This window comes from Lonchura striata, chromosome 17 (genome assembly GCF_050655825.1).
Source record: "Lonchura striata isolate lonStrDom1 chromosome 17, ASM5065582v1, whole genome shotgun sequence".
Lineage (NCBI taxonomy): Eukaryota > Metazoa > Chordata > Aves > Passeriformes > Estrildidae > Lonchura > Lonchura striata.
Genome location: NC_140719.1, coordinates 13,670,029 through 13,808,624, shown reverse-complemented (window position 1 = coordinate 13,808,624; position 138,596 = coordinate 13,670,029). Strand labels below are relative to the sequence as shown.

General features: G+C 48.2%; 8 protein-coding genes across 48 annotated transcripts in view; 4 read left to right on the top strand and 4 right to left on the bottom strand.

Annotated features, from left to right (window-relative positions):
* Positions 1-26,781, top strand: part of MAPKAP1 (MAPK associated protein 1) — an 80,129-nt gene extending 53,348 nt beyond the window's left edge. For 7 of the 12 annotated variants that reach the window (XM_085556410.1, XM_021543721.3, XM_085556407.1 and 4 more), the window contains 5 exons: positions 4,928-5,035; positions 9,439-9,579; positions 14,006-14,143; positions 23,034-23,131; positions 24,892-26,781. In XM_085556410.1, coding sequence (XP_085412536.1) covers positions 4,928-5,035; positions 9,439-9,579; positions 14,006-14,143; positions 23,034-23,131; positions 24,892-25,017 — 611 coding nt within the window. In that variant the 3' untranslated portion in view covers positions 25,018-26,781. The remainder of the gene's footprint in view (positions 1-4,927; positions 5,036-9,438; positions 9,580-14,005; positions 14,144-23,033; positions 23,132-24,891) is intronic. The other 5 variants (XM_085556412.1, XM_021543727.3, XM_085556409.1 and 2 more) reach the window with 2 other exon arrangements.
* A 14,263-nt stretch (positions 26,782-41,044) lies between these two features.
* GAPVD1 (GTPase activating protein and VPS9 domains 1) lies at positions 41,045-67,907 on the bottom strand. Of its 12 annotated transcripts, none has more exons than XM_021543710.4 (29): positions 67,890-67,907; positions 67,178-67,226; positions 61,819-61,861; positions 61,151-61,348; positions 59,982-60,825; positions 58,715-58,801; positions 57,455-57,589; positions 57,164-57,353; positions 56,204-56,284; positions 55,231-55,391; positions 54,308-54,437; positions 53,430-53,555; positions 52,429-52,602; positions 51,981-52,121; positions 51,249-51,383; positions 50,564-50,683; positions 50,037-50,114; positions 49,530-49,903; positions 48,957-49,044; positions 48,500-48,580; positions 47,717-47,839; positions 47,134-47,263; positions 46,645-46,754; positions 45,862-46,021; positions 45,395-45,582; positions 44,527-44,740; positions 43,915-43,987; positions 43,339-43,536; positions 41,045-42,656 (listed from the first exon to the last, which is right to left on the bottom strand). In XM_021543710.4, exons 4-29 carry the CDS (start codon positions 61,333-61,335, stop codon positions 42,516-42,518), a joined length of 4,467 nt encoding a protein of 1,488 aa, XP_021399385.1. In that variant the 5' UTR covers positions 61,336-61,348; positions 61,819-61,861; positions 67,178-67,226; positions 67,890-67,907; the 3' UTR covers positions 41,045-42,515. The 12 variants fall into 12 exon arrangements, with proteins under 12 accessions (XP_021399385.1, XP_021399384.1, XP_021399386.1 ...); XM_021543709.3 differs by lacking the exon at positions 67,890-67,907 and adding an exon at positions 67,351-67,411; XM_021543711.3 differs by lacking the exon at positions 67,890-67,907 and adding an exon at positions 67,351-67,411 and having other exon boundaries at positions 61,819-61,858.
* Positions 67,908-68,107: 200 nt separating this feature from the next.
* HSPA5 (heat shock protein family A (Hsp70) member 5) lies at positions 68,108-71,944 on the top strand. The gene is made up of 9 exons (XM_021543704.3): positions 68,108-68,134; positions 68,319-68,447; positions 68,594-68,825; positions 69,050-69,187; positions 69,458-69,570; positions 69,649-70,039; positions 70,304-70,541; positions 70,717-70,884; positions 71,070-71,944. Exons 2-9 carry the CDS (start codon positions 68,332-68,334, stop codon positions 71,627-71,629), a joined length of 1,956 nt encoding a protein of 651 aa, XP_021399379.2. The 5' UTR covers positions 68,108-68,134; positions 68,319-68,331; the 3' UTR covers positions 71,630-71,944.
* A 484-nt stretch (positions 71,945-72,428) lies between these two features.
* Positions 72,429-74,588, bottom strand: RABEPK (Rab9 effector protein with kelch motifs). Of its 2 annotated transcripts, XM_021543706.4 has the most exons (7): positions 74,504-74,588; positions 74,244-74,380; positions 74,021-74,173; positions 73,768-73,929; positions 73,417-73,566; positions 73,090-73,239; positions 72,429-72,941 (listed from the first exon to the last, which is right to left on the bottom strand). In XM_021543706.4, exons 1-7 carry the CDS (start codon positions 74,560-74,562, stop codon positions 72,670-72,672), a joined length of 1,083 nt encoding a protein of 360 aa, XP_021399381.2. In that variant the 5' UTR covers positions 74,563-74,588; the 3' UTR covers positions 72,429-72,669. The 2 variants fall into 2 exon arrangements, with proteins under 2 accessions (XP_021399381.2, XP_085412531.1); XM_085556405.1 differs by lacking the exon at positions 73,090-73,239.
* Positions 74,589-74,655: 67 nt separating this feature from the next.
* PPP6C (protein phosphatase 6 catalytic subunit) lies at positions 74,656-77,724 on the top strand. The gene is made up of 7 exons (XM_021543707.4): positions 74,656-74,760; positions 74,892-74,987; positions 75,078-75,143; positions 75,460-75,601; positions 75,954-76,033; positions 76,147-76,356; positions 77,018-77,724. The coding sequence occupies exons 1-7, from the start codon at positions 74,686-74,688 to the stop codon at positions 77,264-77,266; spliced, it is 918 nt and encodes a 305-aa protein (XP_021399382.1). The 5' UTR covers positions 74,656-74,685; the 3' UTR covers positions 77,267-77,724.
* A 170-nt stretch (positions 77,725-77,894) lies between these two features.
* Positions 77,895-80,952, top strand: ARPC5L (actin related protein 2/3 complex subunit 5 like). The gene is made up of 4 exons (XM_085556406.1): positions 77,895-78,051; positions 78,160-78,232; positions 78,562-78,738; positions 80,404-80,952. Exons 1-4 carry the CDS (start codon positions 77,912-77,914, stop codon positions 80,464-80,466), a joined length of 453 nt encoding a protein of 150 aa, XP_085412532.1. The 5' UTR covers positions 77,895-77,911; the 3' UTR covers positions 80,467-80,952.
* A 660-nt stretch (positions 80,953-81,612) lies between these two features.
* GOLGA1 (golgin A1) lies at positions 81,613-97,603 on the bottom strand. Of its 6 annotated transcripts, none has more exons than XM_021543701.3 (23): positions 97,478-97,603; positions 96,842-97,141; positions 95,219-95,309; positions 93,846-93,920; positions 93,259-93,356; positions 92,707-92,739; positions 92,052-92,180; positions 91,590-91,759; positions 91,107-91,218; positions 90,888-90,983; positions 90,537-90,662; positions 89,600-89,695; positions 89,271-89,366; positions 88,859-89,011; positions 88,546-88,641; positions 87,768-87,857; positions 86,917-87,019; positions 86,511-86,668; positions 86,177-86,338; positions 85,628-85,687; positions 84,930-85,094; positions 84,669-84,755; positions 81,613-83,850 (listed from the first exon to the last, which is right to left on the bottom strand). In XM_021543701.3, the coding sequence occupies exons 2-23, from the start codon at positions 96,974-96,976 to the stop codon at positions 83,770-83,772; spliced, it is 2,412 nt and encodes an 803-aa protein (XP_021399376.3). In that variant the 5' UTR covers positions 96,977-97,141; positions 97,478-97,603; the 3' UTR covers positions 81,613-83,769. The 6 variants fall into 6 exon arrangements, with proteins under 6 accessions (XP_021399376.3, XP_021399377.3, XP_085412528.1 ...); XM_021543702.3 differs by having other exon boundaries at positions 86,550-86,668; XM_085556402.1 differs by having other exon boundaries at positions 96,897-97,141.
* Positions 97,604-98,102: 499 nt separating this feature from the next.
* SCAI (suppressor of cancer cell invasion) lies at positions 98,103-136,715 on the bottom strand. Of its 13 annotated transcripts, XM_085556389.1 has the most exons (18): positions 135,572-135,637; positions 135,394-135,438; positions 126,440-126,537; positions 124,649-124,780; positions 118,687-118,782; positions 117,996-118,082; positions 117,354-117,452; positions 116,599-116,695; positions 115,748-115,846; positions 114,986-115,138; positions 114,060-114,161; positions 113,419-113,520; positions 112,716-112,794; positions 110,583-110,682; positions 110,040-110,121; positions 105,607-105,679; positions 104,898-105,071; positions 103,441-104,816 (listed from the first exon to the last, which is right to left on the bottom strand). In XM_085556389.1, the coding sequence occupies exons 4-18, from the start codon at positions 124,753-124,755 to the stop codon at positions 104,518-104,520; spliced, it is 1,749 nt and encodes a 582-aa protein (XP_085412515.1). In that variant the 5' UTR covers positions 124,756-124,780; positions 126,440-126,537; positions 135,394-135,438; positions 135,572-135,637; the 3' UTR covers positions 103,441-104,517. The 13 variants fall into 13 exon arrangements, 11 of the variants coding, with proteins under 11 accessions (XP_085412509.1, XP_085412510.1, XP_085412515.1 ...); XM_085556383.1 differs by lacking the exons at positions 126,440-126,537; positions 135,394-135,438; positions 135,572-135,637 and adding an exon at positions 136,055-136,714 and having other exon boundaries at positions 98,103-103,662; positions 104,716-104,816; XM_085556384.1 differs by lacking the exons at positions 126,440-126,537; positions 135,394-135,438; positions 135,572-135,637 and adding an exon at positions 136,055-136,714 and having other exon boundaries at positions 98,103-103,659; positions 104,716-104,816.
* Between the last annotated feature and the right edge of the window lie 1,881 nt (positions 136,716-138,596).

Sequence of the window (138,596 nt, the reverse complement as noted above, 5' to 3'; positions counted from 1 at the left end):
GAAGGGGCTGGATGAGGTTCCCTTCTGCCCTGAGCCTCCTGTGATCCCGAGGGGCTCTGGGAGGTGCAGGGGTTGGTGCAAGGGGTTCAAGGACAGACAGGTTTGCCTGGGCTTTCTCACCAGGCAAACTGTGAAATTGTAACAGGAACCCCTAGCAAAGAGCAGGATTAATGCATGGCATGAGAGCAAATGCAGCACACAGGGGCAAGGCTTTGAAGGGGCAGGCTGTGCTCCAGCAGGCTGAGAGGGAGCCAGAGACCATCTGAAAGGGATGGTGTGTTTGCCATGGCATGCTTAGATTTCCAAAAAAGATTTGACAAAGGCTCATAAAGCAATTAAGCTGTCACAGGATGAGAAGGAGGATCCTCACATGGATTAATAATTGATTAAAAGACAGGAAACAAAGAATAGGAATAATGGCCCTTGGTGATTAGTAACTAGGTTACTGGTGGAGCTCCAGTGGAACTGGTGGAACCTGCATTGTTCGTTAATGTGGGGCATGGAAAGGATGTGAATGCTGATGTGACAAAATGTGCTGTTGATACAAAAGAGGTAAGAATAGTGCAAATAAAAGCTGTCTGTGAAGCACTGCAGAGGTATCCACAGTGCTGAGTGACAGGACAATAAAATGAGAGAGGGAATTCAGTGTCAATGGGTACAAAATAATATACATGGTGAAAAGCAACTGTAACTATATGTGTACAATGATGGGCTCTAATTACCTTCCATCAGTCAGGAAAAGTATCCAGCACCATCACGGGTAGTTCTCTGAACACTTCAGCTCCATGCAGGAGCAGGCAGAAAGGCAAATGGAACATCAGGAACTGAGTCCATAAATCCCAGTGTACCCACATCTTAATTGCTGTATTTTGTCTCAAAAAAGAGAAGTCAAGAGATGCAGAAAGGGACGAGTGTGGACATGGATCAGGCACATGAAATGAGGAGATTCTGAGGAGGGAAGAGCTTTTCTGGTGTGGAAAAGACAAAACTGGGTACGAGAGCTGTCTGTGAAGTGTAGGTGGTGGGGACAGTGAACTGGGAAGGTTTTGTGAGGTAGTTCAGAGACAGGAGGTGCTCACCCCAAACACTGGGGTGGCAATGGCTCATTGGAACAAGAGGAACACCTTTCCTTATGCAGTGTAATAAATTCAGGATGTAAATGTCATGGAAATGGGAAATTCAAAAGTGTTTTGGACAAATGCATGGACTGTGAAGGGAACAGAAACAGCTGATATAGCACAGGTGGAACTGGGGTGTTGGTGAGGATTTTGGGAGCTCTTGAAGGTGAAGAGAGGGATATATAGGCATAGGGATGTGTTTTGTTGCAGAGACTAAGGCTGTAAAATATGGCCTCAGTTTTCAACAGTTTGGGTTGTTTTGTTGATACTGGTCTTTTTTGTTTAGGTTTGACAACTCCACAAACATTAAATATTCTTTCTATAATCCTTATTTCACCCTAGTAACTAGTTTGGAGACGGAGAGGGGTTTAGTTGGGGTTTTGTTTAAAGCCTGGTTCCCTGTTGCAGTGTTAGTATTGTTTATTGTGCAGATTCACCCCTGACCGTGGCATTCTTCATTGCTATTGAAAGTTAATGGGGGAAAAATTGCATTCCAAACATTTGAACCCGTAGTAGCCATGGCTGAACTTAGTTGATCTCTGGTGATCGGTTCAATTTAGTTACGATTTTTAGCCATTAGGCTGGGGCTGAATGATGGTGATTTGGTTGAGGCCAAATGTCTGCAGAAAATTGGCTGTTTGATAAGAGCCCTGTTATCAGAGGGGGATACTTTCTCATTTACATTTAGATGAGTATTGATTATTTATTTACTCAGAGAAGTGAGATTCGTTCCCAATCTTATCTCTCTAGTCTCTGCTTGTCAGCAGAAAGAGAGAGAGAGCTCCTGACAACAGCCCAAGATAACAGCACTTTGTAGTGGAGATAAAAGTTGGAATGGGCCTTTTTCTAGTCTTGACTGAAAGGATAAGTTTTAAAAATTAGAACTGATGGGTCGTGCTTTCAAAAGCCCTTTCTGAAAGCTTTGCAGCTTAAATGGCAACAGAATTGGTTTGTTGGTATGTGGGTGGCTGTTCCCTTCTGCAGGGGGGACCCTTAATTTGATTATAGGGTGGGATTCTTCCCAGGCACCTTTGTGTGCTCCTAGGGAAGCCGTGGGTCTTGAGGTCTGTTTCCTTGTTTTTAATTCCTGATGAACATTCCTGTCTCTAAAGGGCTGTTTTGAAACAGCCAAGAGGGTCTGTGTGGACAGAATCCATGGTGAGAGTGGCTCAACAGGGATTCAGATGGAAGGGCTGTGTGTGATGGAGGATCACCCCCAGGAGGGGTGAGGAGCCCTGGGGAGCTGCCAGCAGCAGGAGAGCTTGGCTTGGCACACTGGCCAGGACAGCCCGTGCCAGGATTTTAAAGGTTTATCTTACAACTGCATTGAACATTTGCATGAGATTACAGAAATCCATAAAATCCATCTTTGGTATTGCCACTTGAAAATTTGTTGAAATTCACAAAGCAGGATTCCATTAGGAGACCATTAAATTATCTAATATTCCTACTACAGTGACATCATTTGAACTTGTGAGAGAAGCCTGATAGTAAAACTCCTCCACAGACTCAGCCTAACATTCTTCATCTGTTGGGAAGCAGAGGTCATGTAAATGTGGACAGATATTTAAAGTGTAATTGAAGAGCAGATACTCTCTGAAAATCCGTTTGCACTTTTTTATTAATTTCTCAGCATTTGCTTTTTTATGAATTTCCCAGTATTTTCTGGTTTTAAGGAATTATCCATAAGGCAGGCTGACCTGGTTCCTGCTCTGGAGCTCTATTTCCCTGCTTCATTAGCAGAGTTAATACAGGCTTGACACACACTGGGTAAAACAATTTACCTGATCGTGGAGTTCTCAAGCTGCTCCAGATACAAGTGACCCTGAGCCAGTGCAGGGTGTGTTGAGGGTGATCCCTGGTGGCTCTCCTCGGGGTTCAGCAGCGTGGGGACTGTTTCTGATGAGGGTGCTGTTCTTTGGGGTGCATCAGCTGCTGGAATGGGATCCTCACAGAGGGAGCACCAGCCCTGCCTACACTGAACCCTTCACTGTGCCAGGGTTTGCCCCCCTGAGCAGGGCTTTGGGACTGGCTACCAGCAGCACAGATGTTCAGGTCTGTGCCAGCAGTTCCCTTGGATGGAGCTTGGGAATCTCTGGAAGGTGCTTGGGATGAACAGACAAAGCCATTGGGTTCTGCTGTCGCTGGTCCTGTTCTTAAACCCACGCCAGATTTTAAATCCAAATTGATTTACTGCTTTGAGATTTGTTTCAATTCAGTATATTTTGCTTCTGCCTAACAAGCAGGCCTCTGTTTATCTGATTTATTTTAAATTTAAATAGTTAATCACATTTCCAGTAGCTGGAGAGGAGCAGGGTTGGTGCTGGGTCTGTTTGCCTTTCTCTGTGCTGCGTGGTTTGCACTGAGATGCTTTGGCAGCCCCTGGTGCCACCACTGGCCGTGCTGGGCAGGGGGAGCCTCCTGTGTCCTGCAGAAAGGCTGGCACTGCCTCTGCTGAGTGGCACTGGGAGTGAGGAGAGTCCACAAGGCTCCACCCAGGGAGGGAGCGCGCCGCCCGAGCAGTGAGTGCCTCACGTGGCTGTGGGGAGATGGAATGAGAAGCTGTAATTGGAATTCTGCTGTAGTAAATTTAAAATTAATTGGCTAACAAATTCCATTCCATAGGCATGCCATCTGAGGCTGAAAGACTTAATTTTTTTATATATTTTAAATATTTCATCATATACGCTCGTAATTCAAAGTCAGCAAACAGTCAGAAATCTTTTAAGTAGTGGTGAAGAGGGAATAGATTTTGTTATTTCAGTTCTAAGTTTTTTGTTACTTTGAGACCTGGTTAAAGAGGCTTTGAATCACTTAAGATTTTTCAGCTATCTGTTCAGGTTATTTTACTGGATTGTGGGAAATTATGGAAAATGATTGTTTGTGGAAAATACACAGCGGAGAGCTTGGTGTGCACTTCAGCTCCAGGTGTGAGCAGGAGTGGAGCTTTGGCCCCACCAGCTCCTGCCCTTGGCTTTTCTTCTTTGGGGTCCCCCCTGGAACTTGGTGCACTGGGATCTCCCCCCACCCTGCCAGGGCCTCTCCCAGCCACTGTCAGCACAGCAGGGCTGGAGCTGGCTCACGGGGCTTCACCTGGGATTGGAGCAGTGTCCTGCTTTTGTTCCAGATAAGGCATGTAGTTTAAGGATCCGTTCAACCAGAAGATTTTTTTAATGGCCTAGTTTTTGTAAAAACAATTTTTTAAACGTTTTCTGTAGTTGTAAAACAGCTTTTAAAGTGGTATTATCCTTACTTTGGGGATTTGGTTGGGAAGAAAAAAGTTGGCACCTGAACCTTCAGGATCTACTGTCAAAATGTGAAAATAATTCATTCAAAGCAGCAGCATCTGTCCCTCTGTGTGATGCAGCCCATAAGGAAGGGCTGATTTCCTTCCCAGGTGCTTCCCAGTTCTCTGTGCAGGAAAGAGGGATGGGAGCAGCAGGGAGCAAGCACTGGGAGCTTCTTCACCCAGGAAAAATGCCCCAAAAATGCCCCCAGGGCATCCAGCGAGGTCTGAGGGGTGGTTCCCACTCCAGGCAGGGGCTTGGTGCACCTCACCTGGTATAGGGACAAGGTGGGAGTGTTGGAAGGGGTTTGGCAGGTCAGGGGACAGCTGGAGACAGCAGGAATGTGCTGTTTCCTTCCACACCATCCTCCAGCTGCTGACAGGGCCCTTCCTTGGCACAGGGCTGAGGCACCAACACCCACCTGCTGTGCTCCTGGGCTGCGAGTAACCTCATGTTAGCTGAACGTGCTAAGCCATCCTGTGTTAGAAAACAGATGATTTTACAAGTTACTTTATGTTTCAGGTCCTCAGTATCGGCTGGAGAAGCAGAATGAACCTAATGTCCCAGTAGATTTAGACTGTACCTTGGAGAGCCAGAGCACTTTGGAATTCTGCCTTGTCCGGGAGAACAGTATGTTTCCCCTTTTCACTTTTGCTCTTGTAAACTGCTTAAACTCACATAAGTTATGTATTTTGGAACACAAGCTGTACTGTCTGGGCAAGTACATTTTGACGAGACTCTCTGTCCCGAGGCACTTCTCCATGGTGCCAAAACAATATTCCAGAGGGAAATGATGGATTTCATACCTTTAGTAAATAGTCTGCATCCTGTTTATCACTTCATGATTAATCTTTTGCTGTTAAACTGCTCTGTAAAGTTATGACCAACCCTGAAAAACACGAAATATGAACCTGTCTGTGCTGCAGACATTGCTCAGTGAGTCGAGGGGTTGGTCTGCAGGGTGTTGTGCTGTGTCAGTGTGGCTGTCAGAGGCACTGGGCTTTTCTAATACAATTTAAAGAAATTAGCCATGCAGAAATAACTACAGCAGTTTGATGATTTTTGAAGTGCCAGACAAATAATCATCTCTCCAGCACTATTTTAATGATCCTAATATTTATTTCCTGATTTATTTCTTTACTTGAAACAATATAAAACTTTAAAAATAAACATTTAACATTGATTTGTGTTTGTTCCCCATGGCATTTTGATCCATTTTTCATTCTTTACAACAGCCACGCTCTCAGGTTTGGTGTTCTTTCATTACATTTTGTGTAAAAATGTTGATTGTACGAATGAGTAAAACCAGTGACAGTCCTGCCCTCAGCCAAGAACACTGCACACACTGCACACAGCCATAGTGAGAGCCTGCTTCAAGTAGAGGAAGAATTTGTTCCTTCTGTGCAAAGGTTAAACCTTTCAATTGGTGCTTTTTGGCCACAGCAACTACATCTTAGCCAGATTGGCAGCAGAGCATCCCCAAAGCAGCCCTGGCTGCAGCAGTGAGCAGCAGTGAGAGGCATCAGCACGAGCTCCCAGTGCTGCTGGGCTGGGACTGGCCTCACAGCCTTGGCTGCTGCTCTCTGTGTGGTGGGACTTGCTCCCAAAATACTCCCCCTGCTCCTGGTTCATTTCTGCATAAAATGGTTCTGAGGAACTGTAGAGAGACCTTGGCAAGAGGGAGCAGGGGGGCTGTGCTGAGGAAATGGAGCAATTCTGACCTCCCTAATCGAGTTGTGCTCTTCCACAAGCCAGAATTCCCCGACGTCTGCATCCCACCTATTATTTTTGTATTGATTTTTAATCTATGAAATGATGCTCACTAGTCATACTTCCATGGGTTTTGCTTGTGATTTAAAATAACATTTTTTTTAAACCCAGGCTCCGTAATTAAAAGAATACTGTAGCTACTGCATTTTTAATGTATTTTCATCATCTTTGGAGGAATCCAGGCTGTGGCCTGCAGCTGTATCTCCTGCTCAGGTTGCACCAAACTCCCCAAGCTGGAGCACTCCTGCCCCGGGTCAGAGTGGTGGTGCCCATCCAGGAGCACGCCCTGGAGCCCTGCTGGGGTGGGACTCCCCAGGCAGGGTGACCCTGCCCTGTCCCAGCTGGGGCACAGAGGGGCTCCAGGACAGTGCAGCTTGTGAGATCACTCACAGTCCCTGCCTCCTGCAGAGCCTGGCTCCCCCCTGCACCGTCAGAAAATGGATTTTGGGGTGCTTAGGAGCTGTCTTTTGGCATGGAAATATTGACAGTTTCGCACTATTAATAAAATAATGGCTTGACAATCCTATCAGCAAACTGAAACATTCACTTTGGGCATTCTGTCTTGATTTGAAATACTTTTAGCTTTGATATGCCAGTTAGAAAAAACTGTTGTAACAGCTATTACTTGTAAATGTGCTCTTCATAGTCTCATAGTCATTTATAAATATATATATGGATGATGCCAAGCATCTCCTGGGAGAAGAGCAGGCACATTCCTTTGGGCAAAGAGAAAGTTTATATTTCAGGGTATTAAATGAAACAAAAACTTTCCATTATTAAGAAATATGTATGGAGAAATCCCCTTTCCAGGCAGCATTTACTAATAGCATTCAAGCTAATAAACTGCTTCCAGTGTGCAGAACTTTTAACTTGCACAAAGATTTATCTTTAAACTGAAAGCTGCACTTTGTAATGTGAAATGCCTTTATGTGTGGTAGGAAGACGCTCATGGCTAATTTAGTTTTATTCTTGCCATCTTACTTCTGGAAAGTTCCTCTTTCTCATTTTATCATTAGATAGTAATTAGTATTCAAGGGAAATTGGTCTTAATATATTAAAATTGGTTTAGTGCCTTTAGACCTATAGCAAAGCCAATGTCTTATTGGAAAATGTAATTGGGGACTCTGTGTATGTAATTAATTGTATTGCAATTAAGAACTTTCATTAAGCAATATTCTAGTACATTAAAGTAATAAGGGACATTTTTGCAGTGCAGTTAACTTTGTGTTTTGTTGTTTTATCGAGGAAATGCAGGTTCACTTCTCTCCAAGAGGCTGCATGTGACATTTCAGAGCTGTAGTGCTCCCAACGAGCCATTTTTGTCTGTGCTGGGTGCTGGCAGGGGTCCCTGTCACAGGAGGCTCCTGGTTTAGCTGGGTCCCCGTGGGAGGAGCTGCTGCTTTGGCTGCTGCCTGGCTTCCAGCTCGTGGAGCTGGTGTTCTTTTTCCATTGCTGCTGCTCTCGTTTGAAACTCGGGGTTTCAGTGAGGAGATGGACCCGAGTGCCCGATCCTGCTCTGTTCCACGGGGACTCAGCTCTGAGCTGGGGCTGTGTGGGCAGCCAGGTGCAGGGGTCAGTTCTGCCATGTCACAGCTCCTGTGCCAGCACAGGGGCCACTGTGACACACAGGGAGGGGACAGGGTTGTGGGGACAGGAGGAGGGTCCCGGCTGGCAGGGCAGCAGTGCCACTGCCACCCTCCTGCCTCGCTGCCAGGCACTGCCACACCGCAGCTCTCCAGATGCTTTTAAGTGCACCAAAAAGTTTGACATATCTCAGTGTATCTTTGGAGTAGTGCAGCATGAGGGTTTGACATGATACATTATGATAATCCATGGTATAGAGACATTAACACAGGGGTCTGTGACAAAATGCATTGTAATGTCTCGGAAGGAGCCATTACAATTTATCTTGTCATTCTGGAGCATGGAGTGGTTGCAGTGTTAAGATGGCTCTGCATAAATTCACATGGAGACTGTTTAATTTGATTTTTGGAATCCTTTCAAGTCGAATGGCACAGCCCAATTTGTAGCTTAACCCTTCGGTGTCCCCCTTCCCCAAAGGCCCAGGGTGTGTGAGAAGGGCAGTGCTGGGAAAGCTGTGGTGAAATTCTGTGACTTGGGAATCTCCTGCTTTATGCTCCCCATGTGGTTTTGGACTCATTTAACAGCAGATGCTCACAGTGGTGTAGTGCTGGGGATGCTCCAACAGTACAAGTCTCAAGCAAAATTAATACTGAAAAATCTGACAAGTTGGTACCTGCTTTGCTGGAGCTTTAAGATCTGTACTAAAACTCCATCATCTCATCTTCCCATTATTAAAATTTCAGCAAAATATAAAGTTTTCATTAATCTCCTGCAGCAAATTTAGTTCTCTGAAATGGCAGTTCGTTCAGCTTTTAGGACTACATTAGCCAGGATATTAAACAAAACGTGTCATCCTCAGGATCTCCTGTAAGAAGCTAAATCAGTTTTCAAACATATTTATGCCACTTTATCTACCAGCATCTGAATGATCATTTCGAGCTGAGGTGCTTTATTAGCAGCTGGCATTGAAATTACTCTGTGCAATTATATATCGCATTATAGTAATGTTGAAATTGGTGTTAATCCAACGTCATAAAATGTAAAAAATCTTTAAAGTGTGTTATATTTTTTCAGTAATTGGCATTTTGGCTTAATGAGTTGTTGCCTTTTATAAAGGCAGTACCTGCAGTGGTAATGAGAATACTAATCAGTAAATGAAGTGCAGCTTCACATCAGCGTGCCCGAGGTGCTGCTGGCACGTGGGAGGTCTGTGCTGGCATCGAGGGGGCACCTCTGGGGACAGACAGCTGTGGGGACAGACAGCTGTGGGGACAGACAGCTGTGGGGACAGACAGCCCTGAGGACAGACAGCTGTGGGGACAGACAGCTGTGGGGACAGACACCCCTGGGGACAGACACCCCTGGGGACAGGCACCTCTGGGGGGACTTCTGGGCAGCTCTGGCCTCCTTCCTGGGTGGCAGGGGCGGGTGGCCGCAGGGTCCCCTCTCATCCCTGCTCAAGCCCCGGTCAGGGCTGCCCGTGCCACCAGCACGGTGTGGCCACAGGGGTCTGCCAGCGTGGGCTCGGTGCCTGGTGGCTGGCCCGGGTGAGGGTGGCGTGTCCTCGTCCCAGGGCAGGGCCCGCGCACTCGGAGTCCCTGGGCAGCCCCGCGGTGCCGCCGCGCCGGCCGGGCACGCCCCATCCAAGCTCCCCTCAGCACCCCGGCCGTGTCTTGCAGGTTCCAGAGGAGAAGAGGTCTCAGAGGAGGATCCCCAGATCGACATTGCCACGGTGCAGGACATGCTCAGCAGCCACCACTACAAGTCCTTCAAAGTCAGCATGATCCACCGGCTGCGGTTCACCACGGACGTGCAGCTAGGTAATGCGCAGCCAGAGCTGTGCCTGGCAGCTGCCGCTCCGCAGCAATCATTATCACCTCGGGCCGTTTTCTCATGGAGCATGTCAAAGTGTTGCTGGCATTTCAGCAGTTAAAAATATTGCTTTCCCTTGAAAATACTTCAGTATTTTTATTATCCCCAATCAGTTGCACATGTTGCCTCTGAACGAAGGCCATTATTTAATGACCTCGTCTCTTTTTTCCAGTCTAGGCTTCCTAATGGAAAGCTTCTTGCCAACTGTTTTGTTATTTTTAAATGAGGCTTTGCAAAATTGGGAGTTATTGGGTTTTTCCTTTTCTGAGACTGAAAGATTTTTAACGACCTAATGGAAATTTGAGGTGGAACAAAATAAATGAGCATTCTCTAAAGGTTTTATATTGTCCTTATTGGCTTGCTGAATGCTTTTGAAAACCTGAAGGCCAAGGGCTGACAGAATCCTGAATTATAAAAGCCCCATTACTGTTTTAAAATGATTGAATGGCTTTTTATCTTTGTGTTTAAATTGTGAAAATTTGATTAATGATGCATTGGTAGGTGACCTGTGACATTCCTGCAAATACTTCCATAAAGAAATGATTCAGCAGTAAGATATTAAGTGCCATAATGTTTACAAAATACATTTATACTGTAGAATTCAGAATTGTTAAACTATAGCGACTCCTGTATTATTGTCACTACTGTCTCTTCATTCTTCCATCCTGAAGCAGATGGGAGAGTACTTGTGTGTAAAATTCTCACAGAAGAGGCTTTTTAGGTTTATTTTGAGCTGTCTAGTTGAGGCAGGATTTATCTGCTGGTGCTGGAGCAGGGCAGTGCTGGGCATGTTCGCTGCCTTGAGCAAACTCTCGGGGTGTGATAGTTTGCTTCCAGTGAAGTTTGACTCACTGTATCTGGGAAGTGTCAGAAATGAGAGCTTGAAAAGGTCATGACAGATCACTAAAGATAAATGGTTAAGGGAGAAGAGCTGTTAAATGAAACAAATGGCTTAACTTGAACAGCAGTGGAGGAGCTGACCCTGCCCAGTGCTGTAAGGACCATAAAATTTCCCTTTTATAACAATCTGTGAACTTGTGTGATTTTGATGGCAGTGCACTGACAATAGGGCTTTATAATCTAATTTTTTTTTTTAATCAAAGAAAACCCCAGCAGGGTGTTCAAACCTTGGGCAAATGTAGAACACCAAAATCTTTCTATAACATCTGAGTAAGTTGATGGGCTTCCTCCTGAATTTTTAAAAGATATTAGAAGATCAAGACTGGCAAAACAAGGACTGAGGCGCTGTTTGGGTTTGGGCTGATGAGTGTTACATGTTTATATGAGTGACAGACTGCTTCTTCCTCCCTGAGTCGTGGTGACTGGTCTGGGGGCTGCTCTCCAGCAGTTTGGTGGTGGCCAGTTGCAAAGACTTTTCTTTGCAGCTTTTTTGTGCCATCAGTTCTGGGCAGCAGCCTTAAATCCTCTGTCATGCCCTGGCTCCTTGTTGGCAGAGCAGTGGTGTCAGTGGCTGTGCAGGAGTGGATTGCACTTTTTGAAATATTTTAGTGTTTTGAGGCCTGATCATTGAATTTGAGACAAGGTTTATGAAAAACATTGGAGTAAATTTGATTTTTGTACGTTGTGCAGTATGTACAGTACTATCTGTAGTAAAAGGTGATATGTGGATGGCCATGGGAGGAGTGCCCAGCTCTGAGTGATGGGGTTATTGCATTTAAGGTGGCAGTTTCAGGTCTGGGGTTTGTGTTTCAGCCCATATCACAGGGTAATGCACACACAGCAGCACTCTCAGCAGTTTTACAAAGGCTCTATCGTGTTGTGGAGGAATAAGACACATTCGCTTGTGTATTACATTAGCACAACTAACAGGAGCTTATTGTCTGGGAAAACAACTGCTGGCCAGTATTTCAGAAAGGGGAGGGGGCAATTGCAGACCCCAACAAAGGGAGCAAGAACACAACACTGCTACTGGACCCATACATTGATGGCATGCCTTTTGACAAAATGAATGAATTTAAAAAATAGGAGAAGGAGCATTTTTACTTGGGTTTTTTGTATGAGTGATTTGTGCTGCAAGACAGAGACTGCAGAAGCCACAGACACAATACTGTTTTGATTTTAGGTTTCAACACATCCAGATTATAAGAACAATAACACAAAAAAGACAACATTCTTTGTCAATGTACTCTCTGGATGTGGGTGAGCTTCAGCCAGCGATGTTGAGATACAGAAATAATGGATGAAGTATACAGCAACAATTTGCAGATAAAAATAATAGAAGTTAAAGTGTATTTTACATGATAAAAAAAAGATGAAAGAGGAGGAAGTCTGTTCCATCTGAGATGGTTACAAAATGGTGAAGTAGCCTCTGCTGAGAAGATTGATGCAATGGGGAGTGACCTTGGCTTGGAGCAGGAGCTGGTGATGTATGTATGAGCATCTCGCTGCTAAATGGACCCAGATTTGTAGCACTAATATACATGGAAGCCCAGAACCAAACTCAGGATGGCAATAAATCAACAGCCACTTTGGGTGTCATTTCTGGTTTATATTCCACTATTGTTCTATCACTTTAATTCATGTCACTATCATCTGTTCATCTGGAACAGTTTTATATAATTTTCCAGTGGAGTTACCTGACAAATCCTATCAAATTAACAAGGTGCATTAACAGTATTGACTGAGTGTGAATTCTGAAGTTTCAGGACCAAACAGTGACATTTTTTGGAGGATATTTATAGGGGTGATGCTCTTAGAGGAAGGGATGGGGAACAGCCCTCACACACCAAGAATTTGCACCTTTATTTTTAGAACTTCCCCTGACTTTTTTTTTGTGAGAAAATGAGACTTTGTATCATCAACTTCCATATTTTCCTTAAACTCCAGCAAATACCATTTGGAATAATGAACCATTACAGTGAAATACCAACACTGATTTTACATAATCTGTCCAAAATTAAATCACAAACCAAAATGGGCTCCAGATACAGCCTCAGCCTACTCAAATTAGTGAGTTCCAGAAGCCTGGGTGTTAATTGGACTCTTGATACAATGCTTAATTGCAATGTGATCTCTGTGATGTGAGGTGTGTTTAATGCATTGTTGGGTTAGTGGGGTGCTCCCATAACCCACAGCGTGGGCAAGGCTGGCCTGGTCTCAGGCCAGGGGCTGCAGCCAGACCCCCCCCCCCCCAGGCTCCTGCCTCATCAGAACCCTCAGGAGGGAGAAAGTTTTCTGCTTTTTTTCCAGAGATGCGAGAGTTAAATTATATTTAAATAGTTTTTTTTCCTATATTGCTTCCTTTTGTTGATGTCTCACGAGCTTCACCCTGTAACTCATGCCTGAAGACACATCATTGCTTTAAAGGCTCTGCACACCTAGATGTAAAAAGCTGCCTGGAAGTTTGCTCAGCTCTGTTCAGTTCCTGAACTGGTTCCAGCAGGATCCTCCTTGCCCTCTGCACTGGTGTGGCCCCACCTTGGTTATTGTGTGCAGTTCTGGGCACCACAATGTGAAAAGGACATGAAGCCATTAGAGAGCACCCAGAGGAGGCCACGAGGGTGGGGAAGGGCCTGGAGGGGAAGTCTCATGAGGAGCAAGTGAGGCTGCTTTGTGTGGAGGAGGCTGAGGTCAGACCTGCTGTGAGCTTTAGATCCTCACGAGGGGAAGCAGAGGGGCAGGGGCCAACCTCTGCCCTGGTGACCCTGACAGGACCCAAGGGGGCAGCTGAAGCTCAGTCAGGGCGCATTTAGGTATGGATATCACATTTAGGTATGGATATCACATTTAGGTTGGATATCAGGAAGAGGATTTTCACCCAGAGCAGGGCTGGGCTCTGGAACAGGCTTCCCCAGAGAGTGATTCCAGCATCAGCCCTGCCTGGGTCCAAGAGGTGTTTGACAGTGCTCAGGCCCAGGTGGGGTTTTTGGGGTGCCCTGTGCAGGGCCAGCTTTGGGCTCAGTGATCCTGATGGCTCCCTTCCAGCTCAGCACATTCTGAACCTCTGGTTCTGTTATTGTGTGATTGTATGTCTGCTGTGCAGCAGATGGAGTGGGGTGGGTGGAGATAGTGTCTGTTACACAGAGCAGTGGTGACTGCAAAACCAGCACTATCTCCTATAAATCTCACTGCTCGTGCAGCTACTGCTTCCAGGAGAGCTCTGTATGCTTTTAGAAGAATCTTTTCTGTGATATTTCTTTTCTTTTGGTATGCATTTGCAGGAGAATAAAATGCAGATTATCAGTGCAGTTTGATAACCATTTGCTTCTGGTTTCAAAAGCTCCCCTGCTTTCAGAAAGCCCAGAAGGGCAATATACCTTCAGCCCATTTAAGATTTATAAAGTGTGTCAAACGGCTGATATGAAATCGGTTAAACAGATCACTCTTGTGGCTCTCTATTCTTTCTCATCTCAGGTATTTCTGGAGACAAGGTAGAGATAGACCCTGTTACTAATCAGAAGGCCAGCACTAAGTTTTGGATTAAGCAGAAACCCATTTCAATCGATTCTGAACTCCTCTGTGCCTGTGACCTTGCGGAAGAAAAAAGCCCAAGTGAGTAGTCCTTTTTATTTATGTTCTCTCTTCTCTGCCTCCCTGGATGTGCTCCATGTCCAAAGAATTATTGCTACCATGTCCTTTTCTTTCTATAGGTGTGTTTTTTTCATTACAGGATGTTTTTAATCTGACTCAGTTCTGTTACAGAGAACACAGCATAAACAGACACACATTTTACGAGTGTCCTTTGATGCTGCTCTCAGCTAATGGCATCACTCAGTGTTTCTTGCCCACTGTGACACCGAGGGAACTCTGGCTCTGCCCAGCTGTCTCCAGCCCTGCAGCACAGCCAGCAAATCCATGTTTCAACATAATTGCAATTTTTTGTCACTTTTTAACTTCCAGACTGGTTTTAAATGTCTTTGGTGCAACTGAAGATCTGGGGCGTAGAGTGGGTGTCAACTCAGTCTGGATTTGCAGGGTCACTGGGATTAAAGGTGCCACTCTGGGCATTCTGTTCTGTGCTGGTGACTGGGCCAGGACAGCAGGGACAGCCAGGTCTGGGGACAGGCTGGACATCCCAGCTCAGTCATTGCTGGCTCTGTGGAGTGCAACTCCAAAATCAAGGGCTTCTGCTTGTTGTGTCAGTAGAGGAATGAGGGTCTCTGTCTGGGAAAGTTGTTTTAAAAAGCACAGGATGGGCCCTGGGAGGATTGCGCAATGGCTCCCAGTGGGGCCAAAATGGAACTGTCTACTTTCAAAAAGTGACTGCAGTTCAAAAGCTCAGATGGATTTTATTGCACTTGTGCCTCTGCAGGGTAGTGAGATGCTGGTATTAAGTACTTATCTGCAAGGTGACAGAGAGGGAGAATTATGTGATACATATTTACAGAGGTAATGATCTGTTGAATTCTCTTGGAAGAGTAAATTTATGGCTGCCACAGATTTTATCAGCAATTATTGAACTATATCCTTCTCCCCTTCATTACCCCTTCCTACTCCATGTTCTTGGTTTAGTCATTGTCTTCCTTTTCTGTCTCTCCATCAAGATTTCATGGTCCTTGGGTAGGCACAATCCCAAGGAGAAGCTTCCCCAATGACCTGGCAGTCTGAAACACGTGAGGATTTTGTGTACAGTGCAAGGAAGGGCCAGTTTGTGCTGGTGAATCCTGTCACACCTCTGCTTTGTGTCCACATTTCACTGCAAATGCAAACATTGAGGGGATAAAACAGTGCCCACAAAACAAGGCTGTATTTGAAGAGTCCAATGGAAACCTGAGGTTTCCACTGCTGTCAACACACCAGGGCACAATCCCTGGGCACCTTGGACCTCGTCCTGCCAGGATGGGGCAGGATGGGGGATCCTGCCAGGACCTCGTCCTGCCAGGATGGGGCTCTCCAGCCCCAGAGGCATCTGCTGCTGTGGGGAATTATGTTTGTACCCAAATCCTGCCAACCCAGGAGTTCCAATCCCAAACAGAGCCCAGGGGCAGGAGGACAGTACCTGCACATGGGAACCATTGAGTGAAGAATCACAGGGGCTTTGGAGAGGACACTGACAGGTTGCAACCAAGGCAACCATGACAGTACTGAAAGGCTTATTTTCTCATTTTTGTGTGAAAATCTTAAACTTTTCCTACTAAATAATGGTTCAGCACAGTTCCAAAAGGAGAAAATACTACTTCCTTCTGAAACTGCTGACCTTTTCCCAACTCACTAAAGATGTTCCAAAAGTCATTATTTTAGGCCAGCAGAAAAGACTTTTAGTGTGACATCTCAGAATGATGCATTTTGGGGAACTGAACAGCAGATCAGTATCTTTTGAATTTTAAATGGAAAAAAGTTATTTTAGTAGCATAAAGGAATGAAACTCACTGTATTTCACAAGTTTTGTCTGTGATTTTTATCAGTACGGTGATGTATGTTTGTAGCAGAGTTTACATCAAAAATTATTCCCAGATCTTTCTTGAATGAATTATTGCAAAGAGAGGCTGAGTACAGATAAGGTCTTTGAGTTCTGCAATATATTTTGTTTTCATGTTTTTATCTCTTGTAACACAAACCTGCTCCATCTCCTCTTTCAGAAGTGCTCGTGCTTGTCCCGTTGTGTCGGGCTCTGGGTTTGGGGCTGCCTTCCCTCCCCAGGCACCTCAGAGGGGTCAGAACCAGCTGGGCTGGGCTGGGCTGGGCTGGGCTGGGATGAGCTCTGCCCTGGTGACTCTGAAGAGGTGAAGGGTTTGGAGCAGCCTCCTACATTTTAGTAAGGGCAAGGGGCATTGGGAATGGAGGCTGAGTGCTGGGGCAGCGTGAGGCTGCAGTGAGATCTCGTGCAGGTGTTCTTTGCTCCCCTCTGCACTGGGTCCTGCAGAGAAGCGTTGGTGGCACCTGAGTGTGTGAAAGGGCTCAGCAGCTTCAGAGCTGTCGTGGTGGGAACACTGATGGACAGCTCAGAGCTGTTTTGGACAGGCTGAGTTTTCCTGTGCTGAGAGTTCACAGAGCTCAGAGCTGCCTTCAGTGAGGGCAGAAAATGAAAACAGAAAGCTCTGGCATCTCATTTGCCATTAGTGGGGGGACTGTGGGCAGGGATGGCTGATGATTTTTGTTTGCCCTTGTAGTAGCCCTGGGTCAGAATTTGAAGTTTTATTTGTAAATTAAATCAGACTCCCTGGGTTTGGACTGAGGGGAGAGTTAATGGCCCTGCTGGCTTGCTTCGATGCCATTAGAACCTGACAACACCGGGCACGAACATCTTCTTTAAATCAGGTTCAGCCTGATTATCACGAGAGATTCTGAATGTTTTGAGTCTTGAAAGGAAGCATCCTATCATGGAGAAATAAGATTTAAGCCTTAATAAAGTAGTTGTCATTTTTATAGCTGAAAAGAGCTTTGTATCTCAATTAAGTGTACATAATATAAAGTCTTAAGGAAGCAACATAATACATTTAATAGAATTATATCCCTTTGCAATAGTGTAATTTAAAGGAAATCTGATTCTGGTAATGTCTCTTACATTACTTGGACAGGGGAGAAACTTCAGTGTCACTGCCCACTGCCGTGTGCAGTGCTCTGTGCCCGAGTGGCTGTGATGGATGTCCAGGGCTGCTGGGCACGGCGGAGCTGGGCAGGGAGTGCAGAGCCCCTGTGCCACCACACCTGACCAGCTGTGCTTTACACGAGCTGCAGAAATTGGATTTATTTGATAATTTACTTGAAACACTGAAGCAACATTCTCTGTGATCCTTTATCTGCCTTTTTTTTTTGTTTTCATGAAGCAGAGACATCTCAGTTGCTTTGTCAAAATACCCTCGGTATGAAGGTAAGTCTAAGCAAAGGTGTTCCGTAGGTCATGGAGTACATGGGTAACTTCAGTTTGTAATTTAATTGCCCGCTTTGCACCCTGCAGCTGAAGATTTCCTTTAAATTCTGATTCCATTGTTGCACTGGGGCTTAACAGAGTGTTAACCTGGTAATAGGCACAGGGCCTCCCCATTATATGTCTCGCTATCGAGCGGTTCTGCATGACTAGTTAAAAAAGATGGCAAGAAGATTAATGAAAGCTGCGAGTGCAGAAGGGGGGCAGGTACCTCGGTAAGACTTCCAGCGAGGAGATATTAGAGCTGAACCAGAGCTTGGCTTTTTCTTTATCCCGTGACCTTTGAACCTGCCTTACTGTCGAGAGCTGCCAGCCCAGCCGACGTTTTGATTGATGTTGCTACACGAGTCAGTCTTTCCCATTGAATTCCACATCTGCACGAAAATAGCTTTTCCAGCAGTATTCACCCTGGCTGCAAGTGATAGCCACAGCGATGCCTGAACCCCCTTTATGTAGTTTTAATTTAAAGCTAAAGGTATTTGATGTTTTAGTTCAGCGTCCAGTTCATCCCGATTATGCACATTGGGTAATCCTAATTTAATGACTTCGTTGTTGGGATGTGGAAGGGCTGAAAATGCCCAGGAAATGTTGGGAAGGCGTTGGGTTCCTGCTGCTCTGGGAGCTCAAACAGAGCTGTTGCAGGTTTGCTCAGAGCCTGCAGTGGGGCCAGAGCAGAGGTAGTGTGTGCTCTGCAATTGATGCATCAAATATCAAGTGCTGGTTCCTGATATCCCCACTCCCACAGCAGAGCAAGAAATAACACAGTAAAATTCCTGCTCAACAGGAGACTAGTCACAGGTTCTGGCCAAAAGGTAAAAACCAGGTTCAGCAGAGAGAATGTTCCCAAACTTCAGCTTGGAGTGGAAGGAGCATCCAAGTGTGGAACAGAAGGAAGAGGCAGGGCAGCCGCGCAGGCAGGGTGCCGGGGCGGCGGCGGGCACAGATGGCTCGGTGTGCCCGGCGGGCAGCTCGGCAGGACGTGTCCCTGCAGAGAAGGGCTGGCAGCGGGGCTGCCCTGGCCTGGCAGCGCCAGCAGCAGCCGGGCACGGGAGCGCTCGGTGCTGATTAACTGCGGCCCCTCCGCCAGCCGCTCGTAAAAGTTCTCCTGAGCGCAATCAGGAGCGCGCATTGCCTCATCCTTTTAACAAATCTGTTTTGTAGCCCTATTAAAAGGGGTCTTCATCTATCCTGTCAAAGCTATTCTGCTGGGGTTTTTTAGTTTAATTACACTATCCAATTAAAACTCCTCGCTGCATTTTGATTCGCCTCTCCTCGGGCCTGAGTGGATGTGACATTTACAAGGCTCGCCTCTCCGGCAGACAATGCGTGATTGATGAGGTGCAGACGCAGTGGAGGAGCCGATTGCCATGTGGAAACACTGCATTTTGATTTATTTATCTTTTTTCCCCAAACAAGGTTGCTGGTAAAGAGGTTTTGGGCAACCCCGAGTTGCACCTCAATTTTCAGCATTTTTGCAAAAATCTTCGTTAGTATTCTGCCTCTGATAATAATTTAAAGAAGAAGCAAAAGGCTTTGGGGGAAAAGAATCCAGATGTGTGAGTAGTTACCGCAGTTTGCCACAAAAGTGGGTGTGTGCTGCACTTTAATTGCAGCTCTGTTTTCAGGACATCTGGACACATGGCACCCTCTACTAGCAATGCTGAGTACCAAGCCTACAGTGGAATATGAAGGATTGGAGGAAAAGAGATCATGGAATATGCTGCTGCCTGAGAGAATGGGGCAAGCCAGCTGGACCATAGCTGCTATTTTTTTCCTTAACAGTCTTATCATTTGTTCCCACTTAAGTACTGCCCTGGTTTGAGGAGATCCACCCCTGGGCTCAGGCTGCCCACCATGGACCCACCAGTGACTCCACTGGCATCAGAGCTGCCTGCCCTCACTGCCTCTAACTTATGTACCTCTGGGACAAATATCCCTTGCATGAAATGGGATTAACCCCACCTGTACACGCAGGTCCACATCCCTGTTCTGTCTGTCCCTAGCTGAGCTTGGTGCCACGTCTGGATAATCCAACTGCAGCCATGCTGCAACTTGTGACCTCCCCTGTGAAGTGTTTTTTATTACCACAGGATGTCAGGTAGGGTGTTGGATGTTTTTTAACCCTAACACAATTCTTGCAGCTTTGTAGTCCCTTCAGGCCTTCCTCCAGGGTCACAGCATCATTTCTGGGGTATCACACGTGGATTTCAGACAGCTGAGCCCCTCTCCAGTGCTTTGGGCTGCAGAGCAGAGGCTCCCCCATCTCATGCAGGGGTTGGGGGAAATGTGTCTTTGTGCAAAAGCATTGCTGATATGAAATTTGCTATCCTCATTCCTTGCCTTTTACTGGTGTGTTTCTAATCCTTTTGCATCCTTTCTGGGCCCATGAGAAGAGATTTCAAGGTCTGAGCCTGTTGAGGTCACAGTTTCTGAAGCAGTGATGGCAAAGGATGTCCATAAGTGCTTTGTTCTTCAGAGAGTCTTTCTCCAGCTATTTATTCCACTAATAACTCTTAATTGTTGACTTCTGCCTTATGGCCCTATAATGACAAAGCAATCATCAAGGTATATTGAAAAATTAACATAAATTTGCATTTCTAGTGTTTGTTTGTTTTCTGCTTTGTCCAATTCATGAATATTCTTTTCATCCTCCATATAATTAGGGATTTAATTCTGTTCTGTTTACTGAGTTGGCAAGAAGAGGGTTTGGATGAGGGCTGAATTGTGGGGTGGGAGGAAAATAAGAAAAACTTTCTAGTCTTGGCAGATTCAGTAAAAAAAATTACATTTTCTTGTGCAAATTCATAGCCTTGTTTTCCAAGCAAAAAATGTATCTTTTGGACTTTGATTAAAAGAGTTGATTACTTAGATTAGAGTGATTATTTTTCTACCTGTGTCAGGTGCAGTGTGGGGCCCACCAAGGGTTTGGATGTCTTGCCAAGATTGCAGGAATTAGCACCAGATTTACTGTTGCCTGTAGAAGCACATTATGGCCGGTAGCTGTGGGGCTGTAATTGCTCAGGGTTTCTCAGGGCTGTGGGGATGTGGAGGAGCTGGGGGGATGTGGAGGAGCTGTGGGGATGTGGAGGAGCCGGGGGCTGCAGGCTGGAGGCTGCACAGGAGCTGCAGCAGCCCCCGGCAGTGCAGCGCCGCAGGGCCTCTTCCCTCGCCTCGTTGGCAGTGCAGTGGTGCTAAAAATCAGGAGATGGGGTGAGCAGCTGAACGTGAGACGTGGTGCTGAAGGAGTAAATGAGCTCTCCTTGGTGAATTCCCAGTGAATTAGCATCCTGCCCTTCCCTCGGCTGTAGGCTCCTCTCCAGGAGTAACCACACAGGAGCCATTAGTGGTGGGGCTGGGGACATTTATCAGCGCTCCGAGCCGGGCCAAGGGCAGCAGTGGGGAGGTGCTGCTCTGCTGCGGGGCCCTGGCATGGCTGGGGGCTCAGGGGGCACCAGGGGCATTGCCACGAGACCCCCTGGCTGTGCTGAGCTCACCGTGGGCTGTGCCTGCCCCGTGGCAAAAGCTGCTGAGTTTCTGTCATTCCATCTGCTTTCCATAACTGTTCTAACAGACGAACGTGGTCAGGAATAACGTGGATTTTCTGTTGTTGTGCAGCTGATTAATCCTGATTGCAGGGCACTGAGGTTCCTGCAAACACCCAGCCCCTGTTGGTGTGGAGGGATGGTAGAAGCTGCTTGTGCAGCATCTGCATTTGCTTTAAATCCCCCATCACGTGGAGCAGGAGCCACTCGAGTTGCTGCTGTTTGTTACCATCCTTTCACACGGAAACATCAAACCATGGAGGCTCCTATTGATCTCAGAATTGTCAGGGGTGGTGCTCTATTGGAAACAGGTACATCACATATTTAAGCACTCTTGGAAATGGAAATCAATCTCACAATTCATAAATTCCATCTGGCTAGAAGAGTAGCAGAGCAAAGTGCCAGTTAGGATTTCAGTGCACTCATATTTCATGCTGTAAGTAGTGTGTTGTGGACTTGGAGCCCATAAACATGATGCTGTAATGGGGCTTTCTAAGGAAAAGTCTTCTTGGCTTCTTTCCACGGAGTCACCAGTGTCAGCAGGATGGGGCTGGGCTCTGCACGGCCCCGGGTTTGGCATCGGTGCCATGGCCCCGGGAGCCCTGCAGGAGCCACGCTTGGCCAGTGCCCTGCTGGGCAGGCAGGCCCAGAGCAGCCCCTGCCCGTGGGAGCAGGAACACTGCCCTGGGCAGTGCTGCCCTGGGCAGGGCAGTGCCCTGGGGACACGTGGTGCCACCGCAGCACGAGGCAGGGCTGGGCTCCCGGGAGCAGGGAGCACCTGAAGAGGTTTTGTCTTGATCCACAGCAAGAATTGCCCAGTGACTTTCCAAAACCCGAAATTCAGCAGCTCATGGGGATCCTCTGACCCTGTTTTGTACCAGTTTCATTTCTGATAACCAGTGCGGAATGTTCAGTGTCCAAGGAAAATGGTGGGAGCTGGTGGAGCACGGTGCTGTGTCCCATCCCCAGGAGTGGTGCACTGGCACTTTTGGAATCATTAAGATGCTGTGTTCCAGGCAAAGCTGCATGCATTAACATGCTGATGAGCTCCCAGCTTGGAATTCCGCATTTTTAGTACCACTGAGGCATCATTTGTCAAATGATTTAAAGGGTTGGGTTTTTATTATTATTATTAGCCAATTTTTCAATACAGAATTTATATTCCAGATTAGTGCATCATAATGGTGTTTAATTAACATGCCACAATAAAATACTTGCATCTGAAATTTCCTGGCCACCAATCTGAGCATATATCAGTCACTTTTTGGAAATCTGGAGAATTAGATAATGTAAATAAGATTTCCAATTAGCTTTCCTGCAGGAAAGACCTGGATTTACAGTAATGTGGCTGTTACTTTATGGATTGCTAACTTTGACTGTTGAACTGAATAAATTAGAAAACCGTTGGAAAAGTATCATGTATAGAATACATTTAATTTTAATTTTGAAGCCATCAGCATCCATACAAGTGAAGGATATTTTGCCTTCCTTCGTGTTCCTCGTTAGCCCTTTGTGTCCGAGTCCTTCCTCCTGGCACCGCGTGTCCCCGGGCAGCCACGGGCCAGCACCGTGTGCCACAGGGCCAGCAGCTGGAACCTCCATTTGGGACCCGAGCACCAGGAAGGGGCCAGCTGGAGTTTAATGTGCTTTTCCTTGGTGTGGGAGGATTTTGGGAGGAGGGTTTGGAGTGCTGGCTCTGGGGTTCATTGCCATTTTCTGTTCGGTACGAGCCTCCTCCTGCAGCGCCGTCGTGGCCGAGCAGAGCTAACCAGCCTTTTGATGGATTTTTGCATTTCCTGCAGTGGGGATGTGATGGGAAAAGGAACTTTATTGACTGGAGTTCAGCTGCTCCTGCAAGCCACCACTTGCCTTAAATTGAAATGACATGAGAAGCCTGTCAGCATTTCATTGCTTCCTTCTGTCGTGCTGATGGTACACTGAGATCACCATCTGTGGTTTTCTTCTGTCAGGCAACGAGCTCTGCTCAAACTTTACAGGAATATTCTAAGCAGTTTTTTTCTTATCTTTGCAGGTCATGCAATATTTAAACTTACATATCTAAGCAATCATGACTACAAACACCTTTACTTCGAATCAGATGCTGCTACTGTCAATGAAATTGTACTGAAGGTGAGTATTAAATTTTAACGTGACCCAAAATCCTGGTGTTTTACCACTTGTTAGACATGTGAGTGTTCAGGGGCTCTGGAAACACATGAGGGTGCAGTGCCTGAGGACCACTGGGGTGTGTTTCACCTGTCAGGATGGCAGCTCCATGCCTGTTGTTTTATTCATCCTTCCAACAGCCACACAGCCACTGCCTGTCTGTATGTGGCATTTCCTTTTGTGCTTTTTTAATAGAGACACCATTTTCTGCAGAATTTTATGGGAAACTGCCAAATTTTATTGTGTCTGGGTAGTTTCCACCTCTGGACACGTGGTCAGCAGCCCCGTGCCATGCAGGGTTGGGTGCTCCTGCCCCTCACACCTCCCACTCAGGTGTCTCTGCACAGCACACTGGGGCTTCTCCCCCCTGATCCTTCTCAGGACTGTTTGCTTTCCCTGGGGCCCTGTACAGACACAAACTCCCTTGCTTTGGGAAACAAATTTTTGTTACACTCTTGAAAAATTAAATGGAATTTTCCACAAGTTCATCTTTCATAGCAAGTCAAAATTCAAAAGCAGTAATTCTGGCGAACCATCTGTTATGTTTGCTTTTACTGGCTGTGTGGAGTTTAGAGGATTGTTAAACGACTGACGTGCGATAAAGTAACTTTTATTCATCACACAGGAGGTCAGTGTGTTTGAGGGGTTTCTGATTTGTGAGCTGTTAGGCCAATTCTTCTGTTCCCACTCTATCTTAGATCAGCTATTGCAGTCCCAAACACTCAGAATCATAGAATCACAGAGTCATTAAGGCTAGAGAAGACCTCCAAGATCATCAAGTCCAACTTTTACCCAAGTACCCCCATGCCACATCTCCTTGGGTTTTGAGCACTTCCAGGGCTGGTGACTCCACACATCTGAGACTGGTCATAAACAAAGGCTAAAAAAAGGTTTACTGTCAATAGCATGAATATTCAAGAGAGGAATAATATTGAGCAGTACTTTTTTTCCAAAGTTGCAGTTTATTTATATAGAACATTATCTAGTTTCATGCACAAGTCACTGGTTTGTTTTCAATTCCATCAGCATTAGAGAGCACAGAAAAATCAGACTTTTCAAATTAGGCTTTTTAGATGATCAAGTGAGAAGGACTGAGACTTTATTGACCATGAAAATTCCCTATATTTTTATGCCTTAAGCTGTAATATGCAATGAAAGTGAAACACTCTACAGTGCATAAAATTGTGCAAGTTTTAAGCCACAGCATATTAGCCAGCTAATGACAGACCAAAGGGCATTTTTATCTTTTTGATTCTTGCATTAACCTTCCATTAAAATTATCTCTGAGATTATCACAAAGCATTGGAGATAATAAATTTAGGGAGTAGCAGGCTTGTTAAATATCATTTTAAAATGCTTTCATCAAGTAAAATGTGCCAAAACACAGGGAAACTCTGAGATTAGCTGAGTATGCAAACATCATAATGGAAGAATTCTTTTTACTGAGGCTGATAAGGTCCTTTATTGATGCTCATTGCTGGATTATCCCAGCACTGGGGGGTCTGCACAGCTCGCTGCCTTCCCCAGAGGTTTGGGTGACCCAAAATGGGACCAGGGACACAGGAGGACAGGCCAGGGCTCTGCTGGCACTCTGGGCTCTCTCTGCCATCATCGTGCTGGGACCAGTTAGACCAGAGCCCTGCTGAGGGGTGGGCTGGGGGTCCCTGCCCAGCCCGGGCTGTCCCCCACCTCGGGTGACATTAACTCCACCTCGTGTCTTGCAGGTTAACTATATTCTAGAGTCGCGAGCGAGCACAGCCAGAGCAGAGTATTTTGCTCAGAAACAAAGGAAACTGAGCAGGAGAACAAGCTTTAGCTTCCAGAAGGAGAAGAAGTCGGGCCAGCAGTGAGGCCGAGCCTCGAGCAGAGCCGCGAGCTGCGCCCGGGGCCGCCGCGCCCGCCCGGGCCGGGGCTGCTGCACTGCTGCGCTGCTGCACTGCTGCGCTGCTGCACTGCTGCACTGCTGTACTGCTGTGCTGCTGCGCTGCTGCGCTGCTGCGCTGCTGTGCTGCTGCACTGCTGCACTGCTGTACTGCTGCACTGCTGCACTGCTGTACTGCTGTGCTGCTGCGCTGCTGCACTGCTGCGCTGCTGTGCTGCTGCACTGCTGCACTGCTGTGCTGCTGCGCTGCTGCACTGCTGTACTGCTGTGCTGCTGTGCTGCTGCACTGCTGCGCTGCTGCACTGCTGCGCTGCTGTGCTGCTGCACTGCTGCACTGCTGTGCTGCTGTGCTGCTGTGCTGCTGCACTGCTGTGCTGCTGTGCTGCTGCACTGCTGTGCTGCCCGCGGCGCAGCGGCCGGCCGGGAATCCGAGCTGCCCTCCTCGGGACGGGAGGTCTCCCCTGTGACAGAAATAAAGAGCCATATCAGCCGGGAAGAAGACTGTTACGCTTCAGGTTCCTTTGATTAGAAATAAGAGAATGACGTAGACTGGCATCATTTAATTACTGTATTATGTACAATCACGAGAAGAGATGTGATTACATATTATTTCACAGCCTGGTTAAAATAAATTATATACATCTGTAATCCACCCACGTACACGCAGGTATTGCTTGTGACATGATCAAATTTCTAAAAACAAAATGTAGGACAAATGTATCCATTTTTGCTATTAATAAACAGATGTAATCTTTTTCAAGGTCCATATGATGCACAGTTCTTTTGGGGGGAGGCTGCAGTCCCAGATGGTTTCACTTCTGTTGCTGAAGTGCAGGAGGCATCCGTGAGCCAGGAACAGCAGCCGTGGTAGGGGAGCGCTTAGCGAGGGAGCACTGAGACAGTCGAGTCTGTTGTGTTTGTTTTGTTCAAAAATATTTTTATTTAACTGTGCTTTTCAGCTTTGCAAATGCTTTATTGGAAGTTCCTTGCTGAAGGCAGCACAGTGGTTGGAAATCCACATCTTGTAGGTGGGGAGGAGAGTCCTCCTGCCCGGGACCCTCAGCTGCTGCCACCCTGGAGCTGGCACATCCCCTGGGGCACCTTGCCCCTGGGGACTGAGAAATGCCTTCACCTTCTCTCAATATTATTCTTTAACAATAAAAATTAAGACCTACTTTGTACTATTTGTAACTACCTTGGCCTTGTTCATCCTTAATCCATCAGGGAACACAGGAATGGATGCTGGCACCCAGAGCCGCATTTTTGGTTGAATTCACCAGAGGTGTCTTTCCTGCATCTCTCCAGGTTCCTGGAGCTCTGCACACACTGTCACAGAACTGCCCTGGTTCCCCACAGGGCTGGGGGCAGCTCCCTGGGGCACTGCCCACCCTCTGCCAGCCTCCCACCTTGCTTTTGTACAGAGAAAACTTCCTGAGCCTTAACACAGCGTGGGGAGCAGCCCCTGGGCAGAGGGCGGGCCTGGGTCTCACCTGTTGTGTTTGTTCTGGGTTTCAGCAGCCTGGCCCTGCTCCGAGGCCAAGCCTCGCTGTACAGTCTTCCATGATATCTGCAAAACAAGAGAAACGCTATTTTATAGTATTCTATTAATTTTTTAAATATTTTCTATGTGCAAATGCAGCACAGATACAACGGGAAAAGCCCCTTTGATGTAAATGACTCTTTTAACCGACTCTGTGAAATATTTAACATTAAAGTTGCTCTGTGAATGTTCTTTGGCCACACAGTTTCAATTTTTTTTAACTGAACTGAAAAATTTCCTATTTGGTGCCAGAAACTGCAGCAATCTCCTGTTTCCATGGCCATAGTTCTGTTGCCACCCCCTCACGTGTATTTATTATCAGCAGGGATTCAGCATGTGCAGGTTTGCTCTCAGGAGAGACTGAAAAACTCAACTAATGACATCTCTGCTGTCTGTGACATTTGTGGTACCGTCCCTTGCCCAGACCAGCAGTGTTCACACCCTCCTGGTGTGGGTGTCCTGGGAGCCAGGCAGAGATGGAGAGGCAGAAGCTGCTCCTGGAGGCTGCTCCGAGGGCTGGGTGAGGAGCGGGGAGCTTTGGACCCCAAAGTGGGTTTATTTGCTCCAAAAGAGCCACTAACAGCCAAAAGCGCAGTTTGTTTCCAAAGATCAGGTTCAGTTTGATATATGGCCCGTCCTTAAATCCTGGCAAGATCCAGCATTCCGGGAGCTGCGTCCCTCCCCAGCCCAGGCGTTTCTGCCGCTCGGCGCTCCTGAAGGAGTTAAATGAGCGCTCGTGGCTGCAGTGTGTGCACAGCTGAGCACGGAGCCAGCACGGGCTGGTCTTTCCCCGGTAGCTGTAGATGTAATTGAGTCAGATGGGCATTCAACTGGGTCAGCAAGGCAAGCTGTTCCTCCATCCCCGCTACCGGGCAGAGCAGAGCGTGGCTCCGGCCTGCCGCACGCAGGCAGCTGCTGGAGGCAGCAGAGATCCCCCGAATTCTCTCTGGCTCCTGCTGTCAGAGGAGTCCTGTCCACAGGGACAATTCCCCTCCACCTCCTTGGCTTCATCAGAGATTAGGAGAGCACCAGAGTGACCTTTGAGCAGGGCACACCCTGGCACACACTGGCACCCAAGGCCAGAGCGCTTGATGCTCTCGCTGGGCTCAGCAGGGGTTTGCCACGAGCTCCCAGAGCACCAAATCCAGCCAGAGGCACCTTTTGTTTTGGGCTGGCAGGAGTCTGGTGCATCCCAGGGGTTTTGCAGCTGCCTCTCAGGCAGGGCTGAGACCTGGCACCGGGACAAGCGAGCGAAACCCATCGCACAGCCGTGGGTGCAGCCCTGAGATTAATGGGGGGAGTTATTTATGGAGACATGTTTGTAATGGGCCCATGAATTCATGGAAATGCGCTGCTGTGGTGGCGGGTGGGGCTGGGTGCTGCTGCTGCAGCTGAAATTAATGCCCCTTAAATCACATCCCAGCACAGCCACCCCTGTGCAGTGCTGGGACAAGGACGGCGACGAGGACGGGGACGTGCGGGCACAGTGGGCACACGGCCAGCTGGGCCAGCAGGAGCGTGCCCTGGCCAGGTGCTGCTCCCTGGCATCGCTGCCGTCACCGTGGGAGATCTCGGGGTCACCAAAAAGCCGGGGCACGGGGAGGGCACAGCTGGGCACAGCTCCATGCCGCTGCTCCACTGCATGAAGGGTTAAGCACTGTCATGTTTTATTCTCCCCACACACCTCTGCTTAAATGCAAAAAGAGAAAAAAAATCTCAACAGGGTGTTGTTCACTCTAAAAACCCTAAGCATGATTTGTGAACTCTCACAGCCTGGGTAATCTCATCAGAGTAATGGGATTATATTTCAAATCACCATGGCCTGTTCATTACACATTTAAACTCCTTTGACAGAGGAAAAGTTAAATAAAATGTGTGCGTCAGCCCTGGTTGACTTTCCCAGTTCTCTTTCTTGATTAGACAAACAGATGCTGAGCTCCAAAATGAAAAAATAATGTGCTCATTTATTCATTTTTCTGACAAGTCACAATAGATTTTTAACTACAAATGAGCCCCCTCCCCAGGTGGGAGTGCGGGGTCGGTGTGTGCTGTTAAGGCTGGGAGCCGGTGGCAGGGCTGGAACGGGACACAAGTGGTCATTTCCAGGCTGTGAGCGTGGGGACACGGCCACAATTCCCCTGCCACCCCACTGCCATCACTGCCGGGAGGATTTCTGCCAGGGGCTGGAATTCCACTCCATTCCACTACTCGCAACCGCACAGCCCCGCAGCCACACAGCACCGCAGCCCTGCAGCCCTGGCCCAGCCCCAGCACCCACCCAGGCTTCTGGCACCTCCTCTTGGCTCTGCTCACCCAGGCTGGAACACAGCCATGGGGCAGTGCCAGGGCTGCTGGGGCCACAGGGACGGCTGTGGTGTGGCCATGGGTGTGGCCGTGGTGTGGCATTGAGGATGGATGTGGTGTGGCCATGGGGACAGCTGTGGTGTGGTCATGGGGATGGCCATGGTGTGGCATTGGGGACAGCTGTGGTGTGGTCATGGGGATGGCCATGGTGTGGCATTGGGGACAGCTGTGGTGTGGTCATGGGTGTGGCCATGGTGTGGCATTGGGGACAGCTGTGGTGTGGTCACGCTGAGCTCTGCCAGCCACGGGCACGTACCTGCTTGGTGCACTGGAGGTCCCAGCTCCTCTCCCGTTGTCACTGCTCCCAAACCGGCCTCAGCACGAGCACCAGGTGTGCCACGGGGATGTGGGAGAGTCCAGCCCAGGCGTGGAGGGTCTCGGTGTCCCCGGGTCCTGCGTGGGGCCTCACCAGGGCGCTCCAGCCCTTCCCAGGAGCTGCAGATGAAGGAGCAGGCAGGCTGCTGCAGGCGTCGGGGTTGAGCAGGCTGGGCTGCTCCTGCTGGAGAGCAAGGGCTCATCAGGGAGCACCGGGACTCTATTAGGGAGCTGAAATGCCAGATAATTAGAAATACACCAGCAAACCCCATTATTGTCAGGAGGCTGCAACTGCGTACAGTAATGAAGCAATTATTAATGAGCAACTGCAAGGCTGTCATTAATTTCAGCTTTTCAGGATCACAGACTACGACAAGTTAAATGTTACAGCAGAGCCGGGCTGTGCTGAGCGGGGCTGGTCCCCACCCCAGCTGGGCGTAGCAGGGTGTTTTGGCACCCCCCATCCCCGGTGGGACCCGCCCTGTGCCCACGGTGCCAATGCCCGGCCCGTTCTCTCCTCCTTTCCCTTCGCCCCTTTGGGCGCCCAGGCCGTGGCGCTGACAGGGATGGGGCCGAGAAGGGGAACAGGGCCGGGGACGGGGCAGGGACGGGGCCAGGCGCGGTGCCGGTGGCTCCGGGTGTGCCCGGGGCCCCGCAGCCGGGATCCGCTCCCGCACCAGCGCAGCCCCGCGCCGCAATCTGTCACGGCGGCTGGGGCTCGGCGGCTCTGCAATATGTACCTCATGTCTGGGCTGTCATCGGACATAATTCCTCCCGGCTGGCATATTGCTGATTTGTGCATAAGTGATGCGTGCAATCCACCTGAGCCGGGAGTCAGGGGTGCCTCGATCCGGGGCTGTCAGGGCAGAGTGTTTTAGTGCCTCCTGCGATTAGCTGGAATTGACAGGCCCTGAGAGCCGGGAATTGCACAACAGGGGAATTAACAGCCAGGGCTGGAGTGGAGTGTGGCACTCGTTTAATCTGCAATTTATCAGTTTGCGTGGCTCCTTGTCGCAGGCAGAAGATTACGCTCCAAAAAAAAGACGACTCTGTTTTTCTGTAGCGCCGGCAGACAGGGAGAGGGCAGAGCAGCGCCTGGGGACAGCGGCGTCACGGGAAGGGCACCCTGGAGCGGGGTGTGGGCACTGTCCCCTCGGGCCGGGCTCCCCCACAGGTCTCACAGGTGCCCCTGGCCAAGGTGCCGCCCCAGCGCTCACAGCGGCTCCCTGGGCCACGCAGGTCCCACGGCCCCTGCTCGGCACAGCACCCACGGGACCCGTGCTCCGGAGGAGGATCCACGGAGGATCCCGTCCCGCTGCTCCCAAGGGCCCTCACCGGACTGGCGGCAGCGGGGAGGAACCCTCGGCCCCCACCGCGCCACGATTTTGATAATATCATTAGAGGCTGATAATGGTTTCCAGGAACTCTGCAGCCTCCCTGCGAGGTGACAGCCTGTAAAGGCAGCGTGCAGATAATGTATTCTGCTAGGGCACAGAAATGTGGCTCTGAGCGCGTTAAATCCTTTAACGTGGGTGGCACTCACCTTCCTGCTGGCACACGCTGCCCCCCGAGCCCCGCGGGCCTTGCCCCGCTCCCGCCGCTCCGCAGCCCCCGGGGCTCCGCCAGCCCCGCTCCCCCTTCCCTGCCGCGGGGACATCAAACCACGGGATGCAGGCGCTCCCACTGGGTACAGATGATCTCCTTGGCCTTCCTTGGTGTCCTGCTCTGATACCGGAACCTTTATGCAACCTCACGGTATCAAAGATTATTTATAATGAATTAAATACGTTTTCAGCAGCTTCTTTCCACACTTACTGCCACACTTCCACTGCCACTTCAACTTAATTAGGGAGAGTTCGCTAAAGAGATGGGAATAAATGCATCTATAGAAATATATCTATGTATAAATGAAGAAAGCCGCCACCGCAGGTCAGACCAGTCCTTTCAATTTATTGCCCTGGTACATTCATTTGTAAATAGCTTTGCCTTGCTGGTTTCTAAGTGCAAGGCTAATGTTGGAGTGCTTAAATTAATAGTGACGCACACCTTTCATTATTGCTATTAAATTAGGTGCTGGGCTTTGATGGATTCACTTGTTGCTGAACTAAAAGCCTCGTGGATGTGGGTGTGCGTATCCATTTGGTTTTACAGCAAGTTTAGGTCTCGGTGTCAAGGCAGGCAGAGCCGAGCGGTTCCTCCTCAGCACACGCCAATTAGCAGGAGGGCACCTCCCGCAGCCAGCGGGGCTCACGGCGGGCGGGAGCCGGGCAGGAGGACACCGCACACCCACGAGGGGCTCTGGGCTGCGTTCCAGATCTGCATCCCTGTCCCTGCACACGGGAGAGGGAGCTGGGAACGCCAGCATCATACCTGGCACCGAGGGGCCGGGTGGATCCATGCCATCGTCTCCGGTGGGCACCAGCCCCTCACTGCATCCGCCTTCCCGTGCCTGGAAAAGCACACAGAAACGTGACAGTCACCCCCAAAATCCCTGGAGACGCGGGTGTTTGACCCATACCGTCAGCCCGGTCCCCCGTGAGCTGTGACCGGCGCGGCCCCGGGGGTTCCTGCGGGTCCCGCTGCCCCGCGCTGGCCGGGGGCTGTGGCTGCCCCAAGACCCCCGATCCTGCCACCGCCGTGCCCCCGACTTCTGCACCAGCGCCGGGATCCTTGCCAGGATGGATCCTGGCCGGTGGCACCGGGACCCTCCTGTTCTGTCCAGGGACTTGAGGCTCTGGGCTGGGCTGGGGGCTCTGAGCCGTGCTGGAGGCTCTGAGCTGAGCTGTGAGCTGGGCTGGGGGCTCGGGGCTGGGGGCTCTGAGCCGGGGCTCCGTGCTGGGGGCTGTGATCTGGGGGCTCTGCGCCGGGCTGGGGGCTCGGGGCTGTGCTGTGAGCCGGGCTGGGGGCTCGGGGCTGTGCTGGGGGCTCTGAGCCGTGCTGTGAGCCGTGCCGGGGGCTGTGATCTGGGGGCTCTGAGCCGGGCTGGGGGCTCTGAGCCGTGCTGTGAGCCGGGCTGGGGGCTCTGAGCCGTGCTGTGAGCCGTGCCGGGGGCTGTGATCTGGGGGCTCTGAGCCGGGCTGGGGGCTCTGAGCCGTGCTGTGAGCCGGGCTGGGGGCTCGGGGCTGGGCTGGGGGCTCTGAGCCGTGCTGTGAGCCGTGCCGGGGGCTGTGATCTGGGGGCTCTGAGCCGGGCTGGGGGCTCTGAGCCGTGCTGTGAGCCGGGCTGGGGGCTCGGGGCTGGGCTGGGGGCTCTGAGCCGTGCTGTGAGCCGGGCTGGGGGCTCGGGGCTCGGGGCTGGGCTGGGGGCTCTGAGCCGTGCTGTGAGCCGGGCTGGGGGCTCGGGGCTGGGCTGTGAGCCGGGCTGGGGGCTCGGGGCTGTGCTGGGGGCTCTGAGCCGTGCTGTGAGCCGTGCCGGGGGCTGTGATCTGGGGGCTCCGTGCCGTGCCTTTGTTCTCCGCGCTGTTCCCATTCTTACGGTGCCACCTTGAGGCCGCCGCTCGCAGCCTCCGGCGCGGCTCCGGCGCCACCGCCGCCGTGGGCTGTCCCTGTCCCCTTCCCTGTCCTTGTTCCTGCCCCTGCTCCTGTCCGGAGGGCCAGTGACCCCCTCGGCCGTCCCTTGCACTTCACCGATCCAGGACATGAGGCTGTCTGACCCTGGGAATCTGGTCAGGTTATGGGGTTTTGCCCCAGAGAAACAGCTCGGGTCATTCCTTTGGGGTCAAGTTTCTTATTCCTGGAGAAAGTCCCCAGATTCCCTGTGCTGGCCCCGGCAGTGACTCTGGGATGCGCTGGTGGCATTTTCTGCCCCGTGCCACACGGCTGGCAAGGACCAGCGCCGCAGCCCTGCCCGCAGCCACCGAGGGGCCGCGACCCCCGGCAGGGCTGCCACGCAGGAGGCACAGCATCATCCATCCGCGGGCTCTCCGAGCAGCTGGCACCGACAACCAGGTCACCGTCTAGCCTGAGGGGCCAACATCCCTGTGTCCAGAGCTGGGGCACAGACATCTGCTCAGTGCGGCTTCCCTGCGGACACAGGGGAGGGCTGGGACGGAGCTGACCCCTCGGCTGACCCTGCCAGCAGCACTGGGGACACAGGTGCGGAGCTGGTGACCGTGACAGGTCACGCTGGTCACTCCGTGTCCCTCTGGCACGGGCAGTGCTGGACACACAAACTGCCTTTCTCTTGCTCTTTGACATTTCAGGGATAATAAATTCCTAACCATCCCAAATTCCCCCTTGGTGCCCTCTGCAGAAATGCTCTAATATTATATATAAACCCAAGCTCCCATATTAATTATAAACCGCAAATACTGACCAGCTTCCATGTCCTCCGCCAGCGCTGACAATCATTAACTGGAATATCAAATTTATAATGTTGGGATGCAGAACCTGGTGAGATGAACTGCTCTGCTTTTTAATCAGCTTTATGGGATGATAGAAAGCATTGATCGACAAAGACAAGACACAGCCCATGTTCCTGTGTCTGTAGCTGTGCAACCTTATTAATTTAGATTTACAAAGGGTTGGTTGTGCTGGAGGGAGCAGAGCTGGGCAAGTCGCCTTGTGCTGGTTGGCCCGGGGCAGGAGCGGTGGCTCTCCAGGCAAGGGGCTCGCCAGCAGCCTGGCTCACCTGCTCTGGGCAGGGGTCCCCAAAGCTCAGCCACGGTGGCACAGGGACCCAAAGTGCCCCGAGCACCCCCAGGACCCTGCGGGCCGGTCCCGGGCCGGTGCCGTCCCAGCGAGCCGGCACGGGCAGCGTGTGCCCGCCCGCTCGCACCGCCCGAGCCTGCCCTGCCCTGCCCTGCCCTGCCCTGCCCTCCTCCTCCTCCTCCTCCCCGAGGGCAGCTGGGCCGGCACCGCCTGCCCGGCCGGACAGCTGGGCACCACCTCGGCGCGCCTGGCGCTGTCATCTCGCATTTGCACGCCCGTCCCCGCTCCGAGCCCGGGCGGCGTTTCCAGGTCAGAGGCGGCATCCAGCGCAGGAGGAAAATTCCCATTTCCCCACCAAGACTTTAACTGTGAAGTTACCCGGCAGCCAGCCCTGCCCTGGCACGTCCAGCCCTATGCCCAGCCTCGCCGGGCACACTCCCCGCTCCGGCCACACTCGCCCCCGGCCGTGTCCATCCCGGGAAGGGCCGAGGGGCTGGAACGGCTGCAGGCGGGAGCAAAGGGGGCTGAAACCACAGCCGGGAGCACGGCTGGATGGGAAGCTGGGCTTGCCAAAAAATTTGGTTTCATTCCTTGAATTAAAAAGTTTACCTAATAAAGGTAACTGAGGAGCAGTGGTGTGCTTTGGCTTCTGTTCGGCATTTGATTTAATAGCACATGACGTTTTGATTAAAAAATTAGCTGTATATAATATCAATAGAGCTCACATTAGAAAGATTAAGAATTGGCTGACTGACAGGTCTCAAAAAGTGGTTGTCAATGGGGAATCATCATCGGATGATGATGTTCAACATGTTCATCCACGATTTGGAGGTAAATATCAAATCAGTGCTGATAGGATTTGGGATGACAAGGAATAGTGGGAAGGTGGGAACGCTGCCAAGGGGGAGCTGAGGGGAGCTGATGATGCCCTGCACAAGCAGGGCCCCACGCTGCCGCCAAGGGGAGCTGAGCCCTGCGACCACCAGTGCCACTGCAAAGGGTCCCGAGTGAGCCTCGAGCCCTCATGAGCCGCAGCACATCAGAGCCATCACCCCCCGGGTACCTGGAGCTCCAGCAGCCCTGGCATGGCTGGGTGCCACACTCCTCAGGGTGCTGAGGCGATGAAGGGCTGACCCTGAGGTGGCACTGGCTGCTCCCAGCATGGGCAGGGCACTGCAGCTGCTCCTCCTGCTGCCCTCAGCAGCCACGGACTTCTGGAAGTCAAATCCCTGTTAGTGCAGGTACGGTGCCTAACCCAGAAGAATTCCCAACTGTGAGCACTTCCAATAAGTGGCCACAGGCACTCAGCCCTTGGATGTGCTCATTAGTGACATGGCCCCACCGCAAAGTGACAAGTGACAAACCTGTCTGAGCCTCAGAGGTGGCACAGCTCCTACGTTAGCCCTGGACAGGGGTTCCCAGGTGCCTGCAGCCGGGGATGGGCTCCCACCATGGGGCATAGGGAGCCCACAGGGGCCAGGGGCAGCGGAGTCCCGGGGGCACCTTCCAGCTGGGGCCTGGCACAGTGCCTGCAGGTGAAGGAGCCTCCCCTGTCCCAGCTCAGCACATCCACCAGCAGTAGAGGCACCCACAGAGCCCCTGGCTCCTGTAAATCCCACTGAGCAGGTATCCCTGAGCCACCTGCAGAGAGACCTGGCAGTAGAAGGACACCTCCTGTCCCCCACCATAGGCAGGTGAGTAAAATCACGGGGACTTCAGTGCTTCTGTAGGACACCAGCTCAGGGCACCGGCCTGGGGGACACATCCCAGCACTGCCCGAGCTGGGCCCTGGTAGGGATGGGCATCACTGCCCTCAGTGCCCAGGTCCATGAGCCTCCAGCTCTGAGCACCCACAGCAGCTGGTAAAGGCATCATGCTGCTGCAGGGCTCAACTGGCCCAGTAAAAGATCATCAGCTGAAGAAAACAAGAAGTGAGTGATGCCACGATGCCCTGTTGGATGGGAATTGTGTGAGAAAAGTGGTTTTCTCAGGGAGATTTATTTCCTCTGGTGGCTGCAGGCAGCCAGCCCAGAGAAGGGAAGGAGCCTCTGGCACCAAGGCCACTGCTCCCTCCTGGTCCCAGCATACGGCTTTTATCCCATTGCTGAGGGAATCAGAGTAAATACAAGCAGGTATTCACCCACTGCAAAGCATGGGAGCACAGGCTCCAGTTCTGCTCCCCAGGACCTTGTTCTCCTCCCAGCCTACACCTCGGCCCCAGAATCCCACCTGTAACCCACAGCCCCACCCAGAAAGGCCATCCCGTGCCAGTGGGGACAGTTCCCACCCTGGGCCTGGACATCAGCTGTGACAGTGCCCCGACACTCTGGGACATCTCTGGCCTCTGCCAGGGAGGATGGCAGCAGAGCCAGCTCCTGCCCTGACACCCGGCACCCGGGGTGACAAAATCTCCTCTGGCCAGCACGATCCTCCCACAGACAGCACGGCAGAGACAGAGCCTGGCCCCGCTCACCAGCACCACTCCTGCCACAGCTTCATCTGAGCCACCGTCCCTCCAGGGCCCAGGCACCTGCGGGGAGGCACAGCACAGGAGCCCAGGAATGGGAAATGCTGCAAAGCACTGGAGTCAGCACTATCGCTGAATTTTGCTTTCAACATCTGCAGCCCAATAAATCTTTATCTCCTTCCAGTGAACTGTGCTCCTCTCAGTCTCCAACTTACATCCCTCAGCACCATCCCGGAGCAGCACAGGCCCCGGGGGTCCCACTGCCAGCCTGGGTCATCACCCATGGGGCCAAGGGGAGAGCGAGGGACCCACCCTGGGCAGCCCCGGCCCCGCCAGCCCCGAGGGGCCGCAGCTCCTCGGGCCTGGTGACCACCAGCACCGCTCTGTGCCAAAACCCTTCCTCTCACCAGACCTTCACTGGGCTTTTTTTTGTTTTAATTGTTTTCAAAACAGATTTCATGTGGTCCCAAAATGAGACCATGATTGTAAATTAAAGTGCAATTAGCCTTTACGCTTTTATATTCATTAACTCTTCTCTGTTAATGATGCAGAGGCTGGAGCACAAACCCAGCATTATGAAACCACATCCAGGAAATAAAATAGTGATTTAGATAATGGCCAGAATGTATTGCTGCTTACACATAATTAAACAAATGCTCAATTTACACTTGGAAACATGAATGAATGTTGATTAACCCCAGCCCGGCGAGGCTGCTGGCTCGGTGCGGGGCTGGCAGCGCCGGGCAGGGCGGGCGGTGCCCCGCTCCCGCACCTGCCCGGCCCAGGTGCCGCAGCGCAGCCGGAGCCGCGGCCGGTGCCCGGGCGGCCCCGGAGCCGGGCACGGGACGCTGCCGGGCGGCGCCGGGTCCCCGCGGAGCAGCGGCACGGCCCGGGCTGGCAGCGCCCTGGTCCCGGGGCCGCCGCTCCCGCTCGGGCTTTGTCTCGGTCCCTCCGAACGTGCCAGTTCCTACGGAGACTTCTCCCGCTCCGCGCAGGGGGAGCCGGAGCCCCGGCTCCGCTCTCCGGCCGGGGCCCCGCGGCGCTGGGGACCCGGCAGGGACAATCGGTGCCGGCCCGCGGCTCCTGTGCCCCGTGAGCGGGGCTGGGGCCGGGCTGGGGCCGGGCTGGGGCCGGGCTGGGCTGCTGCACCCAGCGCCCAGCAGGGCTCTGCTGTTTCCTGGCGAGGATGGCTGTCCTGCTGCCGCAGGGAATCCCTGCGCAGGCACCAGGGCAGCAGGAGCTGGGGACATCCCTGGGGCCCAGCAGAGCCTTTCCCCACCTCAGCCCGGCTCCAGGCTGCCCTGGCAGCATCCCCAGTGCTGCCCCCAGCCCTCCCTGCCCCCTCACCTCGTGCTGTGTCCGAGCTCGGCTCCCAGGGACGTTCATGGATCGCTGCCTCAACAGGCCATAATGGCTCCATCTCTCGGGGTCAATACGGGCGCCTTTGACACATGATAGACAATAATTGCTCTTTCTTAGAGACTTTTTAGTTCACGGATCATTGACCTGATGGGCTGTAACAGCTCCGACAGAGGCTGCACACCCCTGTGCTTAACGACCCTCAGGAGCAGGCAGCTCATGGGGCCACGTGGAACACAAGTCTGTCCAAATCCATGTCCCAGTGCAGGTTACCAAGGGCCCTGGGGCCACTGGAAGCCCTTCTGGTAGCGTGGCCATGGAGGAGAGGCCGTGGCAGGAGGCACAGGAGCACAGGGAAAAGGCCAGCACACCCCAGCATCCCTCGAATACCATGGGACAGAACCAGGATGCACAGGAGCAGGTCACCTCCCAAGCTCTGCAGGCTGGAGATCCCCACTCTGACAGCAACTTCCAGGTATATGATTTAATGAAAGCCACAATAAGAAGTGAAACAATTAGAATTTCTGCCTCATTATCATGGTAATCTTATCAGTCGGATAATGAGGTATTAATGGAGATTTAATGTGCCTCTCATAACAGAATCCCTTGGAGAAAACACATAAGGAAATTGCTGTAAATCCACTTAATGATGGAAAGGTCCCCAAACACCATATTCCAGAGGATGAAAAATGCTGGATGCAAATGAGAGAGAATCAAGGTCAATAACGCTGCGGGGACCGAGCTCACGGCGGCACCGGCCCAGCAGCGGGGCCTGTGGGTGCACGGCAGCTGAAGAAATTCTCCCGTCTCGGCAGGAAAAATGAACGTTTCCTAAGAAAAAAAACCCCAAACATAATACTTTTGGACTTCACCATTCTCAACAAGGCACCAAACAGCCACCAGCAGAGGGATGGGCACAGCCCTGCTGCAGGCAGAGCTATTTCTTTCCTCTCAAGCTACTGGAACAGCCAAGCTGCAGATTCAAAATAAAAACTGAAGAGATCTGTGTTAAGCAGTCAGCGCAGCGGAGTTTCCTCTCCCCTTTACTGGATTTTGGCTCTTTTTTGCCAATGTCCCCTCCCTGTGTGGTGTGAGGACGGAGCAGAGCAGCAATGCCCAAGGCAAACCACACAGAGTTAGTGGAAGTGCTCACACTGGCCCGGCCATCCCAGCACAACTGCTGATGGCACTGGAACAAGGCAGAAACGTCAAAGCCAGGCGGTTAAACTGCTCTCCTTTTAATCAGTTTTTACAGAATAATACATTAATAATCACGTTAAGAGACAAGATGGGGTTCCTGTATACAAGATTGTGCAAGCTCGTTAATTTAGATTTAGAAAGGCTTTACCAAAGAGGAGAGGCAGTACAAAGTTTTTCAATAGAGGTAAAGCACAATTAAAAGGTACAGAACACACACTACTAACTCAGCAGAGGTTAATTCTCAAGTAGTACAGGCTCAACCACGTCCCCAGCTGTACCCAGAGCGAGCAACCTTCCCCCTGTCCCCACTGCCTTCTGCTGCTCCAGCTCTCCAGGCACACGGACTCACTCGTGCCAACACACAGCTCTGCTGCCAGCAGCTCTGCCCCCTCCTACCCCCTTCCCCCACCCCATTCCCACGGCAGTGAGTTCTCCAGCTCTCTGAGAATTTGGCTTAACAGAACAAGAACATTTTCAAGCAATACAAACCAACACTGTGCTCACCAGACTCACCCACAGGAAACAGCATCATGTTTGTGGCTTTTTTTTCCTGAAGTTTATGGCAGTTACATTCAGCATTTGGTAGTAAAAGGTCTTAAAAAAAAAAAACTTTTAAACTCAAATCCTTGATAGGCCAGACACATTCTGACTCTCCTTAAAGGGGATTTTAAAAAGGTTTAAAGAGAAATCTCACTTAGGAGCACAAAGGAATCTCCTAGAGATGAAACCCCCAGCCCTTTCCTTCCCCTCCTCTACCCAAAAAGGAAACTAGCACCTCTGTAGCATTCCCAGGCACAGACATGCCATTGCTTAACGTGGCAGCTCCTCAGAACGTGCCAAGATGGGCACTGAGACAACGGCCAAGCCTGAAGCCCACACTGTGACCTGGTACCAAGGACCTCCCTGCTCCAATTTGCCCAAAATGTTCCATTCCTCCTCCAGTGGCTGAAGTCATTTAATTCACAGAAAGCACCGGGATTACAGCAACAGGCCCGTGGCTGACACCTTTTGGCAGCAGTTCTGGTACTTTTGGTCCTTTATGCAGTGTCTTTTCACCTTGGCTATTGCACATCAAACCTAACAACATCACTTCCTAGACACGGAATTTAGCATTTTAAAACAAAACATTACGGGACATTGGGGAAAACGGTAAAAGGACATTACAGGCAGGTTTTTAATTCTTTGGAAAGCCTAATTCTCTAACTACACCTATCAAGACTATATAAAGGACCTTCAGAGTAGGCTGGAAAAAAGAAGCAAAGGACCATCTTGCTACAAAAACTCTCAGCTCACCTGGGGCTCACTGAAACACCTACTGGTTTTAAAATAACTAAGTAACATTTAAAAAAAGACTCCAGTTCTTGTAAGTATTTTTTCTATGCAGAGAAACCAAGTGATAAAAGCTGTGAAGGAAATGGTTCTTGCCCCTTCCACAAAGGAGAGTGAAGCTGAAAGCCCTGATGGTGCTGACCAAACCCTGTGAGCCAGGCCAGCACAGAGGGGCAACACAGAGGGTGACCACCACCCCCTGTGTCCTTGTGCCTTCTTCAGGGATCCTACAAATACTCTCCTCAGCCAACACCCAAACTGCAGAACTTTCACACATCAGTCTTAACATCCCGCATATTCAAGTAATAATTACATATTACAGGACACTTCAATAGAAATGAATTTATATTGCTTTTTGATATGATCTGGCCATATCTTCAAGGGCATGTTTGTGCTTTGCTGCAGGGCTGTGCTTGCAATATTGAATTACATGTTCAGCACCAAAAACCCATCAAGGCTAAATAACCAGAATATTGCAATGCTACACAGACTGAGACACCAAGTAAGGCAGATCAGAAGAATTCTGTTTTGACTGAGTATTGCTCCTCCACACAATCAAGTCTCTAATAGAGGAGAAAGACTATAAAGGAAAGGTTACCATCCCACCTTCTCACCTGTGATTAGTTTGGCAAGACTGCTCGATTGAGTTATATTTGAGAGCCCTAAAAACTAAGTTTCCTGATTATGCCTTGACAAGTAGCACAGCCAAATCAAGCACTCAATACTTTACATAAATTGCTCTAATTCAAATTGATCACATGATTTTCCCAAGTACTAGTTGCCTACAGGTTTTAATCATTAAAATGCACACACACACAAAATGAACCAATTGTGTTTTCAAAAGAATGTGAGAAAAAATTTGTTTTCTTTACCACTCACAGACACCAAATCTTACCACATCCCTCTGTCAGAAGTGCAATGAACACTCTGGAAAGAGCAAGAAATAATACTGACATGAAAAAGTTCAGTGCTCGCTGTCCTTTTTCACTGTATTGAAGCTGAAAAAGAGCAGAGAGTGCTTATATACAGCCAACACCCACTGGCCATGCCCCAGAGCACTTCACTCATGAAAAACCCATGTGGGGTTGTGCATAAAAACCTCTTTAAATTGATAACTGTCAGTTTAAGGGGAAGGCGGGGTGAGAAATCTATAAAACACCCTGAACTGATGTCATGATATGTTTCATAAAGAACAGTGTTATATTATTTTAAAATATTTTTTATGAACAGTAAAACTTGCACTGCTGCATAGCAGACAACACAAAGAACATTTAGTAAAAACATTCACTGAACCCCCTGGCATATGTATTTAATGTCACTAATCAAAATATATATTACAGCCCAAGGTTCTGTTAAGGATCTCTGTTTGGGGTTTGTACAGTATACACAATAGCTCAGAAAAAATATTACAGTAAGGTATTTTATTTCTCCTTTTTATATTAGACTTTTCTATTGTAACTTACAGTCCCTCTCTATATATCCAAACCTCTGTAACACCCTAATGCCCTAGCCAAGAAGTGTTTAGCTAGCTAATAAGCACTATTATAAATTCCAGTTTTAGAAATTTCAGTAATTACATCTTAATAAATAGTTCAGTTTGCCCTTTTTAAATCTTAGCCTTTTGAGGAAGTCCTTTTGTCACCAAAACATGGTAGGTCACAACCTGTTAGAGGTCAGAGAGGCTTCTGCTTGTTTATTCAAAGGATAGTAAGTCCAAAGATACTTGCAATGCATTAAATATAGTTATATAATATTTACACTGTCCTCTCAGATTTTAAATTTAGGTGAAATACAACCAACAACTGATGTCAGCTACTACAAATTTTCAGTGTGGCTGGTGTTTTCTTAATAAAAGGTGTACTCAACTAGAAAGTTTACTAAGTGGCTGCCCTGTTTCCTCGTTTCAGTTTTCTGTTAGAAACTAAATGAAGTGAATTATTCATGTGAATAAGAATTCAGGAAGAGGGGTGGTGGAGAAAGCATGAAGAATTTTCTGAATGTTTTGAGATTCCAAAATACCTGAAAACTGTGGTCCCTTTTGCAGTGCCAGTATCTAGAGGGGAGAAAAACGCAACCCAAAGAGAAGAGGAAAATCTGTTAAATTAATTAGATTAGTAAAGGTGTGTTTTAAAATGCCTCAATTCTGTACAGTATTTTACAAGGAAAGTCTTTTCTTCAGCTTTTGCAGCTGTTGTACATTCTCAGAAACTCCTCTGCTGCTCAGTCTGCCCGTGCTGTGTGAGCTACTTGCGATCATCGATGGTTTTGATGAACTCCACGGCTGCCGTGAACTGCATCCACCAGTAGGACTCCTCTCCAGACAAGCAGTTGGCATAGAAACTGCTGATGTACTGCACAGTGGACAGCAGGCAAGGGGGGTTTGCCTGGGGTGGGAGAAGAGAGATACAGCTTGTTTGCAAAGCCCAACATCAACAAACACCGCCCGATACAGAACAGAAACACAATTCCCTTTGTGCAGTGATCCTCATCCTAGGAGTACATAACCTGCCTGCAGGGCAGGGACTGTTTATCCTCTCCAGCCCCACTTCACACACTCAGAAGGCATCAGGTTTGATGAAAGGAACATTTTTCCAACAAGAAAAAATGACTAGCAGGCCAGGAGAAAGAAGGGGAATGCTGCCACAATCTGTGAAGCTCATCAGGACCTCAATACATGTAAAGCCTGTTGTTTCAGCATCTTACACGTCAGACCATTCTCCACTCACGTCAAAAAAGAGCAGCAACACAACCCAAGTCAGTCCTGGTCTGGATCTTGGTCCTGAGGACAGCATGAAGAAGGCATGGATGACAGATGCTGGTGGACATACCTCAGACAAACTCTACTCCACACACAGCATCTGCACACTAATTCTCTTGGTTCCAAGTGCAAAGTTTGCTTGCATTCAAAAACCATAACTCTGACATTCCTACTCAAACGCTGCTGAATCAGATCTGGGTTTGAGCCTGGCCAGCTCCCCATGACCCACAGGCATTATCTCTGCTCCTAAATTTTCCTGCTTATTACAGGAATTAACTGGGGTTTGTGATCTCTGCAAAAGAACTCACCTTTATGAGAACAAAGACCAGAACAGGAATAAAATCATCTGCCCCAGGTACGGAATCCTCGTTGGCCAGACTGAGCAGGTTCATGATGGTGGAGCACATCCTCAGGATACACTGCACCTTGTCCCGGGGGGTTTTGTAAGCGCTGATGGTGCGGATCTCGGACTGCGCCGACGGCCAGGGCGCCTCCCGGAGATACACCTGGGGAAAAACCAGCCCCTCCTCTTGCCTCTGCTGCTGGGGAGCAGAGGAGCTCGGGGACCAGAGCCTCACAGCTTTTGGGGAAATGGGAAGCTTTAAGGCAAGGGGAATTCAAACTGAAAGAGGGGAGATTTAAGTTACACATACGGAAGGAATTTTTCCCTGTGAGGATGGTGAGGCCCTGGCACACGTTGCCCAGAGAAGCTGCAGCTGGGTACAGCCACAGCATGGGTACATTGTGTTTTTGCTGAAGGATATTTCAGCTGTCACAGGCAGCAAAGCAACCCTTCTAAGTGTAAAACAGAACAATCCTCTCCCCATCCCAATCCTGGTCCAAACCCCAACACACATACAGAAGGAAAGGAAAAGAGTTGTTACCTCAGGTATCTGAAGTGCCTTGTGGTTTGCAGTCACTACTTTGGACAACCTCTGTATGTGCTCGTGAAGGACCCTGAAACACAAAAAACAAGAGTGAAAAGTAAGCAGCAGCCAGCCAGCTGAGGAAACTTGCTTCATGTTTGAAGGACAAGAAAGATCTTCAGGAATGTGGCCCTACAGATGATGGACACCAGGTCAGTGAAGAAGCAGAGGATTGTTCTGTACAGCCAAGAACAACCACACATCCTCTAGAGCATCCCAACAGCATCTGTTCTAAACCACAGGCCCCAAATGCATGGAAAATACTGAGTGAATCCAGAAAATGGACCAGGTCGAGTCCTGAACCAGGTTTTGATCATTCTCTCAGCACACACACTTGAAGACCTGACAGTCTGTACCCCAAATTATCACACAACTTTTTTTTTTTTTCTGTTCTAGCAGTTAGTTACAAACGCATTTATTTGCACATGATGCTAAAGCCCTTCCTCGTTCTTTTACAAAATATTCTGAACGAAAACATGAATTTGTGTGGCTGACTCAGACGAGTCTATGGCAGGAGGGCTGCACCAAGTGCAAAAGTGAAAACAAGTCCTTTGCATCCCATTAACTTACTGGTCACGCAGAATGTCTCCATCCTGATTGGGGTAGAAGGCCAGTTTGAAAATGCGATTCATCACACTGCGCTCGATGGCTAATTGTGCATCCTGGAGCTGCTCCTCGCTGGCATTCTGCCAGATGGCATCCTGAGCCATGGCCCCGTACAGGAACTGCAGAAAATCCTCCACTTGCGCCGTCTTATCATCTGCTGCCGTCAGTTTCTGGAAATCTGATAAAAAGGAGGAAGAGAAAGAACATTCTCTTAAGTAAAAAAATATTATTTCTGATAGGTTTTTCAGGCACATTTAATGTGCAGCACTATATGCTCCAGGAGCAAGAGCTGACTCCAAATTCCTTATGTGCTTCATTTAGTCAGAGATGTGCACAGTTTGGTATAAGGGGCTGTTTTGAGTTTCCTGGTGCCACTCTTATACTGCGATATTTTTGAATCCTTGATTCACCTGATTCACACTATTAGTATCCCCTATATCTTCTAAGGTGCAGCCATAAGTTCTGGACTAAGAACTGAATGCTGCAACTTAATGTATCATGTATCAGTAGATAAAAAATAATTAATAACATTCATGCTTCTGCCATGGGGCAGATAATGTGATTTAGCGTAACTTTTTCGGCCAAGTAACGTCAAATTACCTTCATTCCCTCAGCCCATGAAAAATGCAGACAATTACCATAGCTTAGCTGCCACAACATACTGTAAAGTCACAGTAATCTGTCTGTTTAGACATTAAGTCACCATCTGAAATTAAAATCATTTTAGGAATCTGCTCCTCAGATCAAAAGACATATTTTAAAACATTAACCCAAGTCAGCATCTAAATGCAGAGTAAAGGAACATAAAAACTTTGGTCTGCATTGATCTTACCTTGAATGAACTCCCTTATTTTCTTTTCCTTGCTCTCCAGCAGTAACCTCACACAGACTGTGGTGAAGTATCTGTTGGCCACTTCTTTATCTCGCAGGACTCTCTGCAAGAGCCTCTCCAGGTGCGCCTGTGTCGTCTGCAGGCCTTGGCGACAGCGCGTTAAATAAGCAATATATGGAGCTCTTTTCCTAAAGCAAAGAGCTCTGCATCAGATCCCAATAAAGACAGAGGCTAACAGCTTCACAAACTGCTGAGTGGTGGTGCAAAGAATTCTTCCACTTTTGCTTTTAAAACAAAACAACGCCTGAATTCGGCAGTTTGCTCACACGGGCGAGACAATTGCATCCTTTTGTGGGAGAAGCAGAGATGCAATAACCCGGTTTGCTAAAGCACAATTTAAACCACAAGGGGTCTGCCCCATGTGCTGGTGAAGAAGGCCACGAGCCTGGGAGCCCGCTGGCAGGTACCTGTAGTCCTCCGCGATGGAGGCCAGCAGCTTGCGGCAGGTGCGGTTGTCGAAGCGGCTGACGCAGCGCATCGTCTCCTGCAGCTGCGCCATCAGGTTCTTGTCCTGCAGGTTGATGGCTTCAGCCAGCTGAACTTTCAAGAAGCACACGATTTCATTATCTAAAAAGAACAAAGGAAAAATATTAAGGAAAAGAAACGTAGGCATGATGAAAATAAACTACCTTTGAATATGGAAAACATATTAATGGTTTAAAACAAAACTTCTGTACATTAGGGAATAAATGTTATTTTAGAACAATTTAATAAGCCTTTTTGAATTTTCCAGCTATCACAGGATAAGCTTCCATATCACTATCTTATCTAGTATTTAGAACCATTCTGAAATGTGAAGAGGACCACATAAGGTGACATATTCACCTGTCTGCAAATAAACCCAGAGTGAATGAAAGGATACAACACAACACATTTATACTAAGTCAACATAAAGACCCAGTAAATCATTCAAGTGGCACAACTCCCAACAGCACATATATTTTCAGAGTCTGCTCCATAGCTCCAGGCTCTACCTGCATTGTATCTGCGATACTTCATTACAAAAAAAAAAAAAAATCTTAGAGCAGGCTGAGATGGCAGTCTGTGGAGTAAGAATGAAAACATTCTGGGGGCAAAAGGCAGCCTGTGCCCTCAATATTTATGGCAAAGAGAAGGGACCATAAATGGTGCAGTACAAGTGCCATTACATGGGGACAAGCAGAGACACACACAGTGAAAAGAGCCTGTACCTTCAGGGTCTGTGTGGTCTGGGAGACCATTCCTTGTTGAATGGGTCAGCATCGGGAGGGCAACAGAATCTGCTGAACAAAGAGCCAATCTCAATTTCTTCTTTGCATCCCTTAAAGAAGAAAAATATTTTCTTAACACGGTTGATGAGAGGTCTGCTTCTTTGATAAGAAGTCTTTACTTCCTTTTTTATTTAATACTGCCTAGAAGTTATTTAACATCATTTTAATAGACAACATTATCAAGACTTTAGAGTATCAGTTCTTTTGATACAGCATGATTTTCAAAGGGATTTTCTTAAACACTGAATTATTCTGTCCTCTCTGGTTGCAACACCCTCCCTCCTCAGTGGATATATGACAGTTTGAGATGCTTAAAACTAAAAACACATAAAAGTTTACAGTGAGTCTATATTAAGATTCTTGTGGGAACCAGTCCCACAGCTTTTAATTCTACTTTGTGGGTAAGATGAAACCTGCAAATGCATTTACCTATAGGAGAAAGCAGAACCTTGTGGCTGTGCTACTTGACTTGCAGAGTCTGGGAGGTCGTCTGCAGACATGTTCTGCAAAGCCTCATCCCGTGGGGAGTCGTGCATGCTCTCACCATCCCCAATTGCCTCTGGAAACAAAAAACACATCACACTTCAAGGGAGGAATCAGAAGAAGAAACCAGATTAATTTTCTGCTTGTCATTCTAAGGTCAGGGAGAGAATGGAGACAGCAAATAAACCAGCTTGTTCTGGATATATGAAAAAATGCACATTAAAGCATATAACCTAGAAGCTCCCAAGAACAAATTGCAAAAGTTCTGGAAGGCACTTCTTCAGTGCCATTTAAAAGAAAACAAAAAACTGGGAGGAGATGTGCTATCAACGCCCAGCTCCCTCAATGGCAATATGAAAGAGTTGTCTTTGGGAATACTGATTTAATTCCCAGCCTCTGAGGGACTGTCCCAGATTATTTGACAAAACATTCCTTGTTCAGAGCTCACATCGGTCTAGAATACCCAAGTGTTTTTATCTTTAAGGAGCAGAAACCATGTAGGTGGTGATTACAAAAGCCAGGTTCTCACCTGCACTGTCGTAGTTGACGATGGCTCCTTCACTGGGACTCGTTCTCTTGATTGCATTCCTGTATTTGTCCAGAATGTCCTCAGCAGCTTGTGCCTGTGCACTGAGCCTTGGGCTGGGATCATCTGAAAGGACCATAAAAAACAACAGGAGTTACCCTGGTGTTGGGCCATCTGAAAGCAAATACAAAAACTTAAGCCTACACATTTGGACTCTGTTTTTAGCCAGATCAAACAAAGAGGTACTTGTGTCCCGTGCAGCCCAAATTCAAATGCATTAATAAAGTCTGAAGCAAATCAGAAAACAAACAGTACAATCAAAGTGAACAAATGAAGCCAGATCCTGAGCAGATCCTCAGCACATTTATACTGTACACACAAATGGTTCTTGGGTATTTGAAGACTTCAAGAAAGGATCAGGCAAACAGAAAACAAAACACCCAGGCTCAAGCCATGTTTAATTTAACACTTAAGTAACTATTACAGGACTGTGTGTACAGCTATCCTTACAGCTCAGCTGTGACAAGGACAGGAGCTCTATAATGAGGGCAGGGGAAAAGCGAGGACTTGAGTTGAGAATCCACTACATGCACAGACAGACATGTGACAACTTAAAAACAGCCTTCAAGTCAGGAAATCTTTATTCATTTTCTTATTCAAAATGTCAGTTCTGAACACGAACTACAACAGCATGTACCTGTCTGTCAATAGCTACCTGGTGGGCACTCTGGAGCTCCAGGAGGCACACTCTGAGAGAAAATTACTATGATGATGTTATTCACATACCTTGAAGCATTGCATATCTGTCAGGCACCATGTCATCTTTGTCTTTTTCTTGTTTTTCTTTCTTCCTAAATGGAATAGGAGCTGAAAATGCAATGTACCTCATCAAAGACTACTCTGAGATAATGGCCAAATAACAGAAACTTTAAGGAAGGAGCTAATGCAGAAAATTTTCATCAAATCATCAATTTCCATAAAAGCATCAGCTTATCCATGGGGTAGAGCAGAACTGTACTGTCATCACCTATAGCCAGCTCCACCTTTAACAGACATGAGGTCAGGCAGAACAGTTTTGCCTTTTGGGTCCAGCACACTAGGGAGCTACTAGCCAAGGGAGTCAGGTAACTTCCCATTTTTATTTACATATTTATTTATACTTTAACCATAAAGGTGACTAAAGGATAATAAAGGCAGTGTGAACTCTGACTGAAGTATCAAACCCAGAGAGACATGAGCCTACCTTTGGGCATGGCAGACACAAAGCGTTTCCTCCACCAGGGCTTGTTCCTGTCAGACTTCTCATCATCACTGTCCTTCCGTTCCTCAATCTGCAGAAGGGCAGAGCATTTACCAAACCAAGTGTAAAGAGAAAATTTCTCCTTCACATCAGATTTTGCTACACTGACTGGAAAAACAGAACTACAGCAGAGCACAAAGAGCACATTAAGTCAGAAATAGCCCTCCTAAAGAAGACATCAAGCAAATGCAAACCTACAGCCACAAAGAACCCTAGATTTCACTTTTTTTTTTTTTAAGAAAATTAATTTTCAGGCTGCTGCATCAATTTAACACGGCAATGAATCTGTTTCTGAAGTACCACCAGTAAACCTCATCCAGTAAATTTAAGAAAAGCCAGATCCATTTAAGCCACGCTGAACATCTGCACCTTTATCTTATAAAACATTACCGGACAATATTTAAAGGATAACAAAAGTGTGTTGTAATTCCTTAGCTGAAGACATCTAATTCCAACTCTCTGGCATTAGATAGTGGGCATGGGAGACAAAAATATAGAGATACATAGAAGCCTCACCTCTCCCCTGGAGGAGTCCTTGCTGGGAGATGAAGATGACGACTGAGAGGCGGCCGCCAGCACCGCTGCCCCGGCGCTGCCGGAGGCCATGGGCAGCTCCCTGTCCTCATTGCCAGCACGTCTGTTCCAGCCAGGATCGCTCATGGGCCTCCGCACCGAGGACACGATGTCGGAGCTCCTGCTGCGGACCAGCCTCTCCGGGTAGGAATGTCTCTGCTTGAAGGCTTCCAGGTCCGTCGGGATCAAAGCGTGGCACCCGAAGTTTGGCAGCCGGGCCTCGTTGCCTCCCACGGCTCCTTCCAGGATGGGTGGATCTGGAGGTGGATGAGAGGGTCTTGCATAGTGCACTTTAGGCCTCACTACAGCTGATACACCTGTGGTCGCAAGCAGAAAAAAAGCCACACACATTTCTTTTAATGTTATTCCAAATTACCTCATTACCTGGTACTGTCATAGAAGCATTGAAAATGCCTATTTTTAAAACAAAGCTTAATCTTTATAACTCACCCTCATTTGAGGACAGAGGGTCAAACAATGCAAGCAAAGAATCTGTCTGAGAAGGAGGAGATGTTAACTGACTGGCTCCTGAAACAGAGAAAGAACAAAGTTAGAGCCGTACCAAAACTGCCTCTGACATGAGAGACACTGGAAAAACAGACTTCAGCAACAGAAGTTTACAAAACTTAGCTGCAAAGAATTTGTAAAAATATTCCTGTGTGGAAAGATCTCTATAGTATCTGGATATGATCAAAGAGTTATGTAACAAAAAATGGGGAGTTCTTGAGGAGCAGCCCAGTCCCAAAATGCAAGAGGACAGTCAATGTAATCAAACTGAATTAGGGATCTGAGATCAAGTACTCAAGCTCTAGTACTGCAAAGCACTGGAGCCTCTCTGCCAAACAAATACAGTACTGGCAAATAAGGAAAACATTAAGCTTAGTTACTAGCACTTTGAAACTGGGGAGAAATTGTAAAATTTAAGGATTTTACAAATGTCACTTGTTTTTATCAGAGATTCCAGATAAGTAACTTACCATGGGCTGTTTCATCCATGTCAGGACTTGTTACAGAATCTTTTCCCCCAAAGTCAGAGCTACATTCGGACCTAAGATCCTCAATCTTGTTAGGAATATCTTCAGATGTTGCACTAATACCTTACACATAACAAAAAAAGCATCTGTAATAGCCTTTCAAAGATCAAGGAAGCAAAATCCTGAGGCAGTTAAAATGTTTGGTGGACAGTGATAGTCAAGTTCCAACTCACAGTAGCACCTACAGACACTACAAATGTCTATACTCCTAAAATCACGATTTATTTTTGCTCTACATCTTCAAGAGTTACCATAGCCATGAATACACTGAAAAGAGGCATTAGAAAGACACTCCACCTTTACATACTTTGCAGAAAATGAAGAACTAGAGCTGATTTATTTAAATAAAACAAGTTATTTTAAATGCAAGAAAGTTTGGAGTTTCTTCCAAAGCAACACTCCTCTGCTCACCACTGCTACTGCAGCACAGGACATCCACCTCTCTGCTGCCTTTTTTATTTCTTCTGTGAGGTGAACAAAGAATCACAGCTTTGTAATTCTTTGAATCACAGAACGAGTGCAGGGAATTGTTGTATGAGTGAAGTGATGTACAAATAAAGCACGTGCAGCAAAGTGAGTGCTGGCCATGCTGTGATGGAGCAGCACTGGCAGAGACAGTTGCACACACCTGACACAACGCTCAGGCCGGGCGTGCTGGGCCGAGAGCTGACCTCCCTCACATCTGTGTCATCAGACGTGCTACCCAGCCCAGAGCAGCTCTCCAGCTCCTGGAGTCTTTCCTCCTGTTTTAAATCTGGAGCTTCTATGAAAGGGAGACAATGGACAGCAGAGAGAGAAAGTATCATTACTCAATGCCATGCTCCCTAAACATTCACAAGCAGAAGGAAGGGGTGGGGGGTGATTTAGTGTATCAAGTTTTAAGGGAACTCAACCACTTCAGCAAGAGTTTTCTTATATCCTTTGGTACAGAAGGCAGGACTCTGCACAGACAGCAATGCTCTGTCTGCACAGGAGTGTTTACTGTTTTAATTGTTGTATGTCTTAGACAACAGAATACAGTCACATCTTCACTAACCCAAGTAAACTGTGGCCCTGGATAGCTCCTACCACAGGGAAGGAACACAAACACAAGTTTGCTTTGAAAACCCTTCTCTTCCCGTTCAGACCTTAAGAATTTCTTAAGTAACAGAAGTGTCTCCCAATGCTTTCCATTTTCCCATCTTCTTTCTGCCTAGGAGGATTTTGTCCTTTTAATCCTGGAAGCATTCACAAAAACTAACTTAAGCCTAGGATAGTAATTTCTTGAAGAAAGAGGAAGAGGCTGTGTTTTGCATTCTATACCTCTGGAAGAGTCTTAGAATCATGCTAAAGAAATACGCAAAAACTGCCCGATTCTGACCTGAATCACTTGGTAATACTTCCACACTCCACGCCTCACTTGTGGTTTCTGATATGGTTGAACCTGTGCAGGGATCAAGCAACACGGATCCTGAACCTGGCAAACACAGCAAGCTGCCTAGCATGTTCTCTGCAGCTGCACCTGCAAAAGTAAAGCCGGAGCATATGGCTAGAGCTGGGCTTGGGGAGTCAGCTCTAGAGAGAAAAGTCAGAACACATCTTAAGTGTCCTTGATAAAGCAATCAGGAAACACAAGGTTGAAAAGAAACGAGTAACTAAGTACAGTCCAGCTCATGCACACAAAAATCCTCCTAGAGCAAATCTCCAGTTGAATCTGTGGAAATGCCCCTGTTGAGGAAAGGAGGAGGAGGAGGAGGAGGAGGAGGAGGAGGGCTCTGCAGTCTCAGGTTCCAGAGCAGCACAGGACCTACCCAGAGCACACCCGTTACCTGCAATTTCCTGCAGTCGGTCCTCATCGATGTTGGGGTCGAAGTCGCTTCCCAAGACATCTGTGCTCCAGGTTTCACTCACAGTTTCTGAAATGTCTCTGTCATCAGTCAAACCCATCATGTCACGGATTTCAAACTTCCGGAGCTTGTCATCCAGGTTATCCTGAGTTGTGGCTGTGGAAAAATAAACAGTTCTTGATTTTCTGGAAGGCTTCTCCAATTATTTCAGATTGAAAGCCTGTAAGAGTACATTAGGAAAAAAAATCCCAAACAAACAGGTCCCTAATTCTGCTAGGTAAGGCAGTGGTTTAAAGGAAGGCCTGTAAAACACCATTACACTATTCAGGAAATGCTGCCTGAAAAAACATTTGAGACGTAAGAAGAAAAATCTGGAAGTACACATGGTAATCTATCTACCAAATTGACAGAAAAAATAAATGAAAGGTAGTGCTACAAAGACACTGATACAATTCCTGTAGAGGAACAGGATCACAGAAAACCCGAGGCCTCCAGGGATCATTCCAGGCCAAACTCCCTGCCCTGGTCAAGGACACCAGGCTGCTCATGATTGTGTCCAGTCATATTTTGAGTATCTCTAGGCTGGAGACACCACCACCTCCGAGAAACCTGTTCAGTGTTTGACAAACAGACAGTAAACAGAAAATTGTCCAGATACTGCCAGTCTACTCCAATCCAGATCACTCTATTCCTGAAGGGAAGAGCTTGATATCAAGCAAACTTTACCATTTCCTATAAAGGACTTAAGTCTCAAAATTCCAGGTGATTTCCTTTTCCTAACAACAGACTACAAACAATATTTATTGGGGGGAAAAAAAACCACCAGACCAAACCAAAACCACCATTAAATACAAGAGCAATTGCACAAGGAAAACGTCTACTTTTTTTTCCTTGAATTTGTCAAATTTGCAACCTCTTTCCACAAAGACTTTGGCTTTAGCATCTCCAGCAACTCAGGCACTTGTGAGAGAAGTGGCACCTGCCTTGCTCGTGCTCCAGCAGCTGCAGAGCCTCAACGCCGTTGCTGCCGGAGGGGCCCGCGCCCAGCTCCGACACCGACTCCCCCTCCAGATCCAGGGAGGACACGGAGTTGGAGCGATTGGAAGGGCCTGCAAAAACACATTTTGCTTTAAAACTCATTTGAATAACAGTTCCTAAAGATACAGCATTAACAATTCAGGACACAAAAACCCACTAGAAAAATTACAAGAAGTGAAGTAGCAGTTCCAACACAAACTATTGAATCTCACTGCTACTGTGCTTAGCTGCAACTTAAAAGCCAATAAAGTCTTTGTCTTTAATTTATTTACTTGCTCATTTGTTTATTTTGTTTTCTTATTTTGAGCAGACAGAGAGCAAAAATGAAGTTATGGAAGTTATACAAAATAATGCAAAATTTATGTGTCTGAACCGCTTCCATCCCACAGACATCTGTGCTTTGTTATGTCTGAGGTTCATATAAAGGAGTTGTACAGAAACTATTCTGACACTAGTTAGAACAGGATGAAAAACAAGTCTGAGAAGTTCAAGTTCAGAATTAAGTTAGATTATCTTAATAACTAGTACTGCACTTAAGTTTAAAACAAAGCCACAAAAAAACTCTCTATTTTCTCTTTCTAAACACACTTAGTCTTTTTTTCCCTAACTCTCAGATTCAGTTATGCCTTTGTAGGTCAAAATTTAGCTCCAGGCTTTATTCTCTGAACAACTAAGAAAGAAGACAGGCTCTCAGAGTGAAACAGCACAGTCTTCAAAACAGCAAAGTCAAGATGCTGTATTTAGCACACCTTCCTTTTACAGTTAAGGGGGGAAAAAACCAACAGAGCAACACAACTTCTTTAAGACTTAGGCAGCCCTTCACCTTCAGATATTCCTTCCAGATTATCACTGCAGAGGGAAAAGCGCAAGGTTTTATCAGGTTTGCCATGGAGTTTGTTCTCGTCGATGGGAACATCTCCTTGCCCACCATCTGCAAGCTGCATATTTAACACCTGGAGGGTGGGAGAAAGAAACAAGAGTTCATTAAAATCATCTGTTTTTCAGAGAATTAAAAAGCAAATAAAACATTGGAGACATGTTTTTGTATTGTTAATGGAACAATAAATTTCTAATATTCTGTTACAGAAAGGACAGCAACTTCCCAAGTCAGAGCCTGGGGAGAAAGCAAGGAACCACCCCATGGACATTAGGAATGTCCTGATAACAAGGGAGCCCATGGACATTAGGAATGTCCTGATAACAAGGGAGCCACGCCCCAGAGCAGAGCAGGATGGAAAGGATCTGCACCAGGCTGCCAGAGGAGATAACCCCAAGTACCAGGCAGGGAGCAAAGCTGGAAGTAGCAGCTGTGCTACAGCTGGAGAAAGAAAAGGCTGGAACACCAGCCCTGCCCCAGGAACAGTCTGCAAGCACTGCTGGCACTGTGAGCTCAGCTCTGCCCGCACAAGAACCTGGGCCTGTGCCCTTCCTGAGCTGCCAAAAGCATTAGGATCAGTGCTCCAGTTCTGCCATTCACCTGTGTCCCTGCATCCAAAGGACAGGGCATGCAGAGACACAGCAGTTTCTTAATGCTCACAAACAAGAGCTCAGGTTTGCTCTTAAGCTTCTTAAGTGAGGGAACAAACCCTCCCAACAAAGGCCGGTTTGAAAGCTACAACCTCCAAGCTCAGGAACAGAGTAAGGATTTTAATTCCCATTCCAGCTCTGCATCCTCACTGCTGTGCTGTTGGAGAAGACAGAGGCTGCATGGTTCAAAACATCTGAGAGGTCATCATTTCTGGATACCTCATTTTCTGACATCATTCCTGGAGTAATCTGTGGACCTGTCCCCAGAGAAATCACCAGCACTTCTTCTGGCTGAACTTCTGGAATAGTCTCCTGGGAGGATCCTTCATGATCTCCGTGCTGGTCCATTAGCATGTTTGATCTACTTCTGCTTCGAGTGGCTAAGAAAATATTTCAAAATATCCACATTAGAAATTTTTTCCTCCTTGTTTAAGGAGGAGAAAAAGACAATACAATGGAAATACAGAACTGTAGTGTCTTAACTAGCAGTACACACTAAGTAAATTTTCAAAATCAAAGTCTTACTAAACTTTTGAGAAATGGAACTGGTGTTTAAACTTGAGTATTGCCCTGTGGAAAAGGAAACTTTCAACATAAAAGTTGAGAAGCAGAAAACAAGGTACACTGTGACCTGTTCGCCTACAGCAATTTATCCTATTCCAACCACAGAAAGACTTTTTATACATTATGTGAGAAAATTAAGTTTGTTACTAAAAAAAGGTCTAGGTTTCTGTGGTTTAAAACTCTAATTAATTTGCTTAAAAGGCTTTTCTCCTAAGAAGTAGGAAATCCTATTCTAACAGGTGTTTCAAACCAGACACACAATGCAACATCAGGTGGTTTACTCTGATTACTTTGGCACTCTGATGTCCCTTTTTCAACTGGCCTCAGATTCCCACATGTGGCTCCACGGAAGTAAAAACACCCACATGAAATGAAGGTTTCTAAGAATGGCAGCATGACACCAATTGCTACTTTATTTGACCCAAGAAAACAAGGCAAGTGTGCAGAAGTGGCAGCCAAACTCTGATTATCTCACAGAGGGGTTTTTGAATCCCACATGTACACAAAATGAGTTCACACACTGCAGAAATCTGCCAAGGGAACTGGCTGCCAGGTGGCCCAAAGGCATGCTGAGTTATGTGACACGAGTCAAAGTTTCACAGAAGAATGGAAAGAGGGCATTACCCACCAAAAGGGGTTACTAGAGTTATGTGAGCTGACAGATTGGTAGCAGAGGTATCCCAGGCAGTAATCGCTGCCAACTGCTGTCCTGGAGTTCGAAAGCATTAAAATGAAACAAAAGAAACAAAAAACTTGAGCAAAAGCTATTTTATACCATAAAATACATACTGCAAAGTGCCACCACTTTAGAGCTGTAAGACCAGAACCATTCAAATGCAGAGTTAAACCAACATGGGACACATTTGTTTTGGGGGTGTTTTTTGCCGCTTATTGGCCTCTGTATATTTTCATCCTTTTACACACCAACACCACATCTCAAACAAAAATATCCCATGTGGACATATTCACATAAATATACACTGAAGAAGAGTACCACACTTCCTGTTTCAAAAGGAAGTATTATTAATATGGAAAAAAATCTAGACCCAGAAATCCTATTGAAAAAAAAGCAAAAATTGCATTCCAGAATACTGACAGTTGGAATTAGAGCAGGCAAGGAATGAAGAAAGGACAAACCTTCTCTTCTCAGCACATACTCTTAAAGTCCTGCTCCTGCTTGCTCACCCTCCTGTTCATTTGTTCTCTAACAAAAATGTTAAACTTATTCTATCCCACTAATTAAATGCCTCTGCTTCCAACTTACAACTTTCCTAAGCAATTTTCCCCCAGATCTGCTTCCCACCTTCAAACCTTCCCTTTACTGTCACTGCCAACCACCACCATTACGACTACCAACCACTCCAGAAATTTTCTCCAGTTCAGGCTGGAGTGATGAAGGTCATTCACCACACTTGCATTAGACACTAAGGAAGCTAGCTGGTTTTAAGAAAAATTCTTCACCATCTATACAGAAAAAGTAGGAATTGAAGATGTAGGTGAAGAGTAAGCCCAAGAGATGACTGAGGAAATGGCAGAGAAATGCCCAAGGTGTCAGAAATCACATGGGAGCTCCCCTCGCTCTCCTTACCTATGGGCAGTCGGTTCTTTTTGTTAGCTGGAGTAGTTGCAGGAGAAAGCTGGGGGGTGTTATATGGAGTCATTTCAAGGCTGCTGCTTTTCCCTGGTTTGTTCTGGGGTAAATTTGCCAGCAAGTTTTCCAAAGCCATCCGATCTTCCTTAAGTTGATCGCTTGACATCACGTTCCGCATGAAGCCAACCTAAACACGGACAATGGTTGGGGTGAGAGCTGCAGTGCACACCAGCCTGCTTTGGCAGGGTGGAACTGGAGGGAACAGGCTGACAGGAGCAGAGGCATTACCAGGGCAGTGAGCTGGCTGTAGGTCATGTACACCACGGTGCGGCTCAGCCCCTCCAGCAGGTTCACGGCCGACATCGGGGGAGTCTCGACCGCGCGCCCGTCGATCACCACGTCCAGGAAAGCAGCAACACAGCTCTGAGAGACACAGACAGCGTGAACCACACACCATCCCCCGAGCCTGGAATGAAACCTAGGACAGGAGTTCAGTGGCTTACAGAATCATTTAAGTTTCGCTTCCTACTTCTGAAATCTTGGGATAAAATGGCAGATATTTTAAGGTCACCGAAGAGCAAGCAAGGAAAGTGTGCAGCTACTTTCAGCATTTCCTTCGTTCCTTTCCTGCGTTCCAAACTGTTACTCACTTAAGTGGCCTCTTACAATTTAAGGGAACAAAAGTAATGGCAATAAACTGGCCCTTCCTCAAGAATCTGCTGAGGCAAGACTGAAAATGAAACAAAGAAGCAACGACACCACTTTCAAATCTGAGTGCAAATGTTACTTGTACAATAAATGTGTAGCTTTGTGTGGTGACTGTGTAACAACTAGAATTACCAAAACCTGGGCAGATACAAGGCTACCAAGGATGCCAACAGCTTTTTAAACACTTGACAATCTATCAAAGGCCATCAGCTTCACTGTTGCTCTGATGAAGGCAACTGCTCGATGGCTAGGAATGATCCATACTAACAGCAAAAGCTGAAGAAAAAAAGAAAAACTATGCAAAAAAGAAAGAGAAGTTGCTGGCACTAAGCAATTACTTGGTATTAAAACAGACATTATACTAAGGCCGTTTTCAGACCAAAGTGTTTTGTTAGGTTCAGTTGAAAAACCACAGACAGTAATTCAGTATTTCACAGAATCACAGAGTGGTTTGGGTTGGAAGAACCTTAAAGACCATCCAGTGCCAACCCCCTGTCATGAGCAGGGACACTTTCCACTAGACCAGGTTATGCCAAGCCCTGTCCAACCTGACCTTGAACACTTACAGTGCTCAGTTGAAAATACCATTTAATTTAATTTTAAAAAATATTCTCTTTTAAGAAGTATTAGGTCAGAGTAGAAGCAAGAATCCCCAACCCTTAATTCTAGTATTCAAGATTTTGTTTTTCCCAGCTTTGTGCAGGATTTAATCTGCTTTTGACTGCATGTAACTTGGAAATTAAACACTTAGTAAGTCCTTTGCAAAGTCTGAGAAAGGAGGCTGCAGAAGGATGATGACGTATTCACCAAGCCTTGGATTTTTTCAGCCTGGATTCTTACTTTGTCAAATTTAGCCAGGTTGCTCTTCATACGTGGATCTCCCTCCTCAGAGCCTGTCATTGCCAGCTGCTGCAGAAGTCTCCCAACCTGAAATGAAAAAGAAGTACACAGAGTAAGCTTTACATACCATGATGGACCTGATGATAAAAAAATATTCAAAAAACCTCTTGCATTCTAAACCCTTTTTCATGTAATACTCCAAAGAATACTTCTGATTCAGTGGACAGAGATTTGTGCTTGCTTTCAGGGAAGACAAAAATGCAAGAAGCTTTAGGAAAAAAAGCAGTCATTGCCTTTAACAAGAAAATGTGCACACACAGTAGGCTGTGACCATCCATACTTCCCCCTCCCAGGAACAAAGCACGTTTTGTTTTTGCAACACGTCAGAATTGAGAGTTGAATCTAGGTCATCTAAACCTAGAGATTTTCAAAGGCTGCATATATTTTACTCAGGAGAAATAGCAGGAGGGCTAACTCTTATTTCAGAGCACATAACCCTTATTCATCTCCAACTGCAAAGCAACCCTCAATTTAAAGAGCTGCCAACTGCTCTGCTACAGCACGTGAGCAGTGACACAGGAGAGGATTGCTGCTGGATTTTAGAGAAACACTGGGCAAAACTCAGCAGCGTGACTGCACTGTAAGAATCACTCCCTGCCCACTTTATAGACAACAGTAAAAAGCAGGTTTTGTTCCTCACGTGGAGGAACATCCTCAGTCAGACAAGTGTTGCTCAACACCTTCAGATGACTCCTCCATGGAACATCATTAAATTGTCTGAGTGTTTGCATAATGACACAAACTGGTCATGAGGGCTGGGGAATGCTCCAAGTAGAGCACTGGACATTACTGCCAGACAACAAGGGGTTTTCAGCAAAGTATTTCATTATTTTTTGCAATACCTTGTATAATATTTAACATCAGCAAGAACAGCATAACATTCTTTTTCACACATTCCAGAATTCATCTTCTAGTCATTTTCATGCCTTAGCTTCCAGCCCTTAAAAACAGCTGTTATAAAGGATATTTTCAATTCTTCTAAGGGATACAGGAATACATGCTGTCAATTTTTTCAAGCCAGTATTTTAAGCAAACAGACAAACTTTGGAGCCTGCCTTTTCAGGAACAATTAACACAAATATTTCATTAGTATTTATTTCATAAGTAGGACAGACAGTACCTTCACTTTTACTGTAGTAGCATCAGTTCTAGAGGGAAGAAAAAAGTCATTTATGTATTTTTAAGAGTGCCTTACTGTGAATCATACCTGCATCAGATTAAACCTTGCCACCTCGTTGATGGGAGCATCAGAAATGATGCCGTACTGCTCGGGGTTGACGATGGCAGGGCAGATGAAACAGGCCAGAAGGAGATCTGTGCACATGGCCCTGACCTCGCCCACCTCCAGCCTGTCCACACACGACAGCGTTTTGTACATCTGCGACACAATCCACCTCAGGCTGTGAGGAAAGCAGTACGTGTTTTGTTTGAGATAGCCAATGAATTTGTTGACCAGAGTCACCAGCTTGGCCTCGTTGGAGTCAACCATCTCTTGGACTCTCTGCTTGAACTTTTCCGTGCCTTTCTCTCCAAATAACTTTTCCTGCTGTACTGGGGAGAATCTCTCAATCAACTTGTTTGCATCGGTTTCCAGGTGGTCTTCATCTTCAACCAGAAGCTGCATGATTGGTTCATGTAAGGTAGCAGTAAGAAAAAGTTTTGCAGAAAAGAGTCCTTCAGAGAAAAGCTTGAACAAGATGCTGAAGGCACAGGTGCCTCGCCTCAGCAGCCGCCTGGGGTTGTCGCTTTCCTTCAGTTCAAACTCGATCAGGTAGCGGAGCACCTGCAGCAGGTAACTCTCGTCCTCCTGCATGATGCAGTTGCCATAGATGGAGGTGAAGACGGTGTGAATGACACCCTGGGTGTTGTCCTGGTTGAGCTTCTCTCCGGCAACCAGGCAGGACGCAATAAGCCTGGGGTTCTCCCTCAGTCTGTTCAGGAATTCTCCGTAAGCAGTCTCCTGGAATCCCAACTGCTTGTACCCGTCCACAAACTGGGTGTCCTCCAAGATTTTTGCGTGCTGGCAACATTCAGCAGGAGAAGCTTCAGCACTTTAAAGAAAAACATTGAAACACTTTAAGTAACTCTTAAGTAAACAAACTTGCTAAGAGATGCCGCGTGATCTATTAACCAGGCTGCCAGAGGAAAAACGTCTTTCCAGAGAGTTACTACAAATTATTCACAAATTCTGGATAGTTTGCTCTCATGAACAGAAGCAGAACAAACACAGGTATTACAAAAATAGTTGTTTCAATGGCCAGCGAGTAAGTTTCGGTGTGAGATTCCGCAGCCGAGGTCTGGTTTGCAGCCTCGCTGTTCCTCTGGCCAGCACAGCAGAGGCTGCAGGCTGTGAGGAGCAGGGCGGGTGTGCAGTACCTGGTGATGATGAGCCTGTCGAGGTTGATGCGCTGCTGCTTGGAGATCCAGGCCGTGCGGTACAGCCGCTCCGCCGTCTTCAGCACGTCGGCGTTGAGCCGCTGGATCAGCTGCTTCTCCGAGCTGACGTACAGCCGCTCCTGCTTCAGGTGGTGGGCCAGCGTGTGGATGTCCAGCTTCACCATGGTGCCACCGGCCCTGGCACACGGAACGGGGAGATCAGCCCCAGCAGGGAGGGAAGGAGCCCTGCCAGCCCGCGGCTGGGCACGGGCTGAGCCCGGCAGGGAACGCTGCCGTGCCCCTCCCCAAACCCCCACCCTGCGCCGAGGCACGTCCATGCAACCTTTCCAGTGCCACTTCACTTTCTGCCACACCTCAGGGACTCTGGCAGAGACGCAGATGGCATTTTCAGCTCACCTGGTGAGCAGGAACAGGAGCACAGCCCTGCCACACCTCAGGTACACGAGGTGGGAACCTGGCCTCACCTGGGACACGTGGCCCTGCTACAGCTCAGGTGACACAAGGTCAAGGAGATGAAGACCAGCCCCCATTCCCACACACTGTTTGGGGAACAGGCACCACTCCTCCATCCTAAAGCCCATCCACATAACCCAGCACTACCCAAGGATCTGGCTGCTGGAATCTCTCTGGCCTGTTGCCTCTCTCACCTGTGCACCAGAAGCACCAAGCTCCCAATGCTGCTCTTTTCTGCTAAAAAAAATAATAGTAACAAAATTACTAATTAAGCAAAAAACCCACCAAACCACAAACCAAGGTGTATCAACACCCAGATAAGGCAGTAGTTGGAAATACTCTTAGAGACTCTGCTCAACAGTAGAATTTATTCAGAAAACATTCCTCAAATATTTCAATTCAGAAGAATATTTCTTTGGGCCATGATCCAAAAATGTTGTTTTATAGTGAGAAAAACTGAAACAACCATAGGCTTTGATAGCATGTCAGGGGCTAAAATCTACACAAACTACTGTTCTGTATGAATGTAATATCAGTTTTAACTTCACAACTACAAAACATCTCAGTAGAGTACTGCACCACACAAGACATATTCCAGGAGAAAATTCATGTAAAAATTGTTTGGGAGGAGAAAGCCCCATCAAGTGAATTAATATTGACAAAGGAAGAAGTACAATCATGCAAATCATGGAATTGATGGTTAACTGCTTCATGTTCCCCACCAGAACTAACAGCCACACCAGCTAATTTGGGCAGGACAAGGGTTTGATGTAGATACCATCTGAAACAGATCTTAATGTACTTGTCGTGTGCATCAGTAATGGAGACGTCAGAGGGCTCTGGTGAGGAACCCTTCAAAGCAATACTCCAGTCAATATAAAAACTTACTTCCCACAACCTGCAGTGGCTCTGGACAAGCCTTGTTTCACAAACCCACTTAGACCATGCTTGAGAAACTACAAATAATGTGCTAGAATACCACGTGCTGGCCCAGTGCTCTCCCCTGCCAGTGTTTTAAAGACCTGTGTTTCACTGCTCAGCAGAGCAGGAGGTGATCCTCACTGAAGAATACAGATTAGCTCCCTAATTAGGCACAGGTTGCCCATTTGTTGGGTTTTTGCAGCCTGACAACCAGGTGCACTGACAACCATCACTGCTCCTTGTGTAATTAAGTCCTTTCATCTATAGTTTTAACCTCACAGTCAGAAGCCAGGCAGATATGAACAGAGAAGCTGTCACCATGCATAAAAAAAATTCAATTTTATTACACCCAAAGGTTTAAAGGCCATTCCTAGTAAACACAGAAAACTGGGTATAAAGCTCTTTTAAAAAAAACCTCCAAACTCAAAAAATACCCCAAACCAAATTCAGCAACCCTAACCAGAGGCTACAGCTGATACATCCAAAAATGAGATTACAACAGGAACTTGAAGGATGTGCTAATTCAGATGTTTTTAACTAGGACAGTCTCAGAGAAATGATTAGAAGAAGAAACATTGCTGTTACTGCCAAAGTTCTTTGTGAAACAAATAATAACTTCTTGCAACAAATTTATTTTTAGTCTCAGAATTTAAGAGCTTGCAAAAAAAAAAAAAACAAAAAACAAAAAAAACCAACCAACCAAACAAAAAAAACAGCAGTAAACTTGCTACTGCCTGCAACCATAGTAGTAACCAGCTTTTAGGCTGTCAGCTAGTGCTATCAGCCAGGAAAAAGAAGTTGAATCCATAAAAACACACACAAACAAGAGCTGCAGAGCTGCCTTCTGCCTTTTCAGAGCTTTTCACTGTAGGGCTGTGTTCAAGAGCTGCTCATACTTTATCAAATCTGAACAGCTTTAGCTGGCATTTTCCACTTTCAGGTGTCAACCCACAGTCTCCACTTTCCTGGACAGAAAGTCAGTCCAAGTGGATCTCCTGCTCCTAAGCAAGTTTGGGAAGGAAGGGGAGGCCCACATGGAGTACCCCTAGGAACAGCCTGGTGCCTCTGCCTACAGTCCTATGCCTTTGTTTTGCCAAATTTCAAAGCAAGTCTCTATTTTTGTGTAACAACCCCATTTAAGAGCAGACAAGTTGATTAAACAGCTCCTGAGCTGCTCCCTACACTTACAAGCAATTTCTCTCAGTTTCACTCAGGGCCTTTTTCTAACTTCTTTTTATTAGAGATGTTTCCAGCATCAAGAATGGGCAAAGCCCCCTAAGAAGCCTCTGAGGAAGACACTCTGCTCCTTCCTCCCTTGCCCATGGGTCAGAGCAAGCTCCAAAAGCCCCATCTGCAAAAGCCCACGCAGCCCCACCCAGTCCAGAGTCCTGTTACACATGCATTAATCCACCTGCCCAGCAAAAAGAGGCCAGACTCCTGCATTGTACCACTTGTGATGTCACCTGAAAAAGACTGAGAGCAGAAACCTCAGCCCTGCTTGGAAGGTGAGGTGAGCACCAAAGGAGGAACAACTCGGGCACCTCCTGACGAAGAGCAGACACTGAGGCCCTGAGAAGCTGTGGGAAGTTGCCAACTGCTGTGCATTCTGATTTCTCCTTTTCAGCTCATTGCCTCTCTGAACTCCAGGCCCAAAACAAGGCTCCAAAAAGCACCCTTAGCTGCATCTGTGCTGCTAAATATACTGGTCCTGTGACTACCTGATAACACCCCATCAGCTGGCCACTACCCACGTGTGTGTCTTATCTGCCTCTGCTGCAGAGCACCAGAAACAACGAAAGTGAGAGGAGAACTGATCCAGAACTGAGCCACAGCAGGTTACTGTGTGCCACTGCTTTGCCAAGAGCTGTGAAAATCCACAGGATTTTCCTCTCAGTCCACAGGACAACTGTACGACAGCAGCTTGCACCTTATGTACAAGAAAACAGGATCAGCAGCTTCCCCAGCTTGGTAACCTTCATAAAAATCACAGTGGCTCAACTGCAAGGATTATTGCTGAGATCCGGCTCCATGGAGAGGAACACCTCATCACTGCCTTCCACCACTTTTTGAATTAATTACTCTGAAGCCACGCACACACAGCAAGCAAGAGCACAAACAACTCTGTCTTCACCTGAGGTCCCTGACAGACACCTGAGAACAGCAGAGATGTAAAGCAGCACTTTAACACACAATGCACTTCAGCAAGGCTCAGTGAAGAAAACCCAAAAAACCCAGTGGGGCAAGACGCACAGGCTATCCCTCTCTTCAGACACTGGTATTACCAACACAGCTTGTCCTGAAAGAAAAAGCTATTGTACCACTAACACACCTACCTCACACACTGCTCCTCCCCAAAACCCCTTCCCTTTACAGCAGTACAAAAAGACAGCAGCTGCATCCTCTGACCAGGTTCCACAAGGTGCACTCCAGAGCACTTGGGCCAAAGCTTCAGCAGCACTTGGCCACAGCCAACACTTACTGACACGCCATGGAACAGCTCTGGAACAGTGCCCCTGCTGATTCCTCCTTTATCAGCTGCTCACAAACGAAAAAGTGCCTGTAATTATCCAGCAATCTGGTTTGTGACTGCAAAGCAGGTATCTGTACACAGCTGTATAAAGAAGTCACTTTAGGATACTTAGATACCCAACAGCCTGCTATGGCTGAAGGAACAACAGATATGCAAGACAGTGCTATGTGCAGATTACTTTTCAATCCTGGAATTTCACGTTGATATGGAAACATTTCCATTTTCTGTCAGTCATTTCAAGACTGCTCAGGAACCAACAAGTAACTGTGCCACAGTAAGAGCAGCTTAGCACAACAGCTCAGACAATTTCCCTTCATGATGCTCCACATATCAACAACAAAGACTGCATGACCTGACAGCATCCGAGATGCCTTGCCCTGCTGGCAGCACACATTTGTTCAGAACCCAAGGCAGATTCTCCTTTGAAGGACACAGGACACAGATGGCTTCCCACTCCTAAAAGTGCTGGAGAGCACGACATTAAATCTTCAGGTGCTGAACTCCACCTGCCAATGTCTGTGGCTTTGTCCTGTGGCATGCAGGAACGAGCCACATCTCCTTACATATTTCTGTGATTCAGTGACAGAAGAGAGATTAAGTAAAGTGGTAAATGCTGCTGGTACACCAGCTCCTTCTTCCTCCTCCCGTGTTTCCTGCTCAGGGTTACTTGCTCCTCCTGAGTCTCGCTAAGCAAGACTCAACTTCCAGAGCAAGTTTGGGCACATCTAACATAGGCAGGGCAGGGCAAGGCAAAATCTCTCCATCCTGCTGAAAAATAACTCCTAAGCAAGCCTGAATGGCTTCCAAGCTAATTAAGCCCTGATGAAGTACCTCTTTCCTCATTAGCATTTATAGTAGCCTCTCACAAAGCTTATTTTTACACAAGCTAACTGCCCATCTCCCACAGCTGAGCTAGAAGAGCCCTTTTTCAGCAGGATGCTTCACCATGACCTAGGGCTCACTGCTGCACCCTCACGTTACAGCACCCACCAGCTCAAACACACCTGTAACACACAAAATTCAGGTCCACTGTGTAATTGTCATTAATAAGAAACTCATCCCTCACGTTTGTTTCTGCCCAGAGGCTGCTCTCAGCTAGCCCTGGACATACTGCCCATATCCACGTGTGAGGAGAGCCTTGTTTCTCGTGCCCCACAGCAGAACTCATCAGTAAAGCACAGGTTCAGCTGGCTACTAAATTATCTATTATGGCATTGCCATGTTGCATAAAATCAACAAGAGCACATAACCAGGCTAAAATCTATTCCAGTTGCTTGTGATGACAGAAAGTGGAGTTCCCTTTAGCATCACACTAATAAACTTTTAGCCAGAACAAGTGCAGAACTTGAAGCTGCTCAAACTGACAAAACCAACCTGTTCTCCTGAAAGCAGCTCCCTTCCCATCCACCAGGAAGGGCAGCTGCTACTGAGGAGAGCATATTATCCATTATCTGACAAATGTCACATCAAAATCCGTGTGCTGAGCATCTTTAACATTTTGGAACCTTCCTCAGCAGCAGCAGCTGAAAAGTGTTTCCTGAAGCCAGCATCCTGCTGCTTTTTCAGAGCATTTCAGATTTCACATGCTGCCCGTGCCATTTCCCCTCCATCCTCTTCAAACTGCAGCTTCTACTCGTGAGTCAACTGCATCGTCCACCAAAATAGCACTTCACCTATCAGTAAGTGTAGTGTCACATGCTCGCTCCGAGAGCTCCATCCCAACGCTCTCCGGAGCGCGGTATCATGACTTTGCAAGAAAAAAGCCCGATAGTGCCCGCATCGGCTTCTCCAGCGTCAGGGGTCTGCGAGTGAGCAAAAAGGGAAGTCCCCGCGCTGGTCCAGTTTCAAGTTTTAAACCTGCAGGACACAAAAGCCATGACGGGAGGCGGCAGGAGCGGCTCCCGGAGCCGCGAGGGCCCCGCTCCGGGGGCTCCGCTCTCCCGGTGCCCCGCACGGGCAGCGCGGTGCCCGGGGCGGGCAGGGCTGCCCGGGGAGAGCGGCACGGCCGGGGCCCCCGCCAGCCGCACCGGAACTCGTGCCGCCGGCCCGCAGCGCTGCCCCGCCGCCCGGGCGCTCTGTCGCGATAAGCCCACCCGACATACCCTGCTCGGCTCCGCGTCCGCTCGGCTGCCCGCCTTCCCGCTCGCTTCCCTGGAAAAACCAAAGGGTTTGTCAGGCCCCGGGCCTTCCCCCGCCTCCCACCGCTCCCTGCTCCTCCTCCGGCTGCTCGCGGGGAGGAAGCCGAGCGCTGTCGCGGATCCCAGCGCGTCCCTACCCGGCCAGCGCCCCGGCGGCTGCCGCTGCGGCCCGGGCGGGCGCGGCACTGCGCAGGCGGCGGCGGCGGCGCTCCTGGGACTTGTAGTCCCGGGGCCGGACGGGCGGCGGGGCCGGGCGAGGCGGAGCCGGGGCCGCTCCGGGAGCGTCGCTCCGCCGTCAGCCCCGGCTCCGCCCGGCCCCGGCCTGTGCGTGCGGGGCCGGGTGTCGCGCCATGGCGGGGCAGCGGCGGGGCGGGACGGGTCCCGGTGCCGCCTCGGGCGCGGGGCACACGCGGGTCACCTCAGCCCCGACGGGGCGGGACGGGGCTCTGCCCGCACAGCCCGGCCGTGGTGCCGCCGGGCTCCAGCGTCCCCGCACGTCCCTCCCGGCACTGCCCCGGTACCGCCCGTACCCCCGGTGCCCCCGGGAGCGGCGGGATTCCCCCCCCCCACCTACGGGCTATCCCCCGGGCCGGTAACCATGGAAACTTCCAGAAGTGCCCCCCCACCCCGCGGCCGTGGTCCCGCCCAGCCAATGGGGACGCTCCGCTTGGCTCACGCTTCTCTGTGGCCGCGGCCGGCGGGTGCAACCAATGGGGCGGCGCGAGGGGGGCGCGCCGGGCGCGGCGGAGCGGGCGCGCGGCGCTCGCCAATCGCGGGAGGCCAGCTTGGTCGCAGCCGGCCAATGGAGAGGCTCCAGCGAGGGCGCGGCAGCCAATGGGGAGGCTCCACGAAGGGGTAACGGAAGGTATAAAAGGGCGGGCGGCGCGGCCTGGCGGCGGTCGGGGCGCGGCGCTTTGAACGGTGAGGGCCGGGCGCGGCCGGGGCCGAGCGGGGCTGGGCCCGTGAGGGGGGATGGCGGCGAGGGGCACGGAAAGAGCGGGCGGGGACGGGGGGTGACTCCGCACGGCGGGGGCTGGGGGGCTGCGGCGCGGGGGGCGGCCGAGCACGTGGCGCCTCCGTTGTGTAACCGGCGGGCTCTCGGTAGGTGAGCGGTCGGTATGAGGCTTCTGCTGCTGACGCTGCTGGCGCTGGGCGCCGTCCGGGCGGACGACGAGGAGAAGAAGGAGGACGTGGGCACGGTGGTGGGCATCGACCTGGGCACCACCTACTCCTGGTACGGGGCAGGCCGGGCTGGCGGGCAGCGCTCGGGCCCGGCCGGGGCGGCGGGGGGCGCGGGGAGGAGCGGAACGGGCGGCGGGGTGCGGGGGATGTGTGCAGGCCGCGGCCCCGCCTGACCGTTCCGCTCCCCCCCCAACCCAGCGTGGGCGTGTTCAAGAACGGGCGCGTGGAAATCATCGCCAATGACCAGGGGAACCGCATCACGCCGTCCTATGTGGCCTTCACCCCCGAGGGGGAGCGCCTGATCGGAGATGCTGCCAAGAACCAGCTCACATCCAACCCTGAGAACACCGTGTTCGATGCCAAGCGGCTCATCGGCCGCACCTGGAACGACCCCTCGGTGCAGCAGGACATCAAGTACCTGCCCTTCAAGGTGGGCCCCGAGTGCACAGGTCGGGGGGCTGGAGGGGGAGGACCTGCGGTTTTGGGCAGAAGAGGCATCTCCTCATAATCCCCCCCAGGAGAATTGGTGTGTAAACAGCTCCTGCTGTTAGCTGCACTCAGATTATGCCTCTCATAGAGGTTTTGCTTGATATTTAGAAAGAACCATGGGAACAAGTTGGAATAGTTGAATAGTACAGTATCTTTTGTTTTCAGGTGGTTGAGAAGAAAGCTAAGCCTCATATTCAGGTTGATGTTGGAGGTGGACAGACAAAAACATTTGCTCCTGAAGAAATTTCTGCAATGGTTCTGACAAAGATGAAGGAAACCGCAGAGGCTTACTTGGGGAAGAAAGTAAGTGTACAGGAAACACTGGGAACAAGTTTGAGAGGCAGCTTTAGGAGATGGGAGAAGGGAAGGCTGCTCCAGGACTGACCTGGCTATCCCAAACCGCAGTCAGTGCTGCAGACCCCATCAGCAGCCCTGCTCGATGGGCTAAGCTGCTGCTGGCTCTTCACCTCTAAAGATGGGCTGCTCGTTCCCAGCACTGCTCAGAGTGGCTGGTACTGCTTACAGACTGTTTTTTCTGTCATTTCTCTAACCAAGCTGTCCCTCCCTGCTCAGGTGACCCATGCTGTTGTCACGGTGCCAGCCTACTTCAATGATGCCCAGCGCCAGGCCACCAAGGACGCCGGCACCATCGCGGGGCTCAACGTGATGCGGATCATCAACGAGCCGTGAGTACCTCACCCCGTCCTGCCCCAGGGGAGCTGTGGGCTGGCACCCCCAGCCCTGACAGCCTCTTCCCTGTACAGAACAGCTGCTGCCATTGCTTATGGACTGGACAAGAGAGAGGGAGAGAAGAACATCCTTGTATTCGACCTGGGCGGTGGAACTTTTGATGTGTCCCTCCTCACAATTGACAACGGAGTCTTTGAAGTGGTGGCTACTAATGGGGACACTCACCTGGGTGGAGAAGACTTTGACCAGCGTGTTATGGAGCATTTCATCAAGCTCTACAAGAAGAAGACTGGCAAAGATGTTAGGAAGGATAACAGAGCTGTGCAGAAGCTGAGGCGGGAGGTGGAGAAGGCCAAGCGAGCTTTGTCATCTCAGCACCAGGCCAGGATTGAAATAGAGTCCTTCTTTGAAGGAGAAGATTTTTCAGAGACACTCACTCGAGCCAAGTTTGAGGAGCTGAACATGGTAAGTTCAGAAAGGTAAAGTTACACAGGCTCAGCTCTGGATTGGGACTGGGGAATGTGCAGCATCTCATGCTGCAACATTGCACTTTGGAGTATAAATAACTCTGTAAGCAGGCAGCTGTTGCCTGCCAGGGAGCTGGGCCTCAGGCAGTTTGACATCTCTGCTCTGTAGTGGTTACTTTACTCTGTGGTGTATGTTGTACCTTTGGGGCTGCAGAATAAGGCGTGCTACAGTCTCACAACCCTTGGGGTTTTGTCTTTGTAGGACCTGTTTCGTTCCACTATGAAGCCTGTTCAGAAAGTTCTGGAGGATTCTGACCTGAAGAAGTCTGACATTGACGAGATTGTCCTGGTTGGTGGATCGACTCGCATCCCCAAAATCCAGCAGCTCGTTAAAGAGTTCTTCAATGGGAAGGAGCCTTCTCGTGGCATTAACCCAGATGAGGCTGTGGCCTATGGTGCAGCTGTCCAGGCCGGGGTGCTCTCTGGGGACCAGGATACAGGTAATGACACCTTCACTGACTCAACACTGGCTGTTGGGCATTGACCAGCAAATGCAGACAAACTTGGATCTTTCCCAGTCCTTGGAGCTCTGTGCCTCTGAGGCCTCAGGATGCTGTCTGCAGTGTTGTGTTTGGTGTTGAAGTTGCGTCACGTCTTGCCTTTGATCTGTTCCAGGTGACTTGGTGTTGCTCGATGTCTGTCCCCTGACTCTTGGCATTGAGACCGTTGGAGGTGTCATGACCAAGCTGATCCCAAGAAACACCGTTGTTCCCACAAAGAAGTCTCAGATCTTCTCAACAGCCTCTGACAACCAGCCAACTGTGACCATCAAGGTCTATGAAGGTGGGTGTCAACTGTGCTGGCCCGTGTGACAGCTGCAGTCTGTCTGCTGTAGGGTTTTCATTCTTGTTTGTGATTGTCACAAAGGCTGTAAGTACTTTGCTCAGGAACTGTGTCACTCACGGTTTCACAAAGTACAGGCCACAGCTGGGAAGGAAAGTATAACCCTGTCTCATTGTTTCTCACAGGTGAACGTCCCCTGACCAAGGACAACCATCTCCTGGGCACCTTTGATCTCACGGGAATCCCCCCTGCCCCCCGTGGCGTCCCCCAGATCGAGGTCACCTTTGAAATAGATGTGAACGGGATCCTCCGTGTCACGGCCGAGGACAAGGGCACCGGCAACAAGAACAAGATCACGATCACCAACGATCAGAACCGGCTGACCCCAGAGGAGATTGAGAGGATGGTGAACGATGCTGAGAAGTTTGCTGAGGAAGACAAGAAGCTGAAGGAACGCATCGATGCCCGGAATGAGCTGGAAAGCTACGCCTATTCCCTGAAGAATCAGATCGGGGACAAGGAGAAGCTGGGTGGGAAGCTCTCCTCTGAGGACAAGGAAACAATAGAGAAAGCAGTGGAGGAAAAGATTGAGTGGCTGGAAAGCCATCAGGATGGGGACATAGAAGATTTCAAAGCACAGAAGAAGGAGCTGGAGGAGGTGGTTCAGCCCATCGTTAGCAAGCTGTACGGCAGCGCCGGCCCCCCGCCCGGCGAGGAGGAGGCAGCAGAGAAGGATGAGTTGTAGATACCGGCGTCTCCGAATGTGGTGTGTGTATATATTGGACTCAGGAACACTTGTTTAAAATATTGAACTCTTAATTTGGAATGTAACTTTGAATCTTCACTCGTGAGTGGAGCTGGAACCGCTAGCCCGACGTGGCTGTATCCTGCTTTTCGTTAGCAGTTGCTCGATGTCTGGGATGGGGAGTGGGGTGGGAATGTAAATGTGGGTTTAGAAGTATTGGCAGTGGAACATTCTATTTAACAACCTGGTCATGTGAACTTGGTGTAGAGCTTTTCTACCTGGAGTGACCACAATAAATTTGTTATTTACACTGGACTCTGTTCTGGTTGTGTGATCTCCATTCCCCAGCTCCAGCCAGGATCTGGACTAACCCTAAAGAAGGATAGAGTCCAGCTCACCCTCTCAAGTCACCTTTCATGGGCTCGTGGACAGTGGGAGGTTTGAAAGCAGGAGCTGGGCCTCTGCTGCCTTGGGGTGAGCTGGGATTCAGTTTCTGCAGGTGGACTTAGACCTCACTGCAGTTCTACAACACATCCTGATAAGGAAGGGGAATCAAGCCCGAGCTGCCTGAAGGGGCAGCTTTTATTGAGCTGGGAGAGGGAGGTTATCCACCAGAACCCATTGCCTGTAGTAGTGGTGGTGCCCAGCACCGAGAGAGGAGCTTGGCTTAATTATGTTTTCCTGCAGTATTAAAGCTTCAGAGCTATTAATAAAGTGTCATATGAAACAGACCAGTTTTCTGAAGACTGAATAGTAATTTACACCTAATAAAGGTTCTTAGAAAAAAAAGAAGCCTAACTGAAATTTGGTCTCTTTATTTAACTGATCCTTATCCAATCCATGGGATTAGTTAAGTTCACAATGACCTTTTCTGGTGCCAGCTCCAGCAGTGCCTTTAAAACACCTTGGCTGCTGCCATGTTCCCTGGCTGGGGCTGCAGCAGGACTGTGTTCAGGCAGAGCCCCTGTCCCTCAGGAGTGCCAGCACCATGCCAGGGTGACAGAATGAACCCCGGGGCCCAAGGCTGGTGCTGTGGGGAATTACTCGATGAGTGTGACCAGGCACTCCCTGTGAATCTGCCCCTGAGTGTCCATGCCCCCAAACACGAACAGCAGATGGACAGAGCTGCCAGCACAGTCCTCTCGCAGGCCCTGAGCTCTGTCCCCTGCTGCCACAGGTGCCTCTGTCCCAGCTGGGCTGTCTCCTGTGTCCCCTTGTGCCCCAGCCTGCCAGGGAATGACACACATGGCATGGTCCAGCCTCCCGCTGGGCAGGGGAGATTCAAACTGCAGGAGTGTCCAGTGCTGCCTTCCTGCAGTGCAAAGATACAGTCACAGCTTTAAACATCACACAGCAGACAGTGACACCATGAATTAAAACAGTTCTGAGCATTCAGTCCTGCAGCAGTGTAACTCCAGTGCCTGGCACCTACCCTGGCACCGCTGAGAGCAGCCTCCTACCTGTGTGATACTTGTACGTGGTGTCCAGTGGCCCATCTGGACCTATTCCACCAAAAATGTACAAGTGCTCCTGGAACGCTGCCGAGGAGTGGGATGCCCGTCCTCCCGGGACATCCCCGGTGGCCGGGATCTTCTCCCATCTCAAGTCAGCTGATGCAGAAAACAACACCTCTGCAGTTATGCATTACACAAACCCCACACATTTCCTTGATTTAAACAAAGAAGGTAATACTTAAAGCACTTAAGAACTAGTATTTCAGGAAAAAATGTCCCCCCAAATCAAAGCACTTCGCTCACAGGTGCTGCAGTACCTCCATCCACACTTACTGGTATCAATGCAGAACAGGTCATTGTAAAAAACATCTCCAGCTAAACCCCCGTGGATGAAGAGTTTGGTCCCAACTGCAACCACGGCGTGTCCGTGCCGAGGAGAAGGGGGATCACCACGAGTCTCAGGCTGGGACCAGCTCAGGGTGGCTAAAAATGGGAGTGCATGTGCATCAGGAAGAAAACTCCGGAAATTCTACAGACCAGCAAGCGGGTCTGAATTCCCAGTGAGCACACAAACATAAGGGCCTGTCAAAGGAAGAACAGCCACCATCCCGTGGGACTCGCCCCCAGACAACAATCGCAGCCCCCTGACACAGCCCAGAGCTCCATCCCGCAGGTGGGAGGTACCTGTGTCGAACACGTGCAGCCGCTGGTCTTTCACCGGCTCTGCCCCCTTGTCTCCACCGCCGAACACGAACAGCCGCGCCCCGACGGCCGCCGAGGACGAGTGGAATGTGCGAGGTTGTGGCTGCTCCCCCCTCACTGCAGGGCTCTCCCACGTTCCTGTTTCTAGTGAAGACATTCGATTAACCGAGCAACCAGCGCGGGAGCAGAGGCCCAGCCCGTCCGGCAGCCCCGCTCCGGGCTCCGGGGCACTCACCGGGGTCCAGCGCCTGAACGCAGCTGCGGTTCCCGGCGGGGTGGGCTCCGCCGAACACCCAGAGGCGCGGGGCGCGGCCGGCGGGCAGGAACGTGGCGTGCTCGTAGCGCGGCCTCAGCCCGCGCCAGCCGGCGGGGACCCAGCGCAGCGGGGCTGTGGAGGGGACAGGCGATCGGTCCCGGTCCCGGTCTCCGTTCCAGCCCCGGCCCGGCCCGGCCCTCACCCAGCTCCAGGAAGTGCGCGTCCGCGAAGGCGCCGGCGGGGTCGGCACCGGCCAGCAGCAGGACGCGGCCGGGGAGGAGGAGGCAGCCGAGTCCCACGCGGCCGCGGGGCCGCTCCCCGCAAGGGCTTAGCCGGTACCTGCGGGGCGAGGGCGGCGCTCAGCGCGGGCTGGGCCGGCCCGGGGCCCGCCGGTTCCCCCGGCCGCTCAGCGCCGTGCCCCCGCCGCGCCCCCAGCACCCCCGCCGTGCCCGCCGCGCTCACCACCGTCCCGGGCGCGGCCGCCGCCCCGGCTGCAGCAGCGGCAGCGCCCACGGCGCCATGGCCGCTGCCGGGCCCGGCCGGAAGTGCTGCCGGAAGTGCCCCGCGCTTCCGCCCGCGCCCGCGGCGCGCTCCGCCGGCCGGAAGTGGCGGGCGGGGCCCGCCGTGCCCGAGCCCGAGCCAAGATGGCGCCGCTGGACCTGGACAAGTACGTGGAGATCGCGCGGCTCTGCAAGTACCTGCCCGAGAACGACCTCAAGGTGCGGCCGCGGCGGCGGGCCGGGGCCAGCCGGGGCGGGCTGGGGCCGGGGTGGGCGCTGCCGGGCGGGCCGGAGCGGGCGGTGCCGGTGGTCCCGGCGCTGACCCCGACCCTGCCCCGCTCCTCCCGTAGCGCCTCTGTGACTATGTTTGTGACCTGCTGCTGGAGGAGTCCAACGTCCAGCCCGTCTCTACGCCCGTCACCGTCTGCGGGGACATCCACGGGCAGGTAAGGCCGGGCCGGGCCGCTCCCGGTGCAGCCCCGGGCCGGGGCCGGTGCCGGTGCCCGGTGCCCCCTCACGCCGCTCTCCCCCCGCAGTTCTATGACCTGTGCGAGCTGTTCCGGACCGGCGGGCAGGTTCCCGACACCAACTATATCTTCATGGTAGGTGCGGCCGGGCCGCGCCGGGTTTGACAGGGCTGGGGGGAAGTCCCGAGGGGCTCCCGAGTCCTGGGCCGCTGCTGGCTCCTGCCGCCGGTTGTGCTGCCGGGAGCCCAGGGGTGAGGCAGAGCATCCCGCCCTGCCAGGCTGTCCCGGGTCAGCTCAGGACAGCGGTGAGGGGAGGAGAGCCCCGCGGGTCCCGCAGATCCCCTGCCCTGCAGCGCCGGGTTCTTGTGGCACTGAGGAGCTGGGGGCGGATCTGTCACCGGGCACTTTCCCGTGTGACTGTCGCTCCAAGTGCCGCCGTCTCTGCCTCCAGGGGGACTTTGTAGACCGAGGGTATTACAGCCTCGAGACGTTCACATACCTGCTTGCACTAAAAGCCAAGTGGCCTGACCGCATCACGCTGCTGCGAGGCAACCACGAGAGCCGGCAGATCACCCAGGTGTACGGGTTCTACGGTGAGTCCTGCCCGGGAAGCACGCTGGCACCGACACGGGGCCGGGGCTCTCGGGGCTGGCTGGGACACGGGCTGCAGCTTGTTACTGGTGACAAGGTCACGGTGCTTCTGAAATGGAACGTGTCTGAGGCAGATCTCGCTGCTCTTTTCCTCTGGCACGTGGGGTTTCTGCTTGTGTTGTGCCACGTTCAGTGGCACAGGCAGAGCGTGAGGTTCTTGCTCCCTGCTGCTGGTGTTGGTTCTGGGCAGCAGCAGGACCCAGCACAGAGCTCATGTGACACAGCTGAGCATGCAGGTTCTGCCGTCAGTGTTTCCCCGAGATTCAAGAGGAACAAACCCGTTCTCTCCAACAGATGAGTGCCAAACCAAATACGGGAACGCCAACGCCTGGAGGTACTGCACCAAAGTTTTCGACATGCTCACGATAGCAGCTGTAAGTGCAGAGGCCAGGCTGGCAGCGGTGGGGTCCTGGCAGGCGCTGCAGGCTGAGCTGCAGCTCCCCGGCAGTGCTGCTGAGGGCTCTGTGCACGTGTCACCTCCCTGCAGCTAATAGACGAGCAGATCCTGTGCGTGCACGGAGGCCTCTCCCCAGACATCAAGACCCTGGACCAGATCCGGACCATTGAGCGGAACCAGGAAATCCCTCACAAAGGCGCCTTCTGCGACCTGGTGTGGTCGGACCCGGAGGACGTGGACACGTGGGCCATCAGCCCACGCGGGGCGGGCTGGCTCTTCGGGGCCAAGGTCACCAACGAGGTAACGCTGCTGCTCAGGGCCACGCAGCCCGGGGTGGGGATGGGGGAGCCACGGGCTCAGCTCAGGGTGGTGCTGAGTGCAGCCAGGGCACTGCAGGACACCAAACTCCCCCGTCACGCCTCTGCCAGTAACTCGTGGCTTGTGCCAGATGGAAAAAATGAGCCACTTCAACCTAAAAGCACAAATGTAACTGCCAGATGTACTAATGCCTATCTTGCTTTTGAAAAGTCTGATGTGGTGGGACTCACTTGTGTTCCTGGGCTGTCTATGGAATGGTTTCCTAAGGATCTAGGAGAAGAATACCATTTTTTAAGCAATTTTTGAGTTAATTTTGTTGTGTCTGTGCTGAGCAGATTCCTCAGGGCTCTACACACTGGCCTTGGCAGGCTCTGACCTGGCCACATTCAACTGCGTTGTCGTGTGGCCCTGGCACAGCATGTTAGGAAGGCTTGAGCCTGGGGACAGCACAGCCCCGGGACTCATGCTGTTCCTCAGAGCTCGGGTGTCGCCAGCCGTGTTTTACAGGGGTTTCACAGGGGTTTCTCAGTGCTCTCACTCCTCCTGTTGTGTTCTCCGTGCTGCTGTGTGCGGTCAGGCCAGGAGCAGACATGGTGTGGGCAGCAGCCGCTCGGGCCACGCTGATTTTCCCCTTCCCTTGCAGTTTGTTCACATCAACAACCTGAAGCTGATCTGCAGAGCGCACCAGCTCGTCCACGAAGGATACAAATTCATGTTTGATGAGAAGTTGGTAACGGTATGGTCAGCTCCCAACTACTGCTACCGCTGCGGGAACATCGCCTCCATCATGGTCTTTAAAGATGTAAATACAAGAGAACCAAAGTTATTCCGCGCAGTTCCAGACTCAGAGCGTGTCATTCCTCCCAGGACAACCACGCCGTACTTCCTCTGAGCCCTCGCCCGCCTGCTCTCACCTCTCCCTGTCCTGCCCCTTTTCAATATACTTTTTATTGAGCACTTTGCTGCTGAAATGCTGCCTCTTGCCTTTTTTATTTTTAAATTATCTAAATTTATTGTGTATTATGGTGTCTGTAGCAAGTTTTTTTTTCCCTCGCCCCTAGATTAATTTCAGAGTATTTGTAATATGTCCTTGAGATTTGTACTACTGCATGTAGTCCTCGCCTAGTCCTGGGTTAGATGAACCGATTCCTTTAACCACCACGCTCCGGGAGCCGCTCGGGCCCGTCTCTTGTTCACTTTTTGTTTTTGCTAAGTTTTAAGAAATTTCAGCAGCAAAGTCAGCGCGCGGCGTGCGGCGGGGCCGGGGCTGCCCGTGCTGCGTTCACGGCGCAGGACCGAGCCAGCGTTTTCCGAGTGTTACGTGGATCCCAATAAAGCGCTCCAAGGGCTGTTCCGCGTTCCCGGTCTGTCCGTTCTGCGCGGGATCCCGGCCGGAGCCGCGAGCGCTGCAGCGGCGGGACGCGTACATTAAAGGCTGGTTGGGATTTTCCCGGGCTGCGCTGTTTTTCCGGGCGGGGCGGGGCGGCGCCGCGCGTTCCGGTTCCGCCGCCGCTTCCGCCGGGGCCGGGCGGCGGCGATGGCGCGGAGCACGCTCTCGTCCCGCTTCCGCCGCCTCGACATCGACCAGTACGACGAGAACCGCTTCGTGGAGGAGCCCGAGGAGGCGGCGGCGGCCGAGCCCGATGCCGGCCCCGAGGTGGAGGCGCTGCTCAGGCAATATCCTTTGGGCCGGGGGTCCCGGGGGTCCCGGGGAGCGGCCGGGGCGGAGCCGCGCTGCGGTCCCGCGCACGCAGGTCCCGTTTGAGTCCTTGACCGCCGCCGCACGGGCGAGGCGCTCCGCGCCTTCCACGCCGCCATCCGCAGCTCCCCGGGCAGCAGCCGGAGCCAGGCCGTGAAGGTACGGGCCGGGGGGGACAGCGGCGCCCCGCCGGTCTGAGCGGCGCCCCGCCGGTCTGAGCGGCGCCCCGCCGGTCTGAGCGGCGCCCCGCCGGTCTGAGCGGCGCCCCGCCGGTCTGAGCGGCGCGCCGCTGCTGCCGGCACAGCCCTGAGCGTGCTGGCACGGGCATCCCGCCGTGTTCACCCTTCCTCCGCTAACCCCAGGTCTGCTCACCGCGCTCACCCAGACAACCCAGCCTGGAGCGTGGCCACCTCTTGCCAAACACGAGTCTTGGGATCGTTTCCAGCTGTTCTCGTCCTCACATTTCTCTCTTTGCCTTGTCTTCCCAGGAGCAGGCGCAGGGAACGATGCTTAAAGTCCTCACATCTTTTAAAAGCAGTGAAATAGAACAAGCGGTGAATTCCTTAGACAGAAACGGTGTTGATTTGTTAATGAAGTACATTTATAAAGGATTTGAAAAGCCAACAGAAAACAGCAGTGCAATATTACTCCAGTGGCATGAAAAGGTACGTGTTGGGGGCACTCTTGGCTCGCTCGCAGGGTCCTGGCCAGTGGTGGTTTCAGGAGAGCCCCTGAAGAGAAGCAGGTGGGGCAGGGCCTCATCCCTAGGAGGAATGTTTCCTTTTACCTTTGCTCACTGTTTCCTTTTACCTTTGCTCTCTCTGAGCCTGCATTCACAAAGCCTTTGCCTGTATTTCAAACCTTACCCTCTGCCATGGGAAGAGGAAACTTGCAGCAGGGAGTTCTCCTTGTGCTGCCTTTGGCCCCCAGGGCAGGCAGGGGCTCCAGCAAGGAGAAGGGTGGGAGTGGAGATGTGATGGGATGGACGGGGCAGCTGCAGCTTCCTCTGGGGCCGAGCTCAGGGAGTCAGGCTGGCAGTTTGCATCAGCTGAGTCACAGGGTTTAGCAAACCTGTTTGGTTTGCCCAGGAGAGGATTTTGAGGTCTCCAAAGATTCCAATGGGGACCAGCAGGGGCCTCTTTCGTTCCTCTGGAATGTCAGCTGTGAAACAGGGAGTGTGGGATGTGTTCAGAAGCTGATACTGCAACTTTCTTCCCTGTGTGTGATGGGCCCAGGCACATTCTGGGTTGAGGCACAGCCCTGAAGCAGCTGCTGGGTGCCCCTGCCCCTGGGCAGGAATCCAAGTGAAGTCTTCCCCCCCTGCAGGGGCTTTGGCTGAAGCCCAGGCTGTCAGTGCTCCTAGGAAAACTGATCCCTGGGCACACTGCAGCTCCCTGTGCAGGGCAGCTGCTGTGAATGCCACTGTCCTTTCCCGAGGTGCAGAGCTTTTTCCTGCTGTACATAAAGCTGGTGTAGCGTGACTCCAGCTATTGGCTGCTGTCACCAGCTTTGCCAGGCCTTGACAAGGGAGGAGAGAATTTCTCGGGACAGCAAGGAACATGTTTCTGCTTGGTTTTTTTTCTTTTTTTCCTGTTGTTTCCACTGAGGTGCTTTCAGGTAAGCGTGGGTGGTGCTCCCAGCGTGGGAGGTGACACACCACCACCCTGACTGATACTCAGAGCGTGCAGGGACATGAAAGGCATCTCATGCTCTCTGTTGTGAAAGGAACAAGGCAGGTCTGAGTAGGCAGGGTTTAAAGCCTGGTGTCCTGCTTTGTGGCAGTACTGGTAGGACGTGTGGCTTGCTCAGATCATAGTCAGCTCAGTGGTAGTACCAGTCTGTCCTCTGGAAAAGGCCTGTGGCAGGTCTGGTAGCTCAGGAGCTTTCACCTGCCAGTCCTGCTCCAGGTGGGTGCTTTGCATTTGTCTAGTCATGTTTCCCAGCTCCACGTCTCTTCTGCTCTGGTACTCTGTAGAGCAATCTACTGGATTGTGGTTGCAAAGTAAACACCCCACTTCCAGCAGTCATCTTAAAAATTTATTTTCTTCATAATCACCTCCATCTTCTAGACTTCAGAAGGAAACACTGTTCATATTGAGGGACACAAATTCAACTGAAGTGAGCCCTTCCTCCTCCTCCTCAGGGATACGGGAGGCGAGACATTCTGCTCTGTCAGTGACTTGCAACACTGGAGATGCAAAAGATAGTTAGATTGTGGAGAATTACAGTTTCTAGTTTTGGAGAAGAGCCATAGTCCCTTCTGTGCTAAACTCTTTGATGTTTGTTCTGTGTGGGACGTGGTGACTCTTAACCTCTCTCCTTTCCCACAGGCACTGGCAGTAGGAGGCCTGGGCTCCATTATAAGAGTTCTCACAGCAAGAAAGACTGTCTAAAGACTGTTAACTTGGACAGAGGTGACGGTCAGGTTTGGACTCAGAAGAAGGAATAAGCTGAAATTACACTGGTCCATCTTTATTAGAGATTGCAATCTACTGAAATCCTACAGTAACCTCCTCTTGGAATGCTTTTAACCTTTAAGGTGGGGGAAGAGTAAAGGTATTCCTGCATATTCCGACTATCACACACAGGAGCCAAGACATTCTCCTGCTCCCTTCTGTAACAGGCAGAGAGAAGGCACACTCCTGCCTCCTACTGCTGTAAGTGAACAGGTATTTCAGATGCTGCTTTAGCCAGGTGTGGTGGTACAAGCTCCGTGTGTCCTGCTTAGTCCCAAGGTAGCTGTGTCCAGGCTGGGATCCTGCAGCTGAGGGTGGGACAAGGGCTCTTAGAACGTGTGGGTGAAGGACGCTTGGACTCTGGTGTTGGCTTAATGTAAAGTGAAGTGCCTGCTGCATCAATAAAGCTCTTGGATCACGTGAGTTACATTTATTTACAGCTAAATTGTAAGTCTGACACTTATTCCAAAGCAGGCCTGCAAAAACCCAGTCTAACCCAGTGTCCACCTTTGTAGGACTGCTCCTAACTCCAGCTACTTAGAGAATTTGTCCTCAAATCCAACTCTGTCCTGGATGCAGGCATGAGTTCAGCTGTAACAATCACGACTTTTAAGATGCAGTGAATAGAACACATAGTAAGCAACCTGAGTTTGATTTTTATGTTCTTATCCATGCTAGAAAGTCGAGCAGATACTCGAATCAGAACTTGTGATTTAAGTACTGGTGTGTCCTCTGCCCAGGCAGGGCACGACTCCTGGATCCATGGCTGTCTCCTTGTCCCTCTGGCTCAGGCAGGGGACACGGACCCTGCCCTTTGGCATTGAGGAGCAGCTGCCTGGAGAGCCCCAGCTCCTCCCAGCCCTTGCTTCCATCAGCTGCTCAAAGTGCAGCAGCAGCTGGTCCTGGTGGGAGGTGATTGTGCAGTGGCACAACTCCCTGTGAGAGGCTTTGGTGGCACAGCTGGCACACCCATCCTCACCCTGGGCAAAGGTGGGGTTTGGGTCATGGTTTAAAAGTCAATTTAAAATTGCTTAAAGCATCCCAGGGGAGATAACCAGAACTATAAAAAGACAGAAATCAAAATTACCGGTTTGATCCAAAATGTATTGCACCACAAATTTCATAGTGTTTCATCATACAGTCCATATTTACAGCACAGAAGGAAAGAAATCCAATGGTGATAGAAAGGATTATGTATAACCACTGTTCTGAGAAAGTGCATTAGCTTTTTAATACATGTATACACACCAGTCTTGCTCTGATACCTAACGAAAATTCAACACTTAAGAACTAGTTTACGGTAAGTTGATCCTTTTTGAGCTTTGGGATCTGAAACTGAAGTTGTTAGTGATTATATAACCTAAGATTTTACTTTGTCACTCCAATCCAGGCTGCCTGTCCTGCCTTCCTTACTGTTCAGCAGTAACCTTTGAAGCCAGGATCAGCATAAACCCAACAGTCATTCAGCAGGGAGCAGTGGGAGTGAGGGAGTCCTGATCCCTGGTCCCACAGAAACAGGGCAGAGCAAAAGGTCATTAGAAAGGAAAATATCTCAGAGAATAAAATCTTCCCACAACCAACAGGGTTATTCCACCCCACTGTATCTCAGTAGAGAAACAAATAATGTACTTTTTGATTGCCTATTTTCACAGTAGAGCAGGGCTGAACCCTCCCATGCTCTATCCTGTCTGCAAGTGCCATGAATCTGGTTACTAAAGACTGTTTGGACAAGCTTTAGTTGGTTTTCTTACCTTCAGCCAAATCCAACCTGGCTCTAACTGAGGAGCAGCACCTGTGCCCAGTAACAGCTCCTGGGAGTACCTTTGTCTGGGGTGGGGCTGGCTGGGAGACCAGCAGGGTCTGGATCAGCACATTCACCTCCTGCTGGATCTCCATTGGAGAAAGCTTGAATTATCCTGAATATATTTAACAGAAGTATGAACTTCCTTGTAAGAGAAGTCCCAGAACTGCAGCATGCTCACTGAATTCCATACATGTGTAGATTTTTGGAAATAGCTCCCAGTTTTCAGAAGTCAGACTTAGTGCTGCTTCCCATTTGGATCCAGATTTTGCAGTGGTGTTAATAAGTCTGGGCAAAATTGTGCTCCCAGGGAAGAAGTGCCACCTTGGTCCCCTCTCCTTACTGTATTAGGAAAACAAGCTGCTGGAACCACAACTTGTTCACTAAGAGTTGAATTTTGCCCTCAAAGCCCTCATGAGCAGCATTTCTTTTACCCTTATAGTCAGGACACAATTAACATATTCATAACAGCTTTTAAGCATCAGTATTTGAAGTACAGAAAACCACAACCAAAGAGGCAGATCCTGGTTATAAGTACTTGTTGCTAGCAGATTTCAAAGAAAAAAAAAAAATCAAAATGTTTAGTACCAGCATTCTCCACCCTTTGTAACTAGATTTTTATTTTTTTAAAATAAAAGGTATTTTTTAGTGTGGATTTACAATACCTGGAACTCAGCTTTAAAAATTTAAAATGGCTTCCTACCCCTTTTCCCACTGCTAACAACCCATGGAACAGGCTAACGGATTAGTTTTAAAGGCGACTGAGGATTAGGTACTATAATTAAGACCATTTTAAATATTATTTTTCTTTAAGAAAAGTAAAATCAGACAACTCTAAAGTTGTGCTCTCAAATTAAATAATCATCAACATGCAGCCTTGAGGGCTGCAGGCCAGGATAAATGCACCTTAAATTACACAGTGATATGAAAAAATGCCAACCATTAGTTAATGTCAGTATTAGAAGGCAAGGCAGAGTTCTTTTTTGGTTAAAGCTCCTGCTCCTGTCCTGTGAAAGGCTTTGCAAACCATCCCACTCTCAACACTGTTCTGCCAACACATTTTTCATTGCTGGCTTCCCACAGCCAGACAAGCAGCTTTGCTGTGCCCCGAGTCTCTGGAACAGCAGCTGGAATCACCATCCCACAGAGACTGGACTGGCAGCGAGGGCTCAGAACCCTGTGGGGCAGGAGCCCAGCAGTGATGAGCACAAGGAGCTGCTCCCATCACAGACACCGAGGAGGTCCCCGACTGCAGCCCAGAGCTGTTCCAGTCTGTAGTGAAAATGTCTCCTTGCACAGTATTCGTTTTGTAAACAGAGCCAGAAGTTCTTGTACAAAATACTGCAATGACAGTGATTAAGACACACCTGGAGCAGTGTGTTCAGCATTCTTTTCACAGAAAGAAGTGCCTGGATACTGCCTGCCACCTTCAGGTTCCCTTAAGGCCACAGAGTCCTTGGGCTGGAGATAGATGGCCGGATGCTGCCTTTGGGAGATGGCTTTGACCCAAACCAGGACATCTAGGACACAACAGCACAGCACACATCACACAGGGGTCACACTTCAGGTGTGAAAAAGAAGCCATATGGTACACAGCCATGTTCTCATCGTTTGAGGGAAGGACCTATTTATGAATCAGATTGCTGCAGACTCCAGACTGAAGTGGAGGCAGCTTCACACAACCAGATCTGGAAGGAGCAGCACCCACTTCCCATAGGTGAAAATGACTGAAGATTATACTTATATATATTCATTTAAAATAATTTCAGATTAGAACTCTACAGTCATTCAAACACGGTGCCTTTAGTCAATGCAGCATTCATGTTCCCTGAACCAGACAGTGAGCAAATCTCTTCATCTGCAGACTGAACATCCCATCTCCCTGGGTGGGCAGGGATGATGCAGGACCTGGAGCTAAGGCAGCACTCACTGTTGAACATTCCCTAACCACCACACAGCCAGGGCCAACAGATCTCAGCTAAGCCCATGGAAAGGACACAAAGATCTTGGTATCCGAGCCCAATGTCAAAAGGACAAACCCAGAATTAGGCTCCTGCTGTTAAACACTAACTGTTCGGGCAAGGAGCTTTCAGCTTCTCCCCACAGATCAAGTCCACTGGGCAAAGCTGTCCTCCAACTCCTCTGAGCACCAGAAAGCTGCTATTTCCCTCACCGAAAGGGACAATTCCTGGCACGCAGGCAGTCAGCTAAAGTTTTAATAATAAATCACACTTATTATTGTGGCTAACATTTGGGAAAAAGACACTTTTCCTAATCTCCCAGCATCTAGAAATTTTCATTGTCTCATTAGAGACTACATATGGCACAGAACCCTTACCTTGTACTCCAGAGTTTCTTTAAGCATGTTTTCTTCCTCTTGTGAAAAATTCAGTAACACAGACACAGCTTTAATGAGATGGAATGCCTGAAAGAAACCACAGAGCTGTGTTCCAAACACATTGCTGTCAGCTATTTTGTTTTATTGTCCCCACTGTACACTTTTTAATTGCAAAATTATGGAATTGGCATAAAGCATCCTTAGGAGTTGAGAGGTGGCAATTTCTAATGACAGATGTAGGAAGAGAAGTGGCAGCTTTACCTCAGATTCCCTGCAGGACATGAACTTCAGTACAACATGTTTAAGGTACTCGAAGTTTATCTCTCTTGAGTCATTCAAGTCAGAGTTGTTGGTGACAGTCACAGTAGCATTAGGCACTTCAGAATTTGCACGTAGCTCAGGTACCTCACTGTCAGGCCTTATTTTCTACAAAAAAAACCCAACCAGCAGAAGAAAAAGAGAAGCACATTGCAGATGCTGTTAGCTTGACACTGGGAGGGGTCTGGTTTCAGGATATTTAAAGAGGGCTGTACCCACAGGTGGGTACAAACTGAGCATCAACAGCCCCTCATCCTTCATGGGTCACAGCAGAGAAGTGTCTCCAGCTCTCCCTAAACTCAAGGACAGGAGGTGGTTGATGTCAGTGTTCTGTGTACATTACCCAAACCAGCATGGAAGTAGCTCCATGTGGAAACTATCCCTTGGTAATTTTCTCCTACCACTAACCTGCTTTGAGCCTTTCAAACGTGGGCTTTCTTCAGAATAATTTTCAACATCAGAACAAAAATAACAATTTTAAAACTTCTGTTAATTTTCTTTTAAATAGACTTTTTTTGTCTTGGAGAGATAAACTATTGCAGAGGGATGCAATAGGAGTTAGCAGTCAAGCTTTTGGAATAACAGTGCAAGTACCTGCCAGCAAGTGCCACCTGAAGAGATTGAAAACACACAACCCTTACCAGCTCTTTCTGGAGAGTTTTCTTGAGTTCTGTCATTCTTTGCTGAAGTTGCTTTATCACCTGTAAGCACAGCAAAGGAGAGTTTAACACAGTATTCATTGTCAGGACCTGCAGGTATCTGGAAAAACCCATGACAGACGAGCACTGAATGAAATAATAATTAACCAACACTGCCAGCTGTGAAGAAGCAACCTGAAAGCCTTGCCTTGCCAGCTGCACACAGCAGCAGGCATGTGACAGGACACTTGGGCTTTCATGTGACAGCGCCATGGAACGGAACCGAATGCACTCAGAAGGGCTCTGCAGGAAAGCTGTAAATAGCATCATTTGGTGCATCTTTCTACCAAAATAGATCAGGATTCATGCAGCTCTTGCTGCAGCTTTTATTCATGGTTGGTGGATACTTGTGCAATCCAGAGAAAAGCAGTTACTCACAGCATACTGGATTCAAATGGAAGAGGCCTGTCCTTTTAACGCTGCAGCATGGGCAGCCCCAATTACTTGGCTTCCTAATTAAAAGGGGAAAGACTACCAGCTGTTTCTGTTCACCTTGTTTTTCTCAGCAATTTGCTGTTCCAGCTCTCTATTATCTTTCTGAAGTTGAACAACATCTGCAGCTGCCACCTCTCCATTCTGCTCCACCACAGAGTTTTCTGGAGAAGGCAAATGTTCATTGTTCAAGGCCCTCGTTGATTCCTCCAGTTCCAAAACCTATAAAAATAAACATTGGAGAGATATCATGACATTTACAGCCCAAGAACACTCCCCAGGGAGAAAACCAGACTTCTTTTTGGTTGTCCAGGCAGGACAGAACTGGAGGGCTCCTGCACACCTCCCTCTTTTCCCAGGAAGTCTGAGAGAATGGATTTGCAACTGCACTCACATTTTTCTCATTCTCTCTGGCCAACAGGCACTCCTGTACCTGCAGCTTCAGCTCATCAATTTCTTTTCTTGCTGTTTCCTCTATCTCCACTGCTTGGCTCTGACGTGCTTCTATGTCCATCTGTAACTGATGCACCTGCAGCAAGACAGCTTCATGGTCTGGGAAAGGAGAGACCTGCTTAGTATCAGTGTTGCACACCAGATGGGAATTTCTAATCCATTTGGTCTGTCATGATGACAGAAAGCCAGGGGAGAGACAGAAAGACAGAAGAGAGACTGTCCAATTGTTAGTGAACAATAAGCCATTTTGAAAATGCTAAATGATTAAATATGGAAGAGAAATCTAGAAAAATCTAGAGACTCTACTTAAAAGTTGTCTGGGATATAGTAGACTCATTTGGTCTAACCTTGACTGAGTTGGTTCAGTTCTTCCTTCTGTTTTAGCAGCAGATCACATTTTTCATCAATCAGGTGGTCCTTCTCCTTTATTAGGGTATTCAGATGTGAAACCTTCAAAGGAGAAAAACAATGAACAGAAGTCATTAAAGATATAAAACAGGAAGAGGGTGTTGAAAGATCCAACATCCTTCAGAATCTCAGCAGGCATCACCTCCACAATGCTGCCCTCAGTAACAAGCACTGAAGTTATTACTGGAAGAGCTAAACCCCACTTGGCTTCTGTGCCACCATCAGATTGTCATAGCCAGCATGTGGCAGCTGCAAAAGCTCCTGAGCAAAGCAGGAGATGGCCTTAAACCTCTTCTACACAGATCTGCCCAGCAAGCACAGATCTACAGCAGTCCCAGAAGAATAAAGAAACCAAAAGATGGGACTAACTCCAGTCAAACTTGCTCAGTTGACAGTTCCTACTTTAAGCAAACACAAGCTCACATTACCCACTATTTTTTATACAGGAAGAGCAAATCAAGACTACCTAGAATTGACAATTGGTACTGGATACAAGCTCCTCCCTATGAGGAAATGTACAATTTTACAACTGCTCTGCTCCAGAGGAACCCAGTGACAAGCACCGAAAGGAACTAAGCAGAACAAACAGGTTTCTTCCAAAGAAGCAGCCAGACTGCAGGGCTCTGAAACACTCTCAGGTTCACTGAGGCAACCACTGCTCTCTCACATGCTGTGGATATGACTCTGACCAAGGGTCTTGAATGTTAGGATAAACAAATCCAAACCTAGTCTGCTCTTTGAAAGGTTGGGACGTCTCAAATACATTTTCAAACAGTCATTATTAACCAACCTGCTGTTGTAATTCCTCTCTCTGTTTCCGTGTTTCTTCCAATGCTTTGGCAATTTCCACACTGACAGTTTCTCTGCTGCTCATCTCATTCTGTAAACCAGAAGTAATTGAGAGGTTATGTGAGAGAACTAAACCAAATCAGTCTCTCATCTTTAACCCCAAATCTATTGGGACTACAATTATGAGTGTTCTGACACACTACAATTTCCAAATCAGTTAGGTTTGTTTTACTGACTGCTGCTCTCTGCATATGCAAGAGTAACACAAAACTGATGTAAGAACCCAAACAGACCCAATGCTTACAAGATCTTTTAGCCTGAAGTCTCTATTACAAGGAAGTAGCTCTTGCTACAACAAATTGTGAATCCAGGAATAGCTATGAAAAAAATTTCAACCATCTAAAATCACAGTCAAAATTGGATAAACTGTAAACACCCAACTAATTTAATTTTACACTGTTTGGTTTGGAGTGGAATCTGATATTGAACCATTCTGTATTCACCACTGCTAACAGGATTTCCAAGCTCCTCACATCCCTGACAATATGGGAATATATTATTTCTGCCAGATTTAGACATTTTGGGTCAGAAAAGCATCAGCCCTTTGTAATGCTTCTCAAACACATTTCTGCTGAGTACCAGAGATGATTTACAGTTCCAAGTACCTGCAACTGAACCTAACAGGTCTCCAAGCATTGAATGTAACCCACTGTGCTGTTTGCTGTTCCTCAGCCTCAGCTCTGTCCCAAGACAATGCCAGTACCCTATCCAGCCCTTACCTTCAGCCTGTTCAGCTCAGACTCTTGTTGTTTTAATGAACTCTCATACCCTTCTTTGCTTCCCTTGAGGTTTTCATTTTCCTTTTCCAATTGGCTCTGTATAATAAAGTGTATAAATACACAGTACGATTATTCTAACGCTTTGTTTAAACAATTAAACACATCTAATGCTTTGCTCATATTTAGTGCCTCAAAGTATGATATCTTCTATTACAATGCCAGGAGCACTGAATAAGAACGTTAAGACAACTCTACAAGCTGTGTTAAAATCATTGTGTGAAAACTCTCACAACCCACCAGTTTCTGTACTTACAATCCTGTGCTGAGTTGTTGCTTTATCCAATTCCCAAGCTTTTTCAAGAGCAGCAATCTGAGACTCCAGCCCAGTAACTTTCTGATCATACTCCTGTTTTTCACTTAAAATCTGTTGCTGCAGTTGTTTTCTTTCATTTTCTAGATCAGCTTGCTTAAGAGAAATAAAGAAAACCACATCAATGGAATGGTATTTTGACATCATTCTGACAAAGATCAGACACCATTCCATGAGACACTCTCAAACTGACAACATTATTCCTTTGGCAGCAGTGTCATGTACTCACAGAGCAGAGTTCAGGAGACAAACAGCAAGAAAACAAACACTTGAATAACAAAACAGAGAAGTGATTGTCTCTGGGGATGCTGAAGACTGATCTGTTACTGGTCAGTGAAACATGCAGGATACTCACCAGCTTCTGGAGCTTCAGATCCTGGTCAGCAGCTGCTTCTTGGCTCTTTTTCAATGTTTCTGTTGCAATCCGTAGTTTCTCTTCCAGTTCTTTATTCTAAAATTACACCATTAATTAAATTCCTTATCCACTGGCATCTATGCTATTAAAAAAGTTTGCATAATACAGAGTGGCCCAGGAGGGGAAGGTAAACATTAAATCCCTGAAACCACAGAGATGGAGAAGCTGCTATTTCACACATGTGGTTTCAGATATTCTTCTGCCCCAGCAGTGGAGGGCATAGAGGATGAAAAGAGGGGGAATCTGTGGTGAAATGAAAAGCTGCTCACCTGTGTTTCCAACCTGTTCAGAGCCTCTCCGTGCTGTGTCCTGTCTGTCAGGACCTGCTGCCTGCTCTCCTCCAGCCTCTGCTCAAGAGCAGCTTTCTGAAGATTACATTGAGGTGAAGAACATGAGCAAGGATGGACAAAGACATAAGTCAGGAGAGTAATAAAAATTTTCCTTTTTATTTCATTTATAAGGTCAAACTAAAATGGGACAGAATGTTTTAATATCTCTAGGTAACTTTAAACTGCCTTGAGTTTACCAAGCCAAGTCCTTTTGTCACAGCAACATCGAGGTAACGTGAGTGTAGGCACCCTGACCAGGGAAAAGCAAACATCCCCTTGTCTTCCCAGGACCCAGCTGGGGAAACATTGCTCCAGGCTGATTCTGAGCAGGAGCATCAGCGCTTGAGAAAGAGATCAAGGAGCAATGAGGAAAAAAAGGGATTAAGCACAGCTAAGTTTCTGTTTCCAGCTGTTGTTTAGCACTTCTGAGGCTGAGGTTTTGAGCATACAACATTCTGTTTGCACATCTATGTGCAAATAGTTCCCCTCCCTGCCCCACTGCCTTGTCAAAGAACAAGGAAAAGCATTCACTGTTCTTTTGAGGATTAATTAGAAAAGCTCCCAAATTTTGCCACCTCCTGTGGAGGTAGAAAGCTGCTCTCTTCCTTCTAAGCAGTCAGATGCAGTGCCCAGACAGACAATGCAGAAAGGCCAGCACAGACATCTGTGCAGAGCCTACACAAACAGGCTCAGTGCAGCCACCCACATGTTCTGCCCAGCACAGACAGTGTGCCAAAACACACTGACAGGACAAATGTGGCTGTGTGACATCAGCAGCTTTCTTTCAATGGGTGAGAGGAAATGTATGACCTAAAAAACCCAAAACAAACAACTCACTAATATTGTACTTCTAAGAAGCCTTTAACTGTGTAATTACCTCTTTGAGCAGCTCCTGCACATGTTCATCTCCTGAGAGATTTCTTTCTAGCTTTTTTTCCAGGGAAGACACCTTTTCCTGCAGCTGTTCAGTAAGTTTATCTCTCTCAGCAAGTTCAAAAGTCATCTGTGAGAATAAGAAATCACAGAATCTTTTTTGTAATTAAGCTTTCAGCTGAACTGTTGTGGTTTGACTTTTGAAAATGCTAACAGAAAGGAAAGTTCTATTTGAAAAGACAATATGATCCTAGAACACTTTCTGGGCACCAAACCTCCAACTACACAAAGGTGTACATTACCCAGATGTGCACCTTTACACCACCAACAGCACATGCATCTGAAAGCACCTCACCTTTTGCTTCTGCTGCTCATATTCCACCTTCAGAGATTCATGCTCCACTTGTAACATTTCCAGTCTCTTCTCACAACCAGAACCAGCCACTCGAGACTAAACATTTTGAGAAATTACTTACTTTGAAACTTAAATTTCCAGCACCACATAACTGATATCTAATCTAACTTCTGCAGACATGCAGCTCTTTGAATTAAATCTCACTTGGCTCAAACTTACATTTTGCAAGTCTACAGAAAGCTGCTGAATGACAGTTTGTAGCTCCTGTTCTCTTAACTCCAGAGCAGTGATCTTATTTTCTGCATTTGTCTCAGCTGTCATTAGTTCATCTCTTCACAGAAAGAGAATAAAAACAAGTGACATACCATTCCAGAAAAATAATCTTTAGTAGGCAATTCTGCTACTTATTCAAATGGACATTAATAAAATTTTCTTGCCCTAAAACCAGCCACCATCATAAATCACTGGTTGATTATACATTTTCAAAAAAAAGTAAGAGTTAAGCATTCAAACCACGAAAAAAGGAAATAATTTACAAAAAAAGTAAATGGTTTGGCATTTACATCCCCACGGCCATAGCAGAGGCAAAAATTCAGTCAACTCACTACATACATAAACTCTTCCAAAGAGACAGAAGTGAGAACAAGGTAAAAACACAGGGAAAAAACACCCACTGCCTGTGTGAAAGCCCCAGCTGCTTACCTCCGAGCCTGCAGCTCCAGCAGCTGCTGCTGCAGGCCCTGGAGGTCCCTCCTCAGGCCCCAGGACTCGCCCCTTGCCTCCTGCAGCTCCGCTCTGGCCCGGCTCAGCTCCTGGGCGCGCGCCTCCAGCTCCTGCTCTGCCCTGCTCAGAGATTCTTCCTTCTTCAAAAGCTGCATATGGAAGGATTATCTTTGGCATTACAGACAACCAGTAACACTGATAAACCTTTCCACTGAAACCTGCCTGTTTCACTAATTTGTGGTCTGAATTAAGTGAGATAATAAACTACGTAATATTGTGTTCAGTACCTACTGAGCACAATATTACATAGTGTATTGGTGTTAGTTTTGGTTGGTGTCAAAATCCTGTTAGGATAAAGGCTCAAAAAATGAATGCTGGGCTACCACTAACTTAATATCCTAGTAAAAACTTTAGGAAACAAAAAGTTTAAAATATTCTTACCATGTGTTTAACTTTGGCCATTTCCTGCTGCTGAAAGCCCTCCAGTTCATCGATTTCATCTCGTTTTTGGAAAAGGTTCAAACTCTGCTCCCTCATTTCTTGTAATTCTGTTTGAAGCATTTTCTTTTCCTGATAAATGAACAGAACCAAAGGATATCAAAGGATCTCTGTATGCTTATGTCAAGTTAATGGGAGTACAGGTAAACTGTCTGGGAAAGAAATCTTGTCTTGTAGCTGTATAGCTCCTGATGGTGGTCCATACAGAACTAGAAATCCTTTCAGATTCATGTGACAGTGAAAATTACCAAACTTCAAAAAAAGATAAAAAGAAATCTGAATTCATTGTAATGCCACCAATGACCATCTAAGCTGAACTCTTAAAAATGGACAATGTTCCACCTTACAGAAGGACAATTTTCCCATCACAACCCATTGTTCTTTACTTCCCCACTGAAAAATAAAACGAGAAAGACCTCCCCGAGCATTTGAGCTGGTAACAAAAAGCAAATGATTGGCCTCTCCCACTGAACACAGACCAAATAATAAAAAGGGCTGAACAGAACTGAGTTCTGATAGAGTTGGAAGTGTGCAGGATGGTGTTTGCAAATACACACAGAGACACACTACACCCCCTGAGAAAAACATCCAAGGTTACCTTTTCAACTTGACCAAGTTTTTCCATCCACTCCTGAACAAGAAAGAAAGGAGAAAAATAGATATCAAAATCCATCTGCAGACTTGCAAGGACTGCAATTATAGTTAAAAAAAAAAAAAAAAGAAAAGAAAAGAAGAATTTGTACTGTTAGCAGATACTAAGGTTTGGTAATGATTAAAAAAATAATCAGCAGCAGTACAGTAACAGCCAGTGCTTGAATAGATAAAGGCTGAGGAATCATTCATGTTACCCAAATACATAAGATTCATGCAAGTAAAATAAATGTGACAACAGGCCTACTGCCATTGGATCTTACCCAAGCACAAGCTTAACCTTTCATTAGGAATTTTTGTGGGCCCTTGTTAAAACCAGTCGGAACAGTCTGAGCAGTGACAAGTCCTGCACCATTCCTGGCACTGAGCTCAGCATTCCCTCCTTCCCTCAGCACTGGCACGCTCACACACAGGGCTGAACAATTATTTTAATTAATAGCAACACCTGCTTAAAACATCAGGGTCATGAGAGTCTAAAGCCCTGCTCAAGTTCTCTTACCTTGTCCTTTTTTTCCAAGGCCAAAGCCATTCCTTCAGCCATCTTGGCTCGACTAGCCTGATGAGCTTCATTCTGCTCCTGAAACTTCCTCATGGAGGCTATCAACAGAGAACCACCAGTTATATTAAAATCTCATATTTTAAATTTTTTTATCACTTTCCTGTAAGTTATTTGTAACATTAAAGAACTTCTTCTGCAAGTAATTAGCCCCATCTTGACTATAGCACTAGCGCTGTGCTACTCCTTCCCTCACACTGCTTGCAGGCTGGCAAAGAGCCAAAGCTAACAGCAGACAGGAATACTGCTCCTTGCTGGATTAGAACAAAGCTGCAGGTTTCCAAAAGGTCTTTCCTGCATGCTAGTCCCAAATTTGGCAGGAGGAGTATAATAACAACTTCATTCAACACACTGCTGCTGCTTTTTATGCTGTAAATAAGGTAACAACTCGTGTTCTAACTGTTCACACTACAGAGGTGCACAGTTTGCATGGAAATCATTAGCACACCTGTACATCAAACCTTTTTCCTTCCAACCACAGCAATTTTCAACTTAACGGAACAAAAAGGAAAAAAAAGAAAAATACGTACAATCCTGATGCTTTTCTAATGCATTTTCAAGCTTCTCTTTTATCTTCTGCAGATTTCGGATCTGATCAGCATAATCTTGTGTGAGGAGGGAGAAGAACAGACCAAGAATGGACAGACATTGGGGAAGGACATTTTTAGGGTAACAAAAAATAAAGAAGAAAAAGAAAGGGGAAAAAAAAAAGAGGATGAGTGGCAAATGACAATGATTTTCTCAATCAGAAAATCATTCCTGCTGTGGTTGGGTGACCACAACAATGAACACAAGCAAATAGTTCTGTACTGTCCACAGGGTTGGCACAAACAGAAGGGCTGTCCCAGGGTGTCAGTCACACAGACAAGAGTAGAACCAGAGAATGAACAACTGTCCCTCCCTTTTTACTTCATCCCAGAACAGCGATGCATTTCACTCTGTTCAGGAAAGTTGTCTGGCACTGGGGGGTGCAAGGAAGGGTTAATTCATGGCCAATGCATCCACCTGCTCGTTGCTGCAGTCCCACAGCACTGCCCTCACTCAGAACTGACACAGGAGGGAATAAAAAACGGAAGAGAGTATACACACACCCAGGGAAGTTCCTGAACAATGGAAAAGAGGATTTACTCACTGACTGGTTGCTTACATGAGACTCCCGACACCCAGAGCCTCCCTCTCTTGCGTTATGCCCCAGCCAGCACTTTTAAGTTTACATTGTGCAAGCAGATGAGCACTTGGGCCTTTCAAATTCAATGTGAAATAATTTTTGAAGCCTGTATTTTCTTGAACTGAACAGAAGCCCGATAAGTCTCCAGAATAAATCAAAATAATCATTATCTGCCTGTAACCTTTCCTAATTTTCCGAGGCCTCCCATGAGTTTTGGGAAGCAGCAGTGTAATACAGTTCAGCCCAGCCTCTGGTCCCCTCCCCATAACAGGGATGGCGAGCAGTGCCAGCCTTCCCTAGAGCTTTACAGAACAAGGAATTAGAAATAAAAAAGCCTCAGGACTGTTTTATGTTGAATTCTTTGTTTCTACTTTGTTTCCAAGCCCACTTCTTTAAGGATGACTGTGTTACTGTCAACATCAGAAAGCTCAGGCCCTATGAGAAACAAACCTTTGCACACAAGTGGGGACAGACGCTGTTGAAACATGGGACAGAAAGCTATCCCAGCTGTTCCAAGGAATCACATAAACGTATTGTTGAAATCAGCAAAGATCTAGTTGCCTTCATAAAAAATTAATGATACTGGATATTCCCTTGCTGTCAATCAACAGGGCTGCTACAAAACAATTTTTTCAAAAGACCCTAACCCCATGTGTTTTTTATTAATTAAACTATGTAAATTCAAAGGAAAGCATTTCCTAAAGTAACAAGTTTTGTATGCATCAGGGCACTTACCAGATAGCTTCACCTCCAGTTTTCTTATTTGTTCATTTCTTCTGAACAACTGGGACGAAAGATCCTCTCTGGAGCTGCTTCCATCAGAAGCCTTGGGAGAAAAGCAACACTCTAGCTTACAAAATTTAGAAAAAGTGATCCCTCCACACATTAAGTCTGGGATAATAACCAATCTCCTGCCTAGGAATAGCACTTGTTTTTCCCATAGAGGAGAAAATTGTACTAGCACAGCAGAATGTGTAAAAATGCTGAAAGAGAAAACCAGCAAGTGCCAGGCTGCCTGCTCCCCAAACTGTCACTGAGGAGATGGGGCCATGGAATCACTGAGGGGGAGGAAATAAGCACAGCACAAGCACCAGGAAAGGTCAAGGAGGGAGCAGTAATGCTTTTCAGGTGGGATAAACTCACTGAAGCCCTGATGCAGCAATCTGTCCACACAAAATGCACTGCATAACTGACTGATGAGTCCTCTGGTGGGTTTTGCTCCATAACAGTCAATAGCAAGAGCAGTTAAATGAATATTGATAAAACAACTAACTCTTGGAGGTTTTCTGAAAACCACTCAAATTCATTATTTGTTTTGCCATTTCATTATTTTGTTTTGCCAATTCATTGTTTGTTTTCTGTTTACAAACTTGCAAGACAGCAAACAGAATTTCTACATGAGAATTTCCTAAGTGCTAAAGAAAATAGCCTCAGAAGAACACAAGACTAATATAGTTTCACTATAACATGTATTTAAACATTAGAAGCTCCAACTTCCTGTTTAACAAAACAGAAGTTTCAGCTGAGCTTCAAAAAAAATAATTTAAAGCTCAACTGTGTAAATAACGTCTTCATTCTGCAGACACCGAACAGAGACTTGCTGCTGGCTCTGCAGTGGGGTGACACTGCCCTAATCCAGGCTTTCAGAAATGTGACAGCCATGCAGGGCAGAGGTGCCAGAGCATTCCAGGGTTTCATTTAACCCATACACTCCTGAACTGTACCACTTGTTTAAAGAATGCTTTATAAGGAAAGACAGGAACTACGATAGCTTTGAGCACAACACTGCAGACGTTTTCAGCAGAGCAATGTCTCAGGTAGGAAGAGTACCAGGAAGCCAAGAGGTAAAATGACAACTGCCCAGCATCTAGCTGGCTTTTCTAATGACAGAGAAGCTGTGGCTGTCCCATCCCTGGAAGTGTTCCAGGCCAGGTGGGACAGGACTCACAGCACCTGGTCTAGCGGAAGGTGTCCCTGTCCATGGAGGGGGTGGATGAGCTTAAAGATCACCTCCAACCCAAACCATTCCAGAATTCTATGATTCAGTAATTAATTTACTAAAACATACCTTACACATAATTACAGCTTTATTCAAAGTTTTCAATGTTTTACACCGAAACAGCTTTGTGACTCACGTTTACATGCGAATGGAAGCCTCTCGGCAACTACTACGTTTAACAAACGTTTTCTCTTCAATATTTAATTTCACTCAAGTTAATTACACATTTATGCATTGAGAGATACACTTACAAAGACACCACAGCACCTTTTCAAATCACACACTAGACTTAAAATGGTTGTCTGCAAAACGGTAATAAAAACACTGCCAGAGAAATGAGATTTCAAGGTGTAACTCACGAAGTCGTCTCCAGAGTCTGCTCCTACAGACGTGATCGATTCCTTACTGACAGACCTGGGGATGCGGGCGGTTCCTGCGGGCCTGGGAGCCACCGCTGCCTCCTCTGCGATCTTCTTCTTCAGCTTGGCAAACATTTTACTGCTCTACAGCCCCCAAATAGCCAGGTCCTTTTGGAAAGCCCAACGTTTAACACGCTGACGCTCTCGTCTAAAGCTCCCAAACGCCGAGCTGAATTCCGAGCCTCATCCACAGCTTCACTGCATTCCCAGTGCCACTGAAGCCTCAAGGCCTGGCAGTGCCTGCAAATCAAACAGAGGGGGTTCCACACTAAAAACTCCCACCGGCACGGATCATTTAAAGGTAACAGAAAACCTTTTAACATCGCATCTGTTACAGGCGTCAGAAAATCGCGTCTCCCGGAGCAGAATCCGTTGGAGTCCCAAACCAACGGCCCCGAACGGCGGCGGGGCCGGGGCCGGGGCCGGGGCCGGGGCCGGGGCCGGCCGGGCCCCTCAGCGCGGCGCCCACCCGCCGGCGAGGGCGGCCGGCCCGGCCCGGCCCGCGGGGCTGCTCCGCTCCGAGGCACCGAGGGGCTGCCCCCGCCTCCCCCGCTCCTCCGGCCCCTCGCTCCTCACCGCCCATGCCCGGCCGGGCCTCGCCGGTCCCGCCGCCGCTTCCCCGGACTCCGCCGACCCGGAAGCGCCGCGCGGGGCGGAAGCGCCGCGGGCCCGCTCCGCCCCCGACCCGGCTCTGCGTCCAGCCGGGCCCCGCCACCGCGGCCCCGCTCCGCCCTCAGCGCCGCTCCGCCCGACCCAGCTCCGCCCTCAGCGCCGCTCCGCCCTCAGAGCCGCTCCGCCCTCAGCGCCGCTCCGCCCCGACCCAGCTCCGCCCTCAGCGCCGCTCCGCCCTCAGCGCCGCTCCGCCCGACCCAGCTCCGCCCTCAGCGCCGCTCCGCCCTCAGCGCCGCTCCGCCCCGACCCAGCTCCGCCCTCAGCGCCGCTCCGCCCTCAGCGCCGCTCCGCCCTCAGCGCCGCTCCGCCCCGACCCAGCTCCGCCCTCAGCGCCGCTCCGCCCTCAGCGCCGCTCCGCCCCGACCCAGCTCCGCCTCGCCCCCGCTCCGCCCTCGGACGGAGCTCCTCCCTCACCACCGCTCCGTCCCCGACCCTCCCGCTCCGCTCCCGGTGCCGCTGGTCCCTCAGCCCCGCTCCTCCCGCTCCTCCGCCCGCAGTCCCAGCCCGCCGCGGAGCAGCGCCTCGGTGCGAGCGTTTAGCACAGTTTATTGACAGCACAGTCCGCCGGCGGGGCCGGGGGCGGCCGGACAGGGACACGAACGGCTCGGACACGGCACAACCGCGAACACCGGGCGGGAGCCCCGGCGCGGCGCGGACAAAAGCGAACGCAAATCTGCTCCAGAGTCTCTGGCAGGGCTGGAAGGGCGGTCGGTGGTGCCCGGTCCATCGTGGCTCCGCTGCTCCCCGCAGTGCCCGGCAGTAACACAAACGCGCTTCTTCCCTCCCCGAACGACGGCAGAGTCGCTTCTGGCATCACACTGCTTTGGCGATTACAGATCCCTTGCAAAAAAAAGTCCATTTGCTCCAAAAAAAGTTTATTTATATATCTCTATATATTTTAAGGAAAATATCCGTTTTTACCAAAATACGATATACAGGCACACAGCTGTAAAATAACTTTAAACCAATTCACTATAAAATTACTTTTGGTAATAAATAATTTGATTCTCAGAGAGGCAAAACGCTCCCTGTACCTCCGCAGCTGGGCTGCCCGAGGCACGGTCCCTCTGCATTCCCAGAACGCTCCCACCTGCGCTCCCCTCATCCTTCTCGCTGGGCCTGGCCCAGGGCAGAAGCAACTTGTGCTTTTCAGCCTGCACGAGGCAGAATCCTGCTCCCAACAATCCGGTTCAATGGCAGAGCGATAATCAACACGTGCCAAAAGCGAGCTGTGCAGTCAAGGGGGCAGATGCTCCCAGCAGGGTTTATTCTGCAAGGAGCGGCTGGTGAGATCTGTTCTGCTCTGGGGCTCCTGCAGGCCAGCAAGCTGTGCTGGGGTCTGCTCCCAACGGGAATCAAACCAGGAACAAAACATCTGTGCGTGCCTCTGGGCAGAATTCAGTCCTGAACCCCAAGAAGTGTCAGATTCAGAAATCCTGAACTAACTCTCCTCAGTCTTGGCAATGTTTTAGAAGGGAAAACAAAAAGTGGCTGTCACTCCTAAATCTGAAGCAGTTATGTGTGTCCTCTGCTCTACTCAGCAGATCTCTATTGATCTTCAAAGCACCTGAATACAATTGGTCACAGAACAGTATTGCTCTAAAAGTCTGGTGTTACAAATATCAGAGAGCCCCTCAGGAGCGTATCATCTGCTCTGGAGAGTTTACCGTGGCTGCTGTGTCCAGACCTTACGAGGCACACAGAGCAGTTTTCAGCTCTCTGTGTTAAATTTTGTTCCCTTGTTCCTCAGCCCCAGGAGCAGCCACAGCACCAGAGCAGCTCCCAGCACCACCAGCACTGCGCCAGGCTCGGCCGCTGCTGCACCACTGAGCTGCACTCGGACACTTACTGAGGAATCTAACACATGTAAAGCTTTTACAAAAGAAACCTCCAGACAAAACAGTTGTTCAGACAGATTCCAAGATTTTTAGCGTTGGGAAGAGCAGACTTGCAGCACAGCATGGTTACAGGACACGGGAGGCAGTGAGGCAGGGGAGGTGCTTCCTAACTCATGCCAGGGCTGGGCTATGGAACAGCCCTTCCATCCCATCCTTAGGGGAGAAGCCTGACCAGAGCTACTCAGATTGTAGCTTTTGAGTGTGATTAATTGAAGCCAGATTTCCTGTTGCCCCCATCTATTTCCTATGATCCTTTAAAGACATCTCTGCACATCTCCCTGGGGAACAGTCTTGAGGAGTTTAGTCAGTCATGACTTGACAGACAGTATTTTGATGAACCACTCAAAGAAAGGTCCCGAAACTTCTCAAGAAAGCACTCCAGGAAGCAATTCCTGTTTGCGCAGCTCATGGAAGTTAGTGCTCCATTTAGCTGGTGCACAAAGCAAAACGACACATCACATCCCAAGAGGAATTAAAATCCAGAGCATTAAAGACTCATAACCCTGCATTGCCCTATCATTGTTATTTTGAGAAGTCAAAGGGGGAAAAAAGGCAACAGCAGTAACTTCGGCGAGATGTTCCAAAGCCAATTTGAGCAGGGACACAAACCTACTGTGGGAGCAGGATTCATCTGAGCACACCACATGCAGGGAGTAGGGAGCCAGGCAGGAGCAGTCCTGTAAGGACACAGCTGGTCCAGTTCACCTTGTCCTCTCAAATGTTTTACATGCAGAATTTACCCCTTTAATTTGGCATTGCCTGGTGCTGGCAAGTCTTCTCCGCTAATATAAGCAATAAAGATACATGGAGAAAGGGAGGGCGAGACAAGAGGGAAGGCATCAGGCCTGAGAAGAAAAGGATTTGTTCTCTTCTCACTTAAAAATGGTTCAGTCTTTGCTTCGCTTCCACACTGAGGACTGTGAGATACAGAAACCAGATTTTCTTCAGTACACACAAGCATACACCGAGAGGTACCTACGACCATAGCACAGAGCACAAAGTAGCACAAGTTTAGAATGACTTAGTTCAAACAAGACAAGCTTTTACTTGGAGGGGAAAATATCAACATTTTCATCTTGAAAGCAGTTCTTTGGGTGGGAAAGAAGGCGCTGGCTCAAAATCCAAGAGCAGACACTCGTCCTAGCTACAGCTAGAGCAGACAGAGGGTATGAGCCCTCTGCTTCCACAGTACAATTCCATACTCCTCTCAACACAACAGGAGTGAAATCTTTATCTTTGAACGTCCCAGCACTGGACCTTCTAACAAAGATCAGCGGGTAAGAAGAGAATTAGGAACCTCAAGAATTAATTTTTGACTAAGTTCAACTTCTGAACTAATTCTCAAGGCCTAAATTCTCCTCCTACATTCCAGCTTCTTTTTAAAAGTGCATTCTTCTCTGACGAGATCTACCTTGGCAAAAAGCAAACAGAACTTGTTCAAAGGGCTGCAAATGGTAGAAGCCTCTCAGGTCACAAGCAAGGACTCCCCACTTCAGCCTGGCTAAACAAGGGTGAGGAGCACCAAGGCTTTCCCAGTCCGTTCACAAGCAGTGTCCCAGAGGTTCACCAGCCCACACGAGTGGAATCATCATCATCATCATCATCATCATCATCATCATCATCATCATCATCATCATCATCACTCCTATGCTTGGAAACGGCATACTCTTCTTTTCCACAGAGATGGAACCAAAAAAGGAATAGCTTCATCAAAGCAACAGCTAAAGCAAAGCAAAAGCATTTGGCTGGAAGGCAGTGAGCTGGGGAAAATTAAATTCCCTGTTTCCATGCAAGCTGAACGCTGCTGGTAGAGGAACAGCAGGCAGGGCAACAGATAACCTGCCTCTCACTTGCTGCTGCATTAAAGGCTTCCTGCATCTTTAGCCTCCACATACAATCCCACGTTTTAGCAACTGGGGACCTCCTACCAGGCAGAAAGGCCAGGATCAGCTTCACAGTAAATACATGGATCTCATCACTGTAATACATACAGGGGTACCCATTCCCCTGGCTAACTGGGGGCTCCTGCACCTGGAATCAGTTATCAATTGCTTCAAGGTCCAAGGGTAAATCTCTGGAAACAGCAAATTACAGTGGCAGAAGAGCCATAACCTTTAGTACAACCACAAATGATCTGCAGCACCTTGTGGAATCCACCCAACGTGGCATATGTGTGTATATATAAATTTTGTATATAGACATTGTAGTGGTTCATTCTTTTTAATACATATACAGGTACCTATACATATATACATATTTACAATTTACACCAGCCAGTAGATGTATGTGTACTGCACATACACACACAAACGCCGAGCACACACATGCACACACACGAACACACACTCATCACAACAGACTCCACAGCCCGGGAAAGGAAGTCCTGCCAGAGTCCAAAGAGCAGCACCAAGGGGGGGTCTCAATGTACCAGCTTCACAACTGCTTAGGACAAACACAAGCATTCACAGGGTTTTGTACACTTGGGAAATAAAGAATGGATGGTGCAAGCTTCAGCCCAGCTACAAAGAACCTTCATGCAAACTCCCCAGCTACACTGCAGCTGTTCCTGCTGTCCCACACTGTGCTCCCTCAGCAGAATGGACCCACCAGTGCTGTTCTGGATGACCAGATCACACCCTGGGAGATGCTCTGCCCCCAGGACTGCCACGACACTGCAACAGTCACCACATTCTGCACTGTTTGCACCTAAGCACAGAAGCATGCCTGGGCTTAAACAAAAAGGACCTGTCCTCTCACTTCTTTTCTAGCAGCCCATGAACAGTGACAATTGGCTTTTTCATTAAATAAAGCATCTTCATTCCCTCATCCCTGCTCACCCTGCACTGCCAGGAGCTGCCAGAGCTCCTCTAGCCCTGCAGGGCAGGCAGTGCAGTCCCAAATGAGCCTGGCAGCCCTCCTCCAGCCAGCCCCCTGCCAAAGGCCCCTGTCCTCCTGCAGACACCCATCCACGCTGAGCCCCTGGGCTGGGGAGCCAGCGGTGCTGCCACAGCTACAGCCCCTGGCTGCTGTTCCAGGGCAGGACTGAGCCATGGGGCACATGCAGAACAAACATCCAGGGGGTTCTGGCAGCTCCCACACCAGCACCTCTCCCGGGGCACGGGGCTTGGCACAGCAGGATCACACACACCAGGGACAGGAGGGGTTTGGCACAGGACATCCTCTCAGCTCCTGTCAGGGAGTGGGCATGCTGCGGGAGCCACACATTCCATCCACACATGGAGAGCAGGGTAACACTGCTGGAAGTGCTGGAATTTCTAAAAGTACCTCAAACTGAACAATGCCCCCTCCTTCTGTGGCAAGAGACATGACAGGGAGAGGTGGGGGCTGACTGTCAGGGTCTGCAGTTTGCTCACCACTGACCTCCTGCCCAACCAGGTCCTTGGCCAGCAGAACACAGTTCACACAGAAAACTGCTGCATCAAACTTACAGGGAGCATTAAGTATCTTTACAAATTCCCTTCAAAACACTGCTCCAAATGCAACTTAATTGCCCACAGTTTTGTCTCCTCACTTGCCTAAGACTGAAAAAATATATTTGTTATGAAGGAATCTGTGTTATTGCTATTGTTGGTTTGTACTGTGTGGTTCCATCTTTACCATTTCAAATCCAAACTCTTTGGGGATAAAATATTGGGTTTTTTTCTGTTGATTTTTTCTTTCCAATTTCTTAAAATTGTATAAAAATAAAGACTTTCCACAAATGTGGGCTAAAGGTAACCAATAATACTTCTATGCTTAGGATCAGCTGTTGGAAATGTGGTTGATAGCCACAAGACCAGAAATAAACCTCTAGTGATTCTTTAGTTTAACATTTAAAAGACATGAAAACTTCTGCTTATAAAATTGACCCCATACAGAATGGAACAGCTCAACTAACAGCTGTTTATTATTACTTTTTAAAATAATGGTCCTAAATTTAAAAATAAAATCAAGTACTTCCTTTTATGATTTTCACATTATAAAACTGCACCATTCAAAATCTGTGGCCAGGGAATCCCCTTTGCAGTAAGACAGTTTCTTTTAATAGTCATCAAGTGTGTTTTCCAGGAAAACATTCCTAACATCCAGTATGGAAGCCAGCTCCAAAATGTGCTTTTGGAGGTGAGGGTTCTCCACCGTTTCATCTCTTGGCAGCTGAGGATAAGATTCGGGATAATTTCGAGTCTCCTGCTAGATGACAGTGAAAACAAAGAGAATCAGACACTCATTTCTCTCACACAAGAAGACTGCAAAAGGCCAATTTCATCCTAATCTATTCAGTATGGCACAGAGACAGAAAACATTCTAGAATTTTCCATTTTCTCTTTCCATTGATTCAGAGATGGTCACAGTGGCAATATAAATGCCTGTTCATCACAGATAGTTATTGGTGTGTTCACTGAGGCTTTGCAGAAAAAAACCCCAAAACATTAAAACAGACAAAAAATATTCACCTGTACTTACCTACTAGGCTGGAGTTCAGTTCTTGAAATTACAGACATGTAATCTCCAGTGGGAGATTCATCTCATCCTAAAACAAATATCTAAGACACTGGGGGCAAATCTCTTCCCACTAACACAGCCCTACTTCTTTTCCCTAGTATCAGAGCAGCCCAGGTAGCTGACTTAGGCTTGGAGAGCTGCTGGACATCTGCAGTTCCACAACTGAATACTGCACCTCTGAATGCTCCAGTCCCATTTTCCTCTGCAGCATTTAAAATGGAGCAGGCAGTTCATATGCCAACACTCACATAAAATGGTGTAGATCCAGAACAGACTTCTCTGCTGGCACAGCTTTAACCAACAGAGAGGCAAAATACCATCTTCCTATTTAGTGTATTCATTTACACTTCAAAGACCTTTCAAAACCCATTCACATGAACACATTCCAGAAATAATGACCCACTCCTCCCAGCTTCCTCTTATGTTCTTGTTCTATACCTTTTTGGTTTTGTAGAAATAATAATCTTAAGTTAAAAAGAGGAATTTTTCTAGCAGACAAGGCTGTCCAGAGTGACATAATTGAACTGGAGTGTGCCTGCTGTGTTACGTGCAGGATGAGGCTCCTGCAAGCCAAAGGCTCCGTGCCTTTGGAGAGACACAAAGGCAGAGCCTCGGTGCAAGCTGCAGGAACAGCATGTGAGCATCAGTCCCCTTTCTGAGGTCACCCTGGAGCCTCCCACCTGAGCAGGGCAGCTCTACAGCCCCTGGAGTCCCCACAAAGGCACAGACATCCCTGCATACCCGGAAGATTTTGTGCATCCTCATAGTAGCCGAACAGAAGATAAATCTTGTGAGAAGCAAGCGAAGAAATTCATCTCCAAAAAACTGAAGAAAGGACTGATCTGTACAGAAGGCAAAGAAAGCTGAGTTTAGAAAGGCTCAAACCACCCCGAAAGGCTGAGCTGGGCCTGGCCAGGCCGTACCTATGGACCGGGAGTGGGTCAGCAGCTGGGCAATGTCCCGGTTGATTTTGCGGAGGTAATCCTGACACTTCTCCCACAGTCCTCGGCGCATGCTTGATAATCCAGAGACAAACAGGAATGCCATTAACGGATTGTTCAGAAAGAGTGTGAAGAGGCTACCCCGCTGAGACTGATCTAAAAGGGAAAATAAATCAATAGACAAAGGGATACGTTTGGCACATGAAACAGAAACGCTGTCCTGCCACACAACGAAGTCGCTCACCCGCTAAATTCCGTCCCAGAGGAGCTACTCCTGTGTGTCATTACACCTTCTCTCGTGCAGCCCTGATCAATGAGTGGCAGTAAAGGCTTGCTGGAGACGTGCATTAACACCAAGACACCCAAACTGCCTCTGCTCCCTTTCTGGGAGCAATAATGCTGCCCAGAGCTGTACCAGCCCACGCTGGGCTGGCCACTGCCTCGGTCTCCGTGCAGGACAGCCTTTGCTCCCAGCTCCTGTTGGAGCCATCTGCAGAAATGTCACCAGCATGGAACAAGTTATTTACCACATACACTAGCTCAACTCTATCATACTACTTCAGGGACTGGTAGCCTGATTTGGGGGTTACAGAGTAGTGAAAAGCTGTCTTTTCCTGAGGAATCCAAGTTCTGTTTGGGACAGATACAAGATGCAACTGCAGCTTGTTGGGAAATGCAATACTGCACATACCTTGTAATGCTTTTGGATATGCTGTTGGAGAAAGCAAGCACACCAATGGTTGTCCAAATAAGTTTGTGAAATTCTGTAACAGATAAGAATTTTGAAGTATTGATGGTCACTTTGCTTGCCTTGAATATTCAGCAAGTCAAGGGTACAAATCATATTAATGACAGAAGACACTAATGCCCCTCACACAGCTCAGCACTGGCAATAAGTCTGACAGGTTCAATTACTCAAGAGACCACAGCACAGAAGGAATATAACCAACTATATCTTAAATTAATTACAATTCTCTCATTTCATTGCTACTGATGGCAGACACTAATTTCATGGAAATATAGCTTTCAGTAGTAACACATTACTTGAAAATAACAAAATCGTGTTCTGCAGAAAAAGTGAAAGCAATTGGATTTAGAATCTTCCCTCAACACCAGCTGAACTGCCCAGTCAAAACCATTTCTTCCCCGTTTTCCTTCTAGCAGGAAGAGCTATGTCTGATGAAACAGGAGGGCCCAGAGAAAAGTTTTAAAGTAAGTTTCCTTTAAAGCAAGTAACATCTGCTGTACTGAACCCTCATTTTAAAACACCCATTTCATGCCCCTTTCACCAGCACCTTAAATGTTGCCAAAGTGTCCAACTAAACAAGAATTTCTCCAGAACCTGAAACATCACCACTGTCCACTTTCACCAATATTTACCTGATAACAGTCCTGTGTATCTATCTGGTGGCAAACAATTAACACAAAGGGAAAAAAGCCAAAAATCATGCACACAACCTCATTAGCTGCCACCAGAACAGCTTTCTTAAACTGAAGGCTTGCAAAGCTATAGAAAATGTGATTGTGCCTGCATCCTTTCAGAGCACAGACTAAAACCCTGCCTCCAGAGCACACGAGTGCCACACACACATCTGCAGATCAGATCCTTAAAACTGCAGTTTACAAGTGTAAGACCTACAACACCACAAGTATTTGCTTGTGAAGAATCCTAAAAAAGCTATTTTTTAAATTCCTTTTGGCATCTGCATAATTAAAATGAACTTTCCCTTCCAGGCAGTATATTTCAGTTATATTAGCTTTACAGAATTAATTTGCTCTAAATCTGCTACATACTAGAGACAGGAATCTAATCTAATCAAAATAAAACATTTCCCATCTCTGACAGAGTGCTGAGTAGTGCTAGAAACCCTTCTAGTTCGTTAGGAGCCCAGGGAAGACTGATAATGCTGGACACTAAGGTTTGGTCTCTAAGGAAGAAACAAAGACAACTCCCTTGCAGACAGTAACAATAGGCCAGGCCAGGAATTGGTGAAACATTTAAACTTTCACGAGTCACCCCAGACACTGCTGGTTTGAATTGTGCACACACTGGCAAGGTTTTACCCTCTCCAGTAATTTGTATTCTCAGTACCATGGGCAGACTGACACGTTTAATTAATTCCACCGTGTGTCACTCAGTTACAGAGCAGAGCAGCAATGAGAACAGCCCTGCAGCCCAGGAGCACCCCTGGGTCCCCTGTGGGTCTCAGGCTCTGCCTGAGAGCATTCTGGACTCTGTCCCAGCACAGGTTAAGCCAGGAAAACCTGCTCTGCAATCCAGATGTTAACAGGAGGTCTGGATATGGGATGCCCAACCCTCCAGTACATGGACAACTCCAAAAAGAATAAACTCCACTTTGTTTCACAATTGACTGTTTTTTTTAACTTCAGTCTTCAAGGTTTCCAACAGAAGTATTGCTTATTTTTACCACGCATGTCATGTACATCTCCTTCCAAGAAAGACTGCCCATCATCTCCAAAAGAAGTCACTTCACATTTAAGCTTTGCTAAGCTACTTATTTATACCACATCACTGACAAAGGCCATGCATTCCCACTGGCTGGAGGTTTTGGTTTGGTTTGGTTTGGTTTGGTTTGAAGACTTTGCATTTTACCATGATCCTAGACAACCACAGTTACAGGAAGATATTGACTCAAAAATATTATTTCATCCACATATGCAGTGGTAACCTTCAAGAACACACAGACAGCTATATTTAAATGAAGTGTTAAAAAAAATTCACGGCTTTCAGTAGATATGCTCGATCTGCAGTTATCTTCCACTTTCAGCTAAATATAAGGGGAGGAAGCTGTTCAAGTGCCGCTGATTTGACAAACTGGCAAGTCACTTCCTGGCAGGACTTACTTTCAGTCATCACCATTTAAGTCCTCCAGAGAGAGGGAGAGATGGGGATGCATGCAGGAGAGCAGGAAGGGCTGCAGGAAAGGATGTGTGAGCATTTGCTGTTCCTGCCGCTACTGCTGGCAGTGACATTTAAATGTCAGGATAGCTCCTGTCCTATCAGGAAGGATCAGAGCAGCCATGGGGAAAAAAGTCAGTATTGACTTCAATTCCTCACAGGATGGCACAGAACCTCTTTGTTCATGACAGCACTTGAGCCTGCAGACACCTCCCAGCCCACCGGGGCACAGTCACAGGACAGCTCTGTCAGGGACAGAGGGACAAGGACCCCAGCACAACCACAGGCAGGAGTGTGGGGCTGGAAACACTCACCTTGAGAGCTCTGCCATCAACCTTCACTGGAAAACAAAAGAAGACATCCAAACCAGCCCCCTTACACGCCTGCCTTTGTTCAGTGGCAAGAGATGGGGAAGGTGAATGTCACTTCTGAAATGCTGAACCTATTTATTTTTAGGTTCCTTGCAGTTTTGCCCACACTGTTCTGAGCTGGGTCAGTGCTCCTCGCAGCCACTTCTATAATCCTGTCCTGAAATCCTTCCAAAGCTCACATTTCTGTGCTCCTTCCACACAGACAGAGCTGGATGCTCTCCACCAGCTGTGCTAAACAGACTGGTGGGTTTTACTCTCCTGTCAGCCCACTGCAGAACAAGGAAAATAAACTCAGTGGAGATTACAGAGCTGCTTACTCTGTGCCCACAAAACATAAATAAAACTTAATTATCAAATTTAAATGTAATACAAAAAGCAAATTCTACTGTAAACACTTGACATTGTTCTCACAAAGACCTACAAATCTACATGTGGAAATCTATTGCCCCAAACAGGTCCTTTGCTCTAAGCTTTACACAGAATCCCAATCTGTCCAGAGCTAGAATCCTTTGCTCTCTTACAGAGCTGATCCACTTGACATCTTTTAACAATTCTATTAGAGAGGAAGGCGGTACAAAAACCAAAACCAAACCAAAAACCGAACACAAGCCATACCTCTTTCCCCTGAAAGAAAACCAATCCTCCTGATGTTATACTGCAATGAATGTCAGGAAAGAGCATAGGGAAATAAATCCTTTCCAACTACTCGCCTTCTCAGAAAGACAAGTAAATAATTCCAATTGTGTTTCTCTCCATTTAAATGTGGAAGGGAATTCAAGAAAAAGCAGGTTTGTTCTGAAATCAGTGCAGTGAACTTAAAGTGGTGTTTAAAGGCCCTCTGAGCTACACTATACTACAAGAAACCAAAGGGCCAACAGAGAGGCCAGATCATTATCTGGCTGTCAGGCAGGATTCCCTGGCTCAGTACAGAACCACCCTGACTCACACTGACCACTGATTTAGCACCTCTCCCTGGCCAACACATGCCTTCAAAACCAACAGTGCCTGTGGGCACTGAACAAGACACAAGCTCCTCTGTCCACTAGACGTCCCTGTTCCTCCTCCGAAACGCAGCTGTGGATGCTCCCTTCCCTCGCTGCACATAATGGAGCTATAAAAAGGAACACAGGAGAAGTGGCACTTTCCCCAGATATAGCACATTCTTATTACCCCATTCATGAATGAAATACATGTGTAATGCTCTCCAGATTCAACTGGCCACCACAAGTGCAGGCCTGCTTCTGTATTACCCGAACTGCAGATTCCCAGAGGTGATTTGGCATGGAGCAATTCTACTGTAAGTCCAGAGCACCCTAGGAAGGAGGCTCAGTGTTCAAGCAAACACCACTCTACAGTAACACTGGATGCTAATTTCAGGCTTGTTACTTCCTTGATTCAGACACTTTTCAGACACAGACACCCCGTGATTTTTAAGATCAGGCTCAATGCTTTGACTCCTTTCTGTTGCTTAAAAGCAACTGAATGTTGGATGACTGGAAAAAAGAAAAGCACATAAGTTACCTCCCTCCCCCATGCACACACACCGAGATTTGTCTTTGGTATAAAACAAAAATAAACCTCCCACCAGAGACCTTGGAAATCTTGAACCTTTTTTCCCTCCAGGAGGATTTATTACTTTCCAATGAGCGGCTGTTCATGTGCTTCTCCTTCTTGTTCCTATTCATAGGGTCAGATCCTGACTAGCATGCACAACCTCAAAAGAAAAGAAAGACTGAATACAAAGTGTTTAAAAAAATAGCCTGGTAAAAGTGTAAGCTAACTAGGGGTTGGCACTGCATCCTACCACAGGAGGAATGCCTCCAAGGGCCTTACCTTGTAGGCGACGCTGTTGGAGGAATCCACGATGATGAACAGGGGCTTTCTGGTGAAAGGGTACAGATCTCCAGGGTGAAGACTGCAAAGAGGAAGGGACACCACAGAGCACCTCAACTGCTGCACAGCCCTGACACTGCACAGGTATCTCAGCCACACAGCTGCCCACAGCCAGATAAAAAACAGACTTATTTCCATGCCCCAGTCCCCAGATTCATCCTCAGAGAGCAGCTGCACTATTGTCTATATTTGTTTGCAATATGGGCTCTGGGACTTCTTATTAGCCCGGGAGATGCTTAACTTCTTAAGATGTCATCCACCACTGATCTGAGGTCTGTCAGTAATTAAGAACTTATATTAACTTACATAAGTAAGGCTGAAGTGTTTAAATGATCATTTAAAGCTGCACATCCATTTCTCAGTGTTCAAGCCAATCCCATGATGATGTCCTGCACTGAGGAGTCTGGACTCCAGAGGCGTGGATGCATTTTCCTCTACTGAAGACAAGCTCTGGTGCCCCTGCAGGTCGCACCACACACTCACCAGTGCATCTCCTTGTAGGACTGGTTGCGCTTGTGGAGGGCATCCCCATTGATGATGTCCCGGTTGCTGTTGGTCAACACGCCCCCGAAATCGTACGGACCTTCACGTGGGAAAAGGAAGCTGAAATCAGCAGGGGCAACTCACCCGTTAGACATTCAGTGATTACATCAAAGGGAGGAAGCAACAATGAATCCCAGAAAACGAAGGGAATCTGAACTACTGCAGCTCTAAGGAGGGCAGAGAGGATTGTGGAGACTTCGCTAACTGCATATTCCTTTTTATGCTTTTTTAGAAATTTCAGCATCTATCAAAGAGAAGCAAGGAATGCAATTTCATAACTTCTAATTTAATTATTCATTATTAACCCACAAATTAATGCAAATTATCCCAATATTGGCTCTTGTTACACTATAGAGATAAAAGATTAAAACCCATTTTATACGTCTGATACAGGAAAATCAATACATTTGTAAAATTACTGTATGAGTTTGCATTGCATATTCCAGATTCAGAATTTTATAAGGCTAAATGAATCAAAAATACTAGAAATACTACTGTCATTTGCAGTTCTAACACTGCAAAAGGGAGCAGAGAGAACTCAGAGAATGACAAAGGGACAAAATAGCTTTAACCAGATTTCAAATCTGTAGCTAAGTTATTTCAAAGTCAGAATTCACAGTTTTCACATGCACACGCACTGGACATGTGTTCCCACTGTAAGCTGAATATTCTGCTAAATTTGCAAAACTGAGCTACCCCCTGAATGTCTGATGGAGAGCAAACACAAAAGCAATGGCTATAAAAATATCAAATCCTACAAGATACCAAGAAATATTTCTGCCATTGGTATGGGTATGAAACGTCACTAACTTTAGTAAAATAAAGTATTAGAGTTTCCTCATTCTGTCATATATTTGCAGACTTGGCTGGCCCAGATTTGGCCACCAAATGCAATTTTTTCAGGTTTGGATACAAGGCGCCTTTCCATTTAAGGGAAGCTTTGGGGATACAAAATCAGGAACAGGACAAACATTAATTTAGCACTGTTACAAACACCTCACACGGTCTGCCAAACACACGGCTTGCAGGCGATGCACAGTGCAACTTGCAGCTGCTCTGCCCTTTAATAAGGCAGAACTGTGTGCAGACCACACCACCTTATTAAAAGAATGCAGCTGTGATGGGATCACTGGGTGAAAGCTGCACGCTGGCTGTGACTCCAGTGACTGAGCCCCAGTGCCTCTGCCACAAGGTCTAAAGCTGAAACAGAACATGCAGAGAGGGGGACAAACCACAGGCTTCAGAGGTAGGACCTATCACCAAGCTGCAGCGAGAAGTAAAATGTTAAAAGCATTTTAAAAAAATCACTGCCACCATCCAAAGTTGACAGGGATTTTTTTTTTTTCCTTTTAACATTTTGAGAGCTCTATAAATCATGCACTAGGGAGGACAAAGCATGCATCTTATAAAGGAATGCAAGTCTCAAACAGATGAGGTTTTTTACAATATTTAGGATGTTAAAAAGTCTTTTTGATTTTTTTATTGAGTTATAAAAACAAATCTTCGGACCGTGTTTACTTCAGCCAACGAGTTTTCAGCTTTTATATTGCAGCTGCATCCAAATATTCTGCTAGATTGAAAAGAACAGGAGGGTGAGGTGAGGGGAATTGTCAAAAATCATGAGAAGGGCTTGAATTGTCAGGTTAATGAGCGTGCAAATAGACCAGTCCCTGCAGCTGCTTGAGTCCTTCCACCACCCATGTCCTGGCCACACGTTCTCCTGGTGCTGGGCATTGCAAAGAACCACAGAGTGCCACGGAGCCATTTTATGAACTTTGTGCTGATGCATCAGCTGAGCCATGTGGTCTTCAAAACTGGAAGGCTTTTAATACTTCAGATGCATCAAAAACTGGATGTGTCCTTTAAAAAGTTCTCAGGCTAATGCACACTAATTAAAACACAAAGATCTAATTATTGTTTGTGGAAAATAAAGGCTATCTTACTAAGCAGACAGGAGAATCAAATTGACTTGTCATTTAAAAGGAGCTTTGTGACATCTTTCCTGGTCACTTGTCCTGGAACATAAGGAGAATTCAAGCCCTGTTCATGACAGGGAGCATTCCTTTATTGTACCTTCACTATCCGAACGACCTGATGGGAACACGCCCGTGGCAGACAGGTAAATCAGCAGCACGCTGTTGGCAGGCAGCTCCTGCAACACAAACAAGGGCACCAGGGGCAAGGGAAGAAAGGTACAAGTTTATTTTAATACTCAGTCATCACCTCCACAAAGACACTTCCATTATAATTGTGCTGCTCCTGCTTCTGGCTCCCCTCCACTCTGCTCTTGGTGCATGGACTGGCCCTGCCCCACCACAGACACCCCTTCCAACAGAGCAGAAGTGTCACCTGATGAAATGTCTGAACTCCTCCCCACAAACCTCTGTGCTGGTACCAGAGCTCCAAGCAGCACTGAGAAAGCATCTGCTTCCACACAGACTCACTATCTATCCAGATCTGAGGCTCTCCAAGATACGGAGCCCAAAAGCTGCCAAGATCCACGCTGAGCCCAACTCCCAAACAATGCACAAGGGAAGTTTTGTTTACAGTTGGAATGGGATACAGGACTGGAGACTCAGTAGCTGTACAGTGCTTGAGAGCAACAATCTCCTGATGCACTTCCACGATTTTGGTTTCTGCTTGGCATGATATGAAATGAAAGAATACTCTTAAGATTTTTCTATTCTCCAGATCAGTGGAGATCTGCATTTCATTCAGTCTCACAAACAGTCCTGGGTATTTTTTTATTACAAATAAATTCACTGATTTCACAAACCTTAAATGATGCTGCTAAAAATGTATATAGCTGGCTAAAAGTTGGTTTATAAAGTAGGTATTTATGGGGGTTTTCCCGCCTGGCTGGTTTCTCTGTTGACTCCTGTTAAAAGAAAGAAACAAAATACTACTCAAAAACCCCCAAAAACCAGATATTGCCAAAGCAGTTTCATAACCCTTTAAATTTCTAGTTATTAGAATGCTCCAACACAGTACCCACACAAATGGCGTGCCCATTCTGCATTTCCTACTACATAGTAGAGCAAGATGCACAGTATTCAAACCAGAACCTTGTATTATCCCTTACTAAAACTTGTGAATGAAATCTTTCTTACTCTCTCAAGTATCACCCAAGAAATGAGTGACAAAATTCACACTGCATCTCAATCAAATAAATTAAAAATCTTCATACTTTCTTTTGGCCCCAGATAGAACACTTGATGCTTTCTCTGAAAAGAACATTAACTTTCAGATTACCTAGTAATTGATGAGTCCATGGGTTTGAGCTACTTTTCACTAATTTCTAGTGGAAGTTGCACCACCTTTACTAACCCTGAAGGATTACACTACTTAAAGGCAATCAATCAAACAAAAATACCAGTTAAGATGTGTTGCCAGGTTTGTCACTGAAGTGGAACTGACCTGCATTCCAGGTTTGTTCATTTGTGAGGCCAAGTTCATGGGTTCCCTCTCCAGTGCTTGCAGCATTCGGAACATGTCGATCGTTAGTTCACTGAACTTGACCTGCAAGAGAATCACACAGTTTATTCTGCCAGATACACATTAAACAGAATTTCTCTGGAATTATCCAGCTTAGAGACTCCACTGCACACCAGAGAGACCATTCTCTCTCAGGGACCTGTCAGTGTCATCTCTGAATCTCTGAAGAGCTGTGAAAGACTTTGTCTTCTGTGAGCTCTTCTAGAAGTCAATTTGTTACTGATCTACCACCCAGGTCACTGCACTGCAGACCCCTGCTTCCAAATTACAGGCTTCTCTGGGATGTGTACTAATCAGGGGCTGAGTGTACTATGCACTATCAATTCAGACAAAATCTGACAAAGACACATGTAGTGTAGTTTAAATATAACTCCCTTGCTAACCTGAAAAGAGCTCGGAGAGAAGCCATGAAATGTATACAACTTCACTAGCATTATCATCTAAAAACAGGACCTAGAATGTCTTTTGGAAACCTCTTCCTGTTGCCACTGAAGTTGCAACAAGCTGGAGTGAGGCATATGAAAGCTCAAGTCAAGCTTTTTCTGGATGTATCTTAGAGGTCTCCTATGCTTGAATGTTGTTATAAATAATCCAGTATATGAAAATCAATTGTGTCTACTTAATTGACATGTTGAATATAAACAATGAGGTCAGTACCACAGATCTAATATCTAACATTTCAACTTTAGCTCTTATTTCTGAGAATTGTCTTCCTCTTGCTACTGCTGCAACCATCACAACAAAAATATTTCAGTGTTGTCCTCTGTTGGAATCTGTGTTGTATGATCAGAAGGGATGTCATGGGGGACTCCAAAGATGCAAACCCAGGTGCCCAGCATTTCCTTTACCTGGTTGTTGCAGTTCCCAATAATGAGCGCATCTGCAAGAGCAAGCTGTCCCACTATCATGCCCTGCTCCAGCAACGGAGCTCCCGTCTCAGAAAGCCTGTTAGAGGTGATTACAATGGTGTTGTCATCATTTAAAACCATGACAGGGTCTGCCTAAAAAAAGCAACCAGAATAAATCAAGAATTCAGGAAAGCATACAGATTTGCAGTCAGAGAGAAGTCCACAGGTCTCGGCACTTACAAGAAACATTTCACAAATGAGGTAGATTTTTAAAATTACTCTGCCATACATGAATTTATATATTTGTATGCAGGCTAGAGGGAAAAGCCTTCCCAGCTGGAAAAGCAAAGTTCCTAGGGACTGCAAGAAATACATGGGACTAGCACATGAAGGCACAGCAATGAGAGAAAGTATACTGCCTCCAATGACATGGACTCTGCTTCAGCTTCGCTCTACCTGGGGAGTCAAATGTCATCAACAACCTTACAAATTAATGCAGAATCAACTACATATTCCTACAGTCATAATCATTTTAGTTTTCCTATTTTAGCTTGCCTTCCCTTTGTAGAAATGAATAGCAAAGGAGGAGAGCGAATGGTAACAGTGCCACCCATTCTGGCAATATTTAAATATTCCTGTGAACACGCGTCAGTGATGCATGGACAGGCATACTGTCCCTGCACTGGCACACCTGCTTCCCTCACAAATGTGGTGATACAGCAACACTTCCATCAACAATACAGAAAACTCTGGTATTCTCACCTCAATAAATGCTGCCACTTCCTGAAGAACCAGGTTCCACTCCACCTGATCCTCAGTATTGAAACGATGCGTGTAGTCTTCAATTTCATCTGACAGCTCCTGATGTAAACAGTTCAGAGACAGACACAGTCAGTCCTAAAACCAGACTTTAACAGGCAGTCAGTAACCTTACATTTGGTTAGCTGTTCTGGCCTTTAAGAATAATAAATAAATAAATTCCTTGAGAACATATGCAGCACACTCCTGACTAACATGCCAGCCAAAACGCGCTCTTTCAGCAGACAGGATGCCAATGTTACACTGAGTTCTGGCAATGCAAATTGTCTTTTACGTAGGTCCAAATGCAAAGAATATCTGGAGTTAAGTATAATTATCCCACTCACAGCTACGTCACTGGTTATTACCATAAGCTACAGATACCAAGGATTTGAATTTCAGCTTGCAAGTAACTTTAAATACCTTGAGAAAGGGGATGGTGTGGCTGGTTTAGCTGTGCTAAGCTAAGCCTGCAGTTCAAGGGAGCTGTGACACACACAGCAATGCAACCTACACAAAGCTGTCAAGCCCAGGAACTGCTTGAAGCAAGGTTGACAGAGGGGCTGGGAAGCATATGCTGTGGGGAGCAGCTTGCTGTTCCTTTGCTGCACTTCCAGGGCACCTCCTGTCTGGGCTGCAGCTACTGGAATATTTCTACTTGCTGTTCAAACAATGCAACCAAACCTTTTGATCCCAAAGTGTCATTATTAAATGTCTGGATCACAGAAGGTATTCCCTCTGTTGGATGTCAGACTAGAAAAGCAAGGATCAGCAACCTCCCACCCCTCAGGACCTGTATCCTGATTCTAGCATACCTTTACAAGGTCCTTTACAACATCCATCTTGTTGAGCAGGAGACAAACCACTATAAACCTTGCATAGTAACGCAGCTTCTTGACCACTAATTCGGGCCTAGACACAACAACAAAAACACCACAGCCAAACCTGAGATTAAAATAGAACAGAAGCAGGTAGCAGGGCTAAGGGAGAGGAGGAGTTTGAGACCACAGCAGGGCTGAACATTTGCAGGTTAAGAGCTCTGACTGAACTCACGTGGTGATGAATAGCCACCTGGCTGCTTGGAGGTTTAGTTAAAATTGAGCACAGGGATATAAAAAATAATGTAAGAAAGCAACAGCCTCCTTACTTGACAGGGGCATGGGAGTCAGATATCATGGCTAGCTGTTCAAACCCTGCTGTACTGCAGTACGAGCTGCTGCTCCCCTGAAAGGCCTGATGAGAATCAAATAGACTCCTTTGCTCCAGCCCAGCTGACCCATATTCCACCCACAGCATTCCAGCTCCCAGCACTGACACTGCTCAAGATTTTAAATGACAAAAATTTGGGGCTCAAAGCCTTCTATCCAGGACCAGATAACAGAATATTCTTCCAGTCATACAGAAAAGCTCTTATTTATCCTGAATTTTACAATAGTGGCAGAAGGATTAAAAGAAACTTCCTTCAACAACATGGATTTTATCCCAGTTATGCTCCTACAGTTTATAGCTCCTTGCTGCTTCCACACACCTTTGTAGTCTTGAAAAAACAAGGGCCTCCATTCAGGCATACCTGTCTTCTTTGTTGACCTGGGAGTAGTAGGACCTCTGCCTGATGGCCGAGTAGAAGGAGAAAGCCTCGTTGAGATAGCTGGTTTCGGAGGTGCGCAGGCTGCGGGAACACGGGCATCACCCACTGCCCCGGAGGGACAGGCATGCCCAACCCTCCCTCCTGCCCCCCAGACACCCTGTGCACCCCGGGCAGAGCTCCCTCCTCGAGTGCCATCCTGTGAACGCCAGGCTCTCTCTGGGAAGGCAGCTGTCAGAGCCTGGATCCCATTCAGATAACAATCAGAGCTGCCCACCTCGCACCACACGGACAGGTGATGGGGTCACTGAACAGCTTAAAGGAACACTGAGCTCCCAAACTCGTAAATCACACTTCTGCACAACATTCCAATGCAGCACACGTGGAAGACACTTTGGAGGCAGGAATGAAGTTCTTGGGCAGTACCAGTGTGACCAGCAATGTGGCACTGGGCTCTCAGGGGCCTTTCCCTGCAGCACCCCATGCAGTCCCCAGGGCCCTTGTTCACGAACTGGCATCATGACTCAGCCCAGTCACTGATTCCTCCTGACTGAGCATCCAGACATTTGGCATGCAGCTGCCACTAACCCTGCATTGCCCACTGAATCCACTTCTGTGCTTACTTACTAATAATGGTAATAGAGCTGCCCAATCTTGGAAGCAATTTCCCCAATTTGCCACCTCTTCAACCCATACCGATTGTCCAAAACTTGTCTATGTCGCAAGAGAGAAAAGAAAGATTAAAAGGATTCCCAAATTCCCCAGAACATCCCACCGGACAAGACAAAGAGCCATTGCAGGGCTAAATTCAGCTTTCATTACTGGTGCAGCATTGCCAGCAGCAGCCCCTCACAGAGCCAACAGCACACACACCCCACAAGGGCCATTTATCTTGCATAAACTTGCCAGAACCAGACATAAGTGTGTTGCACAAAATACACACAACAAAAGGTCACCACTTCCCAGGAGAACACTCAGACTATGCAGCCAGAGGAAGGTGTGAAGGATCAGAGCCCACACTGCAGCAAGAGACTTCACACCATTCCAGATTCTGCTCTGCAGAATCCATCACCTCCTCAGTGAGAAATTAAAGCACCACACACTCAGGTAGAGCAAAAGGGTTTGTTAAAAAAGTCACACTGAACACTCTGCAACATTTTAATTCAATAGACTGTGAGCACTGCAGGAAGCTGCTGTTCCCTCCCTTCATGCTTGAACAACACAGTGAAATCTCAATCTTAGCTGGGGCTCTGGGCATTCCAGAGATTAGAGCTGCATTTAAACCCACACAACACATCTGCCTGCAACATTTCCTTACCGGTGCTGCTGTTGGAACTTCCAGAGTTTGGTGTAAACATCAAATGTTCGCCCAAAATAGGACTGCCATTGCTTCTGCCCATACTGAGGTAAATCCCTGCAAGAGACAGTGACAAAAGCAGAATTAGGAAGCAGAATCCTGCTGCAGTCAGCCCAACATGACAGCAGCATGTTTGTGTCAAAGTCAGAACTGCTCTGTTCAGGATTCATTGACATACTTTAGAATTCTGCCTGCACCCAGAACTACAAGAACCATGATTACCAGAGCTTCTCAAAACCTGTCGTTACTGTATCTCTCCAAATAGGAAATCATTACGTTCCTACATGCAACAGGTGTTTGAAAATAACTTAAAATTTTGCTAAAAGAGAAGTAATGTTACGATTATATGCACAGACAGACAAAGTGGACTCTCAAAAGTTCATAATACAGAAAAACCCTACCCAAGAACAAGCAGATGGAAATTAGTTGATACAGACTGATAATATTTATTGTTAGTGATTAAGGGAAGAATTTTTTTTTTTAGAAGCAGAGCCTGTGACATCACAAACAAAACCACTGCCCCACTACCACCATGTCAGGCCAGCAAATGGATGCTCACAGTTAACACCCACTGGGTTCTGTTACAGCATCACCACATTTGTCACCCTCTCACTCACAGCTAGTGACACAACACAACCTGACAACTTCTGGTTTTTCCTGTCACTCTCCAGTGCTACAAGGTGAGTCAGTCAACCCAGTTCAGCTCTGCTCTCCCACCTCCCCTCCATTTCCATGGTGTATTTCCAGCCCACAACTATGATGTATTCCTAAGGATTTTGCCTTTAAACGTTTGTGCTCTCAACCCTCACTCCTCCCATCTCTCAGGAATTACCTGAATTTTTAAATAAATGCAACAGAGTCCCACTGAGCACACATTCCCTATGCATCTACACCAAATCTCTTTCAAAGGAGATGAACAACACTGTAAGTAGATGTAGAACAGCTTCTCCAAGACAGAATCCTCTTTCATTTGATTCAAGATTGATTTCCACAAGGAATGCTCTCTCAAATCACTGTGCTGGTTCGTGCACCACCTTCAGCAGACAGAAAAGCAGCACATTCCACATCCAAGCCTGGAGGGCAGTGCCCAAGCGAAGCACCACCTTTAGGAGCCCTTGCCATGTCCTCTGAAGGAGCCAGAGAAGCAGAGCAGTACACACCATTTCAGAGCAGCATTCTGGCCTGTTTCTGCTCACTGTAATTGCTTTAACAGCACCCGAGGTAGGAAAGGAAATTAATATTCCTCTGCTCGTCAGCCAACTGTACTTCCCACACAGCTTGAAGGGACCTAGCTCAGCTACTACAAGTAAAATGAATCCCTTACCAGCTACAGCTCTTACCAGCCTGGAAAAGCATTCCAGCACTTGGTGCTGATATTCTATGAAGATGCCAAGGAATCTGTGCAGGATTTTACCAAATTAAAAACCAAAAAAATCCCTTCAAACTTGCAATGGGCTGCTCAAAATCTTGCAACATATGTTGGTGTAGCAAGGGGTAAACAGGAATATGAATATGTGCTTCAGGGTACCAACATCTTTATTCAAATACAGCTTAATACAAACACATGCAAATTTAAAGCATTTTCTGCAAGGAACAATTCACCACCTTCTCTCGTTGTAATAGACGTAAATATTTTAGCTAAACAAAAGAATCTAAGGCACTGTCCAAACACACCCAAAATACAGCACACACTTTGACACAGCAAGAGCTTTAATTCAATTTAATTAGCACATCCACAAGATTCAATGTTGTAGTATCTATTAAAAAAAATAATATTTACAAAACAACACTAAAATGGAGGTTTTTTTTTTAAACTGTACAAATCAAAGTTCCCTGGCACTAACTTATGGAATGCCTGAATGAACAAGTTGACCTGAAGAACCCTAACCTAAAAAAGCACCCTTCTCTCAAACATCAGTACCTGCATAAACTAAAAATTAGACAGGTAACTGTGGGCTGATGATGCTCATGGATCTACCCCTCATCAGTGAGCTAATTAACACACTCACCTGTCACCTCCCCATTCCACACCTTCCTCTACACAAGCCTAAACATCCTAAGCTAACCCACAGACAAAGCCCAGCCCGACTCGCTGCGCTGCATCAGATGAGAGGATGTGGAAATGAGTGGTGCTTTCAGGAGCCCTGCCAGGGCAGTGCCCCGTGCTTGGCACTGCTGTCTGCAGCCACTGCTGCCTGTCCACACGGATATTCCTCCTGCAGCCTGCTCCCCTAATTGCAGCTGGCATAGCTGCACAACACCACGGATTCCTCGGCTCCCCGGGGAACGGGAAGGATCTCCATGGAAACAGACAGTAGCACTTGTTCTTTTGATAGTATTCTGACATGGCTGTAATAAAACTTCATTTATGACAATACAATACTGTGGTTTCATTACAGCTTTTTGCAGACAAGAGCTGCCCTTCCTGCCACCCCTCTACTGCTCTGTGCTGAACGTCACACATGCTGCTCCCATGTACCAAGAAATTTTGCCATGAGAAAACGGATGCATAAGCAAAAGAGGACACTTAGTGCGCTTTTTTTTTTTTAATAGAACATGGGAACGTGCATTATTTGGTGAGAAATAGCCCAAAAGAATCCCAAATCCTCAGCTGACTGCAGAGTGGACTTTTAACACAGCTCCTCCCACCAAAGGAGACATGGAATACATGACCCAGAAGCAATTATACACCCAACTTGAGAGCTCAAGACCTGTGCTGCAACAAGACTTTTCGCTCCTTCCAGATCTACAGGAGGACACCAGAGCAGTGAGCAGAGACAAAGACAGCAGGTTTTCCTGTGGGGTGTGCCCAGCCCAGGCTGCTGCCTCAGCACTGCTCTGGCTGAACATCACTACAAGAGGGAAAAAGGAGCAACCAAACTAATCCAAATGCAGAGATTTGATTTAGGACAGTACAATAGCCTGCAACAACAGGTGGAAACCATTTCCAATTTCTTGGCTTTTAAAACATTACAAATGGGACATGAAGACACAAACTCTGATGTTCTAGAATGATGGGTTTCTCACACTGGGCACAGAAGACTGGTTCTCCTGCTGCACTAGTGGATAATTTTCACAGACAGTCCAGAATTTTATCCAGTTCTTGCTGTACTCTTTGTCTCCACAAAGACCAGCACCACTTATGTGCTCATAATTAATTCTCTGTCAGTTCATTTCAGCCATGCTGCCAGATAACACTGGCTGAAACCCAATTAAAGGTGCTGAGGTGTGCTTGGCCAGCGCCACATGGAAGTTGTCACACAGGGACACTAAAGAGGTTGAGAAAATCCTAGAGACTCAGCAGCACGCTTCAAAGAGGAAGGCTACAATAACTGTAAGTTTAACATTTAAAGCTTTAAAGACATTCACAGTTTTGACAGGTGATAAAAAGAGACAATTTCCTTTTATGTTCATGGGCTCGTAGTAGTTACAGGCTCGTGTTCCCAGAACCTGAGCAGCAGTGGGAGAAAAGTGCTGTGGCACAGAGCCAGAAGGGACCTCCTGAGCCCCCCAGCTCCCTCTGCTGCTCCTGGTGTTCCAGACCTTTCTGCAGCTTTGTTCCCATCCCTGGACGTGCTCCAGCCCCTCAGTGTCTCTCGTACCATGAGGGGCCCAGAACAGGACAAGCTGCCTCACCAGTGCCCAGTACAAAGGGACAATCACTTCCCTAAAATACAGTTGCTGAAAGTCTTTTAATTCCTTGAAGTTTCAGGCTTCTTTGTGCTACTGAGCACATTTAAGCACTTTTTAACATTTAAAAGAAAGTAATACCAATGACAAAACACCATGACAAACTGCTTCCTTACACTCTCCCTCTTCCCAGCCTTTTTCAAGAAAAAAGCCAGCAGGAGTGGGGAAAGGGGAGAGCCATTGCAGCATACTTCATTAGCAGCTTATTCTAACTTATAGCCCAGGGTAGAGACACTAGGAAGACAGCCCCCCTGGGCTATCCTAGCAGGCACAGCCACAGGAGATGCTATCACTGGGAGCACCAGCACAAAGTACACTTTCGAGCAGCAACCTTGGCAGACCATCATATGTTTTCCTCAAATGCTGTATTTGGCATCTGTATTGGGAAGAGAGGAAGGAAATGCTACTGAAACAAAGACGTGGCAGGCTGAGCCCTTGCAATTTTTGGCAGCAGCAACAGCTAAGCAGCTGCCAACACAGCTATAGGCTCAGCTCCCTGTAGCTGAAGTGCCCAGAGGAGGTTTTGGGAAGGAAATCATTGCTCTCCTTTCCCTCCCCCATCACTTCTTTTCTATGAAACGTGGTAGGGGCAAGAGAATAGCATAAAACACAGCAGCAAAGGCTATCATCATCTTCAAAACAGGAGGTGTCAGGCATGAATCAAATGCATTTATTATGAAGCAACTGGACTAAGAACTGGGATGCTTGCCAAGACATTTCCAGGTGAACTCCTCAGAGAACAAGCATTAACAGAGCAGATACCTGAGAATTATAATGTTGCTTTATCCTGTCATTATGCCCACGGGAATCACAGGTCTTAGAGGTGAAATGGTGGTCAGGTGTAAGAAGTAACTGTGCCAGGCTACAGTAAGGACAGAGGTTCCTGTTCTGCAATACTCCTAGTTTTGCACAGCAGAACTGGCTGCTTAAACCCATCTCTATTTTTATTTGCTATACTTCATCCAAAGGTATTCTCCATTTCCTTTTCATTTAGCTGGACAAGAAGGTTTCTTCCTGGAAAGTACCATGGATACACTGAGAAACTCCATCTCTCATCTCGAAATCTGATACAAGCAGTACCTCCCTCCATGGTAAAGGAGGCACAGAATGGCTGGAGGTTCTCTGCCACCTTTGTGATCTGAACTGAAGCAGCACACAGCCACACATGTACTGCGCTCATTTCAGGCCAAAATTTCAAGCAAAACCCATCAGAAAGCCAGTGTAATGTCATATACAGTCCTGGAAATCCTGGTCTCAAGATCTCAGTTCTTTTGCTTTAGACTGTCTTTCATGGGGGCTCAATCACCAAGAACTCCTTGTCTCTACTGCCCGTTTGCCATTCAGATTTTGGAGCACAAACTGTTTGTTTTGGATTTGGTAATCAACTTCTAAAGCACATGAAAGGATTATCAATAGCAGGGGGCGGAGGAATTAAAAGCATCTTTGCTAACCATCTGTGTTTGACTAACAGCAAGCTATAAGGGCCCAAACATACAGCATTACTCAGAGAGCAGTAAGAGGCTGAACTGCCAACCAGATATGAGCTCAAACCCCTGTTACTTAAGAGACTCTACAGCAAAGCTTAGAAATAAAGCAGCTTTGGATACATGCTGTTTAACTCAGCATATATTGACATAAACAGGATATCCATGTTACTGTCCAAACCTGTATTCCCCTGCAGACAAACCAGTTGGACTTTCCAGCTGTTGTTGCAGCTGCTTAGTAGATAAATGTAGATTTTACCTTTCTCCACAGTTCAGATTAAGCACTTGTTTCAGCAGACACATACAGGGTATGGTTTTGATGTTTCTGTTTATTGCTTCCTAAATTTCTTCCCTAAAGAAATTCCCTCTCCTCCTTTCCTCCCAGCCAGAAAAATCCTCCTCATTCCTTTCTTTTTCCACATAGACAGTAGTGGTTTGCATTTGCACACTGTGGACTGCACACAGTCACACCTAATCCTTAACTGTGGCCTTCAAACACACCATTTCAGCAATAATCACATCAATTTCATGGGATATCCAAATTCTAGTTTACTATTAACTGGAGCCTCTGCTCCTACAAACATTCTTACATACACGGTCCAAAAGTACCCATACAGAGGTTCATTATTCTCTCCTAAACAAACTTACTGGGTTTGGGTTGAAAATGTTCACTGTACTGAGTTCAGCATCACTACTGCAGTGTGAGTTCCCAGGCTTTTCTGATGGAATACTGTCAAAAATCCACTAACCTTAAGCCATTGAAGAGCTGCTTAGATTTATCCAATAAGTAGCAAAAGTCTGTCACCGTTTTTCTCTCTGCTTGAGGAATATCATCTTCAGCTCCCCCTGATGACATGGTTTCTTTTAGGGCAAGCTCAGTCCTATGAAGAAAAAAACAGCCATATTACTCAAAAATCAACGGCTGCCATGACCTCATCCAGACTGAGATGCACGTTCAGTTCCATGGGGATGTAACACAGAGCATGCAGTTCTCCACAGGTTACTCTGCTCAAGACTCATTAAAAAAAACAGCTGATAATCAAGGCATGGGACTAATTATTGCACAATGCACTAGTTAACAGAGCAAAATTAAAAGCAACAATAATAGTCACAAAAAAAAAAACCTCTTGAGGACTGTCTTCACAAACACAAAACTGACAATGAAAGGACTGCAGCACAAACAGCACTTGGGTTTCACACTTGGAAAAAGAAATCCTCTCCGAATTTGCCTTCTGCAGAGGTATTTATCCTGCAGCTGTATTTAGAGACTAGCCTCAGTTGTCTTGACATTTCATTTTCCTCTGTTACTTCTGAAAACTGTAGCTCAATGGCTCCTATTGCTAAAACAAGGCAAATTTAGCCAGAATGCTAAAAAGCACCCTACCATCCTTCCTCTCTGCATCCTCATGACTGTTTCATTCCATGGCTTGCACTGCCCACAATCATACCTACAGATCCATTTTTACTCTTTCTATGAGTAAAATTTTATATTGTACTATAATCACCCAAAAAAAAATCTAAGATATAATGTAGATAATAGTAGTATTGAGTAAGTAAGGGAATGTGAAAGTTTACAGAGGCAGAGTGGCTTTTAAAAATCTTACTCTAAACATACACTGATCAAATTATCCTTTTGAGCATATAAAGATGAGCTAGATTTTGCAGCAGAAAGAACAATGAAACAGCTCTGGAAATGGCTGCTAGGTCTTCAGCTCTGCCATGCTCAGGATTTTTGTGCAAGATAAACACACCTCTAACTGGGCACATGCAGAGCTTTTACTTCTAGCAGCTTCTCTGCCAGTTCTGGTGTATTTCTGTTAAGCAACAGGTTTCCATTTGTGCAGCAGCTCTGTTGGGATGCTATTTGCACAAACAATTACCTACATGTCCCAGTCCAAGCCAGGAAATGGCAAAGCTCCCTCTTTCCAGACATCAGGAAGCACCCAGAAGCATCTTTCAGCAACTGCCACAAAATATCCTTCACAATAACTGAAGAGGCTTCAGAAATGCCTCCCTGAACAAATACCTCACGCCTAACAAATGCAGGAGAAACTGGCAGTTTCCACACAGCTTTTGGGGTAAGTTAGAGGCCCAACCTGCCAGCCAAGCAGTCTCATGATTCCCCAGTTTAGACAAGATGCAGCCCACAAAGATTTGTTTTTACACACCCATGTGAGAGCCCACCAGAACACCAGTGCAAGGCCATGGGGGCACTGCACAGACCACTTGCTGAAGAGTTCCAGAAAAAGGAAAAAAGCATTTCTGTATTGTCAGGTAACTGCAATATGGGTGCCAGAGTCCAAAACAATACCACCCAGATGTCACAAGCTTTGGGATGAGCCTGGCAAGAAGGACGTGAAGACTGTGAACACCAGCCTGTGCCTGAAACCTCCAAACATTCACATTTACACAGCACAGAACAAACAACACCAAGTACTTAAAGCACCAACATATGAGATTGAAGTGAACAGTGAGACCTAAAAAACAGATGTCAGAAGCAGCCAGGAGGTGATCAGGAATTTCAGGAAGAGGGACAATACCCCAGGTCCTGTGTGCTCCACAGCAAGGGTGACCTAAATCCTGCAGCGAGCCCGTAGGTTCTGTGCTCCACCGTGGCAGTTCAGGCACTCCAGAGCAGCTTCAGATACATTTGCAAAAATTGAGGAGCTTGCTTAAGTTGCAAAGTATGTTTCATACAATCTAGATATCAGTCTTTTAATTTCATGGCAGAGAATTTTATTTTACATCACCCTTAAGTCATACTACCCAACAACCCCAACCACGGCCAACATAACCTGTGTCAGCCCTGGCACAGGCAAATAAAACCAACTAGGCTTTGGGTTGTTTTTTAAAACCAAGTACTTCTCACATGCAAGGAGTCGTTCACCAGACCCACTGTGAAGAGGCCATTTATGCAATCAGTAAAAGATACACAAGAAAATCCATAGCCTGCCAATGTGAAAGGTATCGGAAGGCTGGAGAGACACATGAAGCTGGCTTTTCCAGCTGACAGAGGAGGAAAATAGAATTAGTTATCTCATGCACTGGTTCTGGCTTACCATGCTCTGAAGGGGGTGGTATTTGGTGCTGTACAAAGGAAGAGCTACTATCAGGAGCAGCTCGGGAGAGGAGGAGGTGCTCCTGCACTAAGGACTGTGTTGTAATGCAGCAGCAGTACAGACAGGAGGGAGAATTATTATTAGAACAGCAAGTGGGCACAGTAAGGGGAGGAATACAGCTCCTTTCCTAAGGGACTGCTCAGCTCCAAATGAACAATGTAAATAAAAAACAACCAGGAGCACATCCACAACGGGGACCTCTCCTTCCCTTTGATACTAGAAGTTATCACATGGATCCCTGCTTGTCTGCAGACAGACAAGTTTTGACAGCTCAACTACACCAGGAATATCACCTACTTTATTTCTTGTTCTCTGTTTGATGCTGTTTGCTTTCTTTCATGCAAAAGAAACTGTTGGGCTGTTTTGCATGACAATTTTTCTTAAGTAACACATTAAAAAATGCTCTCCAGAGTCTGCAGAAGGAGACATTGAAACACTGGTTTAAAAGACTGTTAGAATAAGTCAGAAAATGGTGGCTTCCAGCAGAACTTATTCTCTCAAAGACTTTGCCAGCTCCTCAGGCCATACAAGGCAGAAAGCCCGTGCTCGCCAAGCCCCACACTTGGTGTGCCAGGTTCTTCCCGACAAGCCCTCAGAACACACAATTCCAGGTTTGCTGAATGCAATACATTACTGGATTTTACAAATTCATCCCATTGCAGCACCCATGTAGCAAAGCTTCACGGACACCCCAGAGGATGGCAGTTAAAGCTGGAGCTGAAGGGAGGAGGGATATGGGACACGGATAGAGGTTTCACTGTGCTGGCCAGTATTTTTAAAGTCAGATGTCACTTACATCACACACATCTCCACTTCCCTGTGGTTTGCTGTCTTTTGGCTAAGGTTTTCCAGGCTTAGCTGGAAGGGAAAGCAGTGCTGAAGTTAATGGCATGCACTCCCTGCTGGCCCTGCCCTGGGATTCAAGCCTGCAAAGCAAGGCAGGCTCCGTGAGCCTGAGGGAAAGCTCTGGGTCAGGGAAACCAAGCTGACGGTGCAAGTCCAGCATGGATGTGTCCAGTAAGTGCATTACCTCCTCTCAGATTTGCTACATAGCCAGCATGTCTGTGAGCTGCCATTCAGCTGCCTCCTGGAAGGGATGGCCACAACTCCCCACCGACGTGTAGGAACAAAGGGAACCTCACACACTCAACGTGCAGCCACGGTGTAACCACAGGGCACAGGAGGATGTCAGAGGTCTGTAAGCTCATGTATCAGTGAGGACAGGCAGAATTAGGAGCAGTTTCCTGAATACAGCACCCTGACCTCCTGACAGAACACTTGTACGACTCAACTGCCTTCTTTTAAGCCATCACTTCTTCTCAGTTATGGAATCTTGACTGGCTTTCAAATGTTTCCCATTCCCTGTTTAGAGGCACAAGTAGTAACCAAAAACCAAAAGGAAACACACTTTGTTCATCTGTCTTGTTGATACAGGATTTTCCCCAAAGATATTCCTAGAACTGCTCCCTACAAAAACCAGTGGTGGAAAACACATTCCAGTCTATCAGGATTTTAAAGCTGTCAAACCTTGAGTCACAGACCAGCTCTCTTTCCACTTTTCATCCTGACACGTCTCCCACAGCATCACTGCCAAAAGGGGATGTGACACAAAACCAGGCACCCAGCTGGTATCTATTCCTTATCTGCAAATTTAACACAGATAAAACTAACCTCCTAATCGTCCATACACAAAGCCTGGAACCATCATGTCTCAAAACTCTGTCAAAAACCAGCCCATCTTACCTTCACCAAGCAGGATGCCTACCTTGGCTCCCTGTCTGCCTGTCCTTTTCTTCTGCAGACTGGCACACTCATGTCTCATGTTTTCTTTCAACGCTACACTTCACGTTTTGGGAAAACCATCTGTGTGTTTCCATGTGATCTGCTCAGAGTGCTAGTCCTGACAGAGCCTCAGACAACACAAAATGCATTAGAAACCAGATTCATTCCTCTTGCCAGAATACCTAACTCTCCATCAAGGGCCACTGCTCTGAAGTTCCCAAGACACCACTCAGTTCTGCCCAAGAAAAATTGAAATAAATAATTAGCAATTTCCCCAGACAGGCACTGAAAACCTCACAGCCTGCTGGAGTCAGGAATTCAGAGGGAATGGCAATGAGCAGTTATACATCAAACCATTTCTTTACAAAATGTAGGCAGGAGGAGAAAGATTTCTTTACGATTCCAAGATTTTTCGTAAAATTTGGAGCAAATCACAGACATTCCTCACCCCAACCACTGTTCACCTCAGGGCACGTCTGCACTGCAGTGGCTGCAGCTCTCCTGTTCCAGCAGCTCACTGGATGCTGCGGGAGGCATCTGGGAGCAGGCTGAGCCCACACCTGAGCTCCTGGCAAGGCTCAGTCCCGGGGGCCAGCAGTGCCCAGGGCCAGCTCAGAGAACAACCCCAGTTTGTGCCCCAGCTCTGCCCAGTGCTCTGGGGACATGCTCGTGGACTGCACAAGGAAAAGGACACAGCCTGGGCTTTAGGGACACTTTTGTCTGAATGCCACAATGATAAGCAACTTTAACTTAAGAAACAGAAACAAGTAGCTGTTGTATTTAACTGGTAATGTTGGTCAGATCATATTCTCTCTGCCTGGATGTTTGTTACTTCAAAGGGCACTAAGGAGAAATGAATTACTGACTTTATATACAAATTACAGTGGGGCTGGCAAAATCACCTGCAAATGCAACTATGTCTAGCAACTACCTCCTATTGGGAATTCTCCAAGAAACTGGTTTTCCTACTAAAGTACACATTTTTACAGCTAACCTGCAAAAATACTGCTACCTCTAAAGATTAGGGGGAGGGCGGTCACTTAAAAAATAATAAAAAGACACAAACCCCAGTGAGCCTGTGTATGAACACACCCACACGCCTGTGCACGAGCAGTCAGGGCCAGCAGTCACTCCTGCAGGGACAGGGAGCCTGGTCCCACATTGACCTGGATTGATCCTTCCCTCTGCATCCCAATAAACCCAGCTCTCCCCAGCACAGGGAAAGCTGCCACTGCCCTGGGGCTCCTCGTGTTCTGAGGGGCTGGCCAGATGCTTCCTACAGCACAACAATTTTCTTCTGTCTGTCCTTCCCTCTAATCGATGCACTAAACACATTACTTCAACTTCTTTTGAATTTTGTGAAAACTACTCACTGGATATCTTCAGGACCCTTCCCCCTAGAGTAACAAGTTACATCAGACAAGGGATTTAAAAGCTGCTTAGAGAAGAAGAAAAAAGAGGAAGCCTAATCGTGCAATTGCATTCCTAAAAAAGGGAAAGGAGCGGGCAGGGGATAAATAAGACAACAAGATAAACCCACACACGCACATTCCCCAGCTGCAGCCAGTGGAAGTGGCAGAGAGCAGGCACTCACAGTTACACAAGAACTGTTATACAAGGTACACAAATTTTATTACTGCAAACTGAAAGTCTACTACTCTCACATGAATGCATAATTCCTTCCTCAGCACATCAGAAGATGAGAAGATCTGCAAACAGCCTCACAATAAGAGCAGAGTTCAGGGGATCTGCCATCTCTGCATTACCTGTGAAATCTCGTCAGGAACAGTCTCATGACTTCCTGTAGGAAAATAGGCAACACTACAAATTCAGCTCCATTCCAAGTCAAATGAGTCGGAAAATACAACATGCAGTGTCGATCCCATTATTTTAACCTCAAGTAAGTGCTTCGTCTGTAGAATCAGGCTTTTCGTATGTTTCAGACGTATTTAAAAATCCTTTTATTGCTTAGAAGCACACCTGTCTGTATGCAGAACTGCAGTTTTGGCATCTTTTCTCTCAGAAAAAAGCGGAGGTGCTCATTAACATCATGCCATGGAAACCGTGCAGTCCCTTCCTGCCTCCCACACCTCAGCAGCAGACTCCTCTGAATTCGCTCCGGGCCCACTCACTTTGAACACAAGAGACATGATCTCACCACGGGATGCACGTGGCCTTCGAGCGCCTTCAGAACACAAAACTTTCGCTTCTCTTCTTTATGCTTCTGCCACTGACAATTTGTTCCACCTTTGTCTGTTCTGCGCCCTCTGTGATCCCTCTTTCACTGCAGTTCATGACCTTTTGTGTATAGGATGAACAAAGGGCACAGGCTAAAAATGTCATCACAGTTGGGCCTCTGCTCTTCTACTGACTTCACTGCTTTGCTATTAAAAATAGGCTCAAGCTCAAAGTCAGACCAAAGAAGAATTTCTGGGTCATCAGAGTCTAGGAATCTCCAGAAGATGGTGCAGAAGCAATGTGGAAGAGGACACAAGTGCTTCTTTTCATCCAAATTCAAATCATGAATCTGTCGTGGTGCCTCCATACCACCTACATGGTACTTAGCAGTCATTTGCTTTGTATGAAAGAGCAAGAGGAAAAAAAAACATCAGGCTGGCCCACTCTTGGCAAGGGTGGGAGGGTAGAAAGGAGACAGAAAAACACCATCAGCTGTGGCAGTGAGCTGTGTGTATTTACATTTCACAGGCTGAACTATTTAGTGGTTTATTTACACACAATGTTCTTGGAGCAGCTAAAATGCCAGTTGTGTTTTATCTCGATTTTGTGGCAATGAGCATAAGCCACAGAATCATAGGAAGAGTCTGCAAATGAGAGCCGAACCTCCTACATCTGGACAAGCACACGAGCCACTGTGAGAAAGGAGAGAGATTTTGGGATCACAGGCACAACAAGGGCTGAAATGCATTAGTTATGACAAGACACCAAAATACAACCCAGGGACTGGAAAGCAACGACCCAGTCACAATGCAACAGCTCGTGCTGCAGGGATTGCACATGCCAGAGTAACCCTCAGAGCCAAGCCAACCTGCGGCACGGCACGGCAGCCTCGGGTCCCTCCGGCTGCCCCTCCATGTTAGAGCGAGGAGGGAATTGCAGTCAGCTCCATTTTATGCACATTTGATGGCAAGACGCCAACACAACTGTTGACTGAGCCAAATCTGGGCCCCCTTGAACTAAGCCATCACCTAAAGCAGGGTGGAAAAGCACATGCCTCTCGCCTTCCCAGCAGCCAAGTTCCTGAAAAGCATCCCAGTTACAAGAAAGATTTTTCTTTCTTTTCTCTGACTACAACTGATGTTTTAACTCTTTTATGTACACTCATTAATTTGAAATTAAACAGCTAACACGGAGCTGCATTGTACAGCAGTGGGACGGAGAGGCCTCCTTCCAGCGAGCCAAATAATTTACTGGCTGGCCCAAATGGCAGCTGAGGCCAGTGCCCGATCTGGAGGGCAGCTATCGTCACACTCTGCAGCCTGCTCCCAGCCTCGGCCAAGGTGCCAGTGGCTGCCTTCCAACTGGAACTGTATTCCGACAAAAGGGAATGCAGGACGAGCTTGGGAAAGCTTCCTGATCCCTTCGGTTCTCTTCTTCCCTCCAAGCCGGTGTTTGGTGGGAGCTGCCAGCACACTTGGGAGTCACAGGGAGAGCATCGCCACTCTGGGAATTCACCTTCCTGAGCAGGTACTGCTCCTGAGCCGGGCCTCTGCCTCGCAGCAGAGAAATCCCTCTGCTGACTTCTGCTTTAATTATATTTTAAAAACTCAGCTCCTAGGCTGCGTTCCATTATATTAATAGCAATAATTAAAAATACTTCAGACAACAAGTCCTCTAAACCTGCAGCTCTATCCAGGCTTTCTGGCATCGCACACTTCCTTTCCTGACTGACATCCTCAGGGAACCAGACTGATGGTTACTCTGCTCCATCCCTACTGCAGGGCTGTGCTGCGTTCTCTCAGCACATGTAAGCTGCAAGGTAATATTTGTGTTGGCAACTTCCTTACATACTTTACAGAACCAGACCTCCATTTGACCCTCAGTGCAGCTCCCACACACGACTTGGTCCACTCCTTTGAACTGTCTCCTCTTGCTGCAACACATGCTCCATTCCATACCTCTGTTTCCAGCCTGTTTTAAAAACTACACAGCTTGAACAGAGCTTTTGTGCTTCAACAGGGCACCTTAGCCATAAAAGCCAAGCCTGCAGAATGTTCTTATGCAAGAACACCAAACAAAATTATTATAAAATCTGCTTGTACAGGTCTTGATACTTGATATTTGTCCTTCTCCCAAGATTGCTCCAATGGAAGCAATCATTTTTATGAAAAAATGAGAACTGAGTAAAGTTCTGTGTAAAAAGACATCAACATCCAGGTTTTATGGTTAGAGTCCAATAGCTGTACTGTGCTTTAGGGGACTAGTGGGGGTGTTGGGGGTTTCTGTTTAATATTAACTCCATTGCAACCCCTTAGACAGTAACACCACCTCAGAACAGACTTTCACACCAGAGATCTTTCCTTACCCAAAGCAAACCAAGCAGAATAAAAGATAAGCCAACAAAGTAACGTGCCCAGACAATCCAATGAATTCCCATTATCCATCTGTGCCGCAGCACATCATCACCAACTCCATTTAACGCCAACAGAGCTAAAGCAGAATAAAAGTGATGCAAGAAGAGGGGAGATGCGAGTGGCACACGGCGGCGAGGCAGCTGCAGTGCGAGCAGGGGACTGTGCAGAGCATCATGTGACAGGAGCAGCAGCGTGGGAGAGCTGCAGCCCCCGGCTCCCACCTCCCCAAACCTGCGCCCCCCCTGCCAGGCCATCTGAGCCCAGTGCAGAACCGGCTCGGGTTAGAAGCTTCTCGATGTTCTGAATCGTTACACTCCATTTTTATTACTTCCCTCCACAAAATAAAACGGGCACACAGAAATGATTAACAATGAGCTTCATGTTCCTCCCGCTGGAATGCACTCTCAGCATCTTTATCACTTGTAGATCGACTTTCTCAAAAGAGCACAGAACGCAGTATCGTTCTTACACATAGAGCAAAGCCCAACTAGACATCGTTGTGATAAAATATTCCCTTGTTTGTAAGGGACATGGATTGCCAACTGAATTTTGATAGTGTAGTGTAGCTACATATCAAGACAAAACAATGATCACATTCTCCTTTGTAGCACAACATTCCCTCTCTCCATATAGTTTGAATGGTTTTTCTATTTTCTGCAGTAAAGGACCTGGCCATCACATTCACGACTGTCTGTATTGCTCTAGCAGCCCAGGATGACTGGAGAATAATGCTCTCTGCTCCTGGTGAAGTGACTCACTCTTTCTTTCATTTAACATAAATCGTGGTCCAATTTATCCAAACATCTTGAATGAGACTGTATAAATCTGATTTGAAAATGAAGCCTCTTCTTTCTACACACACGATCCCCAGCAGGGCACCAGGCTCCCGAAGTGCTTCCTCCACCGTGCCAGGGACAGCACAACCACCACACCACGGGGTCAGGCGGGGTGAGGAGACCCCAGCAGGAACTGCACCTGCAGATCCCACAGCAACACCCAGGATGATTTTCTACAATTTGCAGTCCTGCTGCCTGCAGGAGCAGAGGGAAGCACACGCATTCAGGGAGACTCACTCACATTTTAGTCTTCATTGGGTCTCACAGCTCTGCTTTGCATTAGCTTGGACAAGATGCCATGAATTATAGGTTGCATTTGGATAGCTCGTGCAAAATCCAGATTTTATTTTTTTTTTAATATTAAGGGGTCCATTTTGCAGCTTGAAGGACTAGAAACGCTTGGCCCAGACAGAGCTAAAGCATAGAAGCTTGGAGTCTGGTTATTAAATGACAGACATGCAACTCAGACATTGATGAAAACAGGTCTTATTCTGTGGTGGGAGATTAGACCAAGAGCCGAAAACCTGCAGCCTTGATCTTGAATGCTTAAACAGGTTATGGACATTTTTATAAGGCAAGAAATTTGAGGGGATGACACAATATAACAACCACCCAGCTTCTATCCCCAAGGGCATCTCATGTCACCTACTGCTCAAGCCACCTCTCTGTACACAAACAAATAAAAATCGGTGACAAGGGAACTGCTGCGATGGAAGTTTAAAATCAGAACAAACCCATGATGATTCCATCGAACCGGCAGCTTGGCTATCCAGCACTGCACAGACTGCTGCCGTAAAATCCTGCAACATTCCATCCCAGCGGGCTCGTCTGCCGATGCCGACCGGCGCTGGCTGTCAGCGGCGTGCCCAGCACCGGCAGCCTCGCCCGCCGCGGGCGGGAAGGGAGCGCGAGGAACGGAGAAGTTAACGGGGGATGGCTCGGGCGATCATCGCCGCTACGCTGCCAGCCCAGGCCTAAGCGTCAGACGTGTCACATCGCGTTCCTCCTCTCCGTTACCAGCAAAGACAGCGGCGAGCACGGCGCCGTGCCGCCGCCGGGCCTCGGCGGCTCCCGCCCCCGCCGCCCGTCATCGCGGCACCGGGCACGGACCCGCCGGGGCACCGGGGGATGCTCCGCGCAGCCCCGCCCGCACCTGCCGCCTTACCTGGGCTGCCACGCGCGGCGGGGCTCTTCCGCCGGGCCCGGAGCTCTGCGGGGGCGAGACCGCGGTGAGGGGCGCGCCGCCGCCGGGCCTGCCCTGAGGCGCCCGCAGCCGCCGCCGCCGCTCCCGCCCGCCCCCGCCCCGCCCGCGCCCGCCCGCGCCGCCGCTCCGCCCCCCGCACCTGGAGGCCGGGCCGGAGCGGGGCAGGCGCCGCCGGACGGTCCCGCTCACCGCCCGTACCCGCCGCTCCCGACCACGGTGCCGGTCCGGGCGCGGCCGCAGCGCCGCCGAGGTTCGGGGAGCGCGGCTGCCGCCTCGCGCCGGTCCGCGCCGGTCCGCCCCGCCCCCGCGCGCTCCTATTGGCCGCGCGCCCGGGCTAACGGCGAGACGGCGCTCTGATTGGCTGCTCCGGCCGTCAATCGAGAGGCCCCGCCCTCCCGCGCACTGCCGGTGAGGCGCGGCGGCTGCTTGGATACGGCGGCGGCGGCGCCGCGGGGAGCGAGACCGGCCCGTCTGTCCGTCCGTCTGTCCGTCCCGCGCGGCCGCCTGTGCGCACAGCCCTGGCCCTGGCCCTGCCCCTACCCCTGCTCCGCCGTGCCGCGGCGGCCGCTCCCGCCACGCCCGCCATCACGTCCCCATCACTGCCGGTGTAAGAGTGCCGCACCTCGGCCAGCGTGAGAACACCGGCTGCGGTCTGACCGGGCTCCGGCGGCCGGGGGACGGCGGGGGCGGCAGCCGCAGCAGCGAGCGGTTCCCGCGGGGCTGCAGCCCCAGAGCCCGGGGCCGGCCGTGCCTCCCGCCCTGCCTGTCAGCGCCCGGCAGGGACCACCGGGGCTCCTCCCCCCGCCTGCGCGCCTTGGTACGGTCCTGCCGCGGCACCGCCCCCGTCCCTGCGCCGCTTCCGCCTTTCCGCCGCCGCCATGGTGAGAGAGCCGGGCCGCGCTCGGGAATCCGCCGGCATCCGCCGGCATCCCGCGGGAACGGCACTCGGGGATCCATCAGCATCCTGCGGGAACGGCGCCGGGACCCGCCGGCAGTCGGGACCGGGAGTCCCGGCAGTCCGCCCAATCCCGCGGGCCCGGGGCCCGCACAGGGGCGGCGCGGGGCTGAGGGAGGGCGGGCGCGGGCCCGGGGATCGGGCGCGGGCACTGACGGCCTGTCCGCCCGCAGGCCAAGATCAAGGCCCGGGACCTGCGCGGGAAGAAGAAGGAGGAGCTGCTGAAGCAGCTGGAGGATCTCAAGGTGGAGCTGTCCCAGCTGCGCGTGGCCAAAGTGACCGGCGGGGCCGCCTCCAAGCTGTCCAAGATGTGAGTGGGGCCGGGCGCGCCGTGCCGAGAGCCGCTGCCGCGGGCTGCGGTGGTGTGTGCTCCGGAAAACCGGCGTGGAAGGGAGCGCGTCCCGGCGGGCCCGAGGCCGCTGTGTGTCGGCTCAGAGGTGCTGGCCGGGCGCTGCCGGTGGTCGCTGCGGTGTGGCTCAGTGTCAGGGGAGCGCACAGGGCTCTGGAGCCCGGGTGCGAGCCTTGGAGCAGCTCCTGCGGGTTGTCCTCACATCCCTCTCTGTCCCCCTGCAGCCGTGTGGTGCGCAAATCCATTGCCAGAGTCCTGACTGTCATCAACCAGACCCAGAAGGAGAACTTGAGGAAGTTCTACAAGGTAAGGACAGGCATTTTCCATAAGTGGCCTTTACATTCTTACCGTTCACAGTTACAAAGTTTGTGGGAAGGATTGCTGCTTAAAAGCTTTAAAACTTGAAAAACTATAATTTATGTTCAGTGTAAAGTTCTCTGGTCACAGTTGCTTTTTAAATATTAGTGCGAGAATTCTGCAGGCTTGGTGTGAGTCTGCTTTTGCAGGAGAGTGCTCTGCCAGCATCCCTTCTGTGGGATGGGGTGAATTTGCTTAGAGATGTAGTTTGCAGATATGCAGATACTCTTTTATTTTAAATTTAATAATTTCACAGGTGACCAAGAAATTCTTCAGTTCGATAAGGTTCTGTAATTTTTAAACTATCACTTCCTGGAATTTGAATTAGGTCATATTGGCTGGGGAAAAAAGATCTTTTCAAGAGGTGCTGGATAACAGGGGCTTGTAAGATCAGGCTTTACTTAACCCTGAGTCAGAGTTGCTGCAGAAGTTACCATCCACTGGTGTTTCTAGTGGAGTCTCCTGAACGTCCAGGCTGTAGTGATGGTCCCAAGGAAAAGGGGCTGGGGTGGGGCTGGTGCTGTGGCAGGAGCTCAGCTCAGCTGCTGTGTCTTTGCAAACAGGGCAAGAAGTACAAGCCCCTGGACCTGCGGCCCAAGAAGACTCGGGCCATGCGGCGCAGGCTCAACAAGCACGAGGAGAACCTGAAGACCAAGAAGCAGCAGCGAAAAGAACGTTTGTACCCAGCCAGGAAATTCGCCATCAAGGCATAGCCCCGAGCGGGGCTGGGGTCTGGGCATGGCTCATTAAAGGGAGTTTGGTTTGGAAGTGTCTCTGGTGGTTTCCTTGGTGGTGGTGGTGGGTGAAGAGGCCATAAAGGAGTCATCAGCCTAATGGAGGGAAATGGGAGGATTCACAGAAAGTGTTTAAACTGCAGCTGCTAATGAAAATACAGACCTGGCAGTTTTATTTTCCTCTGAGGAACAGGCGTGGATGGGTACAGATCTGTGAGGCTGGTTCATCCAAACGTGTAAGAAGTATTTAACCTGAGACTGATGCAGAATTGGAAGCTTTTCACAAATGCTGGTAGTCAGTCAATACTTATCACTATTTATCACAGTTTAAAATTTTATCTTGTCCCAGTGTTGAAGGGTTAATATAAATAAATTAATTAGCTGAAGGATTTTACAGGACATGATGGAAACTTGTCAGTGCTTGGTTCAGATCCCTGGGCAGCTTTTAGCTAAGGAGAACCCCCTTGGGGAAAGTGTCAGGCCAGGTGTTCTCTGTGTGAGCTCAGGGTATGAAAAAAGCTCTGAACTCCCATGGCCTCACAATTGCACACTTTATACCTGCAAAGCACAGCACGGGTTAAATGGTTTGTCTTTGTCCCCCGTGGAGTACTTTGGGACTCAGAGAGGGAATTGCAATTCCAAAAGCCTTTTTTGGTCCTGATTGTGAGGAAGAGTTCCACAGTGCTGCTGGAGCGTGAGGGCTGCAGCACTCATGGTTTGTGTTAGTGCAGCCAATGCATTCGAACATAAAAAATTCCCTATCCATTAG

Excerpts from the sequence above, each read along its gene's own strand:
- ARPC5L (XM_085556406.1), top strand. The coding sequence starts at position 77,912 with ATGGCGCGGAGCACGCTCTCGTCCCGCTTCCGCCGCCTCGACATCGAC. Across the intron at positions 78,233-78,561 it reads GCCGGAGCCAGGCCGTGAAG|GAGCAGGCGCAGGGAACGAT; the intron begins GTACGGGCCGGG and ends TTGTCTTCCCAG. Across the intron at positions 78,739-80,403 it reads TACTCCAGTGGCATGAAAAG|GCACTGGCAGTAGGAGGCCT; the intron begins GTACGTGTTGGG and ends CCTTTCCCACAG.
- GAPVD1 (XM_021543710.4), bottom strand. The coding sequence starts at position 61,335 with ATGGTGAAGCTGGACATCCACACGCTGGCCCACCACCTGAAGCAGGAG. Across the intron at positions 51,384-51,980 it reads AGTATTACCAAGTGATTCAG|AAGCTCCAGATTTAAAACAG; the intron begins GTCAGAATCGGG and ends TCCCTTTCATAG. Across the intron at positions 50,115-50,563 it reads CATGGATGAAACAGCCCATG|GAGCCAGTCAGTTAACATCT; the intron begins GTAAGTTACTTA and ends TCTCTGTTTCAG.
- PPP6C (XM_021543707.4), top strand. The coding sequence starts at position 74,686 with ATGGCGCCGCTGGACCTGGACAAGTACGTGGAGATCGCGCGGCTCTGC. Across the intron at positions 74,761-74,891 it reads TGCCCGAGAACGACCTCAAG|CGCCTCTGTGACTATGTTTG; the intron begins GTGCGGCCGCGG and ends CTCCTCCCGTAG. Across the intron at positions 76,357-77,017 it reads GGGCCAAGGTCACCAACGAG|TTTGTTCACATCAACAACCT; the intron begins GTAACGCTGCTG and ends CTTCCCTTGCAG.
- HSPA5 (XM_021543704.3), top strand. The coding sequence starts at position 68,332 with ATGAGGCTTCTGCTGCTGACGCTGCTGGCGCTGGGCGCCGTCCGGGCG. Across the intron at positions 69,188-69,457 it reads AGGCTTACTTGGGGAAGAAA|GTGACCCATGCTGTTGTCAC; the intron begins GTAAGTGTACAG and ends CTCCCTGCTCAG. Across the intron at positions 70,542-70,716 it reads CTCTGGGGACCAGGATACAG|GTGACTTGGTGTTGCTCGAT; the intron begins GTAATGACACCT and ends GATCTGTTCCAG.
- RABEPK (XM_021543706.4), bottom strand. The coding sequence starts at position 74,562 with ATGGCGCCGTGGGCGCTGCCGCTGCTGCAGCCGGGGCGGCGGCCGCGC. Across the intron at positions 74,381-74,503 it reads CGGCCGCGCCCGGGACGGTG|GTACCGGCTAAGCCCTTGCG; the intron begins GTGAGCGCGGCG and ends CTCGCCCCGCAG. Across the intron at positions 73,240-73,416 it reads CCTGTTCTGCATTGATACCA|CTGACTTGAGATGGGAGAAG; the intron begins GTAAGTGTGGAT and ends TTTCTGCATCAG.
- GOLGA1 (XM_021543701.3), bottom strand. The coding sequence starts at position 96,976 with ATGTTTGCCAAGCTGAAGAAGAAGATCGCAGAGGAGGCAGCGGTGGCT. Across the intron at positions 92,740-93,258 it reads CCTTGGAAAAAAAGGACAAG|GAGTGGATGGAAAAACTTGG; the intron begins GTAAGAGAACTT and ends TTTCTTGTTCAG. Across the intron at positions 85,688-86,176 it reads AAATTGCTGAGAAAAACAAG|GTGATAAAGCAACTTCAGCA; the intron begins GTGAACAGAAAC and ends CTGTGCTTACAG.
- SCAI (XM_085556382.1), bottom strand. The coding sequence starts at position 136,395 with ATGCTGATGGATCCCCGAGTGCCGTTCCCGCGGGATGCCGGCGGATGC. Across the intron at positions 115,847-116,598 it reads TTGTAAAGGACCTTGTAAAG|GAGCTGTCAGATGAAATTGA; the intron begins GTATGCTAGAAT and ends TGTTTACATCAG. Across the intron at positions 104,817-104,897 it reads GACCCACTCCCGGTCCATAG|ATCAGTCCTTTCTTCAGTTT; the intron begins GTACGGCCTGGC and ends CCTTCTGTACAG.